The 135,181-nt window shown below is 38.4% G+C and overlaps 3 protein-coding genes and 3 pseudogenes across 4 annotated transcripts; 3 read left to right on the forward strand and 3 right to left on the reverse strand.

Annotated features, from left to right (window-relative positions):
• Positions 1-2,868: 2,868 nt before the first annotated feature.
• PSMG1 (proteasome assembly chaperone 1) lies at positions 2,869-11,505 on the reverse strand. Its single transcript, XM_039857690.1, has 7 exons — positions 11,314-11,505; positions 9,951-10,057; positions 8,593-8,744; positions 6,866-6,928; positions 6,365-6,563; positions 5,231-5,367; positions 2,869-3,144 (listed from the first exon to the last, which is right to left on the reverse strand). Exons 1-7 carry the CDS (start codon positions 11,445-11,447, stop codon positions 3,070-3,072), a joined length of 867 nt encoding a protein of 288 aa, XP_039713624.1. The 5' UTR covers positions 11,448-11,505; the 3' UTR covers positions 2,869-3,069.
• A 6,668-nt stretch (positions 11,506-18,173) lies between these two features.
• On the reverse strand, positions 18,174-110,769 carry BRWD1 (bromodomain and WD repeat domain containing 1). Of its 2 annotated transcripts, XM_039857691.1 has the most exons (42): positions 110,462-110,769; positions 110,293-110,351; positions 110,121-110,150; positions 109,920-109,979; positions 95,647-95,797; positions 93,490-93,588; positions 92,973-93,133; positions 91,644-91,865; positions 89,692-89,792; positions 88,521-88,591; positions 86,859-86,959; positions 86,052-86,092; positions 85,179-85,277; positions 82,565-82,715; positions 82,183-82,317; positions 78,640-78,768; positions 78,227-78,452; positions 75,349-75,534; positions 70,152-70,335; positions 66,304-66,397; positions 62,836-62,967; positions 59,083-59,115; positions 57,676-57,770; positions 56,630-56,819; positions 55,175-55,300; positions 54,958-55,065; positions 52,692-52,816; positions 52,001-52,083; positions 49,146-49,257; positions 48,454-48,515; positions 46,825-46,980; positions 46,500-46,620; positions 45,455-45,580; positions 43,936-44,008; positions 43,064-43,105; positions 41,469-41,615; positions 40,751-40,903; positions 35,887-36,053; positions 31,066-31,292; positions 29,433-29,600; positions 26,776-27,687; positions 18,174-25,824 (listed from the first exon to the last, which is right to left on the reverse strand). In XM_039857691.1, exons 1-42 carry the CDS (start codon positions 110,508-110,510, stop codon positions 24,659-24,661), a joined length of 6,873 nt encoding a protein of 2,290 aa, XP_039713625.1. In that variant the 5' UTR covers positions 110,511-110,769; the 3' UTR covers positions 18,174-24,658. The 2 variants fall into 2 exon arrangements, with proteins under 2 accessions (XP_039713625.1, XP_039713626.1); XM_039857692.1 differs by lacking the exon at positions 59,083-59,115 and having other exon boundaries at positions 24,102-25,824; positions 110,462-110,626.
• LOC120599076 (uncharacterized) lies at positions 58,252-58,370 on the forward strand (annotated as a pseudogene).
• On the forward strand, positions 104,963-105,081 carry LOC120599050 (uncharacterized; annotated as a pseudogene).
• Positions 110,770-128,043: 17,274 nt separating the features above from the next.
• HMGN1 (high mobility group nucleosome binding domain 1) lies at positions 128,044-133,923 on the reverse strand. Its single transcript, XM_039857385.1, has 6 exons — positions 133,748-133,923; positions 133,387-133,419; positions 133,261-133,290; positions 133,128-133,178; positions 129,844-129,972; positions 128,044-128,890 (listed from the first exon to the last, which is right to left on the reverse strand). Exons 1-6 carry the CDS (start codon positions 133,760-133,762, stop codon positions 128,843-128,845), a joined length of 306 nt encoding a protein of 101 aa, XP_039713319.1. The 5' UTR covers positions 133,763-133,923; the 3' UTR covers positions 128,044-128,842.
• On the forward strand, positions 131,398-131,516 carry LOC120599200 (uncharacterized; annotated as a pseudogene).
• Positions 133,924-135,181: the final 1,258 nt, after the last annotated feature.

Consider the following 135,181-nt stretch of genomic DNA (forward strand, 5'->3'; position numbering starts at 1 on the left):
CCTCTCCCTGCCCACTCCCCGCCCCAGTTAGGATCACAAGACTTGAATACAATTCGGAAATGAGCCTCCGCTGGCATTAGAAAAAGAGAAATCAGAATTGTAGGTAATCGTTTCTGTCCATTCTGCTGATAACTTTTTTCCAGAAACCACCGCCATCCAAATGCGATTTACTGGAGAGAATATAATTAAATTCTATACTTCTAAATAATTATCGATCTGTTGCTGTCTGTCAGTGGGAAGTGAAGTGTACAGAACGCGTGCAACCACCTGAACCACCTGACACACTGCTGAACCCACCCCTCAAGCACCGGGCTTCATCCTCTGCGACATGTCGGCAGCACGAAGGCCAGAGAGCAGCCCGCCCCGTCCCCAGCATGTTCATCACCACTTCCCGGAAACAGCCTCCTGGCTCCACCCACCCCACCAGGCGCTCGGTCCCTGACCGCCGACACTGCAGGGCCTAGGCCCTTGCCCTGGTCCTCTCTGTACTCATGGCCTGATGTCACCGAGGCCCACAGCACTAAATGGTCCCTTTGCAGACGACGCCCAGCTTTAGCTGCCAGCCGAGACCTGTCTCCCAAGCAGCAGGCTATGTCCAAACGCCCACTCAACACCTTCACCTGAACTATTTGTTGACATCTCAGGCTCACACCCGAACTACACAGGGTTCCTCTGTAACCTGCAGCGTCCCCTGTCCCAGCCGACACAGCTTCATTCTCTCAGTTGCTAACAGACCTGGGGTTCACCCTGGCTCCTTATCATACCAACATCCAAGCTGCTCAAAACTCCTACTGGTCAGACTAGTCAGAGTGGACAGTGGTGTAGGGGCACGAGGAGTATCACTGGGAGGCAGCGCTTCATGGCCTCACATTTCTGCACTGGACAGCACGGTGCTATCTTTTCAAGGCTGTTTATAGAGAAAACCACCTTGGAAGATAGAAATCGTGTCTGCTACAGCCAAGGGCAGGTTTGCTTAACGTCCAGTGAGATGTCTCCTGCAGAGGAAAGGCAGGTTTGCTCGTCGTCCGTCATAAAGGGTTTGGATTCCCTGAGCTCAAGGCTCCTCAGCTGTGCCAGACCCACCACGGGCACGGGATGCCCCTGACGATTCTGCATCACTCCTGTGGGACTTAGGACACAGGCGGGACTGATGCGAACGTGAAGCTCACACTTCTTGCCAAGCTGTGATGAAGTCCTGTGTCTGCAACTCAGGAGTCTCGTGTCTTATTCCAGGATCCGTGAAACGGTGCCAGGCTAAGGCTGCACCTCAGCAAAATCCCAGACCCTTCCACAGTTCTCGACGGTGCGACGTTTGCAACACGGCGCGGATTACAACTAGATACACAGGAAGCCCACACTTTTGAAGGGTATTGCATTTCAGACGCTCACCTATGGATAAGGCGGCTACTCACTGCTCTCAAAGATCGTTTCTTCAGGACAAGGCAAGGCATGTGACAAAAAAGGACACCTCAGAGCCAAGAACGAGACTGGAAGCTCAGCCAGAGAACAGAAACGGCCCCGCCAGGGGACGCTCTTCTCTCCCAAGTAGGGGTCTGACACTAGCTGTCCAGCAGAACTCCAGAATCGTAGCTCAGTGACCATTCGCGTGACCTAGCCTTTGCCCTTCAAATGCAAGTATTTCTTGCAGATGGTCTGCCTGTAGCAGATACATCTGGGTGATGAGAGCCTAGACTTCACGTCTGAGACCCTGGATGGGACTCTGGGTGTCCTGGGATGGGGTGCGCATACTTTGCAGCCGCAAGGGCAAGTAACTGTGCTCAGGAGGCAGACACAGGCAGACTGATTGTTAACGGCCCCAGTTTGTCACACCCCCATCTCGACCCTTCCCATACTGCCTCTGCATGTGGCCGCGGCAAACTTGACAGAGGCTTGGAAAGGCACTTGTAGGTTTCCGTTCCCTCCTGCTCCTCTGCAATCATGGTAAGAAACGCTCCAGCAGGTTACTTAAGCCTCCAAGGTCAAGTGTGCGTATTAGGCAGTAATAGCTGATGGACAAGGCAGTAACTGTTTCGTTTTGTTCTTATCTGCCTAGATACTTTGGCTTTAAAATTCGACATATCTAGATTTTTATGTCTTTTCATTCTCACAACTGATGTCACCTCAGGGCTCTGCAGACACACTTCTAAATGGCTGTGTGCTTTTTCACAAGAAAAACCCTTCAATTTCTACCGTTAGGACACGTTCACACGTGGGCCATGCATAAAACTTCTGGCACTTGATTATTCAAAGGAAACCAAGCTCAAGGAGTCGGCAAACACAGTATCTTCCACGCCACCTCCAACCACTACGAAGAACAGTAACTAACTGAACCTAGAAGATGTAAACGGGCAAGCTGTCTAAATCTGTAATACATAAATAATTCAGTAACTAAAAAGAAGGGAGAATAAGCACTTCTGAACACCATTTTAAAATTCATTTTCACAAATGCACGTTAGTTTGCGGTTTTGTGAAGCAGTGTGGCTACTTGACTCAAGTCCATGACTCAAGTCGCAGTCGAAGACGACCCTCCCCAGGAGAGCTGAGGACACCAACGCAGCAGCCTTGCAAAAGCGCCCGGGGAAGCCTGGGTGAAAAGGCCACCTGTCAGCTACCACCATTTTGAGCAAATACATAACTTTGTTACCTTATCATCAATTTTTAGCCGCAAAACAAAACAAACTGTAGAACTTATAAAACAGAAACTTTCTACATATTGAGAATCAGCAACCAGTCATCAACATTCAGATTATCATAATTTTTGTGCCAAATTAACTATATTTTGCCGTTTTAGTACCACCTGTTCTTCTCTGTAGCTCTTTTAAAAATTTATATTACCTCAAAATATTCAAATACAATACTCCCACCTAGTGGATAAAAAAAACCACTGGTTTATTTCCAACGTGAACAGTTCCACCATGAAATAGGAACTGTAACTACAATAAATTTAAAATAAGTTTATTGTTTTTAACACCCTCAGAAAAGCCTCTAGGAACACGGTAAGCCATGAATCAGTGCGGCTGCTCCCCGAAACGGAACGGACAGGAGACAGGCGTCACAAATGTCTCTGGGTCACGTGTAAATGTTACTCTGAATCTCATTTGTCGTCACCAATTTCTTCAGTATCTCTGTGCTCTGGGGAACATTCTGGAAGGAGAGAATAAAGTTGTGACAAAGTGAGACCGATACTTCAGTTGGCGGCAACTTACACAGCCCGATCCCTGCACCCTCAAGACACAAACGGGGCAGCTGCTGCCTCTCGCCACCACGCTCAAAGGGCAGGCGGGTCAACCGTCTGAGCGGGTCCTCCCGTCACCCAGACTCGCGGGAACCCTGCCCAGCCCTGGCGGACGGAAGGCTCCGGCTCAGCCCACCTCGCATGCGGGCCCTCCCTGCGTCTGCAGCCCGACACCACCCTCGCCACCGCTCAAGGCACCTTAAACTCGCCACTGGCTGCCCACACCACCCCCTACTCTCTGCCAGGATTCATCCAGCTTTCAATCCAGCTCCGGGGCCACCCCCCCGCCCGTGCAGCCTCGCCCGTCCCTTGGCCGGCACATGGCTGTGCTACTCTGCATCATCCTGGCAGGATGCTTATTACCTGTGCTACCTCCAGACAGTGGCGCCAATGGCCTGGCAGCCCCATAGCGGAGGGCCACCTGGCACTGTGGGTCCACGCAGTGGGCACGGAAGACAACCCACGGTGCTGACCCAACAGCATTTCATCCTGCAGTCATTAGCGCACCCCAAACAGCACTTCAGATCGGCAGGAAGTGGGACTCAGGAAGACTGTATCTGGTCATTAAGAGAACTGCTCTTCCAAAGAGCCGCCTCGCCCTACCTCAAGTCGTTATGTTTAAAGCAAGAAGTAAAAGGTTTAGAAAGTTAAATTTCCCCTTCCAAAATATGCTTAAAAGCTGACTTAAGGCTGTGTGACAGATGCGTCACAGTTCTCAGAACGCGTCAGGTGTTCCGGGAGCACCTGTGCACTGAGCGGGCACCACGTGAACCAGGCAGCAGGTGCCCGCTCGCAGTGACATGGGAACAAACCAGACGATCAGTGTATACTTCAGAGGGGGTGACTAATATAAAATGACTCGTTTTGCCAGAAAGATTAACCATTACTCTCGCTGATCTAATGACACACGGCAGGCATCCCTCGGTATCCACGGGGGACTAGTTCCAGGACCCCCACAGATATCGAAATCCTGGCTGTGTAGAAAGGTGGTTTTACTGTTCAAGAAGTTTCTGTCACTGATGCAAACATGAAGCTCACACTTCTTGCCAAGCTGTGATGAAGTCATGTGTCTCCGACTCAGGAGTCTCGAGCTCCTTATTCAAAATGGCACAGAACAGTGCATGCATCCGATGAGGAGGGCCGACTATTGTAAATTAGAGTTTTACTCTTATTAACTCAACAAATGGTTACTGGGGGCTGCATACGTGATGAACTCGGGATACCAGAATGAAAAACCATGGCCCATTCCCACAAAGAACTGATATTTTAGCAAGAAAACTTACGAGACCTGTGAAATGAGCTGACGCCAACACACGGGAAAGTTAACACTAATGGCCATTCTAGCATAAAACGGGGCTGCGGAACAACGCTACCATAACCTCGTCCCTTTAAGGAAGTTGTTCTCAAACTGAGAGTCCAGGGACTTCCAGCAAATCTCTTAGGAAATAGGGCAGTTTCCTAAACTACCTGAAGTAACAGGCAGACATTCTGTGTACACATCTTTCTGGGGGAAGAGCCCACAGACGTAGTACAGACTGAAGGCAGGAAACAGCTTTATCTTCCCCTCACAGACCCAGTCCCATCAAAATTAGATGAATAAATGTTATGTTAATTTGATCCATACTATGCCTTCTCAAAAACGATCACCTTCCAAATGACTAGATTAAATGTGAATGAAATGCCTTCTCAAAAATTATAACCTTCCAAATGAGTCAGTGACAGAAACTTCTTGAACAGTAAAACCATCTTTCTACACAGCCACCTGGGATTTAAATGCACTGCACTCATCTATGAGACATGAACAAAATACTCAAGTCACAGAGGTTTAGCTAGAAGAGAGGGTGGCGATCACATTCAAACTGCCAGATCAGAAAACTTTAAGAAAAAAAGGATCTCTACATGTTACTTAGGTTTTAAACTGATTATTGCACATTTATGTTTTTTATTAAGTTCATTACAGTAACTCAGCTATTAAGTCAATGAGTAAAACCTTACCTTGACCAAACCCTTCAAGCTTCTGGTAGAAAGCACGGGCTTAAAAGCTTCGACTGTGATTAGGTCTAACTTCATGACGTCAGTGTAGCACACGTACAGAACAGCGGGAAGCTTCCACACCTGACAGTAACTCAGAACTATGAACACACAAGGAGAAAAACACTCGAGTTTTCTATTATAGAATATTTAAGTGAATCATCTCTAAATACTACTGTTTTTAAAAACAGCTGTCTCTGTTGCCTCTTGTAATCAAAGCCTTTACTGCCATCTTGAACCCATTATAATGCATATTTTCTTTCAAAGCCAATTATTTTCCTAAGTATTCTCCTGCATTTGCAAATATTATTTTGCACTTCCTGAACATATGCTGAAACGCATCATAGCTACGAGATTAAAGTTTTGTTGACTATAATATAAATAATATACAATATATAATGTAAAATATTTAGCCACATATTCTAATTAACTTAACATTTAAAGGAAAAAATCCTTTATTAACCAATAACAATTAATTTGTACTATAACATTAACTACTGAAAAGTAAGTGACAATCTAATTTTGATATGATGCTAGGGTATAATTAGTAATAGGAACAAAGATAACACACACACACACACACACTTTTTTTCCCCCCAGTAGAAAAGCAAAGCTTTATTAGAAGGGAAAGTCCACTTCCAGACGTGGAAGCGGGCCTGACAAGGGAAGCGTGGCTCAAAAGCCCAAAGATAAAATATTAAAGTAACTGGGGGATGGGGGTAAGAAAAAGTGTATATATATTCAAGTAACCACCAAGGTTCAACATCTGAAGCCTTACTCTGACAATTAAAACATACTTCACTAACTTTTCACACGCCAGCAACGTACACCTAGCATTGGCTCGCATGATGAGGTACCAAAGACCGAAAAGAAACAGCATTCTTGAAGGGTAAGAGTTAAGAACTCTGAGCTGCTCTGTGTCTGGAGTATTTTTAAACGCAAACCAAATACAATGTACTAGCAACTACAGAAACTGAAGATAAATAGCAATGCGCTATTACTCGTCATCAACACACTCCCTCAAAAAGGTCTCTAACATTCAAAGTAACGACTATCAATAAAGCCATGACAATGAACCGTGACCTGTTTTAATACTACCTGCTGCAGGAAGGTCGTGCACAATGTTGGGCTGTTCTAGCAGTGAACAGCATGGAGGCTCTTTGAAGTTCTGTGTTTTCAGGGCCTTCAGGAAAGGAGAATGAAGGTTGCTAGTAGATTCTGAAGTTTTGTAGTCGGTAACATGTCGACATGTAAGAATAGTTACCTGCATATTCTTCTTTGGACAAGAGCCAAAAACCTAACACAAAATTGGTTTCAAATTAAGTATACACACACGCATATGTAATATATATCTATCATTTTGTCACAGAGCAGAAACATCCCTCTATGACCTATAACCTAGCACAATGCTGATTACGCTTGTGAAATAGGTTCTTTTATTCTTTATATCTTGTAACAAATTTCTGGAACGTTATTAAGGAAAAAACCCAAATACTTCCCCACTTCGATATGTGACAATGAAGGTTTAAGTGTAGAGATACTGAACCTTTAACAAATGCCAACTCCTGTCGTCGACCACACCCGGCCTGCATCTCTCACCTTTTCCAGCCACTGATACTGCTGATCTTCAGCAACATAGCAACTGCATTGGCAAATAAAAACCTGAAAAACCGAAATGCAAGTTTTTCTAAGGTCAAAGAGATTTCACACACCCCCAACATATCACAATATATGTTATGTGAACCCTAATATACGATTTAGATAACACTTTCCTGAATCTGCTACTGGCTTATTTTTCTTTAAAATTTAAGAATCAAGCTAATCGTGGCAATTAACATCAGAATAAAGTGCACACTGACAGCTACTGTGAGACGCTGAAGATATTCCCAGTAAATCCCATTGGAATCCTCTTTATAAAACAGGGATGTTGCCAGCCCTGCTGCCCTTCTGAGGGTCGCACGTTGTGACAACCAAACTCAAAGTTAGAACGTCATCGCCAGATGACACCAGGTGCTATGGGAGTAAAGGACAGCAGCCTGACAGGGTCTCGGCCCAGATGGCATCCTGCAGCGCTGCTGAAGCCTGTGAAGAAGGTGTTATTTTGGAAACCAAGTCGTGAACCGCATGCTCAAGGTGAAAGCGTCTGCAAGGCCGCGATGCCATGAGAGGATGAGACTCCCGGTTGTGACACTGTCCGCAGACGTCAACCACGTTTTCTATTAAAATACTGACAAACACACTAACGACCACACAAAAACTGCACAAGAGGGGAAAAAGGAGGCCCCGGGACAGCGGAGAAGAAAAAGACTGGGTATGTAACTAGCTACACACAAAGGATCTGAATACTCAAGAGCTCTCTAACCAATAAATAGTACGGATAACCAGACCTGATCTTCTACCTGACCTTCGCTGCCTATTCTAAAGTAACTAAGCTGTTACAAAGAGCGTGCTTAGTTTATAACTGGATGTTTATAATAATCCTTATGAATCCTTCAATAACTTTGGATCATGTTATAGAAACCAATTGTATTATAAAATCAAATTCTACAGTTTTCAAGGCTGCCATTTGGTCCTTACCTTCTGAAATAAGCAACGCTATTATATTACGGAATTACTGACTTCTTCCATTGTTTGAGTCCCTGTCCCTGGCCTTTGTCGGAGTGCTCAGCAGTGTGGAATGACGCTCTGTCAGACAAGCAGATGGGGACACATACATAACCTGCCTGGCCGCCTCATCTGCCTGACTTGTCTCCCAAACTGCCTAGCATGCTGCATTCTCTGAATGAACCCAACCTTAGCATCAGGACAAGCGTAATCTAAAGGAATCATTCGGCTTCAGGTACAGAATGCCTCTTCTGACTTAAAATATCAGGACAAAATAGGTTAGGATGAAAGCCTGATGTCCACAGAATTGTATTTAGAATGCGTCTGTTGAACGAACGTTAACTGGGTTTCTAGCGTGTACGTGGCACTGGCTAAGTACTGGGTATGCGGCAACAAAGCAGAACTCCCTGCTGACGAAGTGGACACATTTTTGCACTTTTTGAGGTGCCAACTGAAATAATTTTTTGAATGAGGGTAAGATTTAAGTGTCTAATGCTTACAGCTCATTTCTAACGAACTTATTTCAGAACCTCCTAAGAATTTTACCAACACGCTGTATGTGCCACATTAATATTTATCTAAGCAACAAAGTGGTGACTGCCACTGCCTACAGACTTCTAGAATGTCTCAGTGCGACAGTAAATATGGAGGAATGTGGCATTCACATGAACACTACATAAACGATGCCTGCTTCTGACGCATACAAATTAAGGCCCACGTACCGAGGGGTTCGATTTCAGATGGTAAAACACGCAGAAAGCCTCTGGGGAGGACACATGCGCAGTGTCCGTTGTCCTACACCACTCGTTCCAGAGTTTCGCACAACCAACTTCCTCCCAGACTCCCGAATTCATAACGAATGACGACAGAAATGCTGTGGAAAACAATTCAAATAAGTTAGTGTTGTTTCAAGGTGTGTTTTCTATTCAATAAAAAAATCAGTCCACCTCTTGCCTTACTAAATGGCACCTCGGAAATGCCTGCTCCTCTTTTCGACTGAGCTCAAACCCGACCACCCCGCTGAAGGTCGCTCCCCCTCTAACCACGCAAAAGAATTCTGCACTTCAAAATATTTAATCACATGTAAACTAAGTTGTACCATAAAAGGGTTTTTTTAAAAAAAGCAGTCTCTGTAAAATCTAATAACAGAGACTAATAAATGAGATGACTATTTGAAACTAAAAAATAATAACAAAAATAAAAAAAAAAGTTCATTCAAGTTAGTCTAGAATTCTAGAGGTAAAAGAGCCGTCCGAGGCCATCGGCCTTGCACTACCATCTTGCAGAAAAGGAAACTGAGGCCTTGAGACGGTGAAGGCCAGGTCCTGAGCGCAGATGGCACTGGAGCCAGGAACTGGGACGACAGGTCTGACAGACTTTACCACGCTCTCACAGTGTGACACTCATCCGGAAAGCTTCAGGACAGAGAACTTCGCATGAACGAGTCAGTGGTTATTCACCGTGTACTGCTCTGTGAGCACTGGGGCTACAGTACAGGGAGGGCATAGGATCTTACAGAGATGCCAAATGCTCTCCTCGGGACGAGTGAACCCCTAAATTACACAGGTGTTGGTACCTGCACGTGTACGCTGTCCCAGCTGAACTCTATGCCGCTCTAACTTTAACCTCTCAAACAGATTCACGCGTGTAAAAACCTTAGCACTGGAGTTCTCAAAATATTAGCCATTCCTGTTATTTGTAGAGTTCATTAATCCAAAAATATTTAAGAGCCATCGCTACCAAGGGCCATGTACACACGCACCACCTCTGCCCCACCCAGTCTGGCCAAAACAAGCGCAGGAGCCTAAGGCACCCCAAATACCGCAAACACCAGGACTGAGCCCTTGAATCTGTAAGTTCCCGAAACTTAGAACATTTCTTTTAAATCTCAGTTTTTAAGTTTATCAAAAAGAGACTGTCATATAAGCAGGGATAGATTTTACTCAGAGACAAAGGTGTTCTATGACTTTTTCCAAAAGAAATGACAGACACTTAAAATCTTTTATGATGAAAAGAAATATAAGTAACTGGAGATTTTATCCTTTCAACGAAATGTGTAGTCTAACGCATTCCCACTTACCTACTGCATTATTTCCTACAGCAACTATAAACTTGGAGCAGGGGTATTTTTCTAGCAGAGACACTTCCAAAGATGTTTTTGTTCCTCGTCGAAGAAGCCGCACCTCCCTAACACAAGAAACAAAAGACAAAACTAAAGCAACTTAAATATAATTAATATTGGATTATGATAAAAAGGATGCTTACCATCAGTGTAATTTTGCATTAAGTAAAATGCAAATTTTAATTTTATAAAGAACATAATTACAATCCTCAAGAAACAATGGATCCGGGCGACAATAATCAACGGATAAAACCATTGTATATGAAATTCCTGGAGAACTCTACAAAAGAGATCGGGCTGTCCACCTGACCCACTTAGCGTCCCTAAAAAAGAGATAACTGGGCATAGCATGCAGTAAGAAACAACAAGCACCACTTTCGAAGCATTCTTGCCAGCAAAGTATTGAACTTGAATCTGACCAAGCCTCTAGAAGGAGCTTTACAGAGAATGCAGATGATGGACACATATTAAATGACAGGAAGAGAAAGCATGAGACAAATCAAGGATGTGGGACATGCTACAGGACCACCAGTCTCGGCAGAGGTGCAGAAGGAGGGGCGCTGCTCTAAATGAAAGGAAGCTCAAGAGACGAAACGTCTAGATGTAACACGTGGGCCTTGTTAGAATTCTGATGTACACAAACCCACTGTAAAACGGACGTCTGGGACAATTAGATAAATCTGATTAAATTTATCAAATTTGTATTGACAGTATCAAGAGTATCAAAATTTTTTAGTTTTGCTATAAGTGATAATACCATATGCAAGAAAATGCCTTATAACTTTTGAGAAGCATTCTGAAAAGTGTAGAGGTGAAAGGCCACGGTGGCTGGGGTTCACTCAGGGGTGATGGGAGATTAAATAAATGCGGCAAAATCTTCATTTTATTACCTTCTCCAATTACCGTATTCGTACTTTTAAAAGACATTATCCAACTGCCACTGACACGTAATGCTAACTTAAGTGTGGGGCGTAGAACAGAAAAGTTCTAAGAGCTGTGTCATGTCCATGAACCAAAGATATGACACAAACCTGGGACACGAAGGTACAGGGCTGTCGTACGGGAAGAGGTTTCAGGGGAGGGCAGGAAACGACCTAAACCCACGCTGAAGGCAGGCGCGGAGGCGGCTCCTTCAACGGACACGACCCGCCCGCGACCGCGGCAGGTGCCGCCTGCGCGCCGCAGCCCCGGGACCGCTCTCCCCGCACACGCCGAGGACTTCCCCCGGCAAAGCGGCGCCGGCGACGAGCGGCCGCCCCCGCGGCCCCGGGCGCCCGCGCCGGCCGAGTACCGGGTCTGGGACCGCGACCGCGTGTCTCACCTCTTCCGCGCCAGCTGCCGCCGGACCTCCCTGTCCTCGGGCGTCTCCCTGCCCGCCTCGCCGTCTTCCTCCTCGTCCTCGGTCCCGGCTCGGCACGGCGCCTTCACCACCTCCCCGAAGAAAGTGGCGGCCATCACCTCCCGCGCACCAGCCCCGCCCAACTGCGGCGCCGCGGGACGACGCTTGCGTCCTGGCGCACCGAGCCCGCGCACGCGCCTCTGGGCAGCGCCACCCCGGAGCCCCGCCTCTAAACCCGCCACGCCACGCCCCGTGCGAGCCTTCGCGCACGTGCCGTGGAGCATGGCCACGCCCACCGCCCTAAGCCCCGCCCCTGGGCCCTGCCACGCCCCCTGCCGCCACCTTCGCGCACGCGCCCCGGGCCCCCGCAGGGTGACGAGGAGACCGAGATGAAATGACTGCGGCCTAGAGAGGCGAGAGGCGAGCCGAGGGCGGGGAGGGGCCGGAGGGGCCGGAGGGGCCGGGGGGCCTCCCGTCAGGCCGCGTAACGGGCCGCGGAGAGGAGGGTCTCGGCCGCCACCCCCACCCCGCTCTGCAGCGCTCGGGGAAGAGGCCGGCCTCGCTTCTCTCCCCTCCTTCGCCCCGTTCCCGTGAAGCGACTGGGTGAGCTTTGGCTTATCACCCAGCTCCACAGCGCGGCCGCCCCCCGGTAGGTGCTGGCCCGGGGCCCGGCGCGTCCTCGGGACCCCGGACAGGAGGATGGAAAGCCAAGAAGAAACACAGTGCTTCGTGGTGTTATAAAAATGAGACCTTTACTCTGGCAGTAGGAATTCACATTTCAAAAGCTGATGATCGTCAAGCTGATCTAAAAGACTTTATGAGAATGCAAAAATAGTTGCTCTTTTTCAAACTTGGCCATTTCTAATACAAAATTTGTTTTTGCTTTAAATAGCCTGTCATTAATAAGCAAAGTGCTTAATTGGTTCTTTTCTTTAAAATTTGCCGGAAGACAACGTTCACGGAGCACAATTCCAAGCAGGAGAAAAAAGAACTGTGCCATAGTTTAAATGAAAATACCCAGTATTGCAATGAAAAATAAAAGTCTGTTTACCTAGATTTAGTTGTGCTGACACTAGACGACACTGCTTATATTTTGGAACCCTATCAAATAGTCACAAAGTTAAGTACTAATTTGGGGTCGGGGAAGCCTCTTAAAAAAAAGAAGTCAGGAAGTTGCTAGAAACATTTAAGGTGTGGAAGAAACAATGAGCAACTAAATCATTTACATAAAAACCAATATTTAGCGATTTTACACATAACTGCAAAATATGACTGGGCTATGAAGCAAAATTTGAACATTTAGGTATAAACAATAAGACTAAATTGCTATCCCATCAGAGCTTAGGAAACTTATAGTTAGTGAATATAAAGATTACCAATATGATGTTTTAAAACTGCAATAAGACTCCTGGGTTAATTGGCTTTATAGAATGACTGAACCGCAGAATAAAAAGATTGGGTATCACTCTTAGTCCTTTAGTTGAATAAAATAACGTCATTTTTACCAGTCAGATCCTCAATTTGATGTGTTACATTATAAAGAAATCATTTCTGGAAACCTGATTAAAATTTTAAATGGGGTAATGATAATACATTTGATCATGATTAAAATTCTGCATACATTTTAGAGAGCATTTTACAAGAACGTTAACTTTCAAACAAAAGCTTATTTCATGCAGTTACAATAAATTTAGGCCAAGCACTTAAAAAAAGGCAAATATATGTTCAAATTAAATACTAAAACTGAAAAGGGATTCCATTATGAACGGCTGGAGATACAATCTCAAGTACTGACAGAAATTAACCCCGCCACAAATTATAAATTCAAAATTGAAATCCTTTCATTACACTGAAATTGTCAAAAATTTTCCATAAGTCTTCAGACTTAAATATTTTCATTTTATGGTTATTTGTATTTGTTGAGGCTAGAACATACCCAATATGAAATTAAGTGTAAATATGGGACTGGAAATAGGTTTAAACATTGCATTAGAGATCAAAAAACAAACCCTACACACCTAAAAATATGTTTATTAGGAATTCTTCCCTTTCTCACCTGCACTAGTAACAAGAAACTGGTATCAGTATTTCAGATAAAAGTATACTCTGAACAAAGCAAAGGACACAGACTCTATAGGTTAGAAACATTCTGGCTTATGCTAAGAAAACGGAAACGACAAAAGCCTTTTTTTAAGCAGACATGCAATCACAAACAAATTTCTCAAGTAATCTAGACACTTGGTCGACCTGTTTAACCAAAAAATATGTGTTACATTAGGCTTTTAATGAAAAAGGAATAGAAACCCTTAGGTTCGTTTTACTTTTTCAGATTTACACATGCAAATAATATTCACAGATATTTTTAAATGGGAAAACAACTTCTAACAGTGCATTTTTCCAACAGCATGTTCTATTGTTCAAAGGATTTGACAGTGCGTTCATTTAATCTGGCGATTTTAATTTCAACAAATAGCTATTAACAACAAATGAAAGCTCATTGCAAAGAAATTCTTTAGTGTCAAGACCAGGTTTTCTAATCCTCGTGAAGGCCACAATGAAACACCCCAGACATGCCGCCATTCGCTTGTCGTAATGCGACTGTAATAAATCTGCTCAGTGTTCATAAAGTTCTAACTTTTAAGGTGCTGTAGAAAAACGTAAGAGGATGTCCCTGTGTCATCTAAAAATATGACTATTTTTATCTTCATCTATACTTTTTATTTTCTGATTAAGACCAGCCTCATAACGAGGCATATTCTGGCATCTCTGTAAATGCTACCTGAAAGTAAAAATGAGGAAAATAAGTTGATAGTCACATTCATAGCTTTCATAGAAAAATATATATTCCCTGAATTAGTCATATCAAGTGGTCATCATTCAGTATGAATTCGAATATAAACAAAATGTTTTATGACACTTTTGGATTTTATTTCCAACTCTGCTTCAGAACTAGATCATCAACAGCCTCATCATTGAATCCCTGGGTCCCTCTAGTTCAAGCTGTTTTGACTTTGGGGTTTGTGAACTGTAGGGACTGGATCTTGCTAAAATATTTGCTTCATTCAAAAATCAAACAGGCTCAGTGACGCTTCCTCCTGAAACGTGCCTCATTTTATTTCAGTAATGACACCACAGTCATAGTGGTCTGAATTTTTATACTCTGATGAAGAACCTTTAAAATTAGCAGGTTGAGATTTTGAATTTTTTCCAGTCATTTTAAGTTTTTGGTATAGACCCTCCCTGTCCACTTCCCATTACAGCTGGCCCTCCATATGCAAGGGTTCTATATATGGGGACTCAACCAACCACAAATCAAAAATATTCTTTTGGGAAAAAATGTCACATTGTTGCTGACGTGTACTATGTCATTAGGCCAACCAGGGTCTAACCATGTACAGACTTTTTTCTCTTGTCATTATTCCCTAAACAATACAGTGTAACAACTATTTACACAGCATTTACATTGCATTAGGTCTTATAAGTAACCCAGAGATTATTTAAAGTATACAGTGGGAGGTGCATGGGTCACATGCGACCACACTATTTTATAGAAGGGACTTGAGCATCTGTGGATTTGGAGTGGGGGGTGGGGGGGCGGGCATCCTGGAACCAACCCGACCCCACCCCCTGGGGATACCAAGGGACGACTGTATTTTCTTCTAAGGAATCAAGAAATTTCTTCCAAGGCCCTTCCTTTCTGAAAAGGAATAATTTTACAAGAGGCCGGCCATTTGTGTTTTCTTTCTGCCTCTCCAGCTACATGCAGGCTTCACAGTGTTTCCTGCTCAGAATCTTTATAGTGAGTCTGCACAGTGGCCCACGAGAGGAAGCCTCCCTCCCACTGTCCCACTGGATTATGGCTTTCAGAAGATTCCTCAAAAGGTGCCAACAAGAAACTCCCTTTAGAGCTAGGAGCAGAATGCAACTGCCAGTTTACGTGTGTTTTCGACTTCACTTCTACATTTCCATAGTCACTACTGTGCTTTTGCTTTCCAAGCTCTGAACTGACTAAAAAAGCACCATTTTGCTATTAATATCTTCTAGCTCTTTTTCACTTTCAGAATTTATGCTTGTATCCTCCTCTTTATAAACATTCAGTAATTTTTTCTTAGCCGCAGCAGAAGCATTTCGATGGGGCAGTTTTCTGCTACTCTTCCTAATCCAGACATTTTCTGGTCCTGAAATCGTTTCCTTTAGATTACTCATTATCTTTATTTTATTTGCAGCAACAGTAGCACATCTGCGGGGAACTTTCTCAGGCACCATTTTTGTTTTCAGAGTTTCACTAGGCATTTGCACTGCATCCTTCTGATTATGCATACATGTTCTCACTTTTGTATGGGGTTCTCTGTCTCTAGGAACAAATTCTGAAAAGAGTGAAAGTTAATGTAAATGCAAAAACCTCATAACACAAGATCTTACATTCCTCAACAATACATTCCTAAACAATAAATTGTAAAACGACTCGCATTGCTAAATAAAAAAACATAAGTCATCATCATCAATGCCGCTACGCGTTTTTGACTTGATATAAATTTCCATTTCCTTATCTACAAAAGGAAGTCTTGGATAGAAGGATAGTTTATAATCTGTGAGGATGACTGTCACTTAAAAGAGCAGCAGACTCGTAAGAACGGGGCTAAGTACTTTTCAGCATCATAAAGCTAATCTAAAAGCACTTTTTAAAATCTGAATTTTTAAAATAGAACCTTACATAGATTTAAATTTCTTGATACCATTTCTAATACTTTGAGTCAGTAGTTCTAAAATAATTTTCCTAGAACCTAAACAAGGAAATGCCATCGTGACCACACTGACAGTGTCAGCTCTGCTTCAAGATCCTTAAGGTTTTAATTCCAACACCAACATCTCTCTTAGTCTGAAAAATTAAATTGTATATTGGTCTTACAAAATTGAAATGTGGTTTTAATCCTAGATCTATTTTTTTTTCAAGTATTTGACCATTTTGTGTAAATGAAATTGTTCAATCCTAGTTTCACCATTATTCAGATATTTTGAGCTAGGTATGTGCCGGGCACAGAGAGGCTAAGATTCAAAAACAAACCACTTCTACAGATCAGTATAGCTGCTGTGAGAACATATTACAGAAACCTCAGCTAGGGGGCAAGGCAGGCTCCCTGTGAGGGAGCTAGAAAACTTGACGGGATCCACCAGACACGAGGTCTGACCAAAAGCCCTCGACAAAGGCAAGTCCTCAAGTGGCCTGAGGCGACTTGCGAGGGTCCTGCTCCCCAACACTGACCAGGTTGGTGGACCCAAAGCCGGATTTTCGCAAAAAGAATTGCTACGCCCCTAGGGCAGATGTTTCTTGAGAAAAATGCATCTGAGGCACATTAGCCCCTGCATGCTAGGCCTCTGCTGGCAGTTCAGTCTTGAAATCATTAAGAATTGAACCACCTGTCTTCAAAGTACACAAGCCCCGCTCTCGGCAGTCTATGAGGACAGGCCGTACATTAAGGGATAACCACACTTGATATCTGGAGGACTCTCTTCCACTAGATCCGTTTCACTACTAAGGACTAGAAATAAGGGGTTTGGGCTTTTGTTGGGGTTTTGTTTTTTGTTTTGTCAGCTATCGAGAACGACTATTATTCTCTAGCAGTGAAAGTACCCACTACCGACATTACAAGTTTTTCCTTTTGTGAATGGAGATGTTCGCCCTCCATCACCAAGGGCAAATGAGTGCAAGTGAAAATGGCTTCTTTAGACTGACATACTCATTAGCAGGGCAAGAGTTATGAGTCTTCTGCCCTCAAAAGGAAAGCCCTTCAGATTTTATCTCAAGTCTGTGAAACTCATTTCAAAGATGTGCCTGTGCTCTCTCCAAGACCCCAAAGGGTTCTCCCCCAAAAGGCTGGGAACCAGTTTACTAAAAGAAACCCCCCACTAATGCATCAGGCCCTTCTGCCAGTTATGTGATTCACGTGCTTTTCTACTGAAATTCTACTTCTAAAGATATCATGTTTTGTTCAATGTAAACATTGCAAAGTCACCTGGTATTGCAAAAATGGCATTTTAGCTGGCTTAAGCTGATCATGGCGACACCTCACGCAGCACAGTCACTCCCCTTATTTGGGCTCTAGGGAGTCACCTGCATATGAAGTTTGGGAGTGACTTAAAGTGCAATGTTTTCACCACTTCAGAGAATTTTTCCTTGGGAATTTTAAAATTACGAACATTAGTCTCTGCAAACCAACCCAAGATACAAAGTCAATCTATAGCACATTACACCAGTGTTAGCCAAATCTGGTATATATGCTACAATAGGGAAAGATCATTTTTTAAAATATGTAGAAAAATTAAGGTGAAATTTGTACGTGTAAGGATATACTAGTATCACTCAACTAACTGCATCCATTTGCGTTTTTAAAAAGCATTAAAAATAGACAGTTGATCCATTTCCAACATATCCAGTTGAACAGAATAGATAAAATCCAATGACGACTAAACATTTTTGTGGTGCAAATGATTTAAGCTGCGACAATTAATTCTTTTGTGATATACTGATCCAAGTACCCTATATTGCATTTAGAAACCTAATAAATGCTAACTCTAAAACATTTTACTAAATGGTTATTTGTAATTCAAAATAAGAGAAGACAGTTAAGATTGACAGAAGAAACTCCAGGCTTTTAAAAAAAGGAAACTTGAACTTCAAATAAATATGTCCAGAAGGGGGAGAAGATGGGAAGAAATTATACTACATACAGAAACTCCAACTTGATGAAACTATCTCTAAAGTCTTAGAACATAAAATGGGAATTTCATATAGAAACAGAATCTCAGCGACTGTTGGGAATTCGAAAAAAATAATGCATACATGTAAGTCAGTGTTAATTTTATTACTGAGAACTTGATAAACTATAAAGTGCTTTATTCTCCTTGGAAAACTACAAACAGTTTTTAGAAACATATACAGAATTCACGGTCAGAGAGAAGTCCAATTTACGTTAGTATACAAGCTTCAAAATTTTGGAGGCTGCTACTCTAACGATACATCTGCGATATCATTTACTACTAACAAGTCAGTACAATACCGCAAGTCCTACTGTCCCGGATGGACTTGGGTCAGTTATGTGTTGGAGGTGACTGAGTGATTGAGGCATTGTGGCTTTCCTATAAATGATTACATATTTGGGGATGGCAAAAACCACAGCAGTAGAAAATTTCCATGTGTAGTAGTACTAGATCAGTTTACCTAGATGATCACTTTAAATTGTAACTCACAGATCACTGTATTCTAAGATGGTCTGTGAACAGAAACTTGGATGCAGACATCACTTCGACTGGAAGCAGTAGTCTCTAGTTTCTATATTTTAAGGATTATTCATATCCCAATTATGATACTGATATATTATTTTTCTAAATCCAAAGTACACCACACACCACTGCCGCAGAAGCGTAAAGAATTTTAATCCCATCAGCCTTTTAATTGGCATATTAAAAACAAACGAGAATGAGAGAAAAACGTCTGAATCAAAATGAAAATACACTAGCCTATTTCATATACTTTTTAAGCACTGATGTTACTGATCGGTGTTAAATCACTTTCATAACAGGGGGAAACCTTAGCTGCAGATCACCCTCTCTCAAGCGAGCCTCTATCAGAGCTGGTTTAAGATGTCCTTTATTGTCTGCCCTTCACTGATAAGCAATGAAATGACCAAAACTCAGGAAGCAAATAGCATTTATCACTGATATTCATCCCCCCTAAAGCGTAAGTTTCCAAAAGGATCCCCTCAACTAAACAGTCTCTTTAGAAAATGGCTGTAGGACAAAGTATTTTCTGTTACTCTCTAGACTCAACGTTTTACTCTTTTCTAGAAGTTGCTGGCAACACTGAGAATCAACTTCCACAGTATGGCAGCGTCAGGCCAAGAAATTGTCAGAAAGAACTCTGTAGTCTAGGGTCGTTCTTTACTACTTTGGTCACTTTCATGGTTGACAGATGAACGCAGCCATCTGTTAAGTCTTCAGTACACAGCGAGGGCACCACGGAACCTTGACTTGTTTTGTTTCCCACCTACAGTCCATCTACAGCTTCCTCTCGTCCCTGAAAGTTAACCGGTAACATTCTCACGATTCTCACGAGATTTGTGATGACTATTACAACTTTTTTCTAAAAATCTGATGAAAATTCTATAAAGTGTGAAAGGGATCTTACAGCTCATCTGCTTAATGAACTTTTGAAGCAACATCTCAGAGCACCGCAGACTGACGCAGGCAGTGTACGTTACCGAGGGGACTGCTAGGTTTCCAAACTCCTTAATCACTTCACTAATCAACAGCAGCGGGTCACAGACAACCCAGTGACAGTCACCTGTGCAAGTCTCATGGATCCCTGCAGCTGCCCCGCCTCACCCAGCTCGTGGCCCGCATTCTGCCCGCATGAGGAACATCACAGTGGACAGAGGTTAGGAAGCTGGCTGCTTAAGAGATAAAGATGAGCTACAAGGAATACCAACCACATGTACAGACCTTGAAGAATTAACCAGCTAGGACGCTTATAGTTAATTATAAAAAAAAAAAAAAGCCTTACTAAATTTATTGTACTACTATTTTAGTTAGTAACTGACTGAAAAACTGGTTTCTAGGTGAAAATGCTAAGACTTAGATGTGGTAATGAGTTAATTTGAAAGTTAAAGCAGAGATCTTGTGTGGGAGTAGAAAATTAAAGAGTTGCCTCCGACAGTTTCCAGGAAAATGGTTAGAATTTTACAGGTGAACTGGATACGTACAGTCCAAGGGCTAAGTATGGATCAACAGTTAGAAAATTAACTTCAATATATTAAATAAATAAAGATTCCTTTCACATTTAACCACTGACTGAAAAGGGTAATAATTTCTAAATATTTTCCTTGTGGAATCAACAGGGAGAGCTAGCTGCTGCGGTCAAAAGTCTGTAAGTGGCCATCTCATTTCAATTAGGTCAGTTAGAATGTCCCTGTCTCTTTAGCAGTCCAAATTCTCATTAAAGGTTTTAATAAATGATAAAACTTACCTTAAAATTAACTTAAAAACTAAAGTATGACCAGAAAATAGTCTGTAATACTGAGAATTATATTAAATGAAACTATTAGCCTTGACAAATAGACATACAATCTATAGTTAATTACATGCTGCCAAAGATGGAGCCTGCAAATTCGTAGGGCTGAAACGGACTGCCCTGCCCCTCCCCAACCTCCTTCCATCAAACCCGTAAGAGCAACCAAGTAAGAGTCTTAGTATTTTTCTACCGCATTAACAATACATTGGGAACAAGTTTGGCAGAATGAGTGACTGGAAAAAATCCCCCTTAAAAAGCTTTGAGGATTCCCGTGTATCCTTAGGCAACATCTATAATTTAAGAAAATACCTATAAAAATACTCTTTAAAAATGTGAGAAGAAACAACGCAGCCTTCATTAGAACATTCTTTACACTTTGATCCTTTCCATTAATTCACTATTTGAGCTACAAGTAGGATTAGCATTTACTAATCTAGCTGGACTAGATTTTTCCAGAATGCTCCATTTTCTCCTAACTTTGACAAATTTGTTTGGTCTTTCTGTTCTGAAATACTAAAATAAGAGACAATCTTTAAACTCTTAAATTGCAAATTTCCTAGGGTTTCTGCTTTATCATTCCCTGATATCCACAGAAGTGAGAGGTATAAATTAACAAACGAAAATCTCTTCTACAATGAAGGTGCTTTGTTGTACTCCATCATACTAGAATCACTGAACTGTAATTTCCATACAATGTAAGAAAACTAAAGTACTGGTGGCAGCCACAAGGTACCTGAAAAAGTAAGTATACTGACTTATTGATGAAAAGAGTGGAGATTAGGTATTTCCAGTATAATACAGGGCAAGGCAAAAAGACCTTTCCTAGCTATTTAAAAGTTACCCGAAAAATCAACACAATTGCGTAGAAGGGGAAAACAAAAATACTGTATGCAACTTTAACAATGTTCTTGCATTCTGATATACAAACCTCATTTTTTTTTCAGGCAGTACGATCAAATTTAATTTGTACCAACGGAAGAGAATAAAATCTTTTTCAGTTTAGTTTTTAGTATGATAGAGTAAAATTAATTTTGTGTTCTGATTATTTCTAAATTAAAAAAAAAAAAAGGCTACAAGAGACAGGGAGTGTAGTATGGACCCGGTGTTATTCTAAATAAGAATCTGTATTAAGATGTAATCAACCAATGGAGTGTGAAAGATCTTTTTGGATCAGTAGTACGCTCAGGTGGTATTTTTATTGGTTTGTGTCTTTTTCCATTTGCACTTCTATGTTTTGAAGTGCCTTTTCCTAAAACAAGTCCTTTCCCCCCCATTTCCTTATCATAAAACAAATTTCCTTTTCAGGTATGACTCTCTGCTATTTAAAAGAAACTTGTGTTTTAACGTAGAAGCTGTAACTGCTTTATCATCCTTTCCAAGGATTACTAAATTGAGAAAGGATTTAATCAGAGATTTTTCCTCTAAGAAAGGGAGAACCACCACCCTAGGAATTATCTGAAAATGGGATAAACTTTTCCTTTTATTTAGAAGTTAATACACATTGTCAGTATACCCTTTTTAAATAAGTAGGATATGAAAAAAAAATGCTCTTAAAACCTCACCTAGTTTCTAATATTTGAAATATTTTTTCTTAATATGCTTGGTAAATTAGTCTTTCAAAGAAATCAAAAATCAAATCTGAATACCTCAAACCTTTTTTTAAACCATAAGTGAATAAAATCATAGGACTTTAGACATACACAATCACAGCAGTCTTTTTTTCCCATACACCATTAAGTTACTTCAAGTGCAGTGGAAAGCCTCAGCACTTACTTCTGGATCAGTTCACATTCAATCTGTAATCTTTCATATTTTCTCACCAAGAAAAATACAAACTGATCTCAAACATATTAAAGTACATCTGTGCATTAAATCCCTGCGCATTTTGTGTGAAGTAGAAAAAAAGTCAAACGTTCTAGTGCTCAATGTAAACATTTTGAACTATTAATTATTTATTAATTTTTCTTAAAGTATTTAGGAGTGCGTGTGTCACATATTCAAAGTTAACCTTAGGAATAGCACCACAACCAAAAAAACCCATAAAAATGTTTCTCTAATTCCTTAGTTTTATTTCAGAACTTGAAAAGCTACCATTGTCACGTGCTTTCAATGTCACCAGGCCAATTCTTGTTTTTTTTCCAGATGAAACCAGAATACTCCTTCTATAAACAAGGGTCTCACCATTTTGGACAAAATTAAAAATTAGCAATTAGTTGACCAGCCAATCAATAACTAGTTAATCCAGTCCAAAAGATAAGAATACTTCTACTGATGAAGCCTAAATGGTTAAAGTTATCATTTACCAAAAGAATTTCCATACTTATAAATGTATTCCAAACTTATTTATGGATTTTTTTGGTACCTTTTTGCAAATGATGGTAAACATGGAGTTATAACCCTGAGAAGAAATATAAAACGGAGAAGCTTAAGAAGAATTTAAATAAATTAATGGATATGACATCTATCACCATTTCTTAAATTTAGGGAAGTAAAGAGCATTCCATTAACTTTTTTCGGGTCCATAGTCAAGGATAATTACCCTGCATCGAACTGTCTCCCGTACACTTAATACAAGCTTTGAGAAGAGCATCACAGTCTGAAGTGGTGATGGCTCTCAGCCACCTCTCCAAGGAGAGGCAGGTATCCCACCTATCTCAGTTGGTCAGGTCTAAAAATATCCTTCCCTTTACATCAGGGAAGTAAATACCTTCTACCATGTCAAACGGAGTAGACAATTAAAAAGTAACAACACTTAGAAACATTCTCTAACTCTGATACCAGAGTCTGATGCTTTTCTGTATCTGCTACCTTAAGGATACACAGGAGTAAAACATTAATTTTATGTGAAACCAGATAGTTAGGGCCAATAAATAATAAAGGTGGGAGTACTGTAACATACCCCTTAGCTACAAAATATGTAAACCATTGGAATCAAGTCCATCTTCAGGCACAAACAAGCTAGGAATGGGTACCTACACTGTTTGAGTAGCACAGCCTATCAAGTAAAAATATTTGGCTCGAAAAAATAAGTGTACTATGGTACTTGATGATGTGAAGTTTTGATTTAAATGGATTCCGAAATTATTTTCCCACAAAACACGACAGGGTTCTTAAATTTAAACTAGAGGTCACTAATAAAGATACACTTAGTTGCCCCAGCAAAGGATGTTTGGGATTGCACATGGCAGGAGTAAGCTAAAACAAAGAGATGGAGAATAACATTTAACTATTTTCCTACACAGATGAGATGGGATTGCACACCTAACAAAACTCAACCCTACAATTTCAATAGAAATGGAGGGAACTACATATAATTTAAATACTCTTCTAGTTCTGTACACTCTATCAAAGAACAAACTTTTCCTAAATCTAAGGCACACAAACTCCTCTATTTCACAGAGTAAAACTATGGAAGACCAAGAGTTTGGTTAAACCCCCTTACATGGAAACCAGGAGATGTTGGAAAGAAATTATATAGCATTTCGTTAGTGCACAATTTAAAAGAAAATGTTAGGACTATGGTCTGGCCTTAGAGGTTTAAAATATACAATCAAAATGTTAAAAAAAAATAATAATTTACCAGCACTTTATAAATTCAAGTTTATAAAATAAAAGTGATGATATTTTCCTTAAAAATAAAGAGAGACAGAAAAAGACAGACACCCAACAGCATTTGGAAAGAAAAGTGGGAACAATTTCAATAAAAATGACCACATCTAGTATAATGCATTCTACTCAAGTAGCCAGGGGAAGAAAAAAAAGTGGTAGGTACCTTGCCCATTAATCATGGTCACACCTCCCATGATTGCAATGTTTATGAAGAATTTGTAAACATAGGTCATGTGAAATTGTTACACTATAACAGGACAGGGGTTAGAAACTACCACCTCTTGATGAATTCAGAAAATAACTGCATGGCACTTGCTACCATGAAAGTAATGCTCATTGGTTTTGATAACCAGGATGTCTAGTGTTTAACATATTTCAAACTCTTGCTATATGTAGTTAAATACTGTCGAAGTAGATCTGCCCCCAAAACGAAGCATATTTTGGCACCTGTGCTGAATGCTGCTACAAAGGCAAGCAAGTGCAAATAAAAATAACAGTCATGATTTAGTCACATTCATAACTTTTCATAGAAAAATATAAATATATTCCCTGAATTGTAGGACAAAAAAAAATAATAATAATTTCAACAGCCAACTTTCACCATAAATTCCAGTCCACTTCCTCTTTAAATGAACTGGTTTTCCCTCAAGGTCATAAGGTGCAATCATCAAAATCTAACACGTTTTCTAGGCTTCTGTCATCATCCCCATCATGGTACCTCACGGTCCTTCTACCCTGATTTCTCGTTTTTATTTTTGAACGTCGGAGAACTCTCTTAGACTTTGCATAGTCCACATCCTCCCAGTCGTTATCATCCACATTGAGCCTAGGACGTTTGCTCTGCCTTTGTCGCCTCACGGTCTTAGATAGGTTAGCTGTAAAAGTTTTACCTTTTCTAACTACTTTTGCTTTTCCTTTCGTTTTCCTCTTTTTAGTTTTTGTCTCATCAGCACAGTCAACATCGGATTCGGCTACAGATGCCAAATCTGAGTCAGATCTGGGACTAGTGTCAGGTCCGCACTTTGAATTCCCTGTTGTTTCCGAATTTTTCGCATTTTCCAGTTCAGGATGCAGTCTCTTCCTTTTCATTTCCACCTTGGCGGCTTCCCGCGAGTCATGAACCACTTCTGTCTCACTGAAGGGCGCCTTCCCATAGGTCCTGAGTCTTCTGCCATTCCACCTGCGCAGCCCGTAACTCAGTTCCTCTTCGAAATTATTCTCTGCTTTTTGCGCCAAAGTTGACTCAGAAGACAATTTTCTACCAATCTCATCCCCTGGAATATGGCTTTTTGAATCATCCTCTGAAGACCCAATCAAGGAATTCCTTGTTCTAGAAGGTGCGACACGTGTTTTGTGATTATCAGTATGCCTGGTAGGCCTGCCCTTCTGTTCTGAATCCGACACACCTTCAGAGTCTGAGTCCTCATTTAAAGACCGAGTAATGCTTTTCGTACCACCCTCTGAGTCAGCTTCAGGTGGCTTCTCATCACAGGCATTCTGCTCATCTGGCACTTCACAGTTTACATCCCCCTCAGAATCACTCGCTATCTTCTTAGCTGTGGTACACGCAAAACGGAGGGGCTTTTTCCTTCCATCTTTGCTTCTCGTACACACATTTTCTAAGCTAACATCTTCCACATCGCTCATGAGCTTAATTTTACTGGCAGCAGTGGTTGCACATCTTCGAGGCATCCTCGCGAGGCTCGCTTTGGCTTTTGATGATTTCTTAGCCACCTTTGAATTGCTGTCTGAGTCACTGGAACAGACCCTCTTCCTAGGAACTTTTCTGCTTTGTCCATGGTCTTGTGATGGAGAATCTAAAAATTAAGAGTATTCCTTTAATCTTTAATAGAAAAGGATAAAGGAATTAAATTTTCAACATTTTAAACACCTTCAGTCCAGAATTCTTCATTCTTATTAACTTGGAAGGAAGATGACAGTGAGTGGCAGGGGCTCTTAATACTTAGAGCAGAGACTTCTGTAGCCTCAGCACCATTCACAAGTCTGACACATTTCCATCAATAACACCCCATGCCTTTCTATTTACATACACAAAAACACCTGACACTAAAATATTTTATTTACATGAATATAGACTAAAACCTCTTTACCACTGCACTAAGGTATGAAAACTAATCGCTTACTCTCAGCCTCCTTGAAACTGCTGTTACCTTCCCAAGTTCAAATCATACCAGCTGCTTTCAGTCTTAGCTTTAGCTCCTCCTGCTCTGATATTTTTCATCAATCCCCGTTTACCAGGGGTACGATCTTACTTCAGCAAGTTATTCCACCTCTCCATGCTCCAGTTATCGGTAAAATGGACAACAACGACAGGACCTAGCTCATAAAAGATACGAAGACTATACTGATTAATAAACATAAAGCATGTAGAAAAACTTCATGATGCACAGAAACAGTGCAGTAACTGTCCTATTAGTTGCTATCATTATTACTTACCACAATCCCTTTCAACCACTGCTACCCTTTTCTTTACTAGAAATAGTTAATCTTTACTAGAAATAGTTAATGAAATGAAATCTTTATAGAAATAGTTAAGGCCAAGATCGCCTGCTACGTGAATCAAACTACATATACTCAAAAAACAGTTACGCGTGCGCAGAGAAATGTAAGGGATGCACGGAAAAGACAAATGGGGAGGGATGGGAAGAAAATCGCTGGCAAAGAGAAGTTTCATGGGAAAGAAAAACAAGGTATGCTACAAGCAAAGAAGGATAATGAGAATCAATCAGTTACATGTTTTGAATTACCTTTCATAAAATTGTTGGGTTTTTCTTTTGTTTTGTCTTCATCTGAATCCGAATCTGTTTCAGACACATGATCTGAGAAACACTGGGACCCAGTAATAGGTTCACACTTCAAATTTCCTAAAATCAGGTTTGTTTCCTTGTGGCATCTGCCATCTTCTCTATCTTCTTCAGATTCAGAGTCCTCTGAATCACTGAAGATCTTTGCTTTTTTAAGGAAAGCAGCATTCTTGCGACCCATGTTGTATTTCCTACCAACATATCTCGTTGGTTCAGAATCTGCTTCCTCCTCCTCTTCCTCTGAGATGCTTTCTGCCTTAAGTTTCTGCCCAGACGTTGACGGACCAGCAGTTCTGTTAAGTCCATTATCTGAACCATGACTTTTAGAGTCTTCCTCAGAAGACTCTATTTTAAGAAATTTTGTTTTAGAAGTTGCTGGAGTATGAGACTTGTAACCATTAGCATGCCAACTTTTCCGGACTACCTGCAGATCACTTTCCGACTCTGATTCTCCGTTTTCAGAGCCATTGACAGCAGCATTCTGGGCAGCATGAGAACTGGACTCTGGTGATGGTTGATTTTGGTCTTTTGGCTCCTCTTCTTCAATTTCTGACTTTAAGCTTTGATCATCTTCAGAATTATGCAGCAACTTTTTTCTAGCTACAGCAGAAGCATTGCGGTGAGGCAGCTTACGACCAGAGCAGACGCTGTCGGAGCTGGAGTTCTCCTCCGCATCGCTCATGAGCTTTATCTTGCTGGCAGCCACGGCAGCACACCTCCGCAGCACCTTCCGGTTGTTTCCAGCCCGCACCTTTGGGCTTTCGCCAGTCTCCAGCGAATTATTATCGGAGTCACTTAAGTAGACTCTCTTTCGGGTGGCTTTTCTGCCGCATCCATTTTCTAAAGAAACTGAACCTGGAAATAAAGTAACGATAAAATTAGAAAGATCTTTCTTATTGCAACAATTTTTTAATGCCTTTAATATGTCAGTACTGATGTTCCGCATTTTTTACTGCCAAACTAAGTTCCTTCCTAAATGTAAATGGCCTAACGGGTGAAACAGAATAGAGAGCCAAGAAATAAACCCATGCACATATGATCAGTTTATGACAAAGAAGGCAAGGATACACAGTAAGGAAAGAACAAACTCTTCGACAAATGGTGTTGGGAAAACTGGGCAGATTCATGCAAAAGAATGAAACTAGACTACTATCTTACACCACACACAAAATTAACTAAAAATGGATTAAGCACTTGAATGTTAAGACCTGAAACCATAAAGCCTAGAAGAAAACACAGGCAGTAAAGCTCTTTGACACTGGGCTTGGCGATGACTATTTGGACCTGACTCCAAAAGCAAAGGCAATACAAGCACAAATAAACAGGTGGGACTAAATCATCAAACTAAAAGGCTCTGCACAGCAAAGAAAATCATCAACAAAATGAAAAGGCAACCTATGAATGGGAGAAAATATCTGCAGATCATGTATCTGATAAGGGGTTAATATCCAAAATATAGAAAGAACTTATACAACTCAATAGCAAAACAAAAAACAAAAAACGACAACAAAACAAAATCCAATTAAAATACGGGCAGAGGATCTGAATAGACATTTTTCCAAAGAAGACATACAGATGGCCAAAAAGGCACATGAAAAGATGTTCAACATCACTAATCATCAGGAGAATGCAAGTCAAAACCACAATGAGATATCACCTCATACCTGTTAGAATGGCCACCATCAAAAAGAAATAACAAGTGTTGGCGAGGACGTGAAGCAAAGGAAATCCTTGTGCACTGTTGGTGGGAATGTAAATCAGTGCAGCCACTATGGCAAACAGTACAGAGGTTACTCAAAAAATTAACACTAGAACTACCATATGATCCAGCTATGCCACTTTTGGGTATTTAGCTGCAAAAAATGAAAACAATTCCAAAAGATCTATGCACTCCCATGTTAGCTACAGCATTAGTTACAATAACCAAGATATGGAAACGAGAAAAGTGTCCATCAGTACATGAATGGATAAACAAGATGTGGAGTGTACACACAATGGAATACTATTCAGCGTAAGAATGAAATCTTGCCATTTCCAACAACATGAAGGGACATGAAGGGCATTATGCTAAGTGAAATAAGAGAAAAACAAACACCATATGATCTCACTCATAGGTGGAATCTAAACAACAAATAAAACCAAGCTCACAGATACAGAGAACACACTGGCGATTGCCAGAGGCTGGTGAAAGGCGGGAGAAATGGGTGGAGGGGCCAAAAGGCATAAACTTCCAGTTTTAAAATAAATCAAGGGGGTGTAATACATAGCATGGTGACTATAGTCAACACTGTTGCATATTTGCGGGCTGCTAAGAAAGTCTTAAAAGTTCTCATCATAAGAAAAAAAATAAATTTTTATAACTATATATAGTGATGGATGATAACTAGACTGTGGTCATTTTACAATGTATACAAATATCAAATCATTATATTGTACACCTAAAATAATATAATGTTCTATGTCAATTACAGCTCAATTTTGTAAAAAAGGCCTAAAGGACACTTAATCATATGTAGATGCACTGCATCAACAAGCCACTCAACGTTTAGCTTTTGGGTGCTCTTGCACACTCCTCCAAAGCACCACTGAGGGGCTCTTACCCGTCCTCCTTTGAGCAGCTCTGGTTCTAGTCACCCTCAGGTTGCTGCTTCTGGCCAGCCTACCACGTACGGAGGATTCACGAGCTCTTGGACTCTCTTTGCTTTCCTCAGAACTATGTGAAGCTGAAGATGATGAAGATGTACCTAAGGAATCTTCTATTTCACTTTCTAAGGAAAATAAAGTATCAACAGTTCATTACATATATTTCCTATATTTAAACACATACGCATATATTCCATAACTTAAAGCAGATTCCTAAAATACTTAGTTATTGTCTGATAAAATTTTGGTATTCACAAAAACATAATCAGTATTCCAAATCAAATTTGTTCTCTTATTTCTGAAAGCAACATATTAATCCTAGTTTGGATTCAGAAAATACAGTTCATATATTTAATAAACAAACTTTCATTTAAAAATTTAATTAGCCCCATTATCTACTTCCATTATATAAAACAGGCATTTCCTATAGAGAAAACACTTCAAGTCTAGCATTTCAACAGACGTACTTTTAAGTCTCTCTCTAGTAGCCCTTCCTAACAGCATAGTTGTACCATACATGCTTTCAGCTCAAGAAAGGTCATCTCTACATGCTTATTTAAAAAAAAAGAAAGAAAGAATAATTTAAATAGTAGAGAACAGGACACATCCCAATACCCCGTAAATGAGTGCATGTCCCATGTAAGCACAAGACAGGAAACCCAAATTTCCTGTTCCTTCATCCAGACTTACTTCTTACATGCCTTTATAGAATGAAAACGTCTTCAGAATGAGTGGGAACATTGTTAAAAGACAAAATTTTACTCCATAACAAAACCCAACTCCATGTCACAGAAGAGAGTGGCTGTGATAGGAAAGTATCAGTCGCCAAACTGTTTCTTCTTTTGAAATTGCTATTTCTCCACTTTGAACTGTTCCTACTCTATTCCACTACCCGACACACCAACTGTTTCCAGATTCGACCCCTTCTCTGCAAATCACTGCCAACCTGATCAATCTTCCTGAAACAGAATTCCAGCATGCGACTCCCTTACTTAACAAGGGACCCAATCAAGCATTCCAAACACCTCTGCTGCACGGCCTGCCAGTCTCTAGAACGTGGCTGCATTCTATCTGTTTGATCCGTTACTTTAAGTTACAGCTGTAGCATACTACCATCACAAGTCAGCAAAATCACTCAGAGCAATGCACAGAAACACCACAGCCTCAGTTGCACAATGCTAACGAAGGATTAGCATCTGCTAGTTATACTACTAAATGGCAATAACAAAAACAGGTTATAATTTATTAGGTCATCAGCTTTAAACTTACATTAGTTCCGTGACTTTAACTTAAAAGAAAGACAAAAATGTCACACTTTACACACACAGTGTGATATTTATATCACATTATTTAAAATATGGAGGATTCAAATTTGCATAAAACGTGGCCGCACCATTTGCAAAGAACAGTACTTATCAAACATATTTCTAACTGTTCCATGTATATTACTTTTGACTCTTATATGGAATGTTAAGTTCCTTCAGTGTGAAGATCATGTCTTATTTATTCCTGCTTCTAAACCCAGAGCAACTAGCAGCGTCATACTCATGAGTGGTCAACAGTTGATAAACATAATGTTCTACTTCTCACCAGATAATGTTGAACCATTTGTTATGGTGACAGGTCTAATTCTTCTCGTTCTTTCTGATGATCCTGTAGAATCTGAAGAGTCACCAGAAGTAACACCCGAAGAGACACTAGCACTTGTCTTGCGGCCTGCAGAGTAAGCTGCCCGACTTGAGGTAGACTGGGCAGGAGAACCTGCTGACTCGGGAATTACCCTTGTCTGAGACTTTACACGCTTCTGCTTGATATTTCTGGTCAAAGATATGAACAAAGGAAACATATTTAATAAAACAGAAAATGCCTAAATAAAAGTAAGTGTATCATTACTTAATCTGAGAATAATTTTAGATCAAAACATTAAAATATTCATTATTAACATCTTATTCTGGCATAGATTACTATTACTATTTTCTTACTTTAAATTTGACATCGATTATTATAAATTGGAGTAATAAACAAATGATCCAAGTAACAGAGTTACAAAAATCATATTGAATATCTTAGGTTCTTTGGACTAAATGCTAAGGGAGCCAACATCTACATAATATGAGCATTTCCACATTATGAATCTGAGTCTCAACAAGGCCCAACGTTCTCTCTAGTCTATTTATATGTCTCTAAATGTAGTATGAAATTAAGAGGAAGAAATCAACAAAACCTGAACAGAAAGAACAGAGAGGTAAAAAAGAGATCAGAACAAGCTATTTTTTTCCTAAGACCAAACTGTTTTCGTCTAAGTGCTAGTTCACCACATTTGGCCCCTGAGCCATGAATTATGGGGGGAAATCATGGAACTTTGATTTACAATATAGATCTGGGTAATGTTCGTGTGGAAGATAATCCTTTTTTTCCTTTATAACAAAAGATAAATGAGCTTTTAGTATCTATGGTGTTTGGGCTAAAAGATAACCACAATTCTTTAAATCAGTAATTGTTTATGTCAGATCAAAAGTTTAACCTCCATTACTATCTACTGGAGGGTAACCAAAAAATACAAAAAGATAATTACATGCTTAAACCTGTCATAAGCCTAGTTTTTAACAGTAGACAAGGTCATAATACCTCAAGAGTGAAAACTTTCCCTTTTTTCCTAGATTCTTCTGAACCGTTAGATTCTTGGTTCGAGAAAAACTAGTTTTTAAAAATACTTAAAAATTTTTAAAACTTAATACAATAACAAACCCAAACTGAGGGTCATTTTGTAAAATAAAAGACCCATAGTCTTTAAAAATGTCAATCAAAAAGACTATGAAAATAAAATTCCAAAAAAATGCACGATCTAGGTTAGAGAAAAAAAATTTGCCCTAAGAACATTATTGAGTCAACTACAAAAATACACATCAGGTGCAGTTAGAACCTTGTTCCTAGAAAATCTACACCAAGTATTTAGGGGGAAAGGTGTATGATGGCAAAAATATTTTTGAATGATTTCAAAGAAAAAAAAATTAACAGAATGTTAAAGCAAAAATAAAGTAACTGTGGCATAATGTGAGCAACTGGTGAATCCAAGTAAAGAGTATGCAGGAGTTCTTTGAATTATTTTTCAACTTTTCTGTAATTTTGAAAATATTTCGAAATGAAAAGTTAGGAAAAAGAGACGGGAGAGGACGCCATCGTACTGTGTAATGTATGTACTTGAATTACAGGTTGCAAAGCAGCTGAACAGGTCATTCACCTAATGTGTATGTTCATCTGTTTCAATGAGGTTTCTTATTCTAAACATGGGGCAGGGAGGCAAATGAGGACTTCAGCAAATCATCTCTCCCAAAAAGCAAAAATAAGACTGGCAACATAACCCAAAACAACCATTTCAGATTCCGGAAAGTAATTAAAGGCACCCGGCAAACTAAAAAGTGTTTAAGAGAAACTTCTAACTCTAAGTAAAAACAGTGGCATCTTTGGCATTTTGTCTTAGGGATGCTCCCCGTCACATACACACACCCCGATTCTACGGCACGACAGCCCTGAGGATCAGGATTGGCAGGTGGAGAGCAAGGACCTGACAGGGAGCTCCACAGAAAAGATGCGTGCCCAGGAGCACTGAAAACACTGCTGGCAATTATAATGGGTTTCATCAAGAAAGGAATTGAGCCAGAGATTTAAGAGAAGAGATTGAGAGAATAAGACAACCGTAGGAGTCTGAAACATTTTCCTGGGGGATGTGGAAGGTTCCATACATATTCAAGAAAGACTGGAGAGAACCCAGTTATTACTCGGCCTTGGCTGACCCTGAAACTCTTTGCCTAGTAAAATATAAGCAAAAAATGAAGTTTGCCCCTACCTCATACACAGATGCCCTTCAGAAAATGGTGGAAGCCTTACCCAAGATGTTTAAGCATAAATTTCTGACCACTGAGCTATGCTGAGCCAAGGAAGGCAGCTGAAAAACAGGCTGGATTGTTTTTTTTGTTTTTCGTTGTTTTTTTTTTTAATTTTCAGCAGAGACTTCAGTGACCAAACACTGCAGGGTAGACAGACTTTACAGAAGCTGGTCTAATCAGTTCACTAAACGACATCGGCAATAACCTCCACCACGGAGGGAAGAGCACCAGAATCCAGAGGTGCTACAATATGTTAACATCAGAAGCCGGGACAGTTACGATTCCCAGTGTTGCCACCGTATATTATTAAGTATGTTCAGTTTAACAAAAAATTACGAGATATACAAAGAAACAGGAAAATTTGTCCATATACAGGAAAAAATGCAATCAATAGAAACTGTCCCTGAGAGGACCCAGATTGTTAAAATCAGAGACAAGCCCTGAAAATTCTCTAAGCAGACAAAATCTGTTAAGTCATACAAATAAGGCTTAATTTAGCTTATTACGCAAGACTAACCTGACTTGGGTCATTTCTTGCTTATGCTCCGGAAATCATAAGCAAAACTTGAACTGTTTCCCATGGCTGACTGACATAAGGTAACCACTGAAAATTCTAATTTCAGATGCGCAGTGTAAAATTCTCATTAGAATTAGAAAATTCTAATTCTAAAACCAATCACCGTGAAAAACAGCCACCACTTTCATACTACATAAGCTGCTTTGTAACAACATACCTCTAAGCCACGTTCCATGTTTTAGTCTGAGTGCTCTAGGTTTACAAGTGTCTTTAGCGGTTTACAATAAACTTTTACTAAGTACTACTTCGGTGATTCACTCGTTTTATTTATAAACTTTTGACAAGATATTTAAGTCAATTACAAATATGACTGAAGAACTAAACAAACTCATGTCTAGAGAATTAAAGGAAATTATGATATCAGAGGATATCAGTAAAGGGACAGAATTATAAAAAACAACAAACCAAACAGAAATTCTGCAGTTTAAAAGTAAAACTGAAATAAATATTCACGAGATGGGCCCAAAGGCAGATGTGAGCTGGTACAAAAATCGGTATTTGAAAGTCGGTCAGTCAATAAAAATTATCCAGTCTGAGGAACAGAAAGGGAAAAAAATTTAATAATAACAGAGCATCAGAGATCTGTGAGAGCCCATTAATCATATCAGAATATGTATAATGGGTACTCCAGGAGAAGAAAAAGGCAGGGGAAAAAAAATACTAGAAGAATTAATTGCTGAAAACCACCCAAACTTGATGAAAAACATTACACATCCACAAAGCTAGACAAATCCAAGGAGGATAAACTCAAAGAAATCCACACCTACACGCATATTTAGTTGCCAGGTAAAGACAAAGAAAATTGTGAAAGCAGCAAGAGAAAAACAACTCTGTAGGTACAAGGGAGAGGAACTCAATAATTAATAGCTAACTTCTCATCAGAAACAATGGAGGCCAGAGGGCAGTGGAACGAAATATTCAAAATACTGAAAGAAAAACACTGTTAACTAAGAATTCTAGATCCAGCAAAACCAGTCTTAAATACTGAATGTGAAATTAAGACATTCCCAGATAAACAAAGACTAACAGAATTGCTAGCACATCTGCCTTACAAGGTATACTAAAGGACTTCAGGCTGCAAAGAAATGACACTAGAGGGTAACTCAAAACCAGAAGAAGAAATAAAGACCACTGGAAAAGGTAATTATGTAGGCAAATATAAGTAACAGTATAAATGGTTTTCTTAACTAATTTAAAAGACAACTGCATAAAACATAACATTTAAAGCTATAATCTGTATGACAATAATAGCATAAGTAAGGGGGGTAGGGAACTAAACTACAACATAGTTATATCTATGGGGATTAAATAGTATTAATCCCAAGTAGAAAAGATTGAGATGTATAGTGTCATCCCAAGAACAACTATGAAGAAACCCACATTCAAAGTGTACATAGAAACAAACTAAACACTGAATAACTCAATTTTCACATTCCAACATTTTAAAATACCTGTAAGTTTAATATTAATATAAGCTACATAGTCAAAGAAGACAGAATATAAATTAATATTCAATTACTGATAATAAGAGAATAAATTCTGCATTTTATATTTCTTCTTTACAACTAATTCTCAGTAAAAATAATGGTACATATACCTAATGGACATTTTCTCATACCCAATCAAATGCTCAATGGCAGTACATAGTAATCACTTTATTCTGCGCATTATAAAAGTTTCTTATGCAAAAAGTAATACTTTAATCCTTTGTAAACTTTTTTAAATTGATGATTTTCATTAAATGCTTATAAACTTATGTAATTCCAAATCAACACAACAGCTCTAAACACACAGAATGCTTTCAAGCCAAACAAAAAATAACTATTCTTTTCTGGATATACTGTACTCTAAAATGATTAAAGTTTTTTAACATAATAAAATCAAAGGTTTTATCACAACCTGAAAATTTTACAAAATTGCATACAAAGCCTGCAATAACCAATTTACCTGATACTTTTGTTAGCCTGGTTAACACGGTTACAATTTTGCCGTCTCTTAAACCTTTGGCTTCTTCGAAGTTTTTCATTGAATTTTTGACCAATTTTAAAATCAGAGGAGATTTTCTTCATTTTTTCTTCAAATAAGGCAGACAATCTCAAGGTCATACTATAAATCTGCAAGGATATGAAAACAAAACTATAACCACAAAATATCTTTTAAAATATTTTTCCAAAAAAAGACTGCAATCACTGAAGTTACTTGCAACCTATTATATCACTGTTACAGATAATGGCTGTTACTTAACTTCCCGCACCTCTTTGCTTCAGTGACTTCTGCAAGAAACAGGAAACATCTTGGCTGCTCCCATTTTCACATCTACATGTACAGACCCCCCAAATGTCCCTTTTTCCTAAAGTTGGTTGGACTGCTACTTCAGCAGCGAAAGAGCAGTGTCGCCTTGGGGCAGGAAAACACAGCACTTTTACAACAGTCTCAACTTGCAGTTTTACTGCCTTGATGCCTGTAGATCTAAATTTGAATTGCAGAGAAAAGGATACCTTGCATCATCCAGTAGAAGAAAATAGGCCCTAGAGCTTTCATACAAAAATTACGTTTTAACCATTTCATAATTAAATAACATCAAATATTTAAAAGAACAGCACTGTGATGTTTGGTGCCACTATAAGTAACTTTTCATACAGCTATGTATTTACAAGTACTCTTTATTTGTCTGTAATCATTCTGAAAATAAGTGCAAAAGTCTAATATTCAAAAGCTAAACACCTATCACTCTGATGCATGCTAAAAGAGGGTGAAGAGACTAATACTAAAGAACCATAAAACAGAAGTATGAGATAAATGAATTTCCTATATGCTTCACATATACATCTAAACAAACACACACACACGCGCGCACGCACACACACACAATTAGTACCCTCTGGTATGATCCTTACTATCTTTAACATTTCCAATATTTTGTGTACATATCAAATTTATTCTTTTCCTTCAAACCTGGAGTCTACCATAAGTCACCAACTGTAACAAGTGATTTTTTTTCCTTAATCATATTAAGTTTGAAACTTGATTATCTTATTACTGTTTCCATGTTTTTTCATTAGCTTTTATGTAAAATTCAATAATATACTTGAATTTAAAATAAACATTTAACAAAAATGGTTGCTAAAATTATCAGCTCAACATGTAAAAGGGCATGTATAAAAACTCAGTGACCATCACACACGATAAAGACTGAAAATCCTTCCCTGAGATCAGGAATAAGATAGCGATGCCTGCTTCCACTGCCACTGCTATTCAACACTGTACTTTAAATTCTAGCAGGAGCAACTAGAAAAGAAAAATAAAATCATCCCAAATGAAAAGGTAGAAGTAAAACTATTCACACATGGCATGATTCCATATATAGGAACACTCAAAGATTCCACAAAAAAGCTATCAGGGCTAATAAATGAAAAATTACAGGGTACAAGAACAACACACGAGAATCAGTTGTGTTTCTATACACCAACAATTAACAATCAGAAAAAGAAATGAAAACAACTGCATTTCAAGGAGCATCTAAAACAATAAACTATCTGGGAATAAATTTAATCAAGGAGGTGTAAGACTTGTCACTGAAAATTACAAAACCTTGCTGCAAGAAATTAGACCATTTTAAAGAAATAGAAAGACTTAACGTTGTCAAGACGTCAATATCACACAAGCACTCTACATATTCAACACAATTTCTATTAAAAATTCAAAGGACTTTTTCAGAAATGGCAAAAGCCATTCCCAAATTCACAATGAACTGCAAGGGAACCTGAATAGCCATTATCTTGAAAAAGAACAAAGTGGGAGGACTTATATTCCCTGATTTCAAAACTTACTACAAAGTTACAGTAAATAAAACATGTGGTACTGACAAACAGATGGACATATAGGCAAACACATACAGACCAACAGCATAGAACTGAGTTCAAGATAAACCCATATGTCTATGGCCAACTGATTTTCAAAAAGGGTGCCAAATTCTTTCAATGGGGAAAGAACAGTCTCTTTAACAGATGGTGCTGGGACAAATGTATTTCAACATGCCGAAAGAATGAATTGGACCCTCTACCTTACACCACACATAAATATAACTAAATATGGATCAACAACTTAAATATAAGAGCTAGATCACAAAATTCTTAGAACACATAGAGTGAATCTTCATGATACTGAATTTGACAATGAATTCTTAGATGTGAAACCAAAAGCACAAGAAACCAAAGAAAAAAAATATTAATTGGACCTCATCAAAATGAAAAACTTCCACACATCAAAAGACATTATCAATAAGTCAGACAATGTACAGAATAAAATATTCGGAAAACATTTATCTGACAAGGGTTTAATATCCAGAATATATTAACAAATTCCCACAATTCAACCACAAAAAGACAAAAAAAATCCAAAATGGGCAAAGCACCTGAATATATTTCTCCCAAGAAAATATACAAGTGGCCAATAAGCAGATGAAAAGATACACAACATCATTAGTGTACTGACTGTATTTTCCTATTTGCTATATTCTTGATGCTCTGGCCTTTGGAGACTTGATCCTGGAGAAACTGCTCCTCCCATCACTAGCTAATTCCTAGACAGCAAAGGACTCTCTTACACGCACACCTTTGATATACGAAACAATCAATCCAGAGTTCATATTCCTATCTTTATAAAACTTTCACATACCAAGTCAATATTCCCCCATCCTAAATTACCCCAGGGCCAGGAACTAGGAACCAGACATCTAGAGAGTGTTCCTGGAGGCCAAAGCTCCCAGAATTATTCTTTTTGCCCTGCCTTGCCTTCTGCGAAAACCCCAATACTATATGCTCTGAGCCATGATCTCCCCTGCCTTCCCCTCTGCCTGCTGACCAATGCTGGTCCATTCCATGGTGTGTCATGCCTCCTTGTTTCTAGGGATCTGTGAGCATAACCTTCTTCCTTCGTGACAATCATTTGCATATGTGCATGTCTTACCATATCAGATTAAAATAAATCCCAGGTACAATTTATAATACATCAGAAGAGAAATGCAAGTCAAAACCACAATGAAGTAATGCTTCACACTACTAATTGATGGCCACAATTAAAAGAAAAAAGAAAAAAAGAATAAATGTTGGCCAGGATGTGGAGAAATTGGAATCCTCATACACTGCTGGTGGGAATGTAAAATGCTGCGACCATCATAGAATACAGTTTGGTGGTTCCTGAAATATCTAAACATACCATTGCCCTATGAACAGCAATCCCACTCTTATAAGTACACGCAAGAAAATTGAGAACAAGAACTCTTACAGATACTTGTATTCCAATATTCACTGCAGCATTAATCACAATAGCTAAAAAGTAAACACAACTCACATGTACATCGAGATAAATGGATAAACAAAAAGTCACATACCTAACCCATACAATGGAATACTATTCAGCCATGAAAAAAATAAAGTTTTCATACATGTTGCAACACAGATGAACCTTTAAGACACTGCAATAAGTGAAATAAGCTAGACAGAAATGGACAAATATTGTATTATTCAATTTATATGAAATATCTAGAATAGGCAAATGCATAAAGAAGAAAGTAGATTAGAGGCTAACAAAGGCTGAGGGAGGGAAAGGGAGAATGTGGAGTGATTGCTTAATGATCACAGAGCTTGTTTGGAAGGACGGAAGTTTTGGAAATAGATAGCAGTGATGATTGAATAACATTGTGAATGTAATTAATGCCAGTGAATTGTACACTTAAAATAGTTAAAATGATACATTTAATGTTATATATATGTAACCAATTTTGAAATTTTGATAATGTAATATACTAAAACCCATTAAATTATACACTTTAAATGGTGAGTTGTATGGTATGAATCCTCGAAACATGTATTTTAAACAAAAGGGAAAAAAGACATGAATGAAATTTATCTTTTTTCTGGAAAGTCTCACAACTGCTGAATATTGTTGGTAACACAAGCTTGAAAAATGTTAGATTTGAATGTTAAACTGATCCAATAAGCAATTTGGATATTGAATGCAATGAAAGAGTTCTCAAATTGAGAGGAGAATTAATAATTTGGGAGGAGTCTGATAATAAGAGGAAAAAGTGAAATTAAGGTAAAGTGATTAATTCGCAGTGATAGTCACTGATGACAGAGAAATTGCTATAGCATCAAACAACTGCTTTATTTTAAAATCTTACTTCTCAAATTATTGCTGTTTTTTTTTTTTTAATTACCCAGCACATTCTACAAGGGGGTTTGTGATGCTGTGAAAATTGAGAGTAAATGTGCTTTTGTATATTTATTATGCTTCAACACGTTTTGAAAACTTATCCGACATATGACATTTTAACAAAAACTCAGTAATGTACTCCATATGTGTATTTTTAAATAATCACATAGCTCACGGGCTCCTTCTTTGGATCCCAAATATTAGTATACCATTAGAGTCAGTCCCACCCCTACCTTCTGAGTTTCCTTTTCTTATTCTTCCAGTCTCTATCAGTAAGTTTCCAACCCATTTTTCAAGATTCCCATATGTATAAAATTATAGATTTTCCTCAGTCTACTTATCAAATGTAAATGTCCCCTTTTCACTGATGCCCTCACTCCCACCGTTCCTCATTTGTTTATAAAATTTTAAGAAAGACAAACATTAACTGTTGTAAGGTAGCAACAGCAGATATCTGGGCAGTGGCAGAAGCTCTGTTCTTAATAGTCCCACTCTACTCACTTATCTTTAACGTTCCAACCTTTACCAGCGAGTGGAAAATTATCTATACAGATCATGCATGCTCATTTATTTACAGAAACTACTCTGAAATTACCTTTGATCTTTTGTTTGGTGTATATGCTTTTGCATTGCTAAATATCAATCGGATGTCTTTGCAGAATTCCAAAGGGCTATCATAATTTTCCGCTTCTAACGTTTCCCTTACTGTTCCAAAATCCATTGGAGTATCGATAATATCTCGGTAGTCCTAGGTTTGAAAAAACAATAATTAGTTCACAGGTTCAATTCTTGCTTTTTGAAATGTAAGTCATCAGATCTCTAAAATATTCAAAATGATAGAAGGAAAAAAAACTAATAAGATCTTAAGAATTATTAATTTTTTTTTAAAGAAGGCCCAGACAGAGCCAAGGTAAGAAATAAACCAAAAATGTTATACATGGTAGAAGTATATGGAATAGTTTTTATTTCCTTCTTTACAGCCTTCTGTAATTTCCAAGCATTCTAAGCATATCTGTGCTTTATAATCAGACTTTTTTTGAAAGGTCATTTTCCATTCCCCTATTACTGGAGTGAAGAAAGACACTTTTTACACTTTATAGTTTTCCTGGGGCTGAAACTACACAGATACTAGATAACCGTGCAGAATCCCACCATCGCAACATAACTCTTCTACAACTGACTCATTAGTAAGAGGAAAGCTAACACAAAGTCTAGACATCCTACTCTTTACAAGTTTAATTTAAATATCTCTAACCTGATCTCCTCTACACAAAATAAGACAAGCCCCAAACATTTCAACAATGGCAACTTACTGGATATTCAACCAAATCAACAGGTTGTCTAAATGGTTCAGAATCTTCGCATTGAAAAATTAAGTTCACTAGTTCCTTACACTGTTTCTTCCAGTTGCTTTCAACATAGTTGGTTGCTTTGATGCTCCTTTTTTTCCAATCATGGACCTAAAAATACATTCAAAATATTAAAAGCTTTTTCAGTCTTGGAATAGTTATACTATGGTATGGTATTTGAGTTTCTACTTTGAAAAAATCCACCTTCCTGTAAAATTCAATAATGTCATGTCTGTTACTCCAGAAACATTTTTCATTCCACCACTTAACTCTCAATTTTAGAAAATATTTTCATAGAATTTGAAGTATCACATTGGATAATGTGGAAGGCAGAGTAACAGCTCAAAGATGTCTACATCCTAATCCCAAGAACCTGTGACTGTGTCACTTAACACATGAAAGGACTCTGCAGATGTGATTTGAGATGGGGAGACTGTCCTGGATGATCAGAGTGGGCCCCATGTAACCACAAGGGTCTTGATAAGAGGGAGGCAGAGGGTCAGAGGCAGAGCCTGGAAGATGGTTACACTGCTGGCCTGAAGATGGAAGAGAGGGCATGACCCTCTAGAAGCTGGAAAATACAAGGAAACAAAGGGACACAGCCATGTTGACACCTTGATTTTAGCACAGTGAGACCCCATGTCAAACTTCAAACTCAGAACCGTAACCTAATATTCTTGTTGTTTAAGCCACTGGATTTATGATTTGCTTACAAATTCAAACAGATACTAAACACGAGAGACTTCTATGAAAATGACAATCAGAGGGCAATGATTCAAGTCTAACCTTTCAATGTTATTTGGGGCAAGCATATTATGAAAATTAATGTTATAAAAAGCTTAAATTTAAGCAGCATTTGGATGAAATTATAAATGTTAACATTTTGAGCACTTTCAAATTAATAATCTTTACTTTTACTTAATGTATTACATTAGAACTTTAAGAGTTTGCTTGTGACAAACAATTCCAACTACCCAATATCCAAAATTTATTCCTACACATAACCCCCAAACTAATCCTCATTAAAAAAAAAAAAAGTTCAGTAACCAAATGCTAGTAATTTCCCCCTAAAAAGGACTCATGTTCTTCCCTTCCTCTTTATTCCGAGCAAACACTGTCCTCGACCAGGTTCCCATCCTTCACTCCTAAATTCTTCAATGAACTCCTAACTCTCTTCCTTTATATCCTCTCACTGCTTAAAATTTATTTGTTTTGGCTGCACGATTGATTCTCTACTTTAAATGAAAACCTTGGTTTTCAATATCGCCATCATCTGCCCCCACCATAACAGCCAGACACGGCCACTTTTGCTCACTCCAACATTCAACCTCTACGCCAGGCAGGCCAGTGCCCTCATGGTAATATTCCCCACTTTCTGAATGTCTTCCTCTAACACCACCTCCTGAGAACACAGTTCAAATCCCAACTCTTCCACTAAACCTTACCTAACTAGTTACCTTCTGGTGCCTGCTCCCCTTTCTCTTACAAAATACCTCACATCTATATCAATGTAACTTTCAAAAGATAACACCTAACATCTTAGGTGGATTTTAACTTACTCTCCTTCTTCCAGAAGATGTTTTAGGAAGATCACTATCATCCTAGGAATAAAAATCAAGAGAGCACCTTAAGTGTTAATATTCTCATTAGAAACATAATAATCTTAATTTTAAAAACATATCAAAGACATTAGGTCTTACAATAATTCCAAAATATAGCTATGAAAAAGTAGCGTTAAATTTGTTTTATCTCTATCCACAAACCCCAGAAACACAGAGTCTCCTGAAGTTCCTGGATTTCGTACTCTACATGTTTTCTTATTCACCTAAATCACATATTATGTACTCCTTTTTACTCCAATATAAATTAGCATGAAATCAGTGAACTACAACGAAAGTGTGTAGAAATTAATACTATACTGTTTTTAAAGATGATCTTTCCTGCAACTCCACCTGACAGCCTGATTCCGTAGTGAAGTACACCACCACCACGTCACTGACATGTGCCTTTACTTACACTCTGGGACCATCTTTAAGTGAAGAACTTTAGGGTACTCTGAGCATGTAAGTTATTAATTTTTAATTACAATTAAATCCAACTCTCAGATATTGGTTTTACCAAAAATATTTCCAAGGTACTTCTTTAATGCACTTTTCTCTAGCTAAAATTTAGAAAGAGAATCTATTCCACACCTAAGTTATTCATTTAGACATATCTTTTTTGATATGATATCAATTATTGGCTAAAACGAATGACATCACTGACCATCTAGAAAATTACAAAAAATATTTTATCAAGTACCCTACTTTCATAGTTCACTAGACTACAACAAGAATTGATACGGGTAATCAACATTTTCTACGTCACTCATTATTTTCAAATTACCACTTGAAAGTAACAAAAATCATTATACGATTAACAAATTTCATACCAAATCCTCGGCATTTTGCTCATCATTTTCAGAAGTATTAGAGAGCTCTGAGATATTTGTACAGTCTTGATTCCTAAAAAACAATTTTTTATTTTAACAGTATGCAGATGTAGTTATTATTGTCAAAGATTCAAACTACGGGTTAGATATAAACAGTACCCAACTGTGCCTACCTAATTTCAAGCAATTGAATACCAGGTTTTTACTCTACCCTCTGTGGAAACAACCGACCACCTTAGAATACTGAAAGTAAGGGGTTAAGAATATACAGAAATAAGCTGGTAATCCAGAAATAACATATGTATGGCCTCAGCTGGATAAATACACGAATGAATTTTCCTAAGTAGCATCACTAGTAATATTCATATAATGAGTACCAGGAAAAATGATAGATCTGAGATAAAAGAGAACAGAAGGAAAAAGAAGAAATTAAAGCGAATTATATCTTAACCTCACTTTCTACACACAGAAGAAAGAATGTAAAGTAAGGACATCCAGGCGTAAGGGAGAGGAAAATGGGTGTGTGATCTTCCTAAAGAAAAAGAGGTAACACGTCTGAGTCTTCCAGACACAGGACTCAATTCAGGAAAGTGAGATAGACAGAAATCGGTTATTCCCCAGTTTGTAGCTAGATACTGAAAATGATGGCAGAGTTTATAAATTATCTTCTCTAATATATTCTTTCAGAAGAATTTTTATAGCTATGGCGAAAAGGCATATAAGAGGATATAGCAAAACTCATTCATTTTAAAGAATATGGACTAAGTCATTTGTCCAAAGTCACACAGAATGTTCACTAGAACAGATCAGACTAGACCTTGAATCTCAATTTCCAGGTCAGTTCACCATACTATTCCAAATTGATTTCCCAATACAAGAAAGTATGTGGAACATTCATACATGTACAGATACTCTCACAGGATACAATCCAAAGATTAAAACTCAATCTAAGCATGAGAAAACATCAGACAAACCCAATTAACTATACTCTACAAAGTAAATGTTTAACAATCATAAAAAATGATGAGGTCGTGAAAGAAAGAAAAGACTGAGGAACAGGTTAAAGAAAATTCACAAAACAGTGGACGTGATGGGAATTCTGGACTGGATCCTGACACATAAAAAGGACACTGATGTAAAATAAGTCCAAGAAAGTGCTACACTTTAGTCAATAGTATGGTACGAAGGACAATTTCTCAACATTTCAACAGGACACCACAGATATGTAAAACGTTAACGTAAAGGAAAACAGGGTAATGGAGATACATAGATATATATTTACCTATCTATCTATATACACAGAAACTCTCTGTAGTTTAAAATTATTACAAATTTAAAATGTAAAAAAATTTGAATTGCTCATGTCTTTATCATCACCATAGGTACAGAAAGAAATGTCAATTAAAGCAATACAATAAAAGTGTATAATTCAGAGAGCAAAAATTAAGAACTGGATGGCTGCAAGAGCACAATATACAAAGTCACCTTTCTTTAACATCTATAACATGAGGTCACTTACTTGATAAATTTTAAAAGTTGGTCAGTTATCTTCTTGGCTGATCTTGCAATTACACTCTCTGGCTCATTAAATGTTCTGGCATTATGTTCTATGTATCTGACTTCCCAAACTAATGCAGACAGTCTCCTTCAAAATAAAAAGTAGGCAATTTAGAGTTCAGCAAATAAAAAGACCGAAACCAAGTAAAAAATAAAGCATGTTAAGCCAGCATTAGGTATTAATTGAACCATAAGTACAAAGTAACAATGAATAACTTTCTTGCGTTATCAACTTGGTCACAGTCATAAGCATTATGTTGGAAGCTGAACTGCGGAAAATCTTAACAGATGACTTAATCACATCCAGAAAACCAACAGAGCAACCCTCCCTTTTCACAGTATCCGTGCGCATTTTACACTGATACTCAATCAAGAAAATATGTTGAACACCGAACCCTAACAGAGTCAATCTCACTAAACTGGCAAAGTAGCTTCTGACCAAATATGTGTTTCCATGTTTGACTAGAGATCAATTATACCAACAATGTGAACTCGAAAACTCAGTTTTATAATGATAATTTTTCAGTTGGAATTATAAAAAATACCATCGCCTGCTAAAAAAAATCATTGAGAATAAGAAATTTTATAGTTATCAGTACTCTATAAGGTAGAAATTAAAAAGTAGATGACTCCAGGGAATTACTCTTTCAAAGGCCAAAGTCCCACTATTAACTAAGTTATATTTTATTTTTAAATGGAGCAGCTAAATAGGAATGTCAACATACAAATAAAAAACAAATATAGCTTCTAATTACTTAACAATTTGTAAGAAAAACAGATTACTAAAGATTGAAAAATGAAATCTGATCATTTTTCTTATCCAGGTTCTATCCACACCTGTACCCACAGGCACCTAACACAATGTCTCACAAGACCACAAAATTACAGTAAGACAAAACTGAAACAGAAAATGATGTTAGACAATGTCACCAACACTACTTCTGTTTACTCCAGTTGGTACGGCCAAGTATCTTCTCAAACTATTTTTTAAGTAGGTTTCCACTAACCTGTAAAATCGATTAACAAGTCTCATTCGAATCGTGTAAAGATCAGTGGGATACGCTACCACGGTGCAATACTTTGGGTAAGTACACAGATCGACTGGACCTGCAAAAGCTGCTGCTATCTCTGTAAGGGCAGACAAAAGAATTTTATCAATAAATGCATCATCTCTGACATTTTCTACAAATTATTCATAAAATAGAAACACATTAACACTGCAGGCTTAACCAAACAAACAGAAACTGTCATAATGAACACAAGCACAATTACGCTACTATTTTAAAATACTTGAAAGTTTGAACATGACATTTTTCATCCTAAAAAACTTACCAAGATTCAAAAGTTGATCTATACCACTAATAATTCGTTCACATTCTTCATCTCTCGATTTCTGACCCCATTCACCATCTTGTGGTTTGTAGAGCAATTTCTCTAGTTCATCTGAAGTGACAGAAATACTAGCTCCTAATTCTTCAGGTGGATCAACTATGAATTCCATTAAAAATGAAAAAACAAAAAACAAGTATATATTTAATATCAACTGCCAAAGGTCATTAATAAGACACTAATTACAAAGGAAAGAGTAGTTCCTCTATAGCAGAGAAACCTGGCAGATATCATTTCAATCAAATGATTATGATGCAGTAAGGACACATCCCTTCTGTGACACTCTCACCCAAAATGCAAACCCTGGATTTAATCATGAGAAAACACTAAACCAACCCAAGCTGAAGGAAACTACAAAATAATTGGCCAGTACTCTTTCAAAGTCATGGTCATGAAAGGTTAGTGAAAGACTCAGAGACTCCAGATTAAAAGAGGTTAAAAAGACAAGCAATGAAATCCAAGGTGTGAAAAGCTATTAGGACGCTGCCCAATGCGAACTGTTATAGCTCTGAATTGCGTCGGTGACAGCTTCCTGACTGTGACAGCTGCACTATGGTTCTCTAAGATGTTGACAGCTGAGAAAACCGGGTATTCATAAATTCCTTGTATTACTCCTGTAACATTCTGTAAATCTAAAATTATTTCAAAATGAAATATTTAAAAAGTGCAATAAAATTGATAATGAAAGAGTGTATACATTTTAACAAAGAATAAGAGGCACTGTAAATATTCAGAGAACTTTTTCCTTGAAAACTATAAATAAAAGGAGAAAAACGTCAACAGAAATAGAAGATAAATTTATCCATCTAATAATCTGATAGGTAAAACCATACTTTATTGTTATTTTAATATACATTTCCAAGAATGTTAATGCAACCAAGCCTCTCTTCACATGCCTCCAAATGTATTTTTCTGCCTGCTCATGTGTTTTGAAAATTCTTCTAAAGGCTTACTGGCCTCATTAACATATTAAGATTTCTTATTATATAAGTGCTTCCACTGATCTGTAATATCTTTACAAAGAGCAGTTGTAAACAGCAGGTAAAAGCACTGGCTGGTGTCAGATGGCTTGGATTAAAATTCAAACTTGTGTCCTTTCTAGATGTGTGTGTGACTTGAACCAAGTTACTCCGAGGCGGACTTTGGAGCAGAGACATTTCTCTCTTAAGGGAAAGGAACAGATAAGCCACAGTAAGACAGACAAGCTGAGGGAAAGCAGAGACAGACAGAAGTAGAGTTAGAACTTTTCTTTGAAGGAATAATAAGGATAAGAGAGTAAGGATGAGGAAAAGGAAACAGAGGCTACATAAAGTAGGTCAAAAAGAGTTTAAAGCCAGGCTCACGTGAGAAATGATAGTGGGCTAACATACAGCCAGCCTCTTGCTGAAGACTCAGGAATAAGAATTAGCAAACCAGATACCATAATTCTGTTGACCTCTTTTCTTTTAGTAAAGCTGTCACCATAATAATTTGAAAACATTTCTCAAAGAATACAATCTGCTCTATGTGCTTTAGTTAAGATAAAAAGTTTAAAACATAAAGGTAAAATATTTTCATGCAACAATTACATACCATTATCAGGAATCGGTTCCATGTCCCATGGGCTAAGCTTTTCAATTTCAGTATTGTCCCACCTGTTAAAACCAAAAGAAAAGTCTGGTTAGTCTTTCATAAAGCCAACTTGTGGCTAATAGCTAGGTATCCACTACAAGAGTAAACGAAAACATAGAAAATGTAAAAATTAATCTCATTGTATCAGCGATAGTTTAAATATAATAGTAAAAAATTTCTAGAAAGATACCTTATAAGAAATGTAAAAACGTGTAGCAGGTTCGAGAACAAAATCAGAAATCCTGTGTGGCCTGTACCAGGCTAAGTGAAAAAAAACTCAGATAGTGTGAAGGCCTTGAATGTGACACTTCAGAATGTGGACTTTACTCCACAGCCAAAGGAAAGGCAGCAAAGACTCTCCTGAACAAAGGAAATGATGTAATACGTGCTGGACAATGATCCAGCAACATCAGGTTGAGGAAATACTAGGAAGCTACTACAGAAATGGTCTGAGGAAAGCAAGCAGAAAGTGCACCAAGGCGGGTATTAGTAAACAGGAAACAGAGGCATGCATGCTAGAGAGGTGAGACTGACAGGGCTTAATGACATTCAATCGTGGGGCTTTTTAACCTGAAACGTATTAGTTATTCATACAACGAGCAGCCAAAATGAACAAATGTTTGTAGATGATTCATTTTCATCTGCATACAGACCTAACGATGTAACACTGGAAATGACTATCAGGGTACTGGGGCTGATAGGGCTCTTGACTTAGCACCGTTCCAAACCACCAAGCATCGTCGATGATAGACCGGAACCTGTCACCTAGAAGAGAGATGACCCAATATGCAACACTAACATTTTTAATTTATAAAGTACCATATGATACAGATAAAACAGAAATCAAAGTATATTTTTGTTAAAATTAGCCACTCTTCCCCAATTCTCTGCAATCTTCAGTGATAAAACAGATGTAAAAAAGATATAATTTCACACTCAGCGACTCACTGAAGGCATGTAACCATACAGCATAATTGGCTAAAACAGCCCTGTTGTTTAGTGGGTCCAAACTCCTACTCCAAAATAAGTTCTGTTATATTTTGCAACATGAAACAAAGAACAAAGTTTAACAAAAGTCAATCTTTTACAACAATGTATACTATCAGTATTTGTTTAATATGTATATTAAATATGTTTATGAAATATAACATTTTCTGAAGAATAAAACCAATTATAAAAGTATGATTAGAATTTAATCCACAATTATTCTAAAGCTGTTCCTATGTAAGTATCTTCACATAAAACAGTGTTCTAATTCTTAAGATCTCATAATAAAAATCAGGTCTAAATCTACCACCAACACTTATATATTCATTATTTAAAAGAATTAAACATCCACATATCCCAGTGTCTCAGCAGAACATAAAAGCAGGCAAGGAGATCTTAGAAAGGCACCTTTACAGCCTAACTGCGGAACAAATACTTCAACTGACACTCAGGGGTTTTAGATTACACACATTTCTAAACCTGTTCTACAACTAGAACACTTCTAAAGAAATAAATTATATTTGGTCTTGGTTTTAAATATGTTACAAAAGAAACGCCGACAACTATAACAACTCTCTCTCTTCCTGCCCATCCATCCCACCATTTCAAAACAAAATCAGTAAGAAAAAAAGTCAATTATTCAGCATTAACAATTCTTTGGCAGATTAATATTTCTATTTTAAGGAAAGTTTTATGGAAATAATATCGATCAAAATTAAATCTACAAAAACAAAGAGAATATTTACATAATAAAATATCCAAAAAGAGCCTTGACTAAAGAGAATATGCTTACAGTGAATTCTGGAAAGAAAAGCAATAGCACAACTAACAGAGTTAACTGTTTTACGGTTAAGATACTTTCAAATTCACGTAAACATGACTTTTATGTATATTTTACATCAAAATCACTAAAAACCCATAAGGCCCTCATCCCTCTACCCATCTCTCTACCATTAATAAAATTCTTTTAAAAATATTTCATTAACATAGATATTCCAAAACTAAACTAACTTTAGGAAAAAAAATCTTATTTTTCTAACTTTAAATGAAAGGCCTACATTAAAAATTTGATAGAACACCATAGTTTCTGTCCAATTCTGTAATGGAATATTCTAATTTAGCATAAATATCATTTAAAATATTTATTACAATGGGTATTATTATAACAAATCCAGTGGCTTCATTTTGAGATGTTTAATATAAATATATATGGCTATGAAAGAGCCCATTTTTGATGTCAAAAATTAACTTCATAATATTTTTCTTCCCTATTTATCTAATACTAGAAGATACATTCAGTTAAGACAAAAACATTTCTTCAGTGTAAGACACTTTAAAAAGAGCCATAAAAATTAGTTTTCTTGTGGTAAAATTGGCTTTTCTAGTCTATTAAGAATTTTCAAATTAACCTATTTTGGCTATTCAAGAGTATGATAAAACTGCTTAGTGAAGTTCTTAATATGGTAAAAATAGAAACAAGCAATTTCTTCTAACAGAACAGCTCAAACTTCAGGAGAATAGGTAAGACTTCATAGGGGAGTAAAAACGAATTAATTAGTATAGAAGATCTGGTACAACAATTTCTCAACCACACACACACACACACACACACACACACACACACAGACTAAATTATAAGGGGCGACTAGGAATTTGTCTCTAAGTTTAACTGCAGAGAATTAAGTTAAAAATTTTTTTGAACAGACATGTTGGCAGAACAAAATAAGAATGAGCAACTAAAGTCAAACTCAACATATGAGCTCCCCAGATGACGTTACGTAGTGCAAAGGAATGCTACATGTACACTTGTGAAACAGACACTACAGCTGCCATCTACATGGCCTGGCCTAATTAGTCATCAATTATGTCCTGGAGAGGTTAATGACCTACACAAATCTAAGCAAATGAGCCCACCAGTCCTCCTTAAATGGTCACCATGAAAACCACATTCAAGTCAGTGCCCACATAGAGGTGACTTTATTTTTCTGTCCACCAACACCCATGGTTATAAAGCGTGTTACAAGAATTTCTTGATTTTTTAATGGAATGGTTTCCTCAAGTCAGACTATTTAAGTCTGGGTTGATGTGATGCCAAACATAAAATATTCTGGTATACTAGAACATTATCTGCTGAAAATCTGCATTATTTTTCAACTTCCTGATTGTTTTACATAGGATAATTTTGTGAATTAACCTGTGTCACTTTAAAGATAATTAGAGATAATGCAGAATGGGAAAGTCTGAAAGGAAATAAAAGGTCTACTACTCTAGACTATAATCAATGAGTAAGATATAATTCCTTCCAAATGTCACACACCGTTAAGAAAAGAAGAAATGTTGGCTAAAAAGTCTAGGAAGTATCAAGTACCAAACTCTAAGCAAAATACACTTATCACTCGATCATATTTCTTTCCAGAATGTACACGTTTGCATCCACCATAAGAAGCAGTACCACATCAAAAATTAATATAAGGGTAGATTAATTTCTAAGGGTATATAAAACTCCAAAGGACAGACTTACAAGACTGCCAATTCCTTTGTCTTGCTTCATCGTAAAATTGACGCAATACAAGAAAGTCAATAACATCTGGCATATCATGATATCTAAACACAAATAAAGGATTATTAAATTCCTCATGTAACAGGTTATAATTGAGAGCAACAGTGTCCAAAAGAAATATCCTGGGAGCTGTATATGTAATTTTTAATTTTTGACTGGCCGTATTTAAAAAAACCAGTGAAATTAATTTTAAGCTATTTTATTTAACCCAATGTATCCTAAATATTGTTTCACCACGCAATCGATATGAAATAATATTTTACATTCTTTTTCTTCATACCAAGTTTTCAAAATTCAGTGTGTATACTTACATCACATGCAATTCTAATCAGCCACAATTCCAGCATAGGTTTAGCAAATAATTTAACATTTTCTCAAAAACAAAAGCAGGAGCAATTTCCCCTACAGGCTAGAATACTCCACACATTTAAGCAGCATGAAAAAAATGTACAAAACATGCCAATGCCTAACTTTTGCTGGAGCACCCTATTTTTACTTCCAGTGGGTTCCCATCTACCAGAACCTCAAGCCACACCCTTAGACTGTCCACAGCGCTCTACTGTCTACCCTGCAGCTAAGCGGGAGGGAATGCTCATCAGCAAGAGGGAGAATATAAAGTTAAATGATTCCAGAAAGGAGCAGCAACATGTACCTGATAGAGAAAGATTTGTCCATAAGCTTGCCAGTTGCAGGATCTATAAATGCTAGTTTGAGGCAACAGAGTGTAGGGGGCCCAACCTCATACCGTATTCCAACTATTTTGACCAATTCTTGATCCTGTAACAGATTTTTTAAAAAGAATAAATGGTTAAAATGGTTAAAATAAAGCAATTCCTCATGATTCTAATGCTCCACATACTTCTTCCTGAAGACACATTTTCATTTGTATAATGTTGTATCATGCAAATGATAATGTGTAAGCTTTTAGCTTATTAAATATTCTTCAAAAACTTGACATGGAACTTCCACCGAATACATTTCATTAAATATCTGCTGAGGATCTACTATGTGCCATGACCTATTCCAGGCAATAGGGGCAGGACAGTGAACAGGAGAGATGCAAGCCCCTACCACGATGGAATACTCATCAATGGATGTGCCATCATCAGCCTTCCCCCAAATGTGTTTCCTTAATGCTAGGAATGCAAGAGCTCATTCGTTCATTCATTCCCTGCACAAATACGTGGTTGTTATAATGCGTTAAAGCGCTAAGTATAGATTATTCTCATTGATTCGCAGCAGTTAAGTTCCACAGAGCCACCTAGAACCCCGAATTAACAATGAATCAGTGACTACTTCACCACTGTTCCTAGAGGAAATACAGGGTTAGGGTCCTACAGGTCTCGAGTCATAACACTGCAGTCACCCAATGTATAATCGCCTGCTATGTGTCTGTCTGTTGAAAGACACCTCCTTAAATATGTCACCGATTCACCAACACTGAACTCAAAGCCAACAGCATGGTAACTCATGCCTATATAAAACTTATCTAACACATATTTCTCAACAAGGGACATCACTGCTTTCCTGTGCTTAGGATAACAAGACAGCACTGCAGCACTATACTTGGGGGTGATTTTAAACCGCAAGTCACAAACAAAAAGCACAAAACTGTGAAAAAAAATTAATGTGGAATTGAACAGACTACAAAAAAGACACTTAATCACAACGTGAGAGCTCAAACAAGACGGTAGCGCATTGTTCGGTCTTGGCTGGGAACATGCTCGCCAAGCGAATCAAATTTTTTGCCATTCTGTGTTTATCTGCAAATGACCAGAAACCACCCTGAGTACTGGCCTGGGGGTGACAAATAACATGCAGCAGGCAGACAAATTCGCAAACATGGAATCAACGAATAATGAGGATCGGCTTTACTTAAGTACACGGCAGTAAGTGAAACACATAAATCTGAATGTATCTACAGCCAAATTCATAGAAGTACAGCCACTAAGTTGAATATCCATGTTAAGAACAGCTATCTTCGTTAACATATTTTTTCCTCTTCTGATAGTTGCTGAAAGTACCAAAAACATATAAAAGTATATGGTTTGACTATGTATGTCTCTGAATTTTTGTTGTCATTTCATATCCCATTTTCCTCCTAGTAATACACTGTGAAAATTTAACATTCATTCATTTAGCAAATGTTTTTAAAGTCCCAATTCCATGGCAGACTCTATACAGCAATCAAATGTGTGACTGTATCATGATTTGATTCATTCAGTATTGTGAGACATTTAAATTTTTCCCAATTTTTTTATTTTTAAACACAATGATAGAGAATTGCCTTGCTCATTAATTTGCATGCATTTCTGGTTGTTTCTGAAATTACCAGAAGTAAAATCACTAATTTAAAAGGTCTAAATATTTTTCAGTTTCAATTCCAATTGCCAAGATACTCTCTAGAAAATCTGGACAGTTTCTTGCACTCTTATCAACAATTTGAATGTTAACAAACCAAAACCTTTGCTATTTGCTCAAACTTTTGGCATTTCTTTTCTTTAAATATAAAAATAAATAGAATTTATAAAATGAGTTAAGTAAGGGGAGCTAAAGTTTTTCTATATTATGCGTGAGGTTGAACCATTTTTTCCAATTTGTATTTCTTCTTTTGAAAACTCGTACTTCTAAAAATCTGTCCTGGGTAAGCACATTTTAAGATAAATGATAAATGTTGCAAACTTGCCTTCCTAAGAAACTTTAACGCTCTTAGAATTTTATATGCCAATCAGCAATATGCAAAGACGGCTCATTGATAAACATAAGTCTTCCTACTGGATCTTAGCAGACAATAGTAAAAACGTTTTTAAATAGGAAATTAATGGAAAGATATGCCTCCGGGTTTTTCTTTAAATGGATTTATAAGTAATTTAATTATATATATATGTGCTAAATGTTTAATTATACCATCATCTTACCCTAAGATCCATTTTTCTCCATGGCTCCTTATTAGGATTCAGTTCATAAATATTATTTCTTCTGACAGCCTCAATATAAGCTTCATGACCTTGCCGAAAATATATTACCTACAAAAGATAAGTATGCATTTAGAAATTTTAAAAAATAAAAACTTAAGAGTGATATTAATTTTGTTTTATGATCCGTATTCATGTTTCTAAATTGTATTACTCTCACCTCATCACCCATTTGAGGAACAAAAGGAGACTTGCGAAGTGTGGTGTCAGTTATCCAAACTGGAGGATGAAATTCATATAAATGTTCCATATCTGCAAGCTCTGATGGAGTCATCCTCCTCAAATTCTGCCCAGGGGAAGAGAGTAAAGTTCAGCGGGACAGAAAGGAGCAGTATGCACTCTGACTGAAAACGAAAGAAGCTTCACCATGCGGAATGACTACTGGCACGTCACCTAATAATTAGTTCCTAAACAGCATTCATATTTGGTTCCTTAATGTGCACAGGAACAAACCACTTGTTTGCAAGTAAATCTACCTGACATTTTCCTAGTGTGTCCTGAATTTCTAATAGATTCCTCATAACACTTCACATCCTGTAGCAGGGGGCTAATTTCCAACCTAAATCCTCTTCGACACACCTGCTCTGCCATTCTTAATTTCAGCACAGAATAATCATCACGGAGAATTCTCCTCCTGATAATGAGGTTTTTAAGACTGGTGATTTAAAATAAGACCACAAATTCTTTGATAGGTGTCCTCTCCAAAGTCTCCTGCACTTGAGGATGTGCTCGACTTGCTTCTAACAAGTAGAATAAAGCGAAAGTGACAATGCGTGACTTCTAAGACTAGGTCATAAAAGGCATCAGGACTTACTCCCTGCTTACACTTTTGGATTACTTGCTCTGGCGGAAAAGTCAGCTACCATGTCATGAAGACACTCAAGAAGCCTATGGAGAAGCTCATGAGATGAGGAACTGAGGCCACCAGCCAGCTGCCACATGAATAAGCTTCAAAGATCATCCAGCCCCCGCCACCATGATTACTGCAACCTCATGAGCAAAATCATCTGGCAAATCAGCTCCCAAACTCCTGACCATCGAAACGTGAAATGATACGTGTTTGCTGTTTTAAGCAGCTAAATTTCAGGGTGATAAGTTACACAGCAATAGATAACTAATACGAAGACACAGCATCTTTAAAGAATGACAGCTATCTGCACAATAGGAGCACACACGCTGTACATATAAGGAATAGGGATGTTACAATTAGGAGAAAAACAGAACGTATCAAATGAAAATGGGAAACGACGATAACAGACAAAACGAAAAGAAAGTGCCTTAAAATGCCTCGAAGTCGACCTCTGGTGTTGATATTAACAGGAGAAAAGATTTACGGTGGGATTCTGAGCAAAACAGAGCTCTCTCTTTAAGTTTCAGATTCACAAAGACTTGAGTCCCAAGTCTAGCTCAAAGCAGATTAGAAAGAGAAGTTTTAATAATAAAGTATCTTTTCCAAAAATAAGTTCGCATTTTACATTTGACTCCCGATGACATAACAATGTCAACATAAAAATAAAGCATCCAATTTCCCAAAGATTTCCAATTTCTGAATACAGACAGAAATGCCTCTATAAAACTGTAGATAGACGTTATTTTAAAGATATACATTTCTTACCTCTTTTTTAGGCTTATTTTCTTTCTTTCTCTTTCGTCTCCTTTTTGGAGGAGATAAATTCTCAGTAGACATTTCATCCTCTGAACTACTGCAAAATCGGGTAATTCGTCGACGAGATGACGTTCGTAAAGGAGGCTGCAAATTGATGCCTGCATCGGCTGTCCAATCAGAGTATCTCGATGAAGAATCACTAAAAAAGGAAAATATTTAAAATTTTAAGCCCTTAATCATAAAATTAATCATATAACCTTAAGATGAGAGAGAAGTAGAGATGAGGAAAGAATGATCCCAGGAAGATTCAATTTGAACAATCTGCCTTCTCTACCAACAAATACCGAAATGACCAAAGATCATGAGCAAGAAAGAGAGAAACCATTGCGGACATTGGAAATTAGAAAACAATGGAAGCCTGAGGAATTTTTTTTAAGTATAACATAGATGAGACTGCACAAAAGACAACATCTAGAGCCAACTAAAGGTTCCCCTTTTCAAAAATGAAGTGTCATTATAAAAACAGGTCATGCAGAACAATAAGTAGTATCCCCACCACATTGGAAAAGGCTCAGGAATAGACTAGAAGACTTTACTGGAATGACAAACCATCAGTGAATACACTAAGACCAAGAAACGCATAGCCACACCAAACAGACCAAGTTGACATTTGCCAAGATGAAGAATGGATGTTAACATCTTGGTGCCATGAAATGTAGATATCAAAACATAACTAGTAATGAATATAACGATGGTTTTACCACACGTACTTTGGATATTGCTGTTTATGAATGCAGCCCAAGACTAAATTGATATTTTGAGTACACGTATTTTATACTGCTGGCTCTAATGTTTACAGTTAAATAAAAATATCCAAAGTATTTTCCTTAGAAATCGCTGTTAATGCATTTTTCTTCTCCTTTTAAATGTATTAAAAACTCAATGTTAATTGTTCCATAGCTGCAAGATCTTGCATCTTGAAAGCCATGAAGTACAGTTCCATCCAAAGCAAATACTAAAATGCTTAAAAGATCGGAACAATTAAAAACAGATACCTTGAACTTTCACTATCACTTTCACTCCTTCTATCACTTTTCCATTCTTCTTCTTCAGAAGAACAAGAACCTTCACTCTGATCGCAGGACGTCTCCTGATTTGTGAGAGAGGAAAAATAAAATTTGAGCTATGAGGATAAATAACAGAAGTCAAGAAAAACAACAGTTATCTCAGAAGTATGATAATCGGGTAATAAAATTAGATAAACTTCTTAAAAAAAGTCTTACGACCTCCTTTTTCTTATCGAAGCACAAGGCAACAGAGAATATTTGTGAGATGTAACACTACTCCCATTAACAAAAGAAATGACACAACGGGCCATTCAACGGGCCACTCCCCGAGTGACGTTAATAAAAAGTCAATGTAAATGGTCTGTGTTTTGGACTCTAGCCACTGTTAACAGGTGTGTAGTGGTAGCTCATCATCATTTTACTTTCAATTCCCTGACATGATATGATGGCAAGCATGTTTTCACGTTTACTTGTTATCTGAGTATTCTTTGACAAGCTGTCTGTTAGCTCTTTTCCAATTTTTTAATTGAGTTGTTTTCTTACTAAGTTTTTAAGAATTCAGGGGTCTACGGGCATGCCACCCTGAACAAGCCCGATCCCGTCTGATCTCAGAAGCTAAGCAGGGTTGGGCCTGGTTAGTCCTTGGATGGGAGAACACCAAGGAAGACCAAGTGCTGTAGGCATAAAAAATAAAAAAAATAAGGGGTCAACCAAGGGTTGCTTCGCCTTAAAAAAAAAAAAAGAATGTGTGGTATATTCTGAATACGAGCCCTTTCTCAGGTTTGTTTTACAGATATGTTCTCCCAGTCTGTGGCTTGTCTTTTTCATTCTCGTAACAGTCTCTTTCTCAGAGCAGTAGATTTTAAATTTCAATGAAGTCCAACTTGTCAAGTTTTTCTTTAACGGATCGTGCTTTTGGTATTGTACCTAAAAAGTCATCATCACGTCCAAGGTCACTTAGATTTCATTATATGTTATCTTCTAGAAATTTTATAGTTTTGTGTTTTACATTAAGTTTATGATCTGTTTTTAGTTAATTTTTTTTTTAAAGTCTGTGCTTGGATTTTTTTTTTTGCATATGGATATCCGGTTGTTCCAAAACCATTTGTTGAAAGGCTATGCTTTGTCCACTGAGTTGTCCTTGCTCCTTTGTCAAAAATTAATTGACTAGATTTGTATGGGCCTATTTCTGAGTTCCCTATTCTGTTCCATTGGTCTATTTGTCTATTCTTTCACCAGTATCAGTGTTTTAAAAACTGTAGATTTATAGTAAATCTTAATGTCAGGTAGTGTCAGTCCTTCAGCTTTGTTGTTCTTCAGTATTCGGGTAGCTACTCTGGGTCTTTTTCCTCTCCGTATAAACTCTAGAATCACTGTCAATATCCACAAAATTACCTTGCTAGTATTCTGACTGGGATTGTGCTGAACCTGTAAATGAAGTTAGGAAGAAATGACTTCTTTATTGAAGTATAATTAACATATAATATTATACTAGTTTCAAGTGTACAATATGATTTGAGATTTGTATATGTTTAAAATAATCGTCAAGTTTAGTTAAGATCTGTCACTACACATACAGAACTTTTTTTCTTGTGATAAGAACTTTTAAGATTACTCTCACAACAACTTTCAAACATGCAATACAGTATTATTAACTATAGTCACCATGCTCTTCATTACATCCCTGTGACTTATTTCATAAATAACTGGAAGTTTATACCTTTTGACTCCCTTCACCAAATCTCCAAGAACTGACATCTTAAGATATGGAGCAACAGGAACTCGCATTCATTGTTGATGGGAATGGAAAACGGTAGACAGCCGCTTTGGATGTCAGTTTGGCAGTGTCTTACAAAGCTAAACATAGACTTCCATGATCCAATAATCACGCTCTTTGGTATTTAACCAAATGTACTGAAAAAATGATGACCTGCACAGGGTCGGTTGCAGCAGCTTTATTCATAATTGTCAAAACTTGGAAGCAACCAAGATGCCCTTCAGTAGGTGAATGGATAAACTATGATAAATCTAGACAATGGAGTATTATTTAGCACAAAAAAGAAATGAACTGTGGAGCCACGAAATGACATAGAGGAAACAAAGTTATATTACTAGAAAAGCAACCAATCTGAAAAGGTTACATACAGTATGATCCAACTATATAACATTCTGGAAAAGTCAAAACTATGGAAACATTAAAAAGATCAGTGGCTGCCAGTGGATCAGGAGGAGGGAGGATGGGATGATTAGGTATGTATACAGTAGAAGGATTTTTTAGGGCAGTGAAACTTTTCTGTAAAATATTGTTTTGGTAGATACATAACATTATGCATTCTGTCAAAACCCACAGAACTGCAAAACACAGAGTGATCCCTAACATAAACTATGGAATTCAACTGATGACAATGTATAAACATCGCCTCATCAGCTGTAGCAAATGTACCACACTAATTCAAGATATTAGTAATATGAAAGGCTGTGCAAGCCAGAACTTGTTGTACTTACTGTGCAATTTTTCTGTAAACCTAAAACTGCTCTGAAACTATGTACGTTTTTTAAGTCAATAAAGAGAAGAGATAGGAACAAACAACTATCTAATCCCACAACCCGAACAGCTACAGTCTACTGTAAGTTCCAGTCCTGGAAACTAGGCAGGTATACTTCTATATTGAGACATGACCTTTTCCTCTAACAGCCACATAAATTAGGTACGTTAATAATGGATAATGAAAATGCTACTGAGAACCGAAACTCGAAAGAGCAAATCTCAAGGCTCTACCTTTGTTTACTTATTTGAAAAGGAAAAATGCGAGGTCAACATATTCCCAAAACTATTTCTCAAAGTGGGAGCCCAGTGCTATTCCAGTAGTATAGACCCCTGGGCCTATCACTCTAGACCTAATGAATGGAATCTGCTTTTAAACTCAAAATGGCCTTAAAGTCACAGTAATAAAAGAAACTTAAACTACTATCTGGAAACCAGGAACTCTGTGAAACGTTTTAGATATATTATCTCAATTCATTTTTAAAACATCTACCTTTGTAAACAGAGACAGTATTAACATAAAGCTAATGAAACAAGTTTCAGAGTCTTTCCATTTAACTTGCCTCCTGAGGCCCTGTGCCTAGCTGTAACTTTTTCTTAAAGAAAGTCTCTAATCTCTACAAGCATCAAACCCCACAAAACTTGGACCTAACTTTCCTATGAGTTTTGTATTTTCTCCCAAGTCCCTACCTGTCCACTGCTACCTCCCTGTAAATAGGGAAATACAAGGCTAAGAAATGTAAAGTAATATGCTTGGGGTCACAGGAGACTAAGTTTAAGAACTGCAATGAGAAATTAAGCTAACTCTAAAGCCCATACTTTTTCTACTATCAGAGCTTTCTAAATCAAAATAGAATAGAACCAACAAACAGACACACCCATCTCCCTACCTCTGCAACAATACAGGAGAATGACTTGGTACCACTATGAGGTAAAACAAACTACTACAACACAGAACTACGGTTTACTTTAGAAGGTCAAAGGATTTAACCTTCTACATCATCTATGTATGAATTAGTTTAAAAGTTCCCTGTTAATTGAAAACATACCAAGTTAACAGATACAAAAAGAATCATAAAATTAATACCACTGATCATTTAAAAAGGAAAAACATCTATACTTATTCCTGATTTTTCAAAAACAACACTTAAGAAAATAAGCACTGATATTTCCCTAACATAATAACATATGTATACTGTATAGACCTAAAATAAAGCATCTTAATGTGAAAATGGCAGACACATTTCCACCAACAACAGGATATGGTCCAATTTCTTTATAAAAGCAATAAAATGAATTATTCATCCATATGAAACATTTCAATCCTCAAAACATTACTGAATTAGAAAATTTTAACATTCTAATGTTAATTTTTAAATACTCTACCAAAAATATTGGTTTCCCAAGAAAAATCAAAATAAAGACCAGTAATTTTGATTACATATGATTATTGAAAGTAAAGGGGTTAAGGCAAAGACTCAGTTATGACGCAAAAACACAAGCAACTAAGGAAAATACTGGACTTCATCAAAAGTAAAACTTTTGTGCTTCAAAGGAAACCATCAAAAAAGTGAAAAGACAACCCACTGAATGAGAGAAAATACAAAGGACACAAAGAATTCTTACAGCAATTAAAGAACAAGCAAACTGAAAAATGGACAACAGATTTACATAGAAATTTCTCCAAAGATATACAAATAAAAAACGACCACATGAAAACATGTTCAGCATCATCAGTTACTAGGAAAATGCAAATCTAAATTAGAGTGAGACACCACTTCAAACCCACTAGGACAGCTAAAACACAAAAGGACAATAACAAGCATTGTTTGACAAAGATGTGGAGAAACTGGAACCCTCATAAAATACAGATGGGGATATAAAATAGTGCAGCCGCTTTGGAAAACAGTCTGGCAAATCCTCAACAGGTCAAACACAGGATTACCATATGACCTAGCAAACTGACTATTAGATATACACCCAAAAGAACTGAAAACGTGTCCAAACACCTGTGCACGAGTGTTAATAAGCAGCATTATTCGTAATAACCAAAAGGTGGAAAAATGTAAATGTCCATCAGCTGATGAGTGAATAAACAAAATGTGGTATATTCGTACACGGGGCAGCGAAAAAGAAAGAAGTACTGATATATGCTACACATGGATCGGCCCTGAAAACATTACCCTAAGTGAAAAGAGCCAGTCACAGCACCATATGGTATGATTCCATTCATGTGAAATGCCCCGAACAGGCAAATCCAGAGAGACAGAAAGTACAATAGTGACTGCCAGGGGCAGGATGGGATGGGATGCGATGGGATGGGAGGGAGAACTAGGCAAGAATGGGCTCAGAGTTTCACTCTAGAGGCAATGAAAGTATTATGAAATTAAACAGTAACGATAACAAACTAGTCTATTTGTTAATACACTAAAACCACTGAGTGACACACTTTTATAGTGAGTACCTCTACAAAGCTGTTCAAAATATTTGTCAAAATTCAAAATAAAATTTCATCTTAACCTCTACAGAATAATATTTTCACATAATTTCAGGGTAGATTCAAAGTAAGACATTATTCAAGATTTTAAAGTTATAAAACTCACATGTCTTATAGAGCTTGAAGATTCGTTTCCAGAAGATAACTCGATCTGCCCAAGATTTCTTCTACCATAACTTGGGTATTTACGCCTACACGTCCTCTGCCGAGACTGGGACATCGAAACCACCAAGTCAGACTGCCAACATAAAGAAACGTGCAGATGAATAGCAACGCTTAAATAAGTACAATCTTCAACAAAACGGGCATTCTATCAAATTCCTAAAAAGATTTAATACGAAAAATAATAATAGTTTAAAAAATAAAATATTCCATGGGGCCTGGTTAGTACTTGGATGGGAGACCACCTAGGAAGACCAGGTGCTGTAGGGGTGGGTAAATAAATAAGTAAATAAATATTCTTTAAATAGTCAGATTTTTGCCATCTGTTGTTAAATCAACGTTGGTATTTTTACTTTTAAGATACTTAGAAAACATGCCTAAGTTAGACACACATTAGAAAGGTATTTTTCAAACAAAATTTTAATCGGTATACCATGAATGAAATAACAATAACTCAAGAAGTGTATCACTTTAAAAATATATACCTTAGAAGTAAAAATATTATAATGCAGTAAACAAGCCCAAGAAATGTATCACTATGTGTGTTCACAGGCATAAATATCTTAAATAATCCTCAAATACTAACCTAATCCTAGTTATTTTCCGGGATGATTTGTTGTCAGTACTTTTTAATTCTGCTTGAATTTTTAAAATGTCATTTGTATCAAAACAAAATAATAAAATTATCTTTAAAAATTGGCCAAACAAAATAGCTAGATTGAACTCTTTTAAAAACGGGGGGGTGCATGGGCAGGCTATATTCCTCAAACACCAGTCACATGTGGAATCATTTAATAAAAGCACATATTCCTTGAATATACAAATAAATTTGCACATTGGTGCCTTATTTGATAATCAATGGTGTATATTATCATTTCAACATATTACAATGAACCACACTTTCATTAATGTCAGCACTGATTTTTGTTAAAGCAAAAAACTCGTATTAATGAGTTTCATGACTGATTGCACAAATACGTCTTACATAAATGGTGGATCAAAACTACCACTAAGAACAAGAAAATCTGTCCAAAATATATTTTTAAAAAAACCACCTGAGGGAATTATACACCTAACAAGGCTATGAAGAATTACAGGACCAAGACAGAGAAAAGATAAATAATAAAAAAGACAAATAATTAAAAAGAAACCTTCCTCGCTCTAGAAGAGGAAGCTGAAAGGTTGATTAGCAGGTAACCAAAAAAATGACAGGCTAAACTCATGAGTTAGGCAAAGGAAAATTGCAATTCAGAGCCTCCTGTGTATAAGAGAACACCCCAGGCTTTGGCTATTCGCTCAAAGGGCTAAAACCTAGATCTCTAGGTAAACAGAAGATGAATAGTAATGCCAAGGCACTAAGGCCCATCTTTGTTTAGATTAAGAAAGTACAGGCTTGACAGTGGCCCTGGCAGCTTACCAGAAGCACATTTAAATCCTCTCTGGAGGAGAAAAATCATCCTAGGCTTCAAATCATCTCTAGCACTTAATATTCAATCAAAATTACAGGCAATAAGGAAAATGTGATTGTAAAAAATGAGGGGAAAAAAAAAATCAACAGGGAATGGAAACAAATTCCCCGTGCTAGGAGAAAGATACTGAAATAAAGAAATTACCAAATGTAGTTTTTTTAAAATAACTATGGCTGATAATTAATCTTCAAGAAATTAAAATGAGAACTTAGGTAGATAACTGAACTCTAAAAACAGAGCCAAACGAAAATTCTAAACTGAAAAATACAGTAACAAACTAAAAGCAAGAGAGGTTTAGCAGCAGATTAAACACAGCTCAAGAGAACTAATGAACTGAACTGTAAGTCGGAACATCAGAAGACAGCCTAAGAAACAAAACGCAATCAACGGTTCAAGTCTAACATACACATAACTGGAGCCTCAGAAGAAGAGAAAAAAGGATGAAAACACAGACTACGCAAACACTAGCCAAAAGAAAGCTAGCACTAGCACAGTTGTATTAACAGAAAATAATTCGCAGAATCAAGCGGTGAAATGTATAATGATAAAAGGTTCAATTCAGGAGGAAAAGGGAAATTCTAAATCTGTACATGCCAAATAACAGCTTTAAACCACATAAAACACAAACAGACACAGAGAAATCTACACAGTAATATTTTAACACATACCTCACCAAAGGTAGGAAGGAGTGCAATCATTCTGACACCACATGGCATCAATTACTAAAATTATACTGTATACAGTGTATCTGTGTTTTGTACATAAAAAGATTAAGTATAAAGCTTTTTTTAAAAAAAGCCTTTTTATTCAATATGGGATTAAGAATACTAAAATTTTTGATAAAAGTTCAACTGAAATTTTTAAAGCTCTTCGCGTTTAACTTTGTAATTATTTCTCCAATAATTTTAATGTAATTTGACTGTAATATATCAAATTACATGTTCAAATTAGAAGGCTGTGAATATATAACAGCAATGTAATCCAATTTTTAAATTTATTCCAGAAAAAGTAAAGCAACTGGAAAAATGTATTAACTCCTTTAAAATTATTTTAGTAATTTTAACTCAAAAAATTTTTTCATGAGAAAATATCCTAAGACCAGAGATATTCATTCATTCAGATAGACATTTTTTCTTTTCAGTATTTGACGTACAATAATGAGTCGAATCACTTTTAAATTAAATAGTAAGATAAAGACTATTTTTATTTAATTCTCAAACCCCAAATTACATACAAAAGCACTGTGCAACAAGCTTAAACAAGTTAGCTGATGGCAGCCAGACATGCACAGGTCATCCTCTCACGATAATTTGAGTGATCAGTTCTGAGAAAATCCTGCAAACACACAACCATTTTCACTAGTCTCACAGCACTGATCGTACAGCCATTTTGTGCATCGTCCATGAACTCAATGTTAATGCTGTTCATGAGATGTTCAAGAAAATCCAAGCAGGGAAATTAAACAAGGAGTAAGGTTTTCTTACATTTGGAGTTACAAACCATTGTAACATCTAAGTTCTTTGTTTTGTTTTGTTTTTTAATAAATGCATGATTTGGATAAACTTCATAAACTGACAAAGTTAACCAACAGTTTTAGAAGTAAGACAGTTACGTGTGGGAAAAAGGAGAGATACAGTAATTGGGAATGGGCACAAAATGCTTTTAGTGGGCTGGTCATGTTCTAGTTCTCGACCTGAGTGGTCAACAGACATACTTTACTAGAATCCATTAGCACTTTTAGGCATTAGGATACTTTCCTCACGTTTTCAAACAGCTATACAAACTTAAGCCTTCTATTTTAAATCCCAAAAATGTCTTTAAGCAAGATATATTTTTCCACTTCACGTGAATAGTACTAATATTCTTACTGATAAAAAGAAAACTATAAAATGTCAGTTTAATTTCTAATTTTCTTATTCCTAAGAAAATACAATTTTGGTTACCTTTTGTGAGAGCTGGAGAGTCTTTCTTTTTCTTCCAATTATATAAAGATTTCTTTCCTCTTCACCTTTCTCTATTCTGAAGTGTTCCAACTTCCTACAAATTTAAATATCCAGTTAACATTAGTTACTGAACTGAGAATAAGTAAATTAACAGGAAAAATTAGTCATTATGATTCTAAGAATAAGCTTATATACTCTAAATGTAGGAAATTCCTAAAGTTATAACAAAGCTTAAGTCAAGCTGTACTTGTTAGAAATTTAATATAAATAAAATCTCGGCAGCAGCTAGAAAGTCCTATTTCTCATGTTTTACACAGAAATGGTTACTCGTTTGTATTTTTATTGGCCCTATTAGGACAACTCAAACAGGATCTTTAAAATTAGCTGCTCAAAATGTCCCTATAATTTTTCAAGATTGCAATGCCTTTCTCTAAAAAAAAAGTCCTCCTTCAAACTATTAAAACTGTATGTTTTGTAATTTGTAGAAAACCAGAATAGCAATGTTACCAGTTCTTCTAATCACCTCCATTTTATTTACATGATACAAAAGAAAAATTATGTTACTGTGACCAATTTCAAAGCAAGGGACCACCCACCATGAGGACGGTACTAATCATTATTTTCCTTCTTCATGGTTAGAAAATTCAACTGACTGAATGCCATTTCTCTCCAATTTGAACATTACTGAAAACACATGGCTTTGCGGGGGTTTTTTTGTTTACTTTAAATACTCAATGGAGAAGTTTCACAACTGATATCTTGGCCATGTTCCAAAGATGTAACTGGACACTCAAATGACCACAAGCGCAAATGTTATAAGGGCAAAAACTGATTTCCTTAGAAAGGTTCATCAGCAACTCATGTTCAGATTACAGTGGAATATTATTCTATTCACAGGGGAATTCTAAATCAGACTCGATCCTTCACAAATGGTCAGTTTCACCACTTTTATGTATATTTAAGAAACTACATGAAGTTTTTCGCTCGCAGCCACATGAAATTCCTACCCTCTACCTGTATGCTACCCCTTTGACAATGAAACACTACATACAATACATTCTCAATCAATAATAAAGCAAAGGAACAACTCTAGGCCTTCAGAAGTACCACCTTCAACTGTGTGCAATTCCATGCCTAACAAATCGCTAACATCACTCGGCTAACAAAAGAGATATTACAAAAGATCACAGAATGTACATGCAATTCATTCCTTTAGAATGAACAGAATTTCTGCTATTACTGGATTAAGACAAAACATAACAAGCCTAGACCCCGACAGAATCCCTCTACGGGGAAGCAGCACTGTGCGCTCGTCCTTCTGCACAGCAGGGTCATTTATATTCTCACACTTTTATCTATTACCTAAATTTTTCACAATGGATACACATTACTTTTATATTAGAAAACTAACTTCAGTTTCTCTTGATCCTAACCAACTGACACTAACAAACAGTTGGGGAGCATGCCACTGCTCCCCACTATAAGGAATGCTGTCAAGGCCACTGACTGCTATTACGTTACTCAGCATCTCCTTCATAAGCTCTTAGGTATTATTTTAGAATATAGCAACAGAAAGAACAATGCTCTTCTTTGGGACAATTATTTCATGGCCGACAGCTAGCTGACTCACAAAATCCATTCTTCCTTCCTTCTTTAGAAACAGAATCTCATTTTTTACCTAAGCTCTTATTACCCTTAACAGAAACTATCAACTAGCCTCCTCTGGAGCTCAGTACAGCCCTATGACGACATTCTAGTCAATGAGTTGTAAACAGAAATGTCATGTGGGATCATTAAGGCTGCTTAAATGAACTTCCCTCAACTAGAAAAGTCCTTTTTGTTGTCTGCCTTTTTCCCCTCTTCTGGCCTAAATCTCAGCCTCCATCAGTTACAGATAATGCAATGGCTATTATATAAAGACCAGCTATCTTGGACTTTGAGTAGACCTTAATTTAAGACAGAAAGCCACACTCCAAGATGGAGATGAGAAACAAAGAAACCTGTGTCCCTGATTAACTGGAGAACTCTGATTACAGCCTTAAACTACCTACTTCATCTTCTTTCACGTTAAGAGAACAAATGCTTATTTAAGGAACTATTCTTCAGGTCTTTCACTCCTGAAACCTGTTTGCTTCTCTTGGTTTGAACACAAAAAGTATCCCAAAATAACACTTTCAGTTCTGATGACCATACTACTCAGACACAATTGTAAGGCTTAATTACAGCATTCTACATACATATAATGATTTTCTGTATTTCTCCTCCCAATTCCAGATCTTGCTTTTTACTATTTTATTGTGTAAATACTCTCAAATTCACTGTACAATTTATAAGTATCATCCAATATTACTCCACCAATCACTAAAATTCTTCTGGCTAAACACATGAAGGAAACACTTTCAACAAAATTATCCTCGAGGTATTAGTTATGTGACACAAACAGGACAGAACACTGAAAGATTTTAGATATTAGTGAAAACCAGTATTTGTGGCCTACATTTCAAATAACTCAGAAATCACTATATTACAACTCAGTAGCAAGGAAGACCCTACTATCCAAACTTTAATTATGAAATGTCATTTCCCACTAAAAAATAGAGCTGCTTAGGAGAAAAGATTAATGCCAGGTCTAGTTCAAGAAATTTGCAAGATAAACCAGTAACAAACACTCGGCCATGCCTAACGGCAAGAATGCTATGAAAGGCTACTATGGTCATTTTGAAAGGACTCAGGAGCCAACTTGAAGAGACTTCTCCTGGCCAGAGATAGGACACTTTAAATAGAAATAAGGAGCATTAGAAATAAGCTACATCACAACAGCATGATTTATACAGTGAAAGCCACAAACATACAAATTGGGACATTGCTGGAAGATGACAGGGAATAAATCTTTTCTTTTGAAGGCAAATAAAACAAAATAATCCAACATCTATCATGTCTTTTATATAAAAACTTTACTACTAGATAATCAAATATTAGATTTGGGTCAATTTCTTTTTCAGAAGTATTCAAGATAATAAAGACTTTATAGAGTTGAAATATCACTATTTTATAATCCCTAAAGAATTAATGAATCTAAGCAATGAGCATCAACACCTGCTAGCATCACAAAAAGAAAACAGATTGTCTCTGCCTTCTAACAAATTACCACTGATGAATAAGTCTTACAAAAGAAGTAAAAACATCTATCACATTTGAAACAATTGGAAATTTAAACACTGACTACATATTTGGTTCTACCGAAGAACTGTTTGTTTTCTTAAGGTATAATAATGGCATTGTACTTATGTTTTAATACAATTCCTCATGTTTTAGAAATACATACTGACATACTTTTAGACAAAATGATATTATGTCTAGGACTGTTTTCAAAACAATACTGAAAAGAGAAAAGTGGGTGTCTGTATAGATCAGGGGTCCCCAACCTCCGGGCCATAGACAGAAACCGGTCTATGGCCTGTTAGGAACCGGGCTGCACAGCAGAAGGTGAGCGGCAGGCCAGTGAGCAAAGCTTCATCTGTATCTGCAGCCGCTCCCCAGCGCTAGCATCACCGCCTCAGCTCCGCCTCAGATCCTTAGGCATTAGATTCTTATAGGAGCACGTGTCCCTGGAGCCAAAAAAAGATTGGGGACCACTGCTATAGATGAAACAAGACTGGTTATAAAATATTTACCATAGTAAAAAAAGAATTTTGACATTTTCTTACCACAATTAAAATAGGTTCCAATTCATTACTGAAATATATTTATATGATTATTTATACCACTAATGGATTAAGATACGTAAATAATCATATAGATATATTTTCATAGATAAAAACAGTATTAATAGATATCCTAAAACAAACCTAAATACGCCTAGTGGTACCTCTGGGACAACCACTCTTCGCTTCCAAGCCTGCAGGTCACGTTCGGTAGCAATCTGACTACGGGGAGCGTTCTGATGCATCTGACGAACCCCTTCAACTTGTCCACTACGACGCAGACCGATATTTGGAGGGGACTGGATGTCTAAGCTTAGTCTTCTAAAACCTAAGGAAAAATTGTCAAGAAATGATTCCAAAACAAAGTTCAATCTAATATGCATTTAACATATAATAAGCATATACATTCCTTCTGAGATACAAACCAAAAATAAAGGTCTACTGGAAAGACTCTGGAAAAAAAGAATCAATGCAACTGAGATCAAAATGTAGACTTCAGGACAAACATTAACTATTAACCTTAATTTCCATTTCACTAGACTTTCTGAAATATTTTAGTTACAAATATTTTATATTATAACGTTATAGCTGCATTCCTAAACGTCTTGCCTTCAAAACTGCACAGAGAACACGTCTTTTTGGAAAAAGTAGCAACGAAGATAGACTCTCAAACTGTGACGGCTTTATAACAAAAGCTGTGACAACATTTAACTGTGACCTCCTCGAGAGATAATCCAAGCCACTCGGGCAAGCAGCTGCCAAGAGTGGAATTTAAAATAAAAATTCACAAAACTGTGAAAACTGTGAAGTGGGGAAATGCTGGCAGCTCTTGAACTGGAGCTGGGCGAGTGGGTAGCAGAGCAGATCAGGTGGGCACAGGAGGCAAGGCAGCCTCCCACAAGCTGAAAGTCACTGAACATGGAGACCAGCCTGTGGGAGGGAGGATGGGGCTCAGGGTTGGAGGGAGTGCCAGGCAAAGTGCTTGTTTTCTTAAAACACAGAATGGAGGGGGGCTCCTGCTACCAATGCAACAGAGAAACGAGGGGCTATATCCTTTCTGCAATAGGCTCTAAAACTGCACACAAGCTATGCCAGCTCTTCTTGCCTAGGGTAAAATCCACATGAGTAAACACAACTCCTGCCTTCTATGGACACATTCTACTTACCAATCAAATGAACAAATTTGCATTGCACAACACACTATACTTCACCTACTAAAAATGGCATTAAACATCTATGTTAAAATATATTGACATTTAAGAAATAATTTGATTTGAGATCTAAAAATAAATTCTAAATTTAACTGCCCAAGTCACAGCATTAATTCTCCAAAAATCTGAAGAAAACATATGCACAGGTTTTTATCACATTACCTGTAAAAGCAAGTATGAGAAATAACTTAAATGGCCATAAGTTGTTTAGTAACAAAGACTGGTTATTCCACACAGTGGAGTACTATGAAGCTATAAAGGATGAAGAGCTCTGTGAATGGATATGGAAGGATTTCTAGAATATACTGTGAAGGGAAAGAAGATGCAGAAGAACACATGTGTGTCTGTGCCTCGCTAAGGGCAGCACACCACCACTGTGCAGCGTTCCTGCCCAGAATGTTTCACCTGAATCCGATTGTGAGATAATCTCGTAATTCAAATTGAGGGAAATTCTGTGAAACAGGCCTAAACTCTTTAAAAAATAGATTAAAAGGCATAATAATTAAATGCAACAAGCAGGGCTCAATTAAATCCTAAATTAAAAAAAAAAAAAAAAAAGCCATGAAGGACAGTGTTTGGACTACTGGGGAAATTAGGACTACACATTAGATAGTACTGGGATCAACACAAAGTTTGTTGACTCTGGTCACTACAGCATGATTTCATAAAAGAATGTCCCTGTCTTGGAAGATCCAGGAAGAAGCATTAAAGGACAGTGTCACAATGTCTCCGATTTACTCTACAATGGTTTAGAAAACACATCGGAGATACAGACAGACACAGACAGAGAGACAGACACTACGCATGTACACAGAAAGGGATAAAGGTAAGGTAGCAAAACAATAACCTAGGTAAAGAATACATGGGTATCCATATTATTCCTGAAACTTTATTACAAAATTAATTTTTTTCAAAATAAAACACTGGAAGAAATAAAGCCTTATGGTATAACTTTAAGAGAAAAAGCCTTAATTCCTCATATTAGTTCTGATATAGTCTTATTCCACAGACAGCATAACTTCACCAAAAATTTTTTTAGTAAGTCTGTATTCAGCTTTAAAGACCTTTAAAGCTCAGCCAGCCCAAGGAAAAAGCAACCGAGAAAATAAAAGAAACTGGATTCTGCAAGGGAAACAAAATTTTTATAACCATTTTAACAGGAAATATTTGTCTAACACTACACAGATCTAACTATCAGAGAAGACATAAAGATCACTGTCTTTGTGTCCTAGCAACTAACTTCCTTCACAGACTCCTAGAAATGCCCTGTACAATATAACAAATACTCTTTTAAATGAATCATGGAACCTGGAGATCACCTTGGGCTAGAAACAAAGAAGACACAAAATTAAAGATGATGAGCTGAAACCAGACAGAGCTGTGCACTCCAGCAACTCAAGGGCTTGGGTTTTAAAGCCCACATGGAAAAGGGAGAAAAGGCCTTGGGGCCGAGGCAGGTGCCTGGCTGTAAATGAGAAACGGAACCCCCACCCCACCCTATGTTGCCCCCGGAAAAACAGAATCCTTGCAGAGTTACACCCTAAACAAAATTCTAATCCACCTACTGGTATAAAGAGATAACTAGAAAATCTGTCAATCTCTGCCTGAATGCAGATTAGGAGGAGGGTGTGGGTGAGGGAAGCCGCCCCACGGAAATTCAGAAATATGGGCCTATATATCACCTGAGTTAGAGATTCAAATTTATATTACTCATGTGGTCCAAAAACTACAAAGACGGTAATTAAAGTGCAAACTGATCCCTGCGGGACCTGCATGTGACAATGAATGCCATCTTCTACCAAGATTATCCTACATCCAGAGGCTACCTCTTTGGCGTAGCCTGATTTTTATGTCATTTTGTCCTTTTCAGTAAAGGCAATTTGTCAGATAATTATTCAATGTTTTATAAAACTTCTTAAATAGATAAGATCATAGATTAAACAAAATATTTTACTGAAAAAAGGCCCCAGATTGGTGACAACCTTGGATACCTTACGAAATCTTTTATAAAATCCACTCTGGAAGGAAAAGCTCTCAACTTTGGCTGTACGTCATTTCCACTGATACTCTCCTCCCAAAGATGAGGTCATAATCCAAAATCGCATAATGATATATGACAATATGGATACATAACGATATGGAACTAGAATACCTGAAAAACTTCAGATCGTAAGAAATGTGATATACGCTATAAAATAAATAGCTAAGAAGGAAAAAAGAAAAAGGAAACATGACCAAAAAACATACGCATTCAACTGCATTAGTGCTTTTTTAAAATTTCAAATTAAGATTGCATTATCATTTGACACCTGTCTGAACAGCAAAAATCAAGAGAAGTGAATTAACAGCACTCTTTGTATGCTGCTGAGAGTATGAACTGTATAACCACTGGGTAATATGTAGATATATATAACTACAGTATATAATGTATAATACACACATAATATATAGACACGTTTATAACGTACACATCAGATTGGCATAATCTATCTATACCCAGCAATTCCATTCTTAAATTAATATTCAAGAGAAATTCTTTCAAATGTATATGAGACCCAAACAAGACAGTCAATATCATTTCTGTTCCTGAATAGCAAAACCTCAAAACTACCCAAAATCCCATCGAGAGAATAAAATCAGATATATTCATACAACAGAGTAAAACACAATATAGTCAAAATTAATCTGATGCAACGATGGAGCAATCTTAAAAATATAATGTAAAAAAATTAAGTCTCAAATGAATATATACAACCTAACAAGCTTTTTATAAAGATTAAAAAAAAATGCTTTACAGTAATAGATATAAGAATATATTTCCTAACGTATTTTAAAAAGGCAAAGAAAGGACCAGCATTAGATTCGGAATAACTATTTTCTTGGGAGAGGGAAACAGAGGAGGACCACATACATAGATGTAAGTTATCATGATTTAAAACAAAAGAACAAATGTGTGAACCAATAATAGCACATCATAAACACAGGATTGACAGACCTAATTCTGTGACCCTAGAATCCAAAACAATTAGAAACATAAAAGAAGTAAAACTTAAAGCACAGCACTACACTGAAAGTCAGATTTTAAAGAGAATCACTAGGACTTCTAGGTATAACAGTCACTACGAGTAAAAATCTGAAGACCAGTTGTGTGGCAGATCAGATGAAAAAGAGATCGAGAGTGACAGGGTAGACGGAGCAGAAGAAACTGCGCAGAGGACAGCACTGAGTGACACCAAGACAGGAAATAAGGCAAACTTGGCAAATATATTTTAAAGTTTCTTTCTATAAACAAAAGCGTACTTTCATTAGCTGTAAATTAATTTGTTCGAAGTAGATTTCTGTGAAATAAATTATTTTGCCCTTACAAAATAAAAATTAAGAGTCTACATAAAAAGGCAAATTCTCCAACAGACAAGCAGAAACATTTGGCAGAAAGAGAGGTACTGAAATTTATGGCTCTGAGTGCCCAGTGAAGGTGGGGTAAGGCGGGGATTACTCTGGTGGCACTGCTGGAATTTTGTGGCATTTGAAAGACTTCTCAAAGCTTTTCTAATCTCCCATAGGCATTTACTTTTCCCCACGGTGAGTTTCATTTGCATAACAATTACCAGTCTCCTCCAGATCATTTCCACTACTAATGTAATTACTACTGCATTCCAATATCAAATACTTCACCCTGAAAATTCCCTCCAAGCCTCCTCATTCACAGTAAGAAACATTAGTGCTCAACCCAATTCAGTTTTTTAGAACTTACAAATTCAAGAGAAACACTATATTCTTTATCTCATTTTTTAATGTAAATACTCTATTTTAGAGCAAAAAAGGTTTTGAGGTCTTTCATAGTACTTGAAAATCAAATACGCATGTTAGTACAACTTTACACCTAATAAAGCTACCTCCAGACTGTTAAATTATACAAATACACAGCTTACAGTTTTTGATGACTTCACTTATGCTACAATTTCTTTATTTTTACATTTTCAAGACTTCAGTTTTTTAATATTACTTTATACGAGTTTCAGGTGTGCAGCACAGTGGTTAGACATTTGCATGATTTACGGGGTGATTTACTCTTCAATTTCGATTCAGCCATATTAAGGCAAAACACATCTCATATATTTATTTACTACCTCGTCGTGGTGTTTCCTCCCCATTTGGAAGTCCACTTGAAACAGGATCCTGACCTGCTCCCATTCTCTGATCTTGCTGCTGCTGCAACTGTCTTATCATTCCATCAAGAACGCTGGACTCTGGGCTTCGTTCGCCATTATCATTAGTTTGTAGGCTTATAATTTGTTCAATTACCTCTCCATCACCTGCAAATCCAATGAATAAATATAAAATTATAATCTATATAAACAGGAAAAAAGACTTTCAGTAGACTACAATTAATATTACATTAGCAATTAAACGTCAGAATTCATTTTTTAAAAAATCATCAATTAAAGATACCCTATACACTCAAACTAGGTCAGAGAAAAGATTCAAAACCCACAAAGGAAAACGAGGCCTTTCCCAAAGGTAGTAAGCGCCACAGACACCTCGGCAGAGCCTCTGAAGTACCTCCAAGTGAGCATGCAGACGCCACATTCCAGTGAGAGCCGCCTTCTGCTTTTTCACACTAACACCAGATAGATTTCACTAAAATCTTACTGCCCAAGGTCTCTCACTAGAACAGAGCCAACAATGTATAATTTCCAACGTAGAGAAAAGGAGAGAGATTTCTTCTCTACTGTCTTCAAAAAAAGATTGAGAATACCTTTTCAGCCTTCAAGAGACCACAACCCTAGTGCCCCTCACCCCACCCCACGAGTCCCACGAGCACGTGCAATTGAGGGAGGAAGCTACACCTGCTCCCTCACTAAGCTTCCACTGCTCTGATACGCTTTCAGCATCGCCGGTGCCAGTATTTCTTACTTCAAGTACAATATCAGACTTTCTGCAGTGTCTTAGCTTCTTTAGTTTTCAAATAACACGTTTTCAGAGATATTTAATAGGTCCAGCGGAATCCTAACAAACTCAAATCAGTAGGGTATTAAGCAAAAGGAATGCAAAGACTTAACCTGCTTCCACAGTTAACAGATCCAGAAACTAAAAAATGTCATACACTACATCAGGGGAAAAAAACTTCCATTCTACTACCTGAGTTAGGGTCCCTTCCAGCTCCACTTTACTATGGAAATCAAAGAAGAACTTAACAAAATCAATGTCGTAACTGACATTAAAGCAACTGTCTTAATAGCATTAAAATTTTTTGATCAACTCTCAAAAAATGAGCTAAGTAGGCAAGAAATAGAGCCCTAATCTAAAACAATAAAAAGATTTTAATTAGAACTGGGTATATCGTAAAATTCCTATGAACATACTTGAAACCAAAGGGAAAATAGTTGAAAAGGGCACTTCTAACCTTCTCTTTCCCCCCGAAAACCCAACATCTACATTGTCACAGCACAGAATATTTCAATGTAACTTGGCAAATAGCATCCAAATAATAACTGGTTTTATTTGGCATGATACAGTTACAATTCGAATATTAAAGGCGGGTTCCACCCATAAAGGCTCCTGCTCTATAGGAACTGCCCTCCCACTATAAACTACGATGACACTGGAAAAATCATACAGGAATCAAGGGCTTTCAGACATTGGACAACAGGAAGCACAGGATGGTGATCCCTGAGAGAGGACAAGTAATGGCTCCAGGCGAAAGCTCAGAGGCAGTTTGCAGACTGCAACGCAAGGAAAGGGAATCCAAGGAGCATCCAGAAATCTCACTGAGTGGAGGGAACGATGGTCAGAGTTTGGCAGCAGGGGAGAACTAAATACACAGGGCTGAACATCAGAGAGGAGTGAGCTACACAGAGCTCAGAGATGTACAGTGAGGTCCAATTAACTCTTTAAGTAACTAATGATACATGCACACATTTGGTAAAACTTCACCACACTGGAGAAGAAACATAAAAAAGTAGTGTGCCAAAAAAAACCCAGAGCTCTCACGGGGCTGGAAATAGTTCATGCTCCTGCCAGCCAGAGAGAGAGACTTCAGAGTACACAGCAGGATTGCTTTCTGCACACTTCCAATTTTAACATTCAGAATATTTTAAAATGTGTATTCGAGGCAGTGAGGAACACAGTGACGGCTAGCAGTCTGGTAATGGATTATAACCCACTGTATAACAACCCATAAGTCGATACTAAAACTTAATGAACTACATAAATGAAAGAAAGTAGTAGAAAGCCAACTAATAAAATGCAGGTTCATGACGACAGAGTTAGAAAACCATTTTGCAATCTTCATCCTAACAACTGATTTGGGCAAAAAATCAGTGGATCCTAATACTTGAGGGTAAAGTTTGATACTGAACAGGTTATTTACATCATATCTCCCTACAAATTACTAATTACAAAGAGTAAAAAAACTTTACAGTGGAGAAACTCAGCAGACAGGTCCTTAACTGAGTGCTCAGACAACGCTATCAACAACCGGACAAAACACAATCACAAGCATCCTGATGTGACGCTGCAGGAAGGCTACAACATCCGTCATGCTGAACTGGGTCAAAAATGCAGAACCAGCACCTAATCAGTGACAACGACGTTTAATGTACAGTTCCCAAATTGAAATCTACAGCAGGCGAGAACAAAAAAAGCTACCATGGGCATTATCAGAATAACAAACAAAATTTGATTAGACTATGGATTTGATAACAGTATTATATGAGGGTTAAATGTCCTAATTTTGATAATTGTTTATGATTATGTAAAAGAGTATCTTTGTTCTTATGTAAGAGTATCTTTGTTCTTAGAAAATACATATTAAAGGGTAAATGAACGTGAGCTCCAGAACCTAAGCTTCAAATGGTTCCCAACAATAAGTATCTAGAGATAAATGATAAAACAAACATTGTAAAATATTAACAACTGGTAAATCTGAACGTACAAAAGTTCTTTGTATCCTTTATACATTTTTCAAATAAAGTTTTGTTTTTTTTTTTAAAGATTTGCACTTACTTGTTGCCACATAGCCGAGCTGTGGAACCAAATGTTCATCTGCAGAATTTTCTCGGCCTGGTACCAATCTCTGAAACTTGGTTGGATGAGGATTTCCATCTACATCTACCAAGAATGGTGGAGGCATAAGGTGAGGAGCCTGCTGAGTTTGCTCATCTAAGACATAATTATTAGAATCTCTGATCAGGGGCCGATAGTCAGTATGGAAGAACATCTGATCAGGAATCTAGAAAAAGGAAATTTACAGATTGACATTTTGAGGTTTATATATGTTAAAGAAGACAAATACTAAGCAGTTAATTATAACCATATTAATTTAAAAAAGGCAATCAGATTAACACATCTAACCTCATTTCAAAATATCCTTCATAACTACTTATTTTACATGCTATTAAGAAAATATTAAAAATGACCTTTTCATATGGTTTGCTGCATCCAAAACCAAATATCAGAAGGTGCCCATGAGAATCTGTACAGGCAAAATGCTGTCCATCCTGTGAAAATTTACAGTCAAATACAGCTCCATGTCCTTGTCCTTCAATCTAGAAAACAGAGGAATAGTTACGACCAAGTCTATTCAAGTGCTTTTGCTGTATCAACTGTTTCATCTTGACAGCCTGCTATGATGTGCCACTTCCAAAAAAAAATTTTTAAAGACAAACTTTGCATTCAGCATGTTGATTTATATTTTCAGAAAGTATTTTTTAGATACCACTAGCCTAGAAGAAAGCTTGAAAGATCTTCTAAGAATTAGTTCTCAAAATGATCAAATGATCATAAACCAATCCAAAGTGAAGTCTTTATTTGTGACAAGTGAATGACAAGCATTTTCATAAACTTTTCTTTTAATACATAACAAAATGCTATTGACTAATAATCTACAAAGAAAATGATTAAAAAATAAAGCATGGTATTCATGACTAAAATCAATACTTTTCTGGAGTTTCAACTTTCTTCTGCTAAAATGACAGCCATGCAAAATTTTAATGCTGCTAAGTCTTGAAAGTTCATTTGCAAATACTTGCACCTGCAACTATCTTATTTAAAAATGCCTCAAATTTCAGGATATTCTAAGTGCATCATGAATACTGCCTTAATTAGATTACTTTTAAACTGTTTACATTCTTTTTAATTGTAAATTTATTAGTTTATTGCATTATGAATTTATAGATGAGCTATCATTAACTCAATAGTGTAGAACTATGCATATTTGTTGTCTGAGCCTCTAACTTTTCAATAACTAAACTTTAAGACATTTGATCAGTATTGGAAAAATGAATCATCCACCCACTAATTGCCAAAACTCATACACATGCCCAAATACCTGCCTGAAAAGCAACACTTGACTACTGCCATACTGCCCATAAATGGGTGCCAATTAACAAATATGAAAAAAAAAGGTTACTGGGATATTTATGGCACTGCCAAACAAGATAATAACACATACAAATTTGTATTCTCTCATACCATAAGGAAAAAAATGTATAAATATTTTCCCTCCAATTCTTTGTTAAAACATAGGAACACAAGATTCACCCACATAGTCTTTAGACAAGCCACGTCCGCCACAGCCTGACCTCTGACCTGAGCTTTGGCGCCACTTCACACCCCAGGCCTAGGACCACCAGCGCAAGTAAAGCAGAGGCAGGGGGCAGGCGGGAGCAATAGCCCCAGGCTGACAAGATGAAGACAGTGGCAGTTACTCTCCTGTCATACACGTGGACCTAACTGGACCAAAGCTCTGCTAAGGGTCCCAGCTGTAAAGGAATTTTTTCCAAGTGGGCAAATCCATCTATCTAAGAGCAAGCCAGACTCCGATGTTTACCTATGGTTTGAAAAGCCCTACACGATTCTTAACAAAATGCAACCTGCAACTGTGTCTGGAGAACAATTAAATGTCACACTGATGTTTACTATGCATCTAATGAAAAACTATTCTGTTAGTAACTTACAACACTGTGTAATCTGTCTGGCATCAGAGAATTAGGGGCCTCTCTGCTGAGCGGTAAAAGAAGAAGAATTGGTCTACAAGGCCAGTTTTGGGTGTTTGAAAGTAAGATCCCGGTTGCCAACCCAAGACTCTTTTAGGTTATTCTTTGGCTTAGAGGTTGTTTATCTGATATATTCTGCTTAAACCCAGAATTAACACAGTTTTCTGTTTTAATAAGTTAAATGCAAGATAGAATGATTTTAAGTTTTAAAGGATAAATTAAAGAAGATAAATGTACCTTTGAATTTTAAGACTAGAGAAAATTTGAAGGCTGTTCTTTTTCCAATAATTTGAACGTATCTTAAAGATGCAACTTTCAACGATGTCCTAAATATATATTTGCAATTCAGCCATGCTATTTGAGTTGTTTTATTGCATTTAACATTAATAAATAAAATACTGACATTTTAAACTGTTTATTAAGAAACTGTCCAGAATAAACATATTGAAATAAAAATTCTAAGGTTAAAAAAACAACAAAAACATGGAACATGTGGCACTACCTCTCATCCACAAGCTTTGACCATACTGCCTCCCAAATTAATTACACTTTAACCTGAAACTCCATATAAACTGGAGAATAATTTTACAAAACGTATTATATTAAAAGCCTTAACAATATTCAAACCCTTTAACACAATAATTCCCTCAGAATTTATCCCAAGGAAATAATCAGGGATCTACATAAATACCCCTATACAAAGATATTAAATGTTACTGTTGTGCACATTTTAGACACCACTTACTCAACAATAATAAATGATATAAGTAACATTTTTTTGAGAAAGGCTGAACTTACAGCCAAAGTATATTTGCAAATTCTTAAAAAATATTTAAGGCTTTGAAAAACATTCTTTATATAAAATAGATTACAAAACTATGTGCAAGAATACCAATAAATATGGAAAAAATAATGCCATCAGAAAATCTTCAATGGATGTTAATATTTGTAAATAAAAGTTGAATGAGGAACAGGATATTTACATAGTCTCAAAATAGCACCTGGTAAAATTAGTTTAAGAATTACAAAGAAGAAAAACAACTCTTTGATAGTAGGGAAACCTGACAGATGCCACCTTAAGCAAATACTTAAAATTATCCCCACCAACAGCAAGACTTACAGTGTGTACCTCCTAATATAATGCATGGAGGACACATTATATCATTTGTTTCATTCCATTTAAATCATCAAGAAACATCAGAAAAAACAGATATTCTGTAACATTACTTGCCTATACTCATCAAAAAAGTTAAAGGGCAAGAAATAGGAAAAGAAGGTGAAAAGACTATTGAAAATTAAAGATAACAAGAAATATAGAACCACTTAATATAATCCATGATTAATCAGATCCTGGTCTAAGGGGAAAAATGTAACATTATTAGGACAATTGACTAAATGTGAATATAAACCTATATCAGATATTATTACTTCACCAATGTTAAATTGATCTGGGTAACTGTATTGTGGTTATGTATGAGAAATCTAAAACTATGCAATAGGATCCTATTTTGGTTCTAGGATAAACATGTGCAAAAAAGAAAAAAAGCTGGAAAAATCTAATGTTTGATTCCCTAAATGACTTTACTGAATATTATTTTGCATTTCTATTATCAAATATTTTAATAAATTTAAGAAGCAAAAAGTTCTATAAAATAACCATAATTTTGCCAATTTAAACAGATAGGAGCACATTCATACATATACACAAAGCTAAATAGATAACTTCTGAAAACCTTTCCCTTGTGTGCATCAGTTAAACAGGGAATTTCATGTATGTGTGTGTGCGTGCGTGCGTGCGTGCGTGTGTGTGTGTGTGTGTCAGTCAAGTATTTTAATAGGCTTTAAGTATCCTGATTCCTAGAAATATAAACTGCCAATATATGCGGATCTGTTTCTGGTTAAACTATATAATCCATACTTGAAATAAATGCAAGTATGCATGAAGATACTCCTTATTTTACTTACCATATTAAAATAATGTTTCATCTTGGTGCCTTTTGTAATATCCCATATAAATATGCTGCCATCATGTCCTGCAGATAACATAATTCTGGAATCAAAGGGATGTGTCTCCAAAACAAATACTTCATCAGCATGTCCCTTTATTCAACAAAGTCATATAGTTAAAGAGGGTTTGCAAGTTCAAAGTTTAAAATTAAAAACCCGTATTGTCAGTGTATAAAGATTTTCAAAAATGTATTAATGACAGTAACTTATAAATTAGTATATGTACAAATTTCTATTTGATAATATAAAGAAATGTTTAATTATTTGTTTTGTAGCTTCAAAAATAAAATTATCGTTCAAAAAAAATCTTGATTTGTGATATTATATATAAACTACTTACCAATAAGTTGTGAAGCAGTTGTCCAGTATAAGAACTCCACACTTTGAGGACATGATCATTCACGGCTGTCACAACAATGCTATCATTCTGATTCCAAGCTATCATCGTTACTTTGGGTTTCATAAACCTTTCCTCTTCGGAAGATAAGTCCCTAAGAAAAAAATATACACTGTGTAAATTCATTTGGGTGGTAGGCTATAAAACAGGGTATGCAATCCCTTGTCTACACAAAAACAACTGAAGTAATCTAGTTCATGTGCATACCTTATCGACTCTATAGAGTTCATTATATCTTACCCATAACAGATTACTCATAAACAGATTACAGCAAAACGCAGAGAGGGAGGCCATGATTCAGAAGCAGTCTGAATAAAGGCAGATTTTAGGACACCACTGCTTCTCATGAAAGCAGTTTTTCTCTCTATCTCTTTTCTATTACCATCTTCTCCTGAACCCAAGCCCTATCAGTAATCCTTTCAACTGTTTCTCTCTCCAGAAATAAGAAATTTAAGGATGACAGAAAGAAGGGAATTCATCTTCATATTCCCAATGGCCAGAAGTGACTGCCACACAGACGCTCATCTGCTGAACTGTACACAGGCTGTATTCATCTCTTTATACTTCCCTACAGACTGTTCCTACAGGTCTCTTGTCAAGAATGATCTTGGATACAAGTCCGCAGTGCACTGCAGCCATTATGAAAGTGGATGCAAAGTCTCTCTATAAAATATAGTAGTCAGCAGTAAACAGTGGGAGGGTAGAGAAAGGCCTAGCTGCTTTTGAAATTATATAAAACATTCTAAAAAATTATAATGTGTAATAAAATAAACATTTTAATTAAAGAAAACAGCTCTAAGAATATGGAATGAGTACTATGTAACAGCTCTCTATGTAAGCACAACGGACACAAACAAGAGAATAATTCTAACTAGACAGATAAGGGGAAAAGTGTAACTTAAGGGGCGAAATGTAATAAAGACTAAGATTCAAAAACGTATTCCCTATTAATAACCTTGAATCTACTAAAGGACATGTTACAGCTCATCAAGAAGATCAACCAAGATTAGTACACTAAAATAAATATATCCATCAATTCTGACATACAGAAGATTCTGCTTTTCAAATTTGAAAGAGGTAAAACTTTAAATGAGGAAATAATATTTCCACCATGAAGGGAATTACAGGGAAAGTTCTCTCCATACACAGTATGGCAGCAAGAAAACTAAGCAATTGCCAGTCTCATCATTTAACGTTTTTATTCCAGTGTTTACATAGATGTTCCTACTTTCCTAATAAAGCAATTGTTCAGAGGTGAATATGATTTCAAATTATCTTCACTCCCATGCCCCTTCATCACTTCAATTAATCAAGGAGCGACAGTATTCACTTTCACACTAAAATGCTTTTGAGTATCCACGTATATTTTTAAATAATGATAAAGAGCTGTTTGTGAACAAGGATTATCAGATTTCCAGTAAGTATTCTTTCCATTTCCTACCAGAGATCATTCCACAAAAATACTAAGATCAAATTTATTCTGAAACCCAACAGAACTGTTTGAGCCACAGCAGAGAAAATGAGTTAATTTCTTCTACAATTACTGAAAATAAAGCAGGATTTCCAAGACAAAATGTATAACAATTCTCAGAAAAACTGCTATGAAAAAGTATAAACTTTGGAAATAAACTCAAGTAAAATTTGTAGTTTTTGATTTCTATTATAGTATAACTAAAGAAATAATATTTGCACTGGGGCAAAAGAACACTGATAATGCCAACGCCAGACAGCAGTATGCTAGAAATTTTCGTCATATCATTTAAAATGCCTAATAATACTTAAAGGCAGTTTGTCTCATTTCCTAGATAAAAGAGATTAATATTAAATGATGTTCTCAAAAATACATAGCTATAAATAGTATAAGTCATATTTTAGCAAAGGTCTGATTCCAAAACGTGTATTCTTTCTACCACCAGTACTACCTCCCAAAGTATATGAACCAAAAAAAAAATATGCAATGTATTTCAAATGTATATTATTTATCTTGAGAAGTGCTAAACTAATCTCAAACATTCTCAAAAAAATGTTCAAAACTTTCAAGTGTTGGAGGACGAAGACAATAAGACAAACCATTTCCCTTAAAAGCTGTTTTACAAGCCAAAATTTTAGCATGCAAAAAAGCACTCCCACTGGTGCATGACTAATCTTAACAATAGAGCATGTCTGCTTACTGTATTCACCAGTCTTAGCTACTAGCAATTTTTTTTAAATTCTAAAACTGCTATCTATAGAAAAAGTAAAATGGCTGCACTTGACATACCTCGTTTTTATCATTTTTTTTAAACCACAGGTGGTTTTAAATGCAACGCCTAAGAGGAAGTCAATACTGTGAGCCACAGTAGCACATATATATTGTTCTTTCCTACATAAATGTTAAAGATAAATTCTTTTGGATATGTGAGATTTAAGTTTCTACTGGATATATAGGAGGTAGTCATTCACTTCAATCACAGCACTTCATAATAGGAGGTTGTGCCAATTGCTTGAACAAAGTAATTAAGCAACCAGGTAGAGAGAGCAAGACCAAGTACATACAACAAAAACCATCTCAACTTACCCTGAGATTCTCGTAGCCATATCCAATAAAATGCTTCTCCATTCTAACTGCTCGAATCTCCAAATCCGGGCTGTTCCATCTCTGCTACCACTTAAGAACCTTAAAATATTCACAAAAGATCTTATATTCACCAACAGCTACAGTCAGAATCACAAGCAAGAAAATTTTTAATATGGCTATTTTGACCGCAGGTAAATCTATAGGTGTTAATTCAAAAGAAAGCTTCACAGTATATATGAATGGAAAAAATCAGGTTTGCTATAATTTGCCTGGCTCTATGAAGTAAAGCACATTTCAAAATCAATAGCTTGTGAAAAAGATTGAGTTTTTAGAAAACAATAGTACCTGGAGTAGGGGAAAAAAAAGAACGATTAAAGATGTATAGGAAAATTAGAGCAAAAGCTCCATTGTAAGCATCTTAACTCTAAACTCAAATTAATTCATGCTGGACACTGTGTAAAAATAATCTTTTAACTAAGTAAAGTGTTAAAAATAGTAGCTGAGGAAAAGGACCTGAAAGACCATGGGGACCACAAAAAAGGGATATAATTTAAGTGATAATCTCACTGCAGTCTACAGCACAATGGCTGATGAGAAAGATTTTTTTTAACTACTCAAACCTAAGAATTTCATTACCCTTACACCTAATTTTTCTCTATATCATAAATTTAGCCAATGTGAGCTAAAGGAGAACTACATTTGGTCATAGGAGGCAGCAGAAACTATTCTACTTCATGTGTTTCCCCCCACCCCAGACACTTTTTATTCAATTAGCATATTTACTAATAAATACCTGCGATATACAAAGTGACATATGAGCTTAGTATATATGCCTAAACACACATACACACAAATACAAACACACTTCCTTACCGGTCACCGTTGTTACAAAATTGGATGCTATCAACTTTATCCTAAAGCAGGAAAAAAATAAACACCGTCATTGTCCACATAGTTTGTGCTGCTTAGCCCCAGTATTCAAACATGCACTGTACCTTTTTTTTAAATTTTATTTTATGATTAGTTTCACATATACAGGACATTGCTTAGAAATTTATTTAGTTTATAAAACAATCCCCCTAATTGCTCTTTCTCTCCTCTGGCTCCACGTATTGTACATTTAAGTGCAAAGAATCTAACCATGACTTTTAACAAGATTACTAAGACTCAGCTCTTGTCTCAAAGATAGACATAAGCAGTAAAACATCTGTATGAAAATTGAAACATGTGTAATTAAAAGTTTAAACAGCTGAATACAAGGTTGAATATGTGTTTTAGGATTATTTATATGCAAAAAAATTTTTCTTTTAAAGTGATTCGAACCTGTTTATCAAATAACCTCACAAAACTTCATTTAGGAGAAAAGATGACCTGAACACTGACCAGTATTTCAGAATACTGAGTTATATATCTCACTACACGTTAATTAGTAAGACGGCATTCTGATTTCATGAGCTCAGTTAAAACTAAACAGGCCCACTTGAACCTAGCCCACCCAAATCAACTGTCATAATCAAGATTTTGGACTTAAAGCTGAAACAGCTACTGCAAAATACCAGCACTGCCAAGGTTCTATCAGAGTTGTCAAAATCTTGCGATTCCTGTTAGCAATATTTGACTACATATCAACAAGAATATTATTAAAATTAACCTACAGAATTTTAAAATGTGAATACTTACATTGTGGCTTTCAAGTTCTGCAATTTTTTCAGGTGCTTCAAACCCCAAAAAATACATTCTGATTACATGATCAGTACTACCTGTGGCTAAAAACATACCACCTGAAATAAAAAAGTTAAGGTTTAAAAATCCAATTTGTAACAAAATATCTGAACAAACCAAACTTCTATATTATATTAAGCAAAATTTCTTATTCCAAAAGTTTATCTCAATAGATCCATTTTGTAATTCACTACATAGAGACATTTTAAAATTAACATAATGCAGTGTGATACTGGGTTTATAATAAGATGTATATATTTGCTCTTTGTTCCCATGTATGGCACAGAGCTCCTACTGAAACCTTTGGAATTTCCTAAGTGATAAGAGCGATAAAGGTGTCTTGATATCCATAACAAACGCATTTCAACCACGCTATAGTCTATGTTAACAAGGTGACTTTTGGAAAACAGCAAAACTCATGGGGGCCCTGACTGCAGGGGAACCAATCATGTGATGAGAGAACTGGAGCTTTCAGTCAAACCTCTGGGGAGGGAGGTGGGAAGGAGCTGAATCAATCACTGTAGCTAATGATTTATCAGTCATGCCTATGTAAGGAATCCTTAATAAAAACCCGAAAGGATGGGATTCAGAGAACTTCAGGTTGGTGAACACACAGAGATAAGGGGAGAGTAGCATGCCCCTTCCCACATACTCTATCCTATGCATCTCTTCCATCTGGCTGTTCCTAAGTTATATACTTTTATAATAAGCCGGAATCTAGTAAGTAAATGCTTAAGTTCTGTGGGCTGCTCTAGCAAATTACCCAAAGCCAAGGAGAAGTTTGTGGGGACCTCCAATCTACAGCCAGTGGATCAGAAGCACAGGTGACAACCTGGTCTGAAGTTTGGCATGGAGGGAGGGATAATCATGTAGAGTCCTTAACCTATGACATCTCATACTATTCTCTAGATAGTATTAAAACTGAGTTGAATTGTAGGATACTCAGTTGGTGCTGAAAAAAAAATAAGATGGGGCTTTAATTTTAAATTGTTAATTCAATCTGTTAATGTTCATTATCTCCCTCTGCTTTTTCAGTTGTGGCAGTGACCTTAAGTGCTGCTGCTCTAAAAACACTTGACAAAAGGGGCTCTGCTTTCTAGACAACTTGACATACCTAAACCTAGCCATGGAATATAAAGTTCACTTGTCGAAGTTTTCAAATTTTTATAGGGGAAAAATCTTTGAACGCTCCTAAAAAGAAAGGTTAGCACACAAGTTCACTGTACAAGAAGAGAAAATGGGGACTAATTCCTCCAATGTGTGGAAAACAAATTTAAAATTCCCAAAAAAATACAGTTTAGCCTATTAAAAGAAAATCACAATTTTGGTATATCATACACCCAGGGACATGACACAGGAATCACTCATGTGGACATCTCAACCCTCCTTTTTGCCAGCTACCTCTTATATCACTGACTTTGATTGCTATTAGAAATCAGAGAAAGGAAGAATGGAGGAGTGAAAGACAAGAAAAAGGCTAATTAAATGAACATCATAGATTAAACCTAATAAAATAAACATAAGCCATTTACCATCTTTCTGATAAAGGTTCTTGCAATAATGTGGTCACTCAATAAATGCTAAAATAAAACTAAGAAAAAAGTACCAAAGTTACCTTACCAACACTAAAAGAAGAACAAAGCATTTGAACACCTGGTCGAGGCTTCTCAGTGAACTTCAAGGGACGTGGACTTTAAAAGAAGATGTTTTAAAATACGTTAGTAGTTTTACACATTTACATGGCTTAAAATGCTGGTTTTAACTAGCATGTTCAAATATTATCATTTAATTTCTATAGTGCCTCACAGTATACCAACTATTTCCACAAATGCTATTGTAGCTGGGTGGATTTTAGAAAACGGCCTAATCTCCGTCCTCACAATGACCCTACCGCACTGAAACAGCAGGCCCTCTAATGTCCATTTTTGTAACTGAGGTGACTAAAGCTCAGAGCCAAAGGAACCCACCATGGCACTGAGGTTGCAGAGAGGGTATAAACCTGCCAGGATATAGCACTGTTCAACAAGAATGGAATGTAAGCCATATGTGTAACTTTAAATTTAGTAGCCACATTAAAAGTAAAAAGAGACAAAATTAGTTTTATTTCATTTAACCCAATATATCCAAAACATATCAATATTAACAAAATTTTAATAATAACTTTAGATTCTTTCATATTGTCTTTGAAATCTTTCAGAGTGTATTGGACAGTTCTAACACATCTCAATTTCAACAAAGTTTTCATCAAATGTTCAAATTTCATAACTTGAAAAACTAAATTCACATGCTCAAGTTGTTGGAAATATGCTTAAGTTTCATAAAAACTGAACCAAGTATCAGTTTTTAAACTTAAATTAATTCCGTCCTTCAACTGCATCAGCCACATCTGAAGTGTCCGATAGTCACATGTGACCAATGAGTACGGTAGTGGACAGCACAGGTCTATAATCCAGGTCTTCTGATTCTTAAATGATCTTGCCCAAATTTCTGACTATGTATCTAATTACACATTTTTAATATTTTTCAAAATGTTTCATTTCACATACAATCTTTTTTTCACAAAAATATGCCAAGATAGAATAGCTATGCTCCTTTTACGTATCAACTATCCAAATAGCAAAAACTGTAAATAGTAAGTAGTCAATATAGCACATATACTGTATATAATAAAAATTAAGTTCAAAAGTAAAAAGGCAACTACGATCCATAATTTCTGTTTATAATCAGACTTCATAAGACTGTCATAACAACACTAAAAAAGAAAACTTATTACACAATAAAAGTCACTTACCTGAATTTCAGGGATTCTAACTCCCACTGCCAAAAACAAACTGTCCCGTCAGCACCAGTAGAGACCATGTATCTCTGAGAGCCTTTGGCCATTGGACTAAACTAAAAAGCGGTAACATATACAACTCAGTTTTCTGAGCTTGTACTAAAGTAATTCAAACAGTTTTTCAAAGTTAACTTCAACGGACACTCTAACACACAAGAAATTCAAAATACAGGTGGTAGTATTGTAGTGAAAAGATTGTAACCTATAAGAAAAGTCTATCTCTAAGTTAATTTATACATGTAATGTGATCTCAGTAAGATTACTCTCAAAACTAATAAACAATAATAGGCAGCAAAACTTTTACATAAAGATCTAGTCCTATCAATATAAAAGCATATCCCCAAGCCTCAATAATTAAAACTCTGGGGCGCACTAGGTACACTGACAGAACCAATGGAAAAAACACAAAACTTCAGTAAAATAAAGGTATCATCTCAGATCAGCTGGGGAAACAGTGAATCACTGCATAAATGGTAAAGGGCCCAGTGTGCAGTAATCTGGTGGTAAAAAGCGGTTCTTCAGGTTGTACACCAGGGTCAATTCCAAGTGGATGATAATTTAAACTTTTAAAAAAACAAAACCATAAAAGTATTATAAGAAAATACAAGAATTATATTGTAAATTCAGAACAGGACTAACATTTGTATTTAATAAAGTAGCAAGTGTGCTGTACAAACAAGCTGGAGAAATGAAGATCAATCTGGTCCAGAGATGTCCAAGAAGGCTTAAAAGATGCAGAGAAAAATACAAAGAAAACAAGAAAAATACACTAGGCGAAGAAATAACATGAAAAAAAAAATACAAATGTCATAGGAAATATGGTATGCAATAGCAATGAAAAGACCCAGATGACTGAAGTGTTCATTTCTGAAAGTGGTAGGGAAATGGGTTAAATGGGTAGAGAATCTGGACCCAATAAACAGCAAACTGAGGTAACTGTAGTTCTCAAATAAAACACTGATGGCAACCCAAAGACTTGTCTGGCAGTAGTATGTAACACCGACTAAAAGGAAACATACAGATAAAAGCCGAGCATCAATCTACTCAATCCAAGTAATCCAAGAACCTTAACCTTTCCTTCCCTCAGAACGGGGAGGAAAGCCAGGAAGAAAGAAGCAACACGATTTGCTGACTCACGAGACATTCAAGACAAAGGAGTGTAGCAAAGAAGACCAGGACTACCATTAGCAGAAAAGAGGAAAAAAAAATTGCTATTGTGTTTTTTCAGATGATTACATGCTTTTTATTATTACAACATCTCAGAGAGTATAGTTTATGATCTGTTCTATGATTTTTCCCAAAGTTATGTACTTTGTAAGGTAGGTAGGACTTGAACCTATGACTTCTTCATAGAAGTGTCTTCTAAGCTCTTTTTCCTCAAGTATTCAAAATGGAGAGTTTAAATGTTCAAAGTTATATAACCTCATCAAAACCAACCTGGTCAACCTCCCCCTGTCCCCAGCAGGCGGGTGGGCGCCAGCGGCTTTGGTAACTCTAGATTAATGTTGAAAATGACCAGTTAAACCTAAGCGGATATGTTCCAGAATATGGACTGAAACGGAGTTTAAATATATTCCTGAAAATTTAATCAGTTTATCAAAATCTACAAGTATTACAGTAGAAAAATCATTAACCTATCACCAGTTTATAACTGACTCATTCACTTCAACCATAAACCTAAAGGAATCAGTAAGTCATCCGTTAAGCCTTCATATAAAGCTCTACCTACATTACATATTTACTACATCACCTTTTCAAGATTCATGGAAGTACAATTATATTTTTTCTTTATTACTAAATTTAAAATAAATCATATAATTATTAAGCATCTTACTATTTCTCATCTCCAAAGAGAAGAGATTTAAAGGAAAAGGAGATAGTGCATAAACGCGTACATGAACACTTACCTGTAAAGATGTAATTGACCCCGTGTGTCCCTGGAGCACAGCAACCGGGGCACAAGTTCTTAAGCACCACACGCGAATTATTTTATCACAGCTCCCAGCAGCAATCATTGTATTCTCATAATTTACTGCCATATCTGAAATTTCTGCAGAATGACCTCTTAGTGTGGATAATAGGCGGCCATTGTGTGTTGACCAAATCTTCACCAAACAATCATCTGAACCCTAAGAGAAAATACACCCAAAAATAATTGTTAACATAGAAATCTTTTACATCACTTAAAATACTACTATTTACATGTCACTCAAATTAGGTATCTGTAACTCCTCCTCTCTTTCCAACTGTAGAATACTCTGTAGATTATGACTCATGGTCAGAACACTTATAAGTTTCTTCCTTAAAAGCAAAGAATGTCTACATAAAGATACTATGAAATTTCCATTTCTATGGATCAGACCACATTATAAACATTATCTGCCCTATATTCTCTGCTAAGTATTAAGTCCACCTAAAGTTCATGGCTCACCTATTTCACTTAACGATAGTTAAATGTCAGTTTAGCTCACATCAAGCTAAATAATTTGATGAGTGTTCAGACAGATTTACATTTCATAGGCTGAGAAACAAGAGTAGGTGGCAATCCCAAAAACGATTAAGGAAGACATAACTGGACTCGCACTCTATTAAATAACCAAAGAACAGCGTCTTAAATTTATAGGAGCAGCGGCACCCATCCACTCCGCAAGCATCTGAGGATCTACGCAGAATCTCACAACTGAGAAATAAAATCTAAACTTCTTGCTCCTCCTAATTTTCCCTTAAAACATTAAAAAGGCAAATTAAATTCCAAATATTTATATATAGTTTTATAATAATTATAAAATAACATTTCAGTGTTCAAGTAATCACTCAATTTCCCTGAATCGGTGAGTAATCAATGTGACTATGAATCACCTACAGAGATTTGGATATTTGGGGGAGGTGGGGGTTTGATTTTGGTTAATACACATAGTAGCAATCGACTTAATTCAGTAGTTCTAGAATGGGCTGAAGAAATACTAGGCAGACACTTTTAAGCATCCTTGATGATCATACCCAAGAACCACCACTCTAAACCAATGACTCACAAACACGACAGAGGCCTATCTGCATGTGAATCACCTGGGACACCAAATACAAATGCAAATTTATGAGCCCCACACCAGACCTGCGGGAGCCAGAATCCCTGAGAATGGGAAACATAGAATCTATGTGTTTTATAAGATTTCCTAGAAGATTCAGAAGAACTAAAGTGCTCCAGATAACAAATTGAGTTTAAAATGTTAACTCACTGTAAAGATTCTATGTCCTGTCCTATCAAATGCTACACAGTAAACAGCAGATAGATGTCCAAGAATCCTTCTGTGCATTTTTATATGCTGATACATAGTTCCTGGAAATGCTGTGCTAAAAGTGGAACACCCTGTGAGTTGTTTTCCTCGATGTATCTCCACTAGGAAATAAAAACAACGAAAATGGTTAAGGGGGAGCCAATATGTAAAAATCTAAGAAAAACTCCAAAACAAAATCTAAGTTCAAGAAATCCTAAGGACACAAGTTTCTTCCCAGTTGTGTTCTACTATAATCACTGGTACAGACTTCTGGTTATAATTTAAATTATTTTCAGTAATCTTTATTACTTCTAGAAATTATTTTAGGAAAACAAGTTTGAAAATTGATACTTGTTACTACTGAAACATCACTACTACTAGTATTTCCTTTTACATTTTAATTTTAATATAGCAGTTACGAAGTTGGTCAAGAAATTAAAAGAACAGTTTCGGCATCTGAATGGCCAACCTCACTTACCAAGATTTGGTGGGGAACCATAATTCACTGGCATTTCAGGAGGTCTTCCTCTATGAAGAGCAGCAAAGGCAGAGCCCTTCCAAACTGTGTGCCTGCAGTCTTTAAAATGAATTTTAGATACACATAAAATCTTGAAAAGTTAACCCCAAGAAAGATTTTATAGAATACTTACGTATATTTTAATAAACTGTTTATTTAAAGTTTTACCAACTAATATACTTTAACAGAAAAGCCCTAGAGGTTTATTAGACTATTTCTGAAGGGAAAAAAATTAAGACATCTCAGATACAACAACGACAACTAACATTGTGTAGCACTTTACAATTTACAAAGTGCTTTCCACGTACATTATCTCATTGAATCCTCACAACAACCCTGTGAGGTAGGTATTGATTGCCAATTTATAAGTGAGGTAACTGAGGCTCAAAGGTTCCAGGACCTTCAAAGAGATCCACTGCAAATGATCAGTCATGATGAAGCACAATACTAGATCTTTTAACTCCAAGTCCCATTCAATGTTTTTATTTTTCAATGCAGAATTATACCATAAAATATTAATGATAAAAAGTCTTATCACAACTGATCCAACTTTCCAAAAATGTAAATTTTTGTAAGGAAAATTTAAATGTCTTTGATTTACATGAAAATCCTTGACTTAAGTAACCATTTAAATGTTACTGAGTTTTCAAATTAATTTTGGCCAATATTACCATGACTTTAATCTCCTTAGGAAGTATTGACAAAATTAAATTGCTTTCCTCTTGTTGAAGGGTCACAGATAATCCTTCACAAGAGCACATATATAGGATCTGTGAGACTGAACACTAATTCTAAAGTCCCTTCCCTCTTTGACCTACTAGCAAATATACTAAGAAAAAACGTCTGCCCACTCTAGAGGAGAGAGCAGCAGAACACACAGATCACGCTGTGCTAGAAATTAGCTTCTTCACAACTGAAAGAGGAAGGGAAGGAAGGCATCATACTAAACCTCTACTGAGCCTCGGGTGCCCCAAACTAACAGGCATGTTACGTTTTACATGAATGGATTCATTACTACGATCATGATCAAAGAGCAGTTACCAGGCATCCTCCCACGGCACTAATACAAAACAGAGAAATATGGTCCCTACCCTAGAACAGCTTGCTGAATGAAGTGTCTTCTAAAGTCTGCCAGTTCTAAAGCAGTGCCCATCACAAAACGACATTGAACTTGACACAAGTAAACAGAAGAAAACAGGCTACCCAGGCAACCACTAGATAACCACCTAAAACAGAGTAATTACAAGTGAACAGGGACATAGAAGGAAGAAAGAATATGGACAGTTTCCTGATTCAAGCCAGTGTGGCATGGCCATAGAGCACTAAGGAACAACTACAGCTGACAAACCAGTCTGGCATGGAACCAGGAGGGAGGGTTCTTTCTTGGTCGACCTTTATACTGGTGGTACATCTAAGAGACAGCATTGCATCAGCAATAGATCTTTCAAATAATCATGGGGATGAACTCGATGTATGCTCAGGATCAAAAGAGCCAACATTCTTGCCCATTAGCAGTTAAGCCATGTTGCATACATAGATCATATCACATACATATAATCTAAGTGATTTATACCAAGCTAACAGAAAAAGAACAGCAATTCCAACAGTTTGCTACCACATAACTTAGCAAAAAAATTAAACTGGTGAAAAAAGAACCATGCAATTGTACATATTGAGTGCTTGTTTTCAAACCGCTACCAAATTTAGAAAATCACTTTCCCCTTATAACAAAGGGCTTTCAAGAATCTAAATATCAAATGAAATATTTCTAGCATTTAAAGAGTTTATTAGACACATACAATTACATTCAATGAAGTTATAAGTGAGCTACAAAGTGGAAAATTAAGAACTCACATTGATAAAACCTCAAACACATCTCAGAATAAATTCAAGCTTTTTAGCTTAACATCTATACCTTTATCATTTTTTAAATGCAGAAGGACCCATTAAACACTTATGTAATAAAATTCAATGTCTACGCTAAATGCAAAGAATTTTATAGTCCACAGCATAGTTTATAGTTACATATCACCTTTCTTCCACAATGCTTACATTACTTCACAATTATAATTATTAAGCTAGTAATACAAAGCAGAACACTTCTTCAAATTAAGGTACCTTTTGCTGTACGTAGCAAAGACTGCCTTCCTGCACCAAGTAAAGAAGTGACTCTTGAAATACTGGGTGGAATTTCTTTATCCAACATGGGACCAATGCGCTGGCAGATTTGCAACAGATGATCAGGAGCCACATGCTTATTGGACAAGACCTGATTGGAGAGCAAGTATGAAAAACAACATTGTTTATAATAGCATTAAAAAATATTAAATACTCAGGGATAAGTCTGACAAACCACGTGAAAAACATGTACAATGAAAACTACAAAACATTACTGAGAGAAAAATTAAAGATCTAAATAAACAGTAGATTGATGTATAGATTCAAAGTCACCCCAATCAAAATCCCAACAAGCTTTTTTTTTTGACAGAAATTGACAATTTCAATCTCCAACTCATATGCAAATGAAAATGGCCCAGAAAAGCCAAAGCAGCTTTGAAAAAAAACAAAGAGCTAACAATACCTGACTTCAGGGTCTGTTATATAAGGGCCACTGATCTTTGACAAAGGTTCAAAGGAGAAAAGATAATCTTTTCAACAAAAGATGCTGAAATAATTAGATACCCACTTGCCAAAAATAAATAACTTTGACTCATACGTCACACCATAAACAAAAATTATCTCAACAGATCATAGGTTTAAATGTATAATCTGAAACCATAAAATTTATAATAAAAAAAAATTGGAGAAAATCTTTATGACTTCAGGTTGGGCAAATATTTCTAATTATGACACCAAAAGCACGATCCACGGAAGAAAAAATTAATACGTTGGACTTCATTAAACGAAGACTCACAGATGCAAAGCAGCAGCTGATGGTTGCCAGATGGGAGCGGGGTTGGGTGACATGGTAAAAAAGGTGAATTCAAATATAAAATAAGCCTGAATGCAATATCACATTTCATTCATAAGCCCCGGTGACAGAAAATAGCTTCGACTTTTCGACCTGACTTACATTTCCCACCCTGACAGATATTCCAAGGCATAACTCGAAAGATCAAAGCTCAGCTAGACCTCAGAAAGTGTTTCCTACTAATTAATTAGCACTCTGTGCTTCAGTGTCAGTCTAAAAGTCCAAAAACTACTGCAGATAATTAGCTCATGACAGGAGGGGAATAGTAGGTAAGAGGAAAAAGAAGAAAATTCTGACAGGAACCAAGAAAATCAGATCTAAGAACTCCTCCCTAATGCAAATCTGAAAACAAAATCTCCCACTAAACTAATTGCACTGATTGAGCTAAACAATACGCCTATGCAAAAGGTTTAAATACTTAATATAAAACGGCCTTGGGAGATGGCAAAATGGCTTCTGTAAGGGGAAAATTATTTCTCTAATAGTTTTCTTTGAGACTTCCACTATTCAGGTAGACAAAGAACAGAGTTATACAACTGACTTTTAAGTTTTGAAGTTCTATAATCAAGCCTATGTGGGAATAGAACTGGAAGACTGGATATAAGAGGTATGGATAAAAGGAACTTCTTTAGATAGAAAAGGTATGGAAAGTAAATTTTAAACAGGTTGCCTCCCAGTGCTAGACAGGATCTTACTTTCTCTCTTAAATGATCTGGAAGGAGATTACACTAACTGCCTGAGTTGAATAAGCAATAAAACTAATCATTAAAACAATGGAGGCTTCGACAAAGGCATACTTGGGCAAAGTCCAGATATAACAGGAACATGAATTCCACACAGCAGTTCTAATTCCCATAAAGAAAATTACAGATTCCTTGCATTTCTGAGGATTCTAACAATAATATCAAAGATGGAGGGGAGGGGATTATCTTAATTTTGTACAAAACAAAGTGCATCTGGAAAATAACATGGTTCTAGTCCCAATATAGGCAACAAAAATAATCAATAGATAATGGTTCTATATTATTAAAAATTAATGGCATATTGATCAAATCAATATTATGTTCCTTCGATGTTTTTAAGTCCTAGACATGAATGTTAGAACTGTCTCTATCAGCAACTCCAATGAGTAAGCCAGTTATACAAGATCCCCAGAAGTCAGGCCAGAACTAAGTCCCTACAAGAGTCCAATAACCATTCTCTCTACCATCTTGTTGGCTGTTGGCATATTCAGTCTCAGAGAGTTTATCAGCCACAATCCTAGGATCCCTTGATTACTATCACTACTGCCAAACACTGCGGAGAGCATGAGCTCTTCAAGCCCAGGGTAGCAGTTACAGAAAGTAGTAGTAGGGTCTAGTTATCCTAACTAATTAGAAAGTTATGGGACAAAGTAACTTTTCCAGTAAAGTATGGGATGCTGTAATCTAATTAGGATATAGAATATTTAATATCTTTAATATGTGCCTATCTAGCCTTTAGTTTTCCCTCGCAATATGTTAAACTACATCTAGAAATCTTTTAATGGGAAACATGTAATTATCATCTATCGTAATTCCTATACAATAAAAAATACAGTACAACAATGAAAAGAAATGACAAAACACTTATACAAATACAAAATGTGGTGTCTTCCTTGGTTAAATAATTCCCCTCGGTTTCTGATGAAATGGATGTTCTTGGCCTCTTTCCTAAGCTTTACATAAAGAAGTAAATGTTTCGTAGTCGATGACAGGATAAACATTCCTAGAGAAATCAGAGAGCTTAACAGTTACGCAAAAGAACTTAACACTCAGAGAAATGTCCCAGTGTTAGCATGAAGATCTTTCATTTAAAAGCATTTAAATTTATTTTAATTCAGAAATGTGGACCAGTTTTGGCTTCCCAGACAGAGCAGGAAGTGACTGCTCACCCAACAGCCATTACCCCCCCACTTTGGCAGAACCTCACCTTTCCATCCAGACTCCTTCATAACTAGGTCATGTGCTCTAGTTTTGGCCAATGAAACTGAGAAGATACCTCCTGGGGAATATCTCTGGAAAAATTCTCCTCTCCAATAAGAGTCCTAGGAATAAAGAATCCTTCCCTCTCACCATTTCTAGGATATCACTGCAAGAGCCATCTAGCAACTGTAAAACTAAGTTTGAGAGAAAAAAGCCAGAATGTCAAGGCTGCCCAAGCAGAAAGAGACATTTAATGGCATCATTAAATCACTATATGAATGTCACCTGAAGACCTGTAAGACATTATATATCTTTATTAATTAAACCCCTGCTTCTAAGCAGATGAAGTATTCCAAAAGCCTATTTTTATGAACCATGCAATCACAAATCATAACAGTATGCTGAATATCTATAGCAAAGTCACCCACCAACCAACCACCCTAGTAAAGTGGAGGTTACTTGGAAAACACTATTAATGCTGACTCCAATACTAAACAGGGATATATCCTAAGTTAGCATTTATTTCTACGTAACCTGTCATGTTCTTCCTCTTACCAAGACAATGACCCCTACCTCTAGACTATAACAACTTTTCCAAATTATTCAAAAGAAAAATATCTTAAGATTTCTGATATTCTTGGTAGGAAGTTCTCCTCCTGCTGTTTCTAGACCTACCATCGGATCTGAAAGGAATAAAATACATGATGCAAAATTCTCGGGCTTTACCAATAAATCAGCTAACATCTGAAAACAGTGAACTTGAGATTTTTCTGTTGTACCAAATCAAAATAACAATTTTCTAAGCAGAATATGATCAAAATAAGACCTCAATCCTTTATTGAACTTAAGAAGCAAATATTCCCCCAAAAGTCAAACTTTATTTTTAAAAATATTGTTTCACAAGATATATTAAACACAGAAGAGACAGGCAAACTCCAAAATGCATGGATTTTTAGCATGCAACAACCTACAGAAGATATGAAATAGTAAAGTACTTGGTAAAATAATTTCAGCCACATAAACACAGTGATGACCAGATTTCAACATTAATTAAAATATTTCCTAGTCAGACTTCCTAGTTCATTATTTCATCAAGAAGTCTGTCATATTCTAAATGACCAAAAACAATATAACCTATTCATTTTAGTTATATCATTAAAATAAATTCAAAAACTCAATACAAACATAAAACACGAGTTTATGAAAGTATTCGAATAAATGTTTTGGTCTTAATATTTTAAGAGTCAAAAGCACTGTATTTGATACAGATTCTGGGTTCAACAGCTGAGTCCTGAAATGTCTGAAATAATTCTAAAATAAATATAATTAAATGAGGTTATACAGGTTAAAGCTCTTTTGTGTAGTATTTACAAAAAAAAAAAACGACTCAAAAATTAGCTACTATTTCATCCATTACATTGACAAAGATTAGAAACGTTATCAGGGTAAGAAATCTGTATACTCTCACATGGTAGCCAAAAGTTTACACTGGCAGAGCCTTAAGAGCAAATTTATAGTAAGCATTAAAAACATGTAAACCATTTTATTCAATATTAAGTTTCTAGGAATTTATAAATGACAATTGCATAAGATATAGATAAATAAATGCAGAGACACAGAGCTTTTATAATCACTAACAGAAAAAACTGGAAATCAACCAAATATCCAACAAGCAAATGGTTAAATTCCTCCAGAGAAATGGAAAAGAATTCACGGTATAATTTTTTTAAAGATCCTATTTTTGTTAGAGTATATATATAAAGAAAAATAAGCACTCCTCATTTTAGTCGTTTTTCTATTTTCTCTTCGCTTTTACATTTTCTAAATATTGTACAATGAACGCAAGCAATTTTTATTTAACATTAAGACATTATGACAATTTTTAGTCACAGTTTACAGATAAAAGGCTAATGAACTAATTACAGTTGACATTTGAACAACGCAGAGATTAAGGGTGCCAAACCCCATGCAGTCAAAATCTAAGTATAACTTTTGACTCCCTAAAAACTTTACTAATGGCCTACTGCTTACCTTACTGATGGCCTTACTGATAACATAGTCGATTAATCCATAGTTTGTATGTATATATTATATACTATATTCTTACAATAAAGTAAGCTCAAGAAAAGAAAATGTTATCAAGAATATAATAAGAGAAAATACATTTACGGTAATGTACATATTTACCGAAAAAAGCTCACATAAGTAGATTCCCACAATTCAAAACTGTTGTTCAAGAACCGCATGTCACTTGCTACACTCCTACAGAAAGGCCACTATCAACATCTTCAAACATTTACATACAAATACGATACGCAAATTAGAAGACCTTCAGTGGAGGCTCTACCACGAGGTCTTTGTCATGCCAAAGTCTCTCGATTTGGAAGCAACTTCGAATATACCAATGATACTAAAACAATTACCAGAATAAAGTGGGAGGAGCCTCTCCTGACCGGCAGGAGGTTACGAGTCCTAGCCCTACCTCTAACCAGTTACAAGACAAGATACTTACAGGAGAAGTAACTAACCTGCAAAAGGTACTAAGACTTCGAATTCTCATGCAAAAATAATAAGTAAAATTGTGTGCTTACAGTGTACAAGACACAACCTATGTGTTAAGGTTTTGACTACTTCCTCACTACATTAATGATAACAGCAAACACATAGTGATTACTATCTGACAGACACTGTTCTAAGAACTTTAAGTACACTTACTTCCTGTAACTCTCAACTATTTATCCTTATTTTACAGATGGGAAAACACAGGCACCAGCATTAAAAAACTTGCCCAGAATCCAAGAGCTGAATGGCAGAGCTGAGAATATAAACTCAGGCTGCCTAGTTCTGCAACAATGCATCACTGGATCACTGCAGTCAGGTATGCTGTTTTGGTAAAAGTGGCCAGTAATGAGCTAATCAACCAAAGTGGCCTCTACAAGTTTTTAAAGCCAAATATATGCAAATTGATTAAAATCAAGAGAATTTCTTCTACGCAGTTAGATGCTCACATCCAAATCTCATTCACCTATCCCATTAGAAATACTAAAATGAAAGTCCCAACCTAATTCTGAACACTGCATGCATAATTCATCCTGTACTACGATAGCTATTTCATAATTTTAACATAGAAGTTTTGTGTTCAAAATGCCACTTCCCATTCTCCACTCAAAGAAGAAAAGATAGTAAACAAAAATCAAGACTTATTTTGCACATTCTTCGTGAAATGGATGAAAGGAGCTTAAAAGGGACAACTCCCATGTGTCCCATGGCCACCCTGCGCACAGGCCCTGACTACAGACCAAGTATGCATCTTAGAACCATGTGAAGAAATCAGCAAATTTACAAAACACCATTTAATAACCAAACTTGACTGGACTCAAAAAGAAAATATACTAAGCATTAAAAAAAATTCATCTTTCCAATAAATACTGAGAGCCTACTATATGCCTACTATACACAGGTGTACCTACTGATAACTAAAGATGGTTATACACACCACAGAATTTTTAAAGATTAAAAGTAATCATTTCTTCCAACCATTAAAAGGAGATCATGTGAAACTACTGCTCTCACCCTAACAATAAGAAGCTGGATTAGCTTAAAAACAAATTTTCAACCCATCAAAGAGATGAGGAAACAAATTTAAGTTAGCTACACCCCAGAAACTGATGAGCCCTTCTGTGAACTGACCATAGATGAGAACAAAGAAAAACCCATCAAACTTTTAAACCTAACAGCCACCTGTGGGCTCGCAGGACCGATCGGACCATTGAGGAGCCTCAGGCAGTGAGTCTGCACCCACCCCACTCTCTCCGCAACTGCACGGGGCCAAAATCCGGTGCAGAGCAGCTAGGGAGAGAACCCCTCCAGCACAGTGCACTGCAGAGGCCCTCCCACGGCGAGGACAACAGGGTGGAAAGCCAAGAGCAGGGCTGGAGAGTGAAGAGCACTCGTCCACAACCCAAAAAGTTAGCAACGGGACTAAGAGAGGAAGACTTTACAAAGTTTGGAGAGCTGGCAACTCAGCTATAAAATACAGACACCTCAGGAATCTCACCAGGGCCCAAATCCCACACTCTACCGAAAGGTAAAGTCTTATCTCACCCTCGAAACCTGTAGCTGCAACAAGCCCAGACAGACGAGCAGATACAAATTAGACTGACCCAGCCCCACACACTAACAGCTTGCGAGAAAAAATGAGCAAGTCTTTGACTGCGGCTAATTATATTACTTCAGCCTCCACTCTTTTTTGTCATTATTAAATTTACTAGGGTGACACTGGTTAATAAAATCAAATAGGTGTCAAATGTACAATTCAATATGTTGTACGTACACCGCATTGTATTCACCACCCAAAGTTAAATATCCTTCCGTCACCTCGTATTCAACCCCCTTTACCTTATCCACCTCCCCCCCATCCAGCCTCCACTCTTTTTAACACAAAAGGGCCCAGCATACTTGAAAAGATAACAAAATACATAACAAGGCAAACATGTGACCCATGGTCGAGAGGGAGGTCACTAGAAGCAGATTCACAGATGGCCCAGATATTCAAAAATGCTCAACATTTCTCTCTTGAGAATATTTTGCCCCATTTTTCTATCTTTTCCATTTGGGACTTTATACATTAGACTCTTTGATATCCTGCAGATTAATCTCAGAGAGCCCCAAGAAAAGTAAATACAAAGAAATCTCCTAGGTGTCTGCGGTAGCTTCTAACATGGCCTCCAATGATCCCCATGCCTCCTGAATATTCACTGTCTTGAGTAAATTACTTCTAACCAACAGGATACAGTAACACTGAGGGGATACCACCTCCATGACTGGATGACAAAGATCGTGACTTCTGTCTTGCTAGCAGACTTGTCTTGTCAGCTTTTATCTCCTCATGCAAGCTGCCATGCTGGAAAGACTAATGGGAGAAGGAACTGAAGGCAGCCTACAGCCCGCTAAGGACTGAGCTGTCGGTCCAACAATCCCCTCCAGGAACCAAATCCAGCCAAAAACGACGTGAGCTCAGGAGCAGAGCCTTCCCCAGTCCAGCCTTCGGTTGCAAACCCAGCTCTGGCCAACCCAGAGTGCAGCCTTGAGACTGAGAAAGAGGACGGAGCTCAGCTGTGCCTGGACTCCTGACTCACAGAAACTGAGATAGTCAGTCTTTGTTGTTTTAAGCCACTAAGTTTTGGAGTAATTTGTTACACAGTAATAAATAATGACTACAATACATCATAGTAAAACTGCTGAAAATAAAAGACAAAATGAAAATCTTAAAAAGCTGTAAGAGGAAAAAACATTATCTTCGAAAAAAATAGTAAAACTGCTAGCTTTGCATATTAATGTGCTGAAAGGAAAAAAACAATTTCACAGCTAACAAAAATAACCTTTAAAAATAATGACAAGACAAAGATGTTTTTAAACCAAAACAATAAAAAAATGGAGGAAAAAAACATTATAAGAAATAAGTTGCTCAGACTGAAAAAAAATAATCAGACAACATACATGGAAAGATGCAGACAAGGAATTTAAAATGTCAGAAGAGGTAACAGGTGGGTAAGTAAATGAATATTAACTTTAAAACAAGAGCAATAACATCTGGAAAAATTTTTAACATACGTAAAAGTAAACTATGATAATAGCCCAAAGGGCAAGAGGATGACAACTAACAGTTTTAACTTAATTTATTTGGAAAATGGTAAAGTACTTAACTAAAAAGCAATAAATAACTAGGACGATATTTATTTAATCCAAAAGAAAGAGGAAGAACAAATAGAGTTGAGACATATATAAAATAGGGACCTGGCAAACTTAACACAATTGTTCAATTATATTAAATGCAAATGGTTTAAGACACTCCCAAGAAAAAGAGTGAATAACGAAACTATATGCTCTTTACAGAAAACACACTTTAATGAGGAAAAACTAAAAGGACAGAAAAAGATATGGTATGCCATCATTAACCAAAAGAAACCTGGTGTGGCTACAGTAATGTGAGACTTAATGTAAATATAATAGAACCCTAAGGAAACTATGGACTGTGGGTGCTTATGACGTGTCAATGCAGGTTCATTGATTCTAACACATACTACTCTGGTGGGGGATATGGATGATGAGGAAAACTATGCATTTATGGGGCCAGGGAATTTGGCAAATACCTGTTATCTTCCACTCGATTTTGCTGTAAACCTAAAACTATTCTAAGAAAAAATTAAGACTATTAAAAAGGAGGGCAGGGTGGGGTCAATTCAATAGGAAGATAATTCTGAATTTGTATGTACCTAATGACACAGCTCTCCAAAATAAAGAACTGAAATTTTTTAAAAAGACAACTCCATAATGGTAGTTGGAGATTTTAACACTCTTCCTCAGAAACCAACGGAACAAGTTGGAAAATATGTGTAAGGATTTAGACAACTTGAAAGGAAAAAGGTCACGTCACTTTTGTCCCTTAAATGCAAATAGCTGTTATGATCAGGTGAGCCTATGAAAGCAATACCTATTCTCTTTTAAAGTAGCACAGTGAGTCTATGACCATGCCACCCTGAACAAGCCCAATCCCGTCTGATCTCAGAAGCCAAGCAGGGTTGGGCCTGGTTAGTCCCTCGATGGGAGACCACCTAGGAAGACCAGGTGCTGTAGGCGTAAAAAATAAGAGATTGTAAGCTGACATGGTCCTTGCAATCTGTGAGGTCAACCAAGGGTTGCCTCGCCTAAAAAATAAAATTAATTAATTAATTAAAGAAGCACAGCGAAAGCTAAGTGACTCTTAACTAGCAACACCATGACCATTATTCAACACTGAGCTAAACAGACTGCTGTTAGTTTTCCTATCTCACACTGTGCTTGGTCATCCATAAATGAGTAAATACCAAGTATCATTCATTCAGGCATTACACCTCATCCAGACTGTATTCTTGTCATCTCCTAAGATATAAATTAAGTGAAGAGGGAAGTCCATAATTTATGAGTTACCACCCTGTCAGCAGCACTGTTACTGATCAGCACCACTGACTGTTACTGTGCCAGGCACTATAAAGCCATTTTTTTTTTTTTAGACAATGTTCACAACCCCCTTTGATACGACTGCTGTTATCCTTGTTATACAGATCGAGAAACAGGGAGACTTTAAATAATCTGCCCAAAGTTAGAACACAAAAAAAGTCAGGATTACAGCCCAGTCACCTGGCACCAAAACCCAAACTTCTCATTTCTACACTGCTATATTGCTAGACTATAACTTGTCATCACACTGCCATGATCATTAAGTATTCCCAAGTTATCAATGAAATGCCTATAAAATGACAGATTCTATGGTCAACTACAAAAAAATGCAGAATCCAAGATCAGCTGTGCTCAAAATGAAGGATCTTTAGAATCTCACAATGAATATAAAATAATGAGATTCGTTGCAATACAGGTGGAAAATGCAAAACTGTCATTTTAAATTAGTAAATAGGTAGATATACTATTTAAAAAGTTCAGGAACCCTTATATATTGCTGGTGGGACTGCAAATTGGTACAGCCACGATGGAAAACAGTATGGAGGTTCCTCAAAAATCGAAGAATTGATCTACCATATGATCCAGCAATCCTTCTACTGGGTATTTACCCCAAAGACTTGAAAACTCATAGCTGAAAAGATATTTGCACATCGATGTTCATAGCAGCAATATTCACAGTGGCCAGGACATGGAAGCAACTAGAAATATCCTACGATAGATGATTGGCTAAAGAAGCTGTGGTACATATATACAATGGAATATTACTCAGTCATAAGAAGAGATAAAATATTGCCATTTGCAATAACATGGGTGGGCCTTGAAATAATCATACTAAGCGAAATAAGCCAGACAAAAAAGGTTGAAAATCACATGGTATCACTTATACGTAGAATATAAACCTAAAAGCAACAAATGAACAGAACAGAGACACATGGACAATGGACTAGTGGTTACCAAGGGTGGGAGGTTAAAAAAATAAAATGTTAAGAAAAAAAAGAAAAAAAGTTCAACCTGAGACTCAAATAGAGTCTATCTGGCAATGAGTCCAAGTTCCCAGTCTTGTCTATAACCTTCTATCATAACCTGATTTCTTCGTCCCACAAGGACCTCGAGATGGTAATACTGCTCTCCCCCTTGGTTTGGGAAGTTAATTCATAACCAACCAAGAAATACTGACAAATAAGTAGATGAAAAAAAGAAAGTTTTGCTATATTCATGCAAGTTACATTTATTCTGGTATACTTACAAGTTTTGTAATTTCTGACCTTATAATGTTTGATAGAGTAAAAAATAACTTATAAATTTAAAATGTTTGACTTAAATCCTTAGAATCATTATACTAAGAATTATCTAAGTTTGCCATCTTGCAGTGATTAAAATAATGATATATTTGTAAATATAGTGTGAAATGCCCAAGGAACTTTGAGGATGTACGTGATGATAAATATTTTAAGATTAAATTATCATTACAAATTAAACAATCAGTCTACGGCCATGCCACCCTGAACATGCCCGAGCTCGTCTGATCTCGGAAGCTAAGCCCTGGTTAGTACTTGGATGGGAGACCACCTAGGAGTACCAGGTGCTGTATGCATTAAAAAAAAATTTTAAACATTCAAAAGATAAAACATACTTGTCTCTATAAATATAAGATTTAAAATTGAACTTAAAGGTTTAAAAAAATGACTACACATAATTCTAATAAACCAAATACTGATTTTATTACAAATAATTCTTAAAGACTTTTCCTTACACAAAAGGCTTACTCGAACATTATTTTTTTTAAAAAACTTAATGACAATAAATTCTCTAATGACAGACTACAAAATAAGGATCTTCTGATTTTTGTTTTCTAATTAAGGAAGAGTGTGGCCTACAAAATTGTGCCATGCTATTCAATGACTAAGCACATCAAATCTCTTTCTCCCTTTTAAATACACCCCATCTTTATAAACCTAGTCCTTTCCAATTCCTATATCCAATTCTATAGTTCTGGATCCTTTTTCCTCTTTCTTCACCACCTATAAATCATGAAAATTCCAATTAAATTTTAAAAAAATCCCTGGATGGTTCTGATCCAAGAATGACAACTATTAAGAAAAAGGAATAAGTTAAATGACGTAAGGAAACAAACATAAGGAAATAGTGAAGACAAAACCAAAATATGTAATATTCTACAGGGTAACTGACTCAGGCTCTTCAACAGATCAGTGGCACAGGGGGGAAAAAAAAACTATGCAAGATAAAAAGACGTTTAAGACACAATCAGTACAACGCATGGACCTTTGTCTGAACCCCAATTCAACCTAAATATAAAAACACATCCAGAGAACAAATCTGAATATGAACTAGGTATACAACACACACACACCCCCCCACCACCCACGCGTAATATCAAGGAAATATGGATCATTTTATAAACGTGATACTGGAACAGTGGTAGCATAAAAAATCATCTTTAAATTTTTTAGAGATACACCCTGTACAATTTAGGGGTGAAATGTAATGTCTGAGATTTACTTTAAAATACTTCAGCATATTAACCAATGAAATAAAAGAATGTCTGAAATTTGCCCAAAAACCATACAGCCTGGGGGGGAAGGAGGTAACAGATACAACATTCTTTCGGAATCACTGAGACTGATAAGGGCACCCACCCGGTGGATGGTTCATTATTCTATTTTTCTATGTTTGAAGATTTAATAGCTTAAAAAAAATAATACACCTCAAAAAGAAGCCAAAGTAAATGCAGCAAATTAGCAATGAATTTGTTTGTTACATGGGCGTTCATTACATTATCCTCATCTGAAACACTTAAAATATTTTTTAAAAAAGACTTTGGGAAACTAGAAGCTATCCATATACGTTGATAAAATAATCCTCCTCCTATATACAGGAAACTCTTTCTCTACCACTTAGTGCCGGGATGGGGGAGGGAGAAAGATAAAAAGAGTGAGACACCCACCAGACCAAATCAGCCAGGTGATGAGTGATGACATGTGTCATAGCAACATCACAGGAGTGTATCAGAGATTTTGAATAATTTTCAGCAGAACTGTTAAGTAGGGTTTTAAGCCATTCTAACAGCAAAAACCAAAACATACATAAATGTATTTAAAAGTGACTTTTCCAGTAGTTAGAGCATTATACTGCCCTCAAAATGTGTACATTTTCTCTTCAGTAGCACTTCACTGTCTCATCAAAGTTCCTGATTCAGTGAAAACACTATTATTTCTCATCAACAAGAGTAAAATACAACAAACTAGTCCTATGTTTCTTTGACTTAAAAATTTCAAAGTATTAACCTCAAAATATAAAAACTCTGCCATCATACATAATTTTTAGAACTCACTTTCTTGAAAATATTACTCGCTTTTAAACGTTTTCATCAAAAAACCTCTAAGGCACATATTAAAACTGGCAATTGAAAAAGAAACCCTTTGTTACTTTCATCGGACCATGTTAATATTTAACTGTTCATGTACAGATGACAAGTCCATTATTTTTCTTTTCTTTAAGAATGGTAACCATATCCTACCGACTTTTGCTTACAGATATTAGAACTGGGATAAAAGATCATTCATGAGTTGTTTTATTCATACAAGATGCAGAACAAGGCCCCGCAACTAAAAAAAAAAATCCTTTGTCCTGATATAAAAATTGACAAAAACATTTTCCTGAAAAAATGTTTTATTCCACTAAGGACAAGCGATTGGATAAAACCGAATCACATACTGTGAAAGCAACTAAACAGACCGACAGATAAAGGATAAGGAAAAGAGATCTATAATCTACATATTGGTGCTCCAAAAACAGAAACTTCGTAGTTAGGACCTATATATGTACAGCAAGATCACTGTAAAAATTCATCGAAATAAATCAGTTCAAGGCATTCAACAAGTGTAGTTTAGAGCGGCAAAAGTAATGGAGGAGTGGAATATTCTCACAGCAGCAATGTTTTTTTATTATGCTGATGGGGTGAAAGAAAAAAATGCCAACGAGGAACATTTCCCCACCTTTCAGGCACCCAAGATTCTATTCCTAGGGAACAAGTGGTCTCGAGACCTGGGCGGGGCCAAAGGAGGATGACCAATCAGAGCTAGAGTTACAAGTCGGGTTACGAAGACAGACGGGTGAGAAGAGCTCGCTGAATGGCCAGCGCGCCACCGCCCGCGCGCACGCGCGCCCCCGGCTCTCACCGCAGGCAGCGGCAGCTGGGGAGCCTCCCCGCCGCAAACCGCCGCGCAGAGTCGCCCCCACCGCCGCCCCCCCACGGCCGTTTCCCACCAAAACAAACCCGACCACCCCAAAACAAAACAAAATCCCCTGGGGGCAAGTCCCGCGGTCCCGGTGACGTCCCGACTGCCCACCCGCCTCCGAGCGCGGCTCGGTCACTTGGCCCCACGAGCTGGAGCCCCGAAAAGGGGGCGGGGGTCGGGGGCGCGGAAACACCAGGACGGAAATGTCAAAAGTCTCACCAATTCCTCGTAGCTCCTGTTGTGCTCGTTGCCCTCCCAATCCAACCTCTTCGGCAGTAACTGCAAAGACACGAGACGCGCACACGAGTGACCACCGCGCGGGTCCGGGGCGGGGGGCGGCGGGGGCGGCGGGGCCGGCTGCGGGGCCCCGCACAAGGGCGGGCGGGGGGCGCGGGGCGGGGACCGCGGCGCAGCCCTCACCTGGTACTGCTCCAGCTCCTGCACCAGCACCTGCAGCGACGAGACGTGCGGTTAGAGGGCTGGGGGCCGCACCCCGGCCCGCCCGCGCCCGCCTCCCGCGACCCCAGGCGGCGGCGCGGCCGGGATGCGGGCCACGGCCACGGCCGCCGCCGCCCGCGGGGCCCGCGCTTACCTGGGCGGCTCTCCGACACGGGCCGGCCGAGAGGTACCGGGCGATGAGGAAGTACAGCTCTGCGGGAAGACGGGGAGTCGGGTCAGGCGCGGGCGCGCCGGCGGGAGGGGGTCGGGGTCGGGGCGCGGGCCGGGGACGCCGCGCGGGGGGCGCGGGCCGTGCGTCTTACCCGACTCGATGAGGGGCACCGGGCGTCGGGCGGGCGAAGGCTCCGCCATGGCCGGGCGCGGGGAGAGGGGCGGGAGCGGGCGAGCGAAGCGTGTAGGCCGCGCCGAGGCCTGAGCGGGCCGGCGTCCCTCTACCTCAGGCGCGCCGCCGCCGCCATGCCGTGCGCGCCGCCAGCGCCGACGCCTCCGCGGAAGTAGTCCCTCCGCGGCAGGAAAAGTAGTCCCCGGCGGGGGCCGCCCGGCGCCGCGGAAAGGCCGGCGGGACGGGCCCGGCCTGCAGAACGGCCCTCGCGCCACTGTCCCGTCCGCGGGGCGCAGGGAAGAAACCTCTGCTGGGCGAAGGCCTGGCCCGGGGCCGCCGGCGGCGGGGGCGGGGCGGCGCGCGGCCGGATCCCTGCGCGGCGAGGCGGGGCCCGGCCATTGTGAGGCGGCCGCGCGGCGGCCCAGCTGCGCGGCGGGCGGGCGCCGGGGGCGGAGGTCGGGCGGGGGCCGCGCCGGGGGATGCTCTGGGGACCGCGGTGGGGGTGGGGGCGGGGGCGGGGACGGAGCCCCGCGCCCCGGCGCGCACGGAGCTCCTCCACGCCTGAGCGCAGGGGTTCGGGACGCGCCGCGGCTCCGGCGGCGGAACCCGCCTCGAGCTCTCGGAAGGGACATTTCCCCGACGGCCATCTGGGGCCAGTGTGTTGCCCCCGGGCCCCCCGCACGAAGATCGCTCGCTTTGAAGACGCGACACCCTTAAAACAGTCGCGCTGCCCTCAGCAGAACTGCCCAGAAGCTTCCTCCGGGGAGGGGCGGAGAGGGGTGCGGGGAAGCCACAGGTGCGGGGAGGACGGGGTCCGCGGACACTGACCCTCTGTGGCCCGGGGGCACACCGAACGCTTACGGGGAGCCTTCGTCGCGAGAGAGAATAAGACCGAGCCGCAGTCCTGGAAGAACCCCGCCGGGCAGTGCTCAGAAAGGGTTAAGGAAAACGCAGCACGTCGCCGAGGATGTGAGCCTCGCCAGCGGGGGGAAAGCCGCCCAGAGCGCTGGCTCAGCCGGGCAGGACGGCCTGGCAGCGGTCTGTTCCAGGGGCGAGAAGCAGCAACCGGGGAAACACGGGAACCAAGAGTAATTAAGATTCTCTTGGAAGACAGGATTTGAGGTTGGAGCAGTGGACAAGGGCCAAACAAATTCCCTAATTGCCATGCTAGGTTTCTGACCTAACTGGGTTAATCACTCAGCATATTCTGGGGCCCTATTCTGAGCCCTAAAGTTGCAGCAGTGAGCAAAACCAGTATCCCTGCCTTCGTGGAGTGTTCATGGTCGTTCTGATTCTATACATTGTCGTCAACCTCCAGAGCATATAGAGGTTAAATGCAGAGGTTCAGATCAGACCGGAGTGGGACTGACCTTGGGTCTTGTCCCCTCTCTTAGATGTGTGACTTTGAGTAAATCACTTAACCTCTGAGCCTCAAATTTTTATCACCTGTAAACTGTAGATTTTGTGTGTGCCCGCTTCATAAGATTGTGAGGGTTTAATGGGTTGATAAGTGTTCCTGATGTGTAGTAAGCATCATATACGTGCTAGCTTTTATAACTACACCAAATAGCAAAAATTCTTATATGTTGGTGAGCAAACAATCCAAACATGTCTGTACAAGTGCAGTCTGTTCTTGTGTCAGTTAATTCGGCAAAAGCTATCAAGTCATGGAGACAAAAAGATGAAGGAATGAGCCACAGCTTTGCCATCAAAGACTTCAAGGTCTTTTAGGGGAAACAGATGTAAGGAAATCGTGACAAGACTTAGGGCAGAGATAGAAGGGAGCTAGCTCCCTGTGGGAGGGAGAAATGTTAGAGAAACTGGAATTTCACAGACTTAGGTGTGTAGAAAGGGATTCCAAGCATACGAACAACGATGGGCCAAGGCGTGAATAACATTTCAAGTTTGAGGAACTCAAAGTTTAGTATGACAACTTGAGATGACTTTGGAGATGTGGATAGGACCCAATAACTCAGAAGTTAAAATGGGAGGGGGAAACTTAAAATTGGGAGCAATTGAAAGGTTCTAAGGGTTTCAGTTCAGGATAGATTTGAGAGTTAAAACCAAGAGGCAGGAAAAGCACTTAGTAGACCCCTGCAATAGGAAAGCAGTGTCGATGCAATTAGGGCAATATGAGGAAGGAGAGGGAGAGACAGGTTCAGAAACACTTCGGGGATTAAATCAGCAAAATGGGCTTGGATGGAACGAGAAGGGTCACGGTTGTGTCACCAGCTGAGACAGGGCACTTGGGCTGGAGCTGAATTGTTCGGCTGCGGAACTACTTGGAACAACGTAACTATTTGAAGTCCCAGGCGTATTTTCCTGCAGGACAGTCTGATCGGATGCTGCAAGATCACCAGTTACCCGGTGACAAAGACAAAATTTAAACTTTCAGAGATCGACCAAGGAGTTGCATATTTCATTATGTAACAGTATAATAAAAATAAAAGATAACCCCAAAACATGTTTCAAAAATGTATATCCCAGACACTGGTCATTGTGCAAAACTACGTTTTCTGCTGTGGACAGCACAGTAATTGTTACAAGAGATCAGGAGGGATGACAGGAGTTGTCCTTTGCAAGAGCCCTAGTGGTCCCTTTGTAACTTACACTGACATCCGTGACGAATAGTGTTCCAAGATTTGAAATAGACTCAAGATTTCTGACCAGGCAGATTGCCTTCCCCATTCAATTCTCAGGTGACAGAGACCCAGACTTGACTCCTGTTTATGCCAGGGAAGAGGGTAAGCTGCCCATCAGCAACCGCCAGAAGTGGCCAACAAGGCGGGAGTTATATCTCTGTCCTTTACACCTGAATCCAAGCCGTTCTGAACGCACACACTGAGGTTTGCTTTCGGGTAAATGGAAATAACGAATTTCGCCACAGGAAAGCTATGCAGAGAGCTAAGTCATCAAAAAGTTGCTTGGTAGGCAAGGGCTGGAAGATCTTAATGGCTGGTGACATCGTTTATGATGCTGTCACTCATCTCCAATGTAAGGGAACTATGATGTTTTAGTACTTAGCAAGCAACCCCTTTCCAGGATAAATATGGATTCTCAAAACAGCTCTTAGGTGCTGTTAACACACTCTTAACACACTCGCTTTACAGCTGAGAAAGCTGAGGCCCAGAGGGATTGAGTAGGGCCCAAGGGCGCCTATCCAGCCTACAAGCCAGGTTGGGACGGTACTACCTCAGGCTGAACACAAGCACTGAAATTTTTTTTCCTCTCACCACATTTCATGAAGGAGGAAATCAGCCTGAAAAGTCAGGGACTTACACAAAATCACACAGCTAGCTCATGAGAGAGCTGAAATTTGAAAATGTATGTCGTAAATATACGCACGATCTCATTTGTCACAGGCGAGTGTGTGACAAGAAGTTGCATAAGGATGAAAAATCTTAAAGAAAAAAAATTCACGAGGGCCTTCCAAGTCAACACTCACGAGTCACAAAAGCGTTAAGTGTGAAAAGCATATCAGAAAAAGGGAGAAAACCAGTCTGCTTCCCACAATTCAGATAGGAAAGTGGTCAAAAATGAGGATTAAAGAAAGCTAAGCAGAGTCGGGCCTGGTTAGTACTTGGATAGGAGACCACCTAGGAAGACCAGGTGCTGTAGGTGTAAAAAAAAAAAATGGATTAAAGAGTAGATTAGGGTCAACTTTGAAAGTTTGAAAAATAAGAAAAATATATGAGCCGTGGAGATCATGCAAAGAAAATTATATACATAATTCAAATTCTAATATCAGTATGTTCATGCAAATGTATATTAACTGAATTAAGGTTCATCCAGCTGGCGTTGTTCATGCATGCACAATATCAGCATAGTTATGAGGGATATAAAAAAAAGTAGGTGACGTCGGACCTACAGAAGAGTGATACCACAAAACCGAATCAGTACATGGAGGTGAAATTAAATGCACACAAAACCTGCATCATTTCATTCAGCAAAAATTGTATCGAAAGCCTGTAAGGCAGGCACTATGTGGTAAACACTGGCTTCCATCCGACGAATCCCCCAGAAAGAGAAGAGCTAAATGAAAGAAAAAAAATAAATGAAGATATCTGATTTTTTAAGCCCTCAGTCACTGGTAGACCTTGCATCTAATTCCTGGACCCCCCTCTTCCACCTCCTGGCCGTGTCATCTTTCCCTCAGGACCTTTTCTCTCTTGAAGTCTAACCCAGCCAGCTGTCCCCTTGTCGCTACTTGTCCCTGCCTCCCTCGGCAAATTGTTTCCACATTTATCTCTTCCTCTCGAACTTTTTTGCCTCTCCCTTGTCGCTCCTGACGCTGTGTGCTCCCACGGTGCGGGCATTGGCCCGTATCTGTCTCCAAAGTCTCACCAGTTGTTCCTTTGCAGAGTTTCTAACAGCTCTGGAGAAAACAGAGTGGTGGACAAGACCTTGAGGACCTGGGAGCTAGAATCGGAATATGTCTGTGTTGGAACACCACTTACTTCTAGTTGAGCGACCTTTCCGTGCTTCAGTGTTTGTTTTGGGGTTTTGCTGGTATTCGTTAAAATGGGGATAACAACCAATATATTGAAGGTTTCTATACCCCAGACACTAGGCTAAAGCATGTACGTGTCTTATTTAATGCTCGTGAGAGAGCTGGAATCCATGAGTAGTTCGTGAGCATCAACCAGAGAGAATGCTATAAAGCTCTTTGAACAATGCCCGGCTCTCAACATGGTGCCGTTATATAAAAATGGTTAGTTTTCTCTCAGTTCTCTCAGTCAGCAGACAGCCTCTTCAAAGGTCCCCCAGACTCCCTACCCAGTTAATCCTCTCGCTTTTAAATTTCCTTAAGAATAATTTAACCCATTCTCTATTCCAGCCTTTGTTTCCTGTCACTTAAATCAAACTCTTGGCTTCGTCTTTGAAAGCTGTGCCCCCCGCCCCGCCCTGCCAGGCCAGCAACAGCACTACTGAGGGGGGCTCTCTTGACCCGGGGTTTCATCAGGTAGGGGGCCCCAGCGGGAGATGGGAGGGTAGGAGAAGGGGAGGGGCTGTTTCTATTTTCCCAGCTCCCTTCCTGCCAAGCCACAGGTTGCTGGTGGCCGCCATTGCTCTACTGAAGGCCACAGTTCATGATGGACAGCCCTCCATTGCAGAGACCCTTTCTGGGTTTTAACACCCCCACCCCCAGCCCCAGCCCCTCTGGGCCTGAGCTTCCCCGTCCCTCCTCTCTCTGCCCACATCCTTGTACATAGTAGCACCGTTAACTCTCCTCGGTCATCCCAATGGATTTGCCTTCTGTTTGCTTCCAGAATTCTACAGGCACCAAAGCTCTCCATAAGGACACCTACACGCTCACTGTCCCCTGTGGCTGTCCAGAGCACCCCATCTCCAGGTCTCCCTCATATTTCTTCCTGTCTGTATACATCTTGTCCTCTATCTCGGAAGGACCCACCTAGGTCCCTAAAGTCCTTCCTTCACAAAACTTTCCCTGTTCTCTTTTCAAAAATCTTAGAATCATCTCTTTTAATCACACTGGTCTATCAGTAATCTCCGATGACCCCACCTTCAGAATATACCTAGAATCTAACCACTTCTCCCCTGGATGAGCAAGGCGACCTCCTAAAAGTCTTCCTGCTCTTGTCTTTTCCCGCTACCACCTGTTTTCAACAGGCAGCTGGAAGCACCCTGTCAAAATCCAAAAGTCAGACCTGTCCTTTGTCAGTACCCACCGATGGCTCCCATCTGACCCACGAGCCCAAGGTCCTACAAGGCCCCGATGCACTGGCCTGTCCGGCACTTCTCTGACTTCTTTGTCTCACTGTTCTCCCGTCCTCTCACTCCGCTCCAGCCCCACTGGCCACCTCGATTGTCCCCAGCCTAGCCAGGCACATACTCGGGGTTCCTTCTACCAGGAATGCTCTTCCCCCGCCCGGCTCAGCCCCCACCTCCTTTCAGTCTTGGTTGAAACATGTTTTCAGTGAGACCGGCCCTGACTACTCAAAATACCCTAAGTAAGAGTAAAGCCTACTCTGTTCCCCCACTTCCCTTTCTCCTTCCTGCGTCCTTTTCCTCTGTAGCATCTTTATCCTTCTAACCCATCGTTTGTGCTTCTTGCCTGCCTCCTCCCACTCGTAAGGCAGCCAGGGATGCATGTTTTGCTCTCTGATATGTCTCTACAGCCACAATACGTAGTTGTTGGATGTTTAACGAAAAATTCACCAACAAGACAGGCCCTCAAATATGAGACAGTTATGCTCTCAACATTCACCCATAAATTTTTTGGCCGAAGTGCTGGTTTAATCCAAGCACAGCCCGCAAAACCCTGATGGCCCATAACATGCCTGGAGATGGGGCCCCACACAGGTCACAGGGCTGCCATGGGGACAAGGCTAGCACAGATAGGACTGGGAGGGCCAGGAATGCCTTGTCCCTCTCCACAACTTTTCTCTCACAGTGGCCCTGGGGCAGAAAGGCCACCTGGCTTCTCAAAGGCAGGAGGAAAGCAGCCAGTCTCGAGAGGAAGGGTGAGCGGAAAGAGAGCGTGCTCGGGAGCAGAAATGGAGGCTGCTCTGGGGAGAGGACCAGAGTGCCATAGGGAGGGGACATCCTGTTGTGCCTTTCCCATGGACACAGCATGGCCTCTGCCACCTCCCTGGCCATACAGCTCCCTCATGCCCTCCACGGCCAGCCTGCTCCCTCCATCCTGAGCCCCCGCAGAAGAGAGCACACACCCCTGGCTGCCCTCAGCCTCTCCCTGAAGCAAACACAGCTTTCTGTGGTTTCCTTGGGGCCTCGCTGATGGCAAAGATGAGGCAACAGAGAAAACCGGCCTCACCTGCTTGCGAGGGGAGCCCTTGGGGCAGCAGGCCCACGAGGAAGTCTGCAGAGGGAAAAGGACTCAGGATGGAGAGAAATTCTAGGTCGGGGGGTGGGGAAGAAGGGACCACTTCAAGGTCACTGGGTCACCTTGCTAGAGAACTTTCCCCTTGCGACTGTTTATGCAGTGGCTAAGTTTCAGCTGGGTGCCTAAGGCAAGGCCTTCCCACTTTCTGTTAGGACATTTCACACCCTGTTTGTAACCCGGAGTAAGCTTTCTGGACTCTCTTGTTCACTTATGAACAAGTCTGGCCTAGAGCAGGGTAAAGTAACACAGTCTAACATGGTATTTTTTTTTCATGCATCTTAATTTTAAAATAGTAAAGCCTCCGAAGGTTTAAAATATGAATGTTGGTAATGAGATGTGGTTAAGATGATTTTTTTGGCTCGAGAATCCAGAATTCCAAATCTCGTTAACCAGCCACTTTCTACCTCAAAGTTTCTGAGGAAAATACATCCATGGAGGACATTGGCTGCAAGGGGCACTTTATTACCCCTGAGCCCATCCCCTGGTGGCCTAGGTTAGATGGCCTGGAGAACTGTTTGTTCAGGCCAGACAGTCTTGGAAAACCAAGACAAAGCAGCCCAGAAGTGCCAAAGCAGGTCAGGGGACACGGGGTCCCATTAGCCAGAGGCGTGGAGAAGCCCACTCCTGCCAAAGCTAGGACTCCCAGGCTTGGCTTCTGCGACCAGCAGACCTTTCCAGCAACATGATAGCAAAAACTCAACACTTCTCTCTGTAGGACCCAGTCTTTCCCCTGGAAGCTCTGCGTGGGGCTAGACCTCGGTTGGTTTGTTTCCAACAGCCCTCAAGAGGGCAGAGAGCACCATATTGACCAAACGGTTGGTTCATGCTACTTATATAGAGGAATAACAAAATCATTGCAGTCTTAGGTAATGAAAGAATGATCAGCAAGTGGGTGTGCTCATTACAATGTTATGAATACATGCCCTTCCGTAACAACAACTAAAAGATATGCTTTCCTACAACAAGCCTACAAGACAAGCTATGCCCAAAGCTAACCTTGCAAAGCTTACATATTCCACAGAATTCAATTATAAAGCCTTTGCAGAGAGCAGAATATGACAGGAGAACATCTTGCTCTTTGCAGTAAATAATTCAGAAACTCAATTTGATGATGACAACATATATAAGATAGATTTACCTTGAACCAGATTCGATCCCACATGGCTAATGCTTCCTAACCACGGTAACTTTGGGATTGGTAGGATATAAGTCCCTCAGCTTTCTTGTCTGTCTTTATTTAAAAAAAAAGCGAATGACCAGCCCACTACTCTCTTCTCCTCACTCTTGCAATTTCTCAAGTTTGTCTCGTTAAGACAGGGATGAGTTGGCCTATAAGTATCACCTTTCCTTAATGGCAAAGAACACATGACAATTTTGACAGTGACATAAAGCTGAGATATGTAACCTGCCTGCTTGCTCCCAGGAATTCTAGCTACCCAGGGACTCCTACGTTCCGCACAAGAACCCACAGCCAGTAAACATTCCATTGGGGGAAGAAGCCTGCCAGTCTCTTGTTTTTATTTTTGTTTTTTTAAATCTGCTTTGATGCTGTTTTCCACCTGACACTTCCGGATGCTCTATTGCCTTGCCACCACGTATGAGATACCCCAGTATTTTTTTGAATGCATCTTGTGCATTCTGACATGCCATTTGACCCGAGGGACGTTACGTCACAGCCTAAAACAAAATAGACCATTATAGTCGCATCGTTTTCTAAATCAACCAAGTCATGTATGAAGTCTGTAGATTCCAGTCCTGAACTTCAGTGCATCACCCATTCCTGGGGCATAGGGGCCACAGAGAAGGGGCAGGCTCAAGAATGGGGTGTTGCTGTGGTTTCTGCAGCACAGACTAAAGCTGAATGTGTACAAACGCCACGACCCAGAGTCCCCCTTCTCTGCTCGCACGCAGCAGAAATGCCTGCTTGTGTTCATCCAGAGCCGTGTGCAAACATGTCCGTGGCAGAACGGCTTACAATAGCCCCGAACTAGAAACGAGCACAGGCCAATTGACTGTAGAGTGATGGACAAAGTGGAGTCTGTCCGTGATACTGAAGAACTAGACACAAGTGGATACAGCACAAATGGCTCTCACAAACATATGGACCGAGCGAAAGCGGTCAGACTCAAAAGACTACGTTCTCTGTGATTCCACTGATGGGCAGTTCAAAACCAGGCACAGCTGGCTCGTGGCATTAGAAGTTAGGACAGTGGGTATCCTCGGGGTCAGGATGGTGACCAGAGGGACACTTCTGGAGTTCTTGGTATGCACTCTTTCTTAACCTGGGCCGTATTGTTCTCTTGGTGAAAAATTCATTGAGACATACACCTTACGACTTATGCACTTTTCTAAATATATATCATACTTCAATAAAAGCTTACGTTGAAAGACACAAAAGGAGGAATTCCATAGTGCCCGTGGTAGTCAGAATAATGTCTCCCCCAAAATGTTCACAGCCTAATCTCCAGAATTTGTGAATATATTCTGTTACATGCTAAAAGGGACTCTGCAGATGTGATTTAGTTAGAGATCTCGAGAAGGGGATTATCTGCCCAGAAGGGGATTATCTGCCCGGCCCCAATGTCAGAGTCCAAAGAGATATGAGAAGGGCAGCAGAGGTCAGAGACACCTTGGAAGTTGGAGGGAGGAGCTGAGAGCCAAGGAATGTGGGCGGCTCCTAGAAGCTGGAAAAGGGAAGTCAACAGGTCCCTAGGGTGTCCAGGAGGAACTAGCCAGGCGGACACCCGGATTTTGACTCACAAAACCCATTTTGACTTCTGACCTCCACGATTGTAAAATAATAAATTCATGCTAGGCCACTAAGCTTGTGGTAATTTGTTACAGCAGCAAGAGGTGCCAGAAGCAACTTTCAAGATCCTAATAATCTATTCCAGTAATTTAATAATTTGCTAAATTACATGAAATTTCTTGTTCAAAAAATTCCAGACATTGGAAAAGATACCTCTCTTCCTTCTTCGCTTAATTAGATAATTCTCAAAAGTAGGTTCAGATGCGACTCCAAGATATTTAAATACGAACGATCAAGTTATTTCCATCTGGCCACCTACTCTCAATAATTGGGCTTCGACCACAGAAAGCAGATGACTAGGTCTGTGCTTGACCTGCAATTGTGTATGGAAGCTGGTTAAATGGTCTCTGTAAAGCTATTGTTTCAGTTTCTGACACTTGAGCCTGAAGTCCGCAGGGCAGGCGGGCAGGGAAAGAAGACAGACATAGTGAAAGAACAAGGACAGACTGGAATCCACAAAGGCGGATGGGAGCCCGTGCTGCTGTCTCACCTCCTGCCCCAACTTTGAGGTTGTGGGTGACCTGTGAGGGAAGTTGGCACCATTTGTCAAAGAGTTAAGTCACATCTGGGGAATCCAGGGAGAGAGACAAGTGGTTCCGGAGAGGCTGGGCTGGCCCGTGAACCACAATGCCCGTGAGCGCCAACAGATCCTGGATGCCCTACTGAGGTACAGGCCCACGTGGCTCTGGCTCTACTGCCTCCCAGTCTGGTGCGACATGGCTTTTGTGGCCCACTCTACGTGAAACACACAGGGAGGAGAATGCTGGGAAATGCAGCTCAGCTCACCACGCCAACCCTGATTAGCTGGCACATGTCAGAGGAAATCCCTTCACTTCATGTGAAAAATGTAAACAATAATAATTACGTATGAATGTTCGTAAGATCTAAACGGAAATAATATATGTTCCAGGCCTCACGCCTAGACTCTAAGACACTCAAATTTTTGTTGAATTAGTCCATTGATCCCATTAATAACTTAGATGCTCAAAGACTGCTTTTGGCTTAGATGTGTCACTCATAAAAATAATCAACTTTCTGAAGTGGTAAAAGAATTATTACATGCAAATTTAAAATCAGCGATAACATCAGACATCTTTTATCCATTTCTATAAAGCAAAAAGCCTGATGTCATAACACACATACTTAAATTTCATCTCCCATTTTATTGACTGCTTTTTTCTTTTTTTTACTTTTTTAAAAAGCAGGTTACAAACACAGTTCGGTGTGCTGTTTTTTTCCTGTAAATATATATACATGTATACATACATATATCTCGTACAAAATGGCTCTGTAGTCAGACGACGTGAATTTGACTCTGGGCTCCACCTCACTCGTTGTGTGGGCGACTTAGATGAACATGCCGACTGTGTTGTTGGTAAAAGGAGAGAATGACAGTTCTTACCGCGCAGAGTTGTCTTATTGACTTAGAAAATGTGAGCACCTGCTTAAAATAGTACCTGGCACATGGCAAGTGCACAATAAACGTTTGCGCATTGTCATCATCATCGTTATTAATGTGTGGAAAACAGCTTGGAAGCGTATATAGAACTGGAGGCATATATAGAACTGGAAACATACATAGAGCTAACCTCCGTGGTACGATGCCGGTGGTTTTGTTTTCTTCTTTGTGCTTTTCTATGTCTTCAAACTCATCTGCAATAAACTCACATGCGATATTTGAACCCCCCACACACTTTGTCTTTCTTCACAAGCCCTTTCTTTTGACTCCATTTACATGGTCCCGTCTACTTTCTGCTCCTCCATATATAAATACTTAGAATTAGATCCTTTCTGTGTTCCCAAGACTAAGCATGCATCTTACCCTTTCCATGTAGTTTTCTATCAATATCCCACATTTTGGACTCCTCTAGCTTCTTCATTCTAGAAGAGTGACAGCTTCTCTCTTAACTCCTGTTAGGTAAACAGGAAGTGCATCTTCTGAATAGCTGTACTGTAAAATTCAAATATGATTAGCCAAGGGAGAACATTTTCTTCTAGCCAGTAGGCAGAGTACACTCTGCCAAAATCAACTCTACCTTTTCAACGTCTGATTCAAGGGGCAAATATTTCTCCATGGCAGCCCTGTAATCTAAATTTAGATCTCTCAGCAAAAGTATCCACATTTTAAAAATATTTATTTCAAGATTCCAACTAAATACAGTGCCAAGTTTAGCAACGTCAAAGCACAAGCATAACAGTGTTTTATTAACCAAGTGATGGTCTTTTTCTGTTTTGCTTTTATCCGTCTCAAATCGTATCTTGAACATTCTCAAGTCTATAGAAAAGTCAAAAGAATGGTATAGAGAAGTCTTATATATCCTTCATGCTCGTCGATTGTTAATTTTTCACCACATTTGTGTTTGTTTACTTTACTGAACCATTTGAAATTAAATCACACACATCATGACTTTGCACCTCAAATAATTCAATATATACCTACAAAGAATAAGGACATTATCCTACATGACTAAAATATGATGACCACACTCAAGAAAATGCACAATAATCTTTCAAGGTTATCTACTTTGCAGTGTATATTCAAATTTCAAATTTCAGTGTATATTCACGTGAGAAATAAATGTTTGTTGTGTAAGCCACACAGTCTATGTTATTTTTGTCATAGCACTCGATGGACTCAGACAACTACCTTCTCCCAAACTTGCCCAGATTTTTCTTAATCAAAATCCCAGTGGGAGAATGGAACATTTGAAAATCATACATCTGATAAGGAATTAATATCCAAAATAGAGAGAGAACATTTATTTATGTATTTATTTTTATTTATTTCTTATGGTGACATTGGTTAATGCAATCCACTAAGTTTCAAGTGTACAGTTCAACAGTAAGGCATATATATATATGGCATCATGTGTTCACTCCCATAGATTTCTTTCTGTCACCACATATTTGACCCCTTTTACCCCATCCACCTCCTCCCTCTCCCACTCTCTGGTAACCACTAGTCTATTGTCCATGTATAGAGAGAATATTAAAAACTCAACAACGATAAACAAACAATCCAATTCAAAAAATGGGCAAAAGACTTCAACAGATATTTTTTCCAAAGAAGATATACGAATAGCCAATAAGCACACAAAAGGATGCTCAACAGCACTGATTGTTAGGGACATGCAAATCAAAACCTCGATAAGCTAGCATCTCAAATCCATCAGGCTGGCTACTATTAAAAACATCAGAAAATAATAAGTGTCATGAGGATGTGGATAAATTCTGCATTGTTGGTGAGAATGTGAAATGGTGCAGCCACTATGGAAAAATTAAACATAGAACTACCAAATGACTTAGCAATTCTACTTCTGAATGTACCCCAAAGAATTGAAAGCAGGGACCAAAAAAGAGATATTTATATACCCATGTTTATAGCAGCATTATTCAAAATGGTCAAAAAAAGCAACCCAGTGTCCATGAACAGATGAATGGATAAGCATGAATGGATAAAATGTGGTCTGTACATATAATGGAATATTATTAGCCAGGCTTAAAAAAGGAAGGAAATTTCCAACATGCTACAACAGGGATGGATCTTGGAGACATTTTGCTAAATGAAATAAACCAGTCACAGAAGGACAAATTATATGATTCCACTTAGATGAAATACTTAGTCAAAATCATAGAGGAAAAAAGTAGAATGCTTGTTGCCGGGAGTAGGGGGAATGGGAAATTGGTGTTTCACAGATACAGAGTTTCAGTTTCCCAAGACGAGAAGAGCTATGGAGATGGATTCTGGTGATGGCTGCACATTTACGATGTATTTAATGCCACTGAACCGTGAGCTTGATGCTGACCAAGACCCATTTTGAGTCCCGGAAGTCGGGAGGGCAGTGGGCTCCCTTGCCAAGTTCCCAAGATCTGTTTCTTCTGATATGCAAGAGACTACTTTATTCACATTAGCTCAATTAAATTTGTTGAATTTAATATTTAATTCACTTTGGCTTCAAAAATAAGTGAAATGAGAAGTGAAGGAAAGTGAGAAATCATGCTACAATAAAAAGTTAAGACTATTTTTATTTTTATTTTATTTTATTTTTTTGGTTTTTGTCATTTTTTATCTTTTTTAAATTAAGTGTATCGGTGTAACATTGGTTAATGCAATTATATTATTTTTAGATGTACATTATAATTTGACATCTGAAGACTATCTTTAACATATTTCTCATGAAAACCCAGATTAGCACTAGTAAAAATTATAATCTCGCACATGTTAATATGAAACCACATCTTTACATAGACACAACCAAGTATGAAAAACTTTCAACTTTTCCTCTCTATGAATCATGCATAACAGATTAGTGTATTTAAAATTTTTAGATCCAGAGGGTAGAGGTAGACTGGGGCGGGGGAGGGAGGTGGATTTTAAATAATTTCTCCAATTAAATAAATAAATAAATTTAAAAATATTTTAAAATTTTAGACATAACTTGAATTTATCATTAGCTTTCATATATTTTCCCACTAGTATTTTCTATGGGTAATATAAAGCATTTCAGAGATAAAATTTGATATTAACATTATTTACAATTATGAATTAAACCTAAAACACAACAGTAGTAATTTTTACAGTTAAGGATGTAAGTAAACACTGAAGGACTTAAAAAACGCCATATTGTTGTAAGATACCACATCTTCTCGATCAGAGTGCTCAACTTAAAAATTAGTTAAATCAGGTACAGCCACTGTGGAAAACAGTCTGGAGGTTTCTCAAAAAATTAAAAATGAGTATACCTTTTGACCCAGCAATTGCACTTCTGGGCATTTATCCAAAGAAAACCAAAACAATAATTCATAAAGATCTATGAGCCCCTATGCTCATGGCAGTACAATTGACAATAGCCAAGATATGGAAGCAACCTAAATGCCTCTCAACAGACAATTGGATAAAGAAGTTGTAGTTCATATATACAATGGAATATTAAAAATATTCAGCCATTAAAAAAATGAAATCCTACCATTTGCAATGACATGGATGGACCTAGAAGTTATTATACTGAGTGAAAGAAGTCAGACAGAGGAAGATAAATAGCACACGATTTCACTTATATGCGGAATCTAAGGACAATCTGGGGACGATCTGGGGATGACCAGAGGGGAGGGGGCTTGGGGGGCTGGGAGAATGGGGTGAAGGGTTAAAGAAGTACAAATTAGTGGTTGATAGATGGTCACAGGGATGGGGAGCACGGCAGAGGGAATGCAGTCAGCATTCGTATAATGGCTGGGTGGAGAGCCAGAGGAGAGAAAAGGCAATTAGGAAGATTGTTTTATAAACTATATAAATACCTAACCAATGTACTGTATATTTGAAACTAATAATAAAATAAAAAATTTTTACAAGTTAGTTAAATCAGATCTATTTTCTAAAGCTTTACTCAATAACGGTCATCATTGTAAAGGAGGAAAAATCCACCAGGAATCTGGTTATCCTAAACTCTGAAAATCCCTGAGGAATAGGATCATTTACAGGGCTCTACGTGCCAGGGGCTGCATTTGTTCCTCTCGCCCTTATCATCGCTTCAGCTGAGGCTGGTTACCCATCTTTCAGCCCTTCCGCTGTGGGACCACGTTCATCTACAGAGCGGCGGGATTCAGCCCTTCCGCTGTGGGACCACATCCATCTACAGGGCGGCGGGATGCGCGTGGCAGTGCTGTGACCGCACCAACTCACATCTGCATTTGCAGCACAGAGAGTGTCTCGCGCATCTCCGTGCTGTGGTTTCCCTTCTCCCCAAGGCCTTTCTATCCTTAATCACATCACTTTGCATTTCCACGCCCTCAGAAAATTTAAAACACCCACTTGATTGTTTTCAATCATCGGCGAATCAGCATCCGGAGAGTCATAGGTTGATTCATTCTAAGTGTGAAGTGCAGACAGGCTAACAACACCCATAATTCACTTTAGACAACACTTTTCTCAGATCCCTTTGTATATGTGAATATACAAAATCGGTGTCATTATACATCCTATTTTGTAATTTTTATAACCCGAACTTTTCCTTTTGTTAATGAATATACTTCTTTAGCATTGGTAAGCACTACATAATACTTTATTTCGAGAACATAATTTATCAGATTTAGACATTTTTCCCGGTAAAAGAAGCATGTGAAACTAAAATATGGGTACTTTCTATTAATCTTTACAGAACCTAAAGATCCATCTGCTTATCACAATCCACAGTTGATAAAATCCACAGTTGTAAAAATAATTGCAAGACAGTTGAAAGTTTCAAAACATTAGGCTTTAAATAGGTGAAGAGTTAGATGATGGGAAGAAGCTCCGTAACAAATTGGTTTACGGGACTGAGATTTTGCTCCTCTACGTAAATCACCGCCTCCCCACCACACACAAATTTCTCCTCCCAGCACCTGCCCAACACCCTTCATTCCTGGCCCTGCCCCCACTTGCACACACACTTCTCAACACAGCTACCCCCAAGCCGGTGTTCCTCGGGCTGTGGCAGGCACCAGCTCCGTCCCTAAATCCTCCCATTAATCCACCTTAGAAAATCAAATTCAACCTCTGACAAGCCAAGAGATTGTAGGATTCTTGTCAAATGGTTTTTCTAGTTAACGAATTAAAGATCGGTTTGTGCCACTATTACCTTCCTTGTCCTTGTCTGAAGTCCAGCCAGCCATTCTTATGACTCAGTTCTCATTGTTTACAATGTTGTCGAAAGGGCAAGAGGTTAACTTTTTGTAAGTACTGATTTCAGACATTACACCTCAAAGTGAAATATTGTGGAAAATTGTTTTGATGGCAAGACCAAGTGGCTGAGGGTTCATTTTTTCACAAAAAGATATGCTCAAGGCAAGCAGGACCAGGAAGTACTTCCAACTTCCTAGAGAACTTCCTTTTAGTATCAATCTATAAGAAGTCAAAAAACCATTATACTATTTCACTTTAGAAAAATAAATCTTTATATATAGTAATCCCATCAGCTAACTCTTCTTCACCTATTTAAAGTCTTAGTAATACCAGAACCTGGATGGGTTCTGGTAAAAATTCATGTTTTTTAAGATATACCTTTAAACTGCAACAAATAGGAGCTATTCTGGTACAAAAAAACTGCATACAATTTGAGAAAATGTTTCGGTTCATTTAAATTTCATACCAAAGAGAACCCATTCTATATAAACTTAGAAATTAAATGCAAATCTGTATTTACCCCTGCTTCAGATCACTAAGAATTGGGGAACCTGGGTTCCTTTCCCATTCCCCAGGGGTTGCCAAAACTCTGCTTTGGGTGTCAGTTCATCCCAATGTACTTTCTGCATTAGCTCTTTCTGTGGTCCCTACACTGAAGACGTCACACGTTACTCCTTTAACTGCTCGAAATGGCTGTGGTGTACAGGCCTTGCAGAGCTGTGACCCCTTAGGCCACGTTTTGAAAGCATTCTTGCCTCCTACTCATCAGTCCACAGGCAAAACATGTCAAATACAGACAAGTCTAAACTTTGTTCCAAGGTCTCTCACTCTTTAGCGGTTATCTTGGCAAGGTGCTTTCTCTGGCCCTGTTTTTTCTGTAGTTGACAAATTAGCACAGGTGTCCAACACCACCTCTAAAAACAATTCAGATGGCAAAGCTGAGGCACGACTCAAGAAAGCAAATATTGAAACTATGCGAATGTGAACCACACTAGGTTCTAGCAATCGGCACTTACAAGTTTACTTCATGTGAAGAGTGAATGATTACGTATTTCCTTTGCTTCAGGATGCTGGACTGTTTTCCCATTAAACCAATTTAGTCATACAAACATCTTCAAAGTACATTGTAGATGTTCAAGCATTACAGAAAAATTAAATATTCACTTTATGTTTTTAAGAAAATTCTAGAATGTGGAATTTTTTTAAATAAAATTTAGGCCAGAACTTCAATCACGTGCTTCAAAAAATTTTCATAATCGAGATTTTATTGGTTGTTTTGAGAAGTACACAGACATTTCAATTTGTACACAATTCTTAACGTACGTACCAAAAAACCTAGTCATGAAGTTGCGATTCTTTTCTAAACAGTTATTCCAGTGACTTTCCAGCTTAAAATTTGTAGGCTAATTTTCCTCAATAGAATATCGAGTACCAATATATTCAAATGTTGATATGCTGACATCGACGTCCCACTAATTCACAATTTAATAGCATATACACTACATAATCAAATTTTTCAATCGTTCACAGCACGTTAACAGTTACTAGGAAACCTGGACTATCGCGACAAAGATGTTGCACGAAATTCTGAGGGAGAGCCAAGACCAAGGAGTGGTTTTCTTTAGGAAACAATTCTACCAAAAACATGGAATAGAAGTAATTTAAATGTTCAAGACATAGTAAATGCACAACTGACTCCAAACTGCCATTTAGTATGCTTTGTTACAGGATATAAAAACTACCCCCATCTATGGAATGTTAAGCTGACACCCAAGACAATCAAAGCCTCCCATATTCAATATTCCATTATTTTCTGGTTGTACCAAAAAATAAACAACCAGCAAGTGATTTCACCTCTTAAAAAAAAGCATTTACACTTAAAAAATGGGATGAGGTGGAATTCCCTCCTTCTTAAAAATGTTTCTAGAGCTACTAAAAAACTTGCATTTACAAAATAGTTGATAAAAATATTCCTCTGGATTGTACAAAAAAGGAGACAGGGACCACTGATAAGACATGGTGTATGATGTTAATCAGACTTGGCTTCTTTCTCTCCTGCTTCATCAGAGGCTGGACTCTGCAAATCAAAGGAAACATAATGATCAAGCGTTTGGTTTGTGTCATTGCTATAATCTTTAAGATATTTAGCATTTAACAAACTGCATCTTACTTATAGATAACTACCAGATCTCAAAAAATAGTGGACCCTCATTATTTGTAGATTCTGTATTCGTAAATTCACCTCCTCACTAAAATTTATTTTTAACTCCCAAATCAATACACATGGCACTTTCACGGTCCTGTGCACACAGACAGAGCAGCAAACAATAAGTTGTCCAAAACGCACACTGGCAGCTGAGGTAGTTCTGCCTTGTTTCAGCTCTAATACTGTAAACAAACATCTTTTTCACGGTCTATTTAGTGCCACACATTTCATATTTTTTCCCTGCCTTTTTTTTTTTGGATGATGTAGTAAATGTACAAGAATGTTGTGGTGAGCGTCATGGAGTAAACACGTATGATGGATAACTTCATCTGGACATGAGTTACGATGAGGTTTCTGCTGGCCCTGAGTTTACTGCTAATGTAAGGACAATATATATTAAACAGAAACGCACATAAAATAAGGCACATAAAATAAAAACAGGATTACATCAGTTCTATAGAAGGCAATTTGAAAAAAAGAGACTAGAATATTTGTTTAAACAAAGCCCAAAGGTCATGTGAAAGAAAAAAGTGTCATACCATTTAGTGGATTAGATCTTTTTACATTAACGAACCCCACGTACAATATAGATGATACATCTGTTACTGGTGAAAGTTTGAATAAAACTTCTTGTTCATTCACTTAAAAAAGAAACCATTTATTTATTTATTTTTTCCATAAAAATACCCCATATTCACTTGGGGTTACTGTATAAAACTTTCAATGTTTTAAAAAATAAAGACTGCCTTATCTGTTACACAAAAGTACACAATTTATTATCTACTGTTCAGAGTCGAAAATCAACAACACATAAACGCTCCCACCTCCTCGTTCTTAGTTTCTCCATTCTCTGCAGGTAAATCTTCTTTCGCTTCTTGGTTGGCCACTTCGGCCTGTTTGCCCTTTGCTCCCCTTTTCCCTTTTGTTTGCACTTTTTTGTCTGCAGATTTATCCTGTGACAGAATAAAAGGACATATTTTGAGCACAAAGATTACACTACTAACATTTGCTGACCTGCTACATAGGATCCACATCAGTTGCCGTTTTAACATTGTCACATGTCAGCCCAACATAGGACACGTTTTACACGAGCCTCCCTAGGGCGCATCCCAGTCACGCGTATAAGGAGAAACTGACTGCTTGCCTCTCGGGCCTCTGACGATGATCACACCTGAAGCCCGGATGACACCACTCCTGTACCTTCTCAACCCCCCACTGCTCCCTGAAGCTCCGCACCCAGAACAAATGAGGTGGAGAACACCTGGAGAAATCTCCCATTGGAACTCCCAAATTTCTTTTAAGCATGAATAATAACCAAACTGTCCAATACCCACTGTCCTGCTCAGATGTTTACCCTCACAGTAAGGCCGACCATCTGAATAACGCAGCACGCTCTCAGGCTGACTACCCTGCTGCACATACTCCCTTAATAACATGTAACGAGTAGCTAAAAGGGTCAATTTTGAGTTTATCGTTTTCGTTTAGGTGTTTGAAGAATCGAAAAACCCATGTGTTAATTAACTATGACAATAAAATAGGTTCAAAATTTAAGCCACTTTAAAGCAATATAAAACGATACTTTTAGGTATCATCCATCAACGAGGAATCAGCAGCTGAGCAAATATTCAACATTTATTTCCTGTAAATGAAATAGCAACACCTAAATTAACTAAGCTCACCAATAAGTTGTATAAAAGACCCCTATTGGTACTGACTGATTCTTGAGTTAAACGGCCACAAAGACACACAAGTAGGTCTCACAAACTTCAATGTTGAGGGTTAAAATCAGTATCCTGTATCAGTGGAGGAATTCCATACATAAAGACAGCACTTTGACTAATAATTTAGTATCTTTAGGGCAAATAATACATTATGTAAACAAACACTTGTTTCACACTGCTACCATGAAATGTCATAATGGCTTCTGTACTTACAAACTATTCATTTGCGACCTGATTTCTTTATATTTCTCATTAATTTCATAACCACTACAGCAGTAACTTAAATATGTAATAAAAATCTTAAAAGTTAAAATAGAATATGCAACAGCCTGGACTGAAATAGTACTTTTAACTATTAATTACTGGAAAGCTAAATGAAACAAAATCAATACCTTTCCCTAATGTGTATTTCAACCTTTAAAATGTTTACTTCTAAAGTCAAAAGCACACAATGGGATACATGCGCTCTGAAAACAGCATGTCTATCCCACAGGATCATAATCAACTCAGCACAAGCTTTTCTTCTAAAGCTTTAAAATAATCAATTATGAAGACAAAGCTGTATTCCATTAACTGAAGGAAAAAACCACTCTCCCACCCTTTTCCCTTTGGACAAACTGAAACGACAAGTTGCTCCTCAATAACAATTAACATGAAGCCTACAGCCATGCCACCCTGAACAAGCCCGATCCCGTCTGATCTTGGAAGCTAAGCAGGGTCGGGCCTGGTCAGTAGTTGGATGGGAGACCACCTAGGAAGACCAGGTGCTATAGGCGTAAAAAATAAAATAAAAATAAGGGATTGTAAACTGACAAGGTCCTCGTAATCTGTGAGGTCAACCAAGAGTTGCCTCACTTAAAAAATAAAATGAAAAATTTAAAAAAGTACATCTTTAAAAAAAAAAAAAAAAAGAACACTGACATGAAGACTTATCTGTTGACCTCTGAGACAGAAAAATGTTGCTTACATGTGAAATCGCAAACAGGAGATAAAATTTGAACAGTTTTCATTAAAAACAAAAACTTAGGAAAAACCAAAATCTAGACAGATAAATAAAAACAATTTAAAAGGGAACTAGGCATAGTATTTTAGCCAATTGGTTTATCAAAAAAGTGAAGGATAAAAAAAGGGTAATAATAGTACACTGTTCTTGCCAACATTTTGCAACAAGAACAGCTATTTTCCCCCCAGCCTTCAAGAAAAGTTTCTGGAGTACTGTGTACAGAGAATCACTGCATCAACTTCTGGTGTGAGAACTTCTAAGCTGACATACTATGCTTATACCTTCCTCCAACCCCTTTTTAGAAAACAACCACAAAACGAACTTTCTATTAAAGAAACATGAAGATTTTTACACTCAGCTCTGCATGATATTTAAAGAAACCAAACAACAAAACTAAACTAAAAACAAAAACCTAAAACTCTTTGATTATGCAAGCTTCCGCCCACACTTTTAGGAAAGGAATGGTGGCCCTTACGGATGTTTTTTGTTTTTTTGAAATTTCAAATAGCAAATTCTCACTTAAGTTTTGAGTGAACAGAGATTAATCACACCATGAATTTCCCCTGAAGAACACGGAGAACTTCGCAGAGGATGATTTCCATGCCATATCCAAATACAAAGTAAGAGATGATTTACACACAGTAAGTTTTCAAATGTAACATAGCCCCAAGAACTTCATTCCAAAGACCTGCAATGTGAATTGTGCAATCACGAATCTATTCCAGAGCAACAACCATCACGTTATGGCTTACTCAAAGCCTGTTAGGAAAAAATGATTTAGAGAAGTCCTTTACATGTAAGCGCAAATATTATACTTTTAGGAAATTGTTAGTGCTGTTCTCAGAGAACATAACTCTTGGTCTACCCACACACGTAAGATATGATCTCCTACCTTGGCTTGCAGACTTTACATGCAAAAATTTACACATTCCCTTTCTCTTGGCCTCAGTCCTGGCTTTGCTGTTATTATCAAAGTACAAGCATGCAACAAACGGACATGCACTGACCATAACGTACATAACACAAAGAACGGGTTTCCTTTGTGTACTCAAGTTAATATTTAGTATTCCTAGTCGTCTTGTTTCCTAAATTCTGCAGCAGCGTTAATGTGACATTATGTTCCGGTAAGCCAGGAACATATAAACTATATGCATTATATTTTACCCACACCAGAAAGTTTACTTGTTATTCAAAACAAAATTTAAATAAATAAATACGGCAAAATTTCGACTTTTCAGGACAGTGAAATATAATTATCAATCACTTTGATACATTCAAAGTCAAGATCTTAGTCGCCAACAATAGCTTTTTATTAAAAAAAAGTCACGTTGAGCAGCCCTGCCGCATTCTGAAGACACCACGGTCTCGAAAGTTTGAAACCTACCTTTCCTGCCGCCTTTTTTGGCTTCGTTTCCACTTTTGCAGGAGCAGGTTTCTGAAAGGCAAAGGTAGCACTGAGTTTCTCGCTGGGTACGACCCCAAGGAGAAGAAACGGGTACGGGGCTCTCTTTACTTACAGCTGACAACCTCGCCGACCTCCTCTTGGGCTTTAGGAGAGAAAGGGAAAACGAGCAAGGAGTGAGGGATGCATTTCAAAGGCGAACCCTCTCCCGCCCCCCAAGGCCGAGGAGCGGGGCTCTTACCTCCTCCTTCGCCGCCCCCTCGGCGGAGCTGACCTGCGGGAGGAAGCGGACGCGAGTGAGCGCAGCCCGCGAACAAAAGTGCCCGCGCGCCCCGCGCCCGCCCGCCCGCGAGAACAATGCCCGGCCGCGTGACGTCAGCGGCTTCCCGCCGCCGCGTTCGAATCTCCCACCCGGGTCCCCCGGCCGCCGAACGTTCCAGAGCACCGCGCCCGGGGCCGCCGTGCGCCCGCCCACTCGCCGCAGGTCCCGGGGCGTCTCCAGGGCCCAGCGCGGCCGCGGTCCGCGGCGGGCCTGGACCTCGCGGGGCGCGCGGCAGGCCGGGCGGCGCAGGGGGCGTGTGCGGGCCGCGGGCCCCGCTCACCTTCCTCTTGGGCATCGTGGCGGCGGGGCGGGCGCGTGCCGGGTGCCTGCGGGCCGCGGCGCGCAGAGAGCCTTTGCGAACCTGGCCTGCTTGGCAGCGACCGCTCCTCCCGCCGCCCGAGCTGCTGGGACCCGCGACGGGGGCGGTGGGAGAACCGGATGGAACCGGATTGGGAGCCCGCCTCCTCCTCCCCCCGCGTTCCCCGGCCGCGGGCTCCCCCTCCCCGCCGCCCGGGCCGCCCCCCGCCCCTTCCTATTGGCTACGGGGCCCACCCCGCCGCGGTCCGCGCCCGGAATAGGTGAGGCTGACCGTCACTCGACCACTGCGCCCCGCCCCCGCCCTCGGCGCCCCCACCCCCGCCGCCGTCTCGCGTGGCCCCAGACCCAGGCGGGGGGGCGGGGCCCCAGAGGCCGCTCTGGCCTCACGGTAGTTTGAAGAAGAGCCGCAAAGTGCGGTCTGCGCGCCGATTGGCTAATCCCCGCCACGTGGTCGCCGGGTGGCCCCTCCCACAACTCCTGGATACCTGGGCGCACAGCAGTGTCCGGGAAGCCAGCAGGATCGGCCTCGCCCCTCTAGTGTGAATTACGATGGGACCTTTATAATAAGCCTCGTAGACTGGGATGGTAGAGACAGTGGAGTCAAGTACTAGCCTATTTCTCCCACCTCGGTCGTCCAGAAAGGCTAGTGTCTAGGGTCTCCAGCTTCGCAGGCCTGCGGGAAGCGTCCTAGTGCGCAGGCGCTGGAAGGGAGGTTGTGGGAAGCAAAGCCGGCGACCCGTGAGGCGCCACTGCGCAGGCGCGGGTCTTTGCGACGTCCCTGGACTGGCGTTTGGGGGGCGGCGGTATTCCAGTATTGGGTTGCCTGGGGTCCGCACTTTCTGGGTAGCTTCCTTTTGATCCTCCATTGCGTGAGGAGCCGGGGGTGCAGGCGGTTCGACTAGGGAGCCTTGGGGGTTCCTGAGTTCCGGCCTCCACTGTCCCCAGGATGTGTCCACTGGTAGACCCCTCGGGCCGGCCTGTCCTTTCCCTGAAGTGAAGCCGGCAGCACGCGCACCCAGCTCAAGCACCTTTTTAGTCGCTCACTACACTCTAAAGCGTGGGTGAATTTCACAAGCACAATATTGAGAGAAAGGTGCCAGACCCCAAAGAATACAAACTATGCGATTCCGTTCATATAACGTACAAATGCAGGCAAATCTAGTCTCTTGGTGGTCCCTGGTTGGCGGTGGGTTTGGAGCTAGTGACTGGAAGAGAGGAGAGAGCAACGTAGTGGAAGGGAGAGCTGGTCACGTTCTGTTTCTTGGTCTGGATGTTGGTTGCACTGCTGTGTTCACTTTATATTAATTGACGCGTGCATGTACATAGACATGTATATGTGTACACATACATTTTTGGTTATATATCGTAAAGTTCTAAAGTTTTGTTTTTTGGTTTT

Source organism: Pteropus medius, unplaced genomic scaffold (assembly GCF_902729225.1).
Source record: "Pteropus medius unplaced genomic scaffold, Ma_sr-lr_union100, whole genome shotgun sequence".
NCBI lineage: Eukaryota > Metazoa > Chordata > Mammalia > Chiroptera > Pteropodidae > Pteropus > Pteropus medius.

Bases quoted from the DNA above. Each gene is read 5' to 3' on its own strand.
- PSMG1 (XM_039857690.1), bottom strand. From the start codon at position 11,447: ATGGCCGCCACTTTCTTCGGGGAGGTGGTGAAGGCGCCGTGCCGAGCC. The intron at 8,745-9,950 runs GTAAGTGGGAAT...TGTTTTCCACAG, and splicing joins TGTAGGAAATAATGCAGTAG to CATTTCTGTCGTCATTCGTT. The intron at 3,145-5,230 runs GTAAGGTTTTAC...CTCTCCTTCCAG, and splicing joins GCTTGAAGGGTTTGGTCAAG to AATGTTCCCCAGAGCACAGA.
- BRWD1 (XM_039857691.1), bottom strand. From the start codon at position 110,510: ATGGCGGAGCCTTCGCCCGCCCGACGCCCGGTGCCCCTCATCGAGTCG. The intron at 56,820-57,675 runs GTATCTGTTTTT...TTCCTTTTTTAG, and splicing joins AGTGATAGTGAAAGTTCAAG to TGATTCTTCATCGAGATACT. The intron at 45,581-46,499 runs GTTAGTGGAAAC...TTTATTTTGAAG, and splicing joins CTTGTTAATCGATTTTACAG to GAGACTGTCTGCATTAGTTT.
- HMGN1 (XM_039857385.1), bottom strand. The intron at 133,179-133,260 runs GTAAGTAAAGAG...TTTGCCTTTCAG, and splicing joins GGTCGGCGAGGTTGTCAGCT to AAACCTGCTCCTGCAAAAGT. The intron at 128,891-129,843 runs GTGGGAGCGTTT...TTTGATTTGCAG, and splicing joins GAGAAACTAAGAACGAGGAG to AGTCCAGCCTCTGATGAAGC.